At 40.2% G+C, this 144179-nt stretch overlaps 3 protein-coding genes across 4 annotated transcripts; 2 read left to right on the forward strand and 1 right to left on the reverse strand.

Annotated features, from left to right (window-relative positions):
- Positions 1-5165: 5165 nt before the first annotated feature.
- On the forward strand, positions 5166-19093 carry LOC149289622 (cytochrome b5-like). Of its 2 annotated transcripts, XM_089490459.1 has the most exons (5): positions 5166-5294; positions 15516-15644; positions 18415-18444; positions 18606-18640; positions 19012-19093. In XM_089490459.1, the coding sequence occupies exons 1-5, from the start codon at positions 5166-5168 to the stop codon at positions 19091-19093; spliced, it is 405 nt and encodes a 134-aa protein (XP_089346585.1). The 2 variants fall into 2 exon arrangements, with proteins under 2 accessions (XP_089346585.1, XP_089346586.1); XM_089490460.1 differs by lacking the exon at positions 18415-18444.
- Positions 19094-49698: 30605 nt separating this feature from the next.
- On the reverse strand, positions 49699-54218 carry LOC149289623 (mitochondrial import inner membrane translocase subunit Tim21-like). The gene is made up of 6 exons (XM_089490427.1): positions 53924-54218; positions 52313-52375; positions 52041-52138; positions 50848-50921; positions 49867-49972; positions 49699-49791 (listed from the first exon to the last, which is right to left on the reverse strand). The coding sequence occupies exons 1-6, from the start codon at positions 54216-54218 to the stop codon at positions 49699-49701; spliced, it is 729 nt and encodes a 242-aa protein (XP_089346553.1).
- An 11818-nt stretch (positions 54219-66036) lies between these two features.
- On the forward strand, positions 66037-103294 carry LOC149289624 (F-box only protein 15-like). The gene is made up of 8 exons (XM_089490428.1): positions 66037-66161; positions 71742-71984; positions 72944-73153; positions 73319-73445; positions 73755-73837; positions 76382-76527; positions 101702-101826; positions 103025-103294. The coding sequence occupies exons 1-8, from the start codon at positions 66037-66039 to the stop codon at positions 103292-103294; spliced, it is 1329 nt and encodes a 442-aa protein (XP_089346554.1).
- The last annotated feature ends 40885 nt before the right edge of the window (positions 103295-144179 follow it).

The following is a 144179-nucleotide window of genomic DNA, read 5'->3' on the forward strand; positions in this document are numbered from 1 at the left end:
AATATTAGCCCCTGCTGCGGATACATACTTATATTATACCCTGCTGCCGATATACATAGAAATTATACCCTGCTGCCAACATATATTAATATTAGCCCCTACTGCCGATATATAGTATTAGTCCCTGCAGCCAATATATATAAATATTAGCCCCTGCAGCCAATATTTATTGATAATAGGCCCTGCAGCCAATATATATTAATATTAGCCCCTGCTGCCGATATATATAAACATTAGTCCCAGCTTCCGATATATATTAATATTAGCCCCTGCAGCCAATATATATTAATATTAGACCCTGCTGCCAATATATTTGGCAGCAGGCTGACTGCAGATCAGGGGAAGACAGTGAGAGTCAGTGCAGTGTTCCCTCCTTCTGACTGCACCGTTACATTGAGAGGTCCTCTCCCCTGTAATCATCCCCAGAGTCCCTTTGTCCCCTCATTCACTAAACCATAGCGCTCTTTTACTTACACCCTGTAGTTCAGGTATAGATCAAATAAACAACACATGGAAACAGCACATGCAACTGAATAAGACAAAAAAAAAACTTGTATTTGCAGGTATACATAAATAATGTATGGAAACATAGCATTGCAGGTATAAACCAACAGAACAAACAAACCCAGCATTGCAGGTATATATCAACTGGAAATCACATGTACACTCAGCACTGAAGGTTTAGATCAAATAATCAACACATGGAATCAGCACTCCAGGTATTGATCAACTGAATAAGACATGCAAATCCTATATTTCCATAAACATTAATAATGTATGGAAATATAGCCGATACAGATGAACAGAATGACACAAAACCCAGTTTTGCAGATATAAATCAATTGGAAATTACATATAAACTCTGCATTAAAGGTATAGATAAAACCCCCTAAATTACAGGCATAGATCACTGGTCACACACCCCAAAGCCAACCCTGGTGTCCACACTGCCCACATAGAACCTGACCAGCACCTAAGTTACACATTATGTCAACTTTGTCCCCAAACAGCTGAACGTACGCCGTTTTTGTCCCATAAAGACCTCTCCCTCCCAATCTATCCTATCTACCCCCTCTCCCTCCCAATCTATCCTATCTACCCCCTCTCCCTCCCTATCTACCACATCTGCCTCTCTATCTACCACATCTGCCTCCCAACCTATCCTATGTACCCCTCTCTCCCTCCCAATCTATCCTATCTACCCCCCTCTCCCTCCCAATCAATCCTAACTATCCCCTCTCCCTCCCAATGTATCCCATCCACCCCCATCTCCCTCCCAATCTATCCCATCTACCCCCCTCTCCCTCCCAATCTATCCTTATCTACCCCTTCTCACTTCCTATCTACCTCTTCTGACTCTCTAACCCCCTCCTAACTTTCTAACCCCCCCTTTGAAGTTCACTTACCTTGGGCTTGTCCAGCGGTGAGATCGCGAGGTCTCTGTATCCCTGGTTCTGCCGGCTTCACTGCTGGGCGCCGGATATGACGACATATACCGGCGCTCGGCTTGAAATGCCGGCACTGCGTACCAGGAAGAGGCCTCGCGGTCGCGGAGAAGAGTGAGAGGTGCCGAACGGTTGCTGAGAATTTATTCCTCAGCAACCGCTCGGCGCCTCTCACTCTCTCCTCCGGGTCTATTAAAAAAAAAAGACGGCGTTTCGATTGGGGGGGCACAGCATGATGTAGGGGGGGCCATGGCCCCCTCTGCCGACGCCACTGCCTTGTAACGAACAGCGGAGAACAAAGCACGGCTCTCCTCTCAGCAATGCCTTTACTGAATTTGTGTTGATATTCTTTACTTCAATGAAATCATTATTGCTCATATTTAACCCCTTAACGACAATTGCCGGTCCTGGCACGACACGGAAAAGCATATGCTTTACGACAATTGACGTGCCAGGACCGGCACGTCTTTAAACGGGTGCAGAAAGCGATCTGTTTTCGCTTTCTGCACCCAAAAAACGTTGCTGAATGCCTCGACCTCGAGGCATTCAGCAACGCCGCGATCGGAACGAAGGGGCCATCTCTGGCCCCTCCACGGGGCGTCAACATCCGCCATACTTTGTATGGCGGCGGACGCCCGTTTTAAAAGCGTTTAGGAGGCGATCGATGATCGCCTCCTAAACTTAAATGGTGTCGCTGGAATGCCTCGATCAGGAGGCATCCAGCGACACCAAACACTTACCTTTCGATGGGCTGTGACCGCTCCGGAGAGCGGTCACAGCCGCAGCTGCCGATGATCTTCGCCATCAAGCAAGATGGCCGCTGCCCTGTAACAGGAACCAACAAATTTTAAAAGTTCGCTAGATGGTCCAGACCATCTAGAGAACTTTGGCTCCACTTGCAGGTTGAATACAGGTACTGCATTCACCATGCAAGTCAATGGAACCCAGCTTTCTAATCACAGTGTGATTAGTAAAAATAAATTAAAAAATAAAATAAAATTAATAATAATTAGAAAAAAAATAGTAAAAAACTAGTAAAATGTAAAAATCATTTCCCACTGATGTCACTATCAGGGGAACCTCCAAGTTGAAAAAAAATGTTAACATTTTTTTTTTTTAAAAGACAAAAAAAATATATATATATATAAAAAATATATTTTTGTGAGCAAGTCCTAAAATTAGCATATTAGCTTAAAACAATTCTCGCATGGAAAGAGTTAAAATACTGGCATATTAAATGCCCGTGGGGTGTCTACTTTTAAAAAAGGTATGATTTGATGGGGTAAATTGAATTGGCCAGGTTCAACAACGTCCCAATTAACACCGGGGGAAGGATGGCCACACACCTAATTTCCAATTAGAAAAATGCACACGTACCAAATGTGGCCTTTTAGTTCCCACAAAAATGACACACCCATGCATGTGGGATATCACTGCACTCAGGAGATGTTGCTGAACACATTATGGGGTGTCGTGTGACAGCGGCATATACCAGGAGCTGTAAATTCATACATAAAGTAGGTGTGTGTGGGAAAAATACACACAAAAATACTACTGCAAACTTTGAAAACATGCTGGTGGTAAAATGTGTGCATGCAAAGAGTTAAAATACCAGCATTTAAAATACCCTGTGGTGTCTAGTTTTGAAAAATATATGGTTTTGTTGGGCACACTGAAATGGCCCGGCTCAAAGATGTACCAAATAGGGCATGGGCAGTGGATCCCCAAATGCCAAAGTTCAACATTGAAAAATGCGCATGCCCCAAATGTGGCCCTTTTGCCCCCAAACGGCCAGGCAAAATCATTCATGTGAGGTATCGCTGTACTCAGGAGATGTTGCTGAACACATATTGGGGTGTTTTGTGATAGTGACATATACGAGAACTTTTTAATTCATACCTGAAGTAAAATGTGTGTGGAAAACCAAATGCAAAAAAATGACTACCACAAAGTTTGGCAAAGACTGGTGGTAGATATGGTGCATGGAAAGAGTTAAAATACTAGCATTTGAAATACCCTGGGGTGTCTAGTTTTCAAAAATATATGGGTTTATTGGGCACACTGAAATGGCCCGACTCAAAGATGTACCAAATAGGGCATAGGCAGTGGATCCCCAAATGCCAAAGTTCAACATTGAAAAATGCGCATGCCCCAAATGTGGCCCTTTTGCCCCCAAACAGCCAGGCAAAATCATTCATGTGAGGTATCGCTGTACTCAGGAGATGTTGCTGAACACATATTGGGGTGTTTTGTGATAGCGACATAAACGAGAACCTTTTAATTCATACCTGAAGTAAAATGTGTGTGAAAAAACAAATGCAAAAAAATGGCTACCACAAAGTTTGACAAAAACTGGTGGTAGATATAGTGCATGGAAATAGTTAAAATACTAGCATTTGGAATACCCTGGGCTGTCTAGTTTTCAAAAATATATGATTTGATGGGGTAAATTGCATTGGCCGGGTTCAAAGATACCCGAAATGGCACTTGGGGGGAATTACCAGATTTGGAAAAAATGGCTTTGAAATAGCAAAACGCTACTTGTACTTATTGCCCCATAATGGGTAGAAAAAAGCAAAAAAACATAAAAACATTGGGTATTTCTAAACTCAGGACAAATAGTAGAATCCATTTAGCAGGTTTTTTCATTACCTTTTATAGATGAGTAAAAGATTTTTCAACTAAAAGTTAGAAACAGTAATTTTTTTCTAAATTTTTCACCATATTTTATACTTTTTTTAGTAGTAAATAATATGATACAATCAAAACAATGTCATCTAAAGAAAGCCCTTCTTGTCCTGAAAAAAATATCTAATGTGTGTGGGTTCAGTAAACGGGAAAGAAGAAAATTACAGCTAAACACAAGCAGCGCAGAAATGTTAAAAAGGCCATTGTCACGAAGGGTACAAAAAGTAAAATCAGCCTTTGTCACGAAGGGGTTAATTATGGTTTTTCTTTAAGTATTATTGTATCTTACATCGTAACATCGAGATGAATGAGGAGCTGAGAGACCATTAGTAAGCAATGCTTTAGGCCTATTAAACGTACTCGAGCCAAGGATTTTTTTATTGCGGTATGAATGCTCATAAACGAGGTTTTACTCGTTATCGCGTTATAGGTGTGTGTTCCATGTAATGGGACGAGGGATGGGACAGGCATCAGTCCTTTGGGGTGGGGTGGCACCCCCTTCACTTTGCACCGACGCTAGCTTTCATCATGAATTACGACGACACGTGAACGCACTGAAAGGTTCACCTTTGCGCTCGGTGTAACCTGCCCGGTTAATCTGTTTTTTTTTTAGCTGTTTTGAAATGGTTTCAGCTCCTGAAGTTCAGCCAATTCTCCACAGCGTGGACTCTCGGCCTTGCCTCGTCACACAGGGAGGAGTCCCTCCCTGAAACGGCCCCAAGCCGTCGCGTCCCCGTTCACCCGCGCGCCTGTTCTTACGTGCACACTCCTGAGGCAAAGCAAAGAGAACGCTTCGCGCGCCCCGACCAACCAATCGCAGCCACGCGTGACTTCGTACCCTTACCGTTTCAACCAATCGCTTAGCGCACCGCCTTCCTCGCTGATTGGTCACCGCCGCAGCTACTCGCAACCAATGTGAGAACTGCTTGACGGAAAGCGAAGCGATCCCTTACCTAGCGTCAGGAAGTGGCATCGCTTCCTTTAGTTGCTGTGCGTCTGCGAGAAGGATCGAAGTAACAGCGCTCTGGCAGTATGGCTGACAAGGACCAGAAAGACGTCGTGTACTACACTTTAGATGAAATACAGAAGCACAACCACAGCAAAAGCACCTGGATTATCATCCACAACAAGGTGTATGATGTCACAAAATTCTTGGAAGAGGTATGTATGATCCGGCTTGTTACTGGTGAAGGGGACAGCTAATATAGTGCAAAGGTCTTACATAAAAAGACATTAAAATGACAGTGTTTAATTCGGCCCCACTACTATGATAGTTCTCATGTGGTATTTTTATCATTACATCAGTTATTCTGCGACCAAGTGCTTGGAGGAGTTGCCATGGAAACTAATCTGATGCTCCAGATGATTAGGCCACATTTGACACTTTTGGTCATGTTTCTTGAAAATTAGTAAGATAGCACTATACAGTATAGCAGAAAATGGGTTTATCGTGGTGAAAAGCCTCCGACAACACCATAGAAATTAGGGGATAAGGTGGCCCTACACCTCGCCATGCTCCCGTAAAGCGGTGTCCGCAACCACAGCATAGGCAAAAAATTCGAAACGATATGGCACAAAAAAATCCAACTCTAAAAACAAGTAGGTGCAAAGGTGTACCTATAGTTAAAATAGAAATATAAAATCAATCACAAGTAGTCAAACAAAACCTCAATCAAATACCAGCCCCAAATAAGAAAGTTATTTATATCCGTTCTATTGGGTAACCTTCACCAAATACATTACATTAGTGAAAAAAGGTTATCAACAGTTAATATATCCCAATAAAGTAGATATCTCCATAAAGCAGATTTGACAAAAGGTAAGTGCAATAGTGAAAAGCAATAACATTCAAACTAGAAACCAAAATACAAATTGGTAGATATCTGTCACTTAAATCGAAGCGTCCAATCCCTCGATAGTCCTGACGGTTTAGCAAAGGTCCTTATCGGACCTGCTCTGCTGAAGGCACACAAACATCAATTGGTCTCGAATTGATGGCCGCCTCTGGACCACACACATCAATCGGTCTGGAATTGATTCTGGTTTTTGGACCACAAACATCAATCTGTCTAGAATTGATTCCCGCTTTTGCACCACCAAAAATCAGCTTAGAGTTGACAGGCTAAGCCCACTGTTACATTCGGTACAAATGTCCCTGTATTCAAACTTTCTTACTAGTTCTCATAGCAAACCTGCTGAGATCCAACTGTCACCAGTAGTGGGTCTCTGTTTATTCTGCGAAAGAGTTCAAGAAACCCGACAGCGCCTATAGTGCCACCTGCATGCTATGTCTTTTATACAAAGCCAACAGTTTATTTGGTACTTTATACAATGCAGGGTGTGTCAAAGAAATAGTACACAATGTATAGAGGGTCCTGCTCTGAGTAGACCCTCGAGGGAGTACATTAAGGAGAAACAAAGTATAAAAGAGAAGGGGTTAAATAACTAATGGCGTAGTGTAAGCTAAGTATTGGAAAACAGGTGAAAGGATAAACACTTGGCTTCATTAAAGAGGTGAAAAATGGCAAGTATTATTTAAAATATGGGGTATGCATTAAAAAAATGAACGTGGCTCTTCAAAATTCTGGTTCTCTGTGCATATAAGTGTGATAGACACATCCTGGTGACATTCCCGCACAGACCAAAGGTCAAGAGCATGCATAACGTAGATTAACATATTATTCCAATAGTCCATGTCTCAATCTCAAGTGAGTACATTTTTTTTCTAGTTAATGATTTTTTTGTACACTGGAGAAGTTTCTTTGAAAATGCTCAAACAATTACTTGTATGTATAAATATAGAGCAATTGTGTAAAGGTGTATTTTTATTTAACGTAACTCAGCGCTTTACTTGATTTGGGACTCCAATCTTACTGGGGAATTGCTTAAACTAAACAAAGGCCCAACGCAAAATCACCTAAAATATAAAGTTCCATTGTTAGAGTGCCGTGTCTCCTTCAGCTGTGCTAAATAAATGAATGAAATACAAAGCCTCCGAAAGAGAAAGCAGAAAGTCTTCCCAAAGAGGTCAGCCCTTCCTAAAGGAAATGCTGGTGGAAATCCCAGGCATCAGGTTGATCTGGTTCTTAGACTTGGAACTGCTTTCTATACTGGTAGATACTTTGTGGAGTTGAGATCAGGACTTAGGCTGGGCCACTATGGGATACAACACTGTTGGTTCTTGAGCTACTCCAAAAGCACAATACATCTGAAAGTTGCATTTTCTCCCGAGATGAGGCGAATCCTGTTGCAGTATTTCCCTGTATCTTGTTTGACCAATTATTCCATTAATTTTAACAAGATACCCAGTTCTTGTTGATGGGAGGCTTCCCTTCAGCGTGACACTGCCACCACTATACCTCACTGTAGTTATTACGTGTGTGTTAGAGCTTTATGGCCAAACTCAAAGCTTTTTCTCACATTACCTTGGGGAGGCCGTGTATATCAATTTACTGCATAATCTTAACATGGCAGAATAGTTTACATATTGCATAGGACAATGCAATCTGTTAATATAATGTATAATTTTTTGGCTCAGTCACTTTAAGGACGGGTCTTTCTTGCTTGTCCGCTTCAACTGTATTCACTTGTGCTTTTATTTATTTGGGTTTAGCTGGGTATTAACTGTGCCTTGCTATGACTTTTGTCTGTATGGAAAAGTCCTTTACTTTTTAGTTATCAGTCACTGGCATTTCAGGTTGTTTATTTCTTGATTTCTTTGCGAGATCTCCTGGCAGAAGCTTCACATCTGCTTTGCATTTGGTTTCACAGTAAATTGCATTTGGCTTAGACAAAGTTTGTTTTTTTGTTTTTTTTTTTCTTCTCCTTGTATGGGTCATATCATGTTAGAAGTTGAAGCTAGGAAAGTGATCCATGAATAAAGGCAGGTAGGCAACTTGATGTCACACCCAACTAGAACAAACATATACAGTCAGTTTAGTTTAATCCGTGATTGGCATTCAGCCTTTTGAATTGATGCCATACTAATTTTCATTATTTATATATGCATTATACGTGTGTATATATATATTTTCACAGCTAACGGTGCTTCTCCACAGATTAAAACATTTTATTCTGAGTTCTTTAGGTCCAACAAGGGAAATTACACATAGCTACCCTTTTTATATTTACCTTAATTGTGTGAAAAAATATTTACATCACTCTAGGTTCATTTTTTTGCGTTCATAAGCAACATGGGTGATCCTGATCCTGTATTTAATTGGAATAGCTGTGCAATATAGGGTAAATAGGGTATTATATGTTGTGGGCTTTATACCAAGATTGCTACCTCGCCTGTATGAATTCCGTTTAAAGTTTTTAGACCCTTCTAATCTCACGTAAGGCCATGGGTTGCTTCAGTTTATGATTGATAGTACTCTGTAAACAAGGTTAAGTCTGTACAGAGGTAAGCAGTGGAAGTCTAGTCAGAGGCCAAACCAGTTCATGCTCTTAGAATTCATTCAGGTTGCTAGATCTGGTTACTATGCAGGGGTGCAGTACAAGTAGCCAATGCTAACCTACCCGCCAATCACCACCTAGTGAACCTTCTTGCCATAAACTTTCTATACTGTCGCCGCCTTGCATGGCCTTGTGCCTCAAATAGCAGCATCTAAACCATTGCCGCTTTATTTCTGTAAGACAAAAACATTTTACTATTTTCTTAATAAAACAATCATTGTGAAATATTTATTGGGCCATTGGTTTGCAGTTTATCTTATAACCCATTTCTACTGCACGCCATTATCAGAATACTCAAGTGCATCTCTTCACACTTCAGCTTATATTACAGCTGGCTTTAGAAGGACACTCCAGCCATTATATGTACTTTAATTTATGATAGCTGTGAAATCCATAAAACTTGTTGAAACATTCGTGATGTTCCATGCTGTCATAAGAAAAGTGGCACACAGCCAGGTTGCTGACAGACTGGTAATTGTTTTTTTTAATCTGTCCAAAATAAATGGTCTGTTCATACGGCCAGCATACAACATCACCTCGGCTGAGCACTGAAACAGACCTCATGCTCCAACCACAGGAAATAAGAAAGGGATAGGTAGTAAGAAATTGAAGAGAGAGAAAGAAGGGGAAGATAATGAGAAAAAGGGGAGACGGAGAGAGAGACTGGCAGCATCAGCATATGGGTTCCATCTGGGACGCTACCAAACACCTTGCACCCATCCTGTATTATCTAAATATATTTATTTATACGCATTTAGACGAAACAGGATGTGTGCAAGGTGTTTAATTGAAATGTATATACATATATAAGTAAACCGGATGTGTGCAAGGTGTTTATTTTCTCAGGTGGAACTCATTTGTTGCTGCCGCTGCCCTTGTCTTCCTTAGGTTATGAGAAAAGAAGAGTTAATATATAATGCAGATTAATGCAAACTGCTGCATTTATCCACTAACAGAATAATATATATATATATATATATATATATATATATATATATATATATATATATATATATATAGGCAAAATTAACTGTCTGCCAGGCCATGTGAGTATATATGTAGGCGAGTGTGAGTATATACTCTTAACGCTGCACTACTACACTAGGCACCGCCATGCAGTGTTGGCACTTTAGGGCCTGCAACTTGGTTTTATGCAGAAAATTGGCCACTCAGTTCGCTATCACTGTCCTATCGCAACCTATTCAGACAAACATGCCTTCACCCCGGGTAGTAGTTGAGGGGTTGGAAAAGAGGGCAAAGACATATGGGGGATTCTGCAGAATCCCCCCGTTAGCCATGGGGACACTGCTTTATTTATTAAGGGAGCTCTCCACTGTCACGTGCATGTAATGGCTGGAGAGACCCTTTAAAAACAAGGATGGCCCTAAAAAATAATACATTTCTAACATGGAATGATGTAATTAATGTTCAATTTTACATTTCCTGGCATGTTGCCAAGCTACGTTTTATTTGTAGGATGATATATTTAAAGGTAAGTGCCGCAAATGTTTGTTGTAAACCCGGTAAAGATAAAGAGTGTTGTGCAAAGGCCACTGGATCACGGTCACACGGAATGGAAACCAGACCCTCCCGGTGTGAAACCTAAACGTATTAATTAACATTCTGAATGAATTATATAACTTACCAGAACCGTCTGAAATTGCACCAGGAGTTAGTTTCTTTTGTGCAAGAAATGTTGTCTTTGTCATTTTATTGCAATGCAATATTTTATATAGGTTTTCCATAAGTCGCTCTTGCCTCTGAATCACTTTTCCCATGGTTAGTAGTTTATACCCTCCCTTTGTAAGAATTTAGTAATCACCCTAAAAGGCTTCTGGGTTGGGATCCTAGATAGATGGCTGCCTCCTATCCACATGGGAGGAGTGCGATGAGGGACCGGTTCCCAGTGCATGGTAACCTGTCCTACCAGACTGACCAGGTTCATCTGCTGAAGCCAACATGGACTTCAAGCAGATTTCTGGCAAATGGGCTTTAAAAATACTTTACTAGTGCTTTTGGTATAGCCATGGTAATATGTTAAATAGCATTGAGAATATTCTTTTCCGCTTACCCTATTGTGTTTGGAACATTATCAGAATACTCAAGTGCATCTCTTTACACTTCAGCTTATATTACAGCTGGCTTTAGAAGGACACTCCAGCCATTATATGTACTTTAATTTATGATAGCTGTAAAATCCCTAAAACTTGTTGAAACATTCATGATGTTCCATGCTGTCATGAGCAAAGTGGCCCAGGAACGTCATGAAGTAAGTAGTGGTGTGCCCTTCGGTGCGGGGTCGGCCTCACACCCGATCCAGTCTAGGGGAGCCACCATTAACTCTCCTAGTGCCCTGAAGTCTTGCCTGATCAGTGAACGCGATTCTCCATTCGTGTGTAGTGAGAAACCGATCAGCAGCCTCAGTAAGCAGCAGGCTGGATCGCGGTGAGTGCAGTTTCCGATACAGACCCTGCCTTGCACCGGGAACCGTCATTCATGTTCCCCACGTCAGAAGTCTCATGCAATCTTTTTTTTTTTTTTTGTCGAATGAATGAATGCCTTGCGTTCTCATTGAACTCGATGCTCCATTCGTGTATAGCGAGTGCTGCTAATTGATCGCTGACCGATCAAGAGCCTCAGTTTATTTTTTTCAATTTATAAAGTAAAAATGAAGTCTGCCGATTTCCAGCTGATTTATAGTTAGATCATCAGGGTGGCACACTGAAAAACTGCCTGATCCCTACGATCATGCAGGGAATCCAACATTATGGCACAGCCAGCTAACCCCCTCCCCCACCTGCAAATCGGTTAAGAAAATCACAAAACACACATATTAAAAGTAATAAATACCCCACGCCCACATTTTATAAACATTTTTATTTAGGCTGTGCTTTTGTGGATTATGTCTCCCATCACCCTCAACCAAGCTAAAAATAAAGGTGATGGGAGTTGTGGCCCACAAAATGGAGTGCCTGAAAAGCGACAGGCTGGCATACTTGTGAAAATGTGTTAGCATAGTGTGTTATTTGTTAATCCGTTATCTTCTGTGTACCTGCCTTTCCCTATTCTTTTGTGCTGTCGCGCAGTAACATGAGCGGGTCATGTCGCGTACCCTGTAGATTCAAAAAAATATTCAAAAGTGGGATGTTTCTGTGATCTGCTGCTAAATACATGTTGTGGGTTTTTCTGGAGATGCATGTACTCTGTGCAAACAATCCTAACAAAGAAGTTTGAAAAAAAGCAAGGAAATTGAATGTTACATGATGTCCCGGCGAACGCTGCCAACAGGGGACTACTGAGACCCCCGTGTGCTTGCACAGCAAATCGGTGGGGCTAAGCGTTGAACCATGTAGGGAGCCCCACAGATTTCTTGAGCACTGTGATCCCGACCAACTGTGACATTGTGTCGAACAAGGTGGGCTGCCATCTCTCGGAGAAGGGAATTTACCTGCCCGGCTGACAACAGAGGGAACTCGAATGACTAGCGGAAAACTGCTGCTTCACCCATGTTATAACTTCCAGAAGTTTAGACATGTACAGCTTCTATCCCCAATAAATACATCGTGGATAAAGTAGTAAATCCCCTTTTAAATTCCTTTGCTGGTGGCCTCGGTGTGTGGCCCTTCTGACCCTTGCTCTGTGTGCTTTGCCGCAGCGCATTTATCTCTGCCGTTCAAGGATAAAGCTCGGTGTGTAACACAGCCTCTTCTTGGTACCGTACCAGTGATTTTCTGCAGAGTCATGCCGTTTGGCACTTACTCATAAAACAAAGTTGCATTACTTCTTCCCCCCCCCCCCCCCCCAGCATATGTCAAATACGTCAAATACAAAATCCTGGAGAAATGCTTCTTAAAGTGACCGAGATGGATTTTTGAACCAGCGATTCTAATAAAAAATTAAATTTGATACCGCGGTGCAATTTTTTACTTTGACTACAACCAAACAAAGCATATAATATAAAATCATTTAAAAAACCTCCCGACCCGTGGAAAGTGTGTGAGGCATGGATAAACTGTATATTTTGGGATAATGCATAATTCATATTACAGCGTCATTTTCCTATTAAATCAAATATAATGATGAAATCTGGTTATAGTGTTACCTGTGCGCAAATGTCAGATTGCCCTACGTTCAAGCAAAATGTATATAAAAAAAACAAACAAATCAGCCGTAAAATAAAGTGTAAATATTTTCATGCAAGTCACCCCGTGGGGAGAAGCAGCCAAGCCAGATCTATTTTCCATTTATTTTTTTGTTTTATTTAATCCGCGTTTTGTATTGTTAAATGTGTGCTGAACATATTGTTACTGGATTATGTGCTGGATTAAATATCTCATTATACTATGCAAGGCGGGAATCTCTTTACAGAAGAACAAATATTCCAGGTAACGCAATATGCAGACAGTCAAGGCAGATCTCTCGTAAATCGTATTTTATGAGGCTGATCTATGGACATGTGCACATGCTAACCGCTCTCAGCCGCTGAGCATACACTCCGATCCACTGCCCGCCACCAGCCAACTGCTCTCAGCCGCTGAGCATACACTCCGATCCACTGCCCGCCACCAGCTAACCGCTCTTAGCCGCTGAGCATACACTTCAATCCACTGCCCGCCACCAGCCAACCGCTCTCAGCCGCTGAGCATACACTTCAATCCACTGCCCACCACCAGCCAGCCGCTCTCAGCCGCTGAGCATACACTTCAATCCACTGCCCGCCACCACCTAACCGCTCTCAGCCGCTGAGCATACACTTCAATCCACTGCCCACCACCAGCCAACCGCTCTCAGCCGCTGAGCATACACTTCAATCCACTGCCCGCCACCAGCCAGCCGCTCTCAGCCGCTGAGCATACACTTCAATCCACTGCCCGCCACCACCTAACCGCTCTCAGCCGCTGAGCATACACTTCAATCCACTGCCCACCACCAGCCAACCGCTCTCAGCCGCTGAGCATACACTCCAATCCATTGCCCGCCACCAGCCAACCGCTCTCAGCCGCTGAGCACACACTCCAATCCACTGCCCGCCACCAGCCAGAGTGATGTACACAATATTCAAGTGACATGAATAAATGAGTCTCTCTCTCATCCTCTTCTCGTTTTGTAAGATGTAATAGTGGGTGGCCGGAGGGTAACTTTTTACTAATGGGCTAAACACAAGGTGTTTTTGTTCTAAACTTCGCTCTTTTTTTATTTATTTTTTTGGGAAGCAACATAAAATAGCAGAGAAAGGCCACGCAATAAACACTTTAGGACAAACAAGTAGTTGCTTAAAAAAAAAAATTTATAGGTGCTCCAGAATAATTTGATAACATTTCTAACATTTTAGGAGCCTTGTTGGCTATATATATATACCGTATTTGCTCGATTATAAGACGAGGTTTTTTTCAGAGCAAATGCTCTGAAAAATACCCCTCGTCTTCTAATCGGGATCGTTTTATAATCAGACCTCAAATAGAGGTCTGACTAAGATCCAGATCCCCCGCACCGCTGCAGGGGACCCTGGATCCTTATGTCTCCCCTCCCCCCCCACACACACTTACTGGTGCTTCCAATTTCCTGCTGTATACCGGGGCAGCGGGTTGACGTCCACGCGATCCGCGTAGACAACTTACGCTGCAGCCGGAAGGAGGTGTGGCTAGCAGCGAGGGTTGTCTGCGTCCATCGCGCAGACCTTCCCCGACTGTCAGAGATCAGAGTTCCCCGCATCAACCCCCGCTGCTAGCCACACCTCCTTCCGGCTGCAGCGGGAGACAGAAGGAAGACTGCTGCCCCGGTATACAGCAGGAAATTTGAAGCCCCGGTAAGTGTGTGTGTGTGTGGGGGGGGAGTGTTAAATAGGGGCATAGGGCATTTCTGGAGGCAGAGTGCTCTATGAAATGCCTTTTAACCCCCTGAACGCCACTCTGCCTCCTGAAATGCCTTATACCTCCCTATATGCCACTCTGCCCCATAATATGCCTTTTAACCCCCTAAATGCCAGAGTGGCATATAGGGGTATAAGGCATTACTGGAGGCAGAGTGGCACATAGGGGGTTAAAAGGCATATCATGGGGCACAGAGGCATATAGAGGGTTAAAAGGCATATCATGGGCCACAGTGCCATATTGGAGTGGCAAGCCTGGGGGCAGATGTGCATAACTGGGGGGCAGGTTGGAAAATAAAACAAAAATATTTTTCTCAATCATAGCTTTTATTAAAAAATGTAATAGTTTACATGAATTAACATTTACTGGTAAAACTTTTTTCCTATAGGGTCGTTTTATATTCAGGCTTTTTCTTTTTTCCTAAATTAATATTCAGATTTTGGGGGGTCGTCTTATAATCGAGCAAATACGGTATATAATATATATCTTATATGTGTGTGTTTTAAAATGTATATACACCAACTGTTCACTTACAGTGCATTTCAGTGTTTTTTTTGTTTAGTTTTTTTTAAATCGTGCTAAAACGCACCGTTCCACCCACTCCATTCCCCGTACTACAAACTGTCCAAACACATCCCGGAAATAATTAATCGCACAGAAAGATTAGCATTACAGATCTCCTAAGGCTTATTTGCGTAATGTGCTATAGAATTCAGAGGTCACAGGCGGTTTGTAGTTTAATCTCACTCTCTACTTTACGCTTGGAACCTCTGCTGTGAGAATAGCTTGGATGGCCCTGTCCAATGGATGTTTTAATCGGCTAGATCACCCTGCTAATTGAACTATACGTTATGTTGAGATGGGTCACTACAGTGACTCTTTAATGCACGGTGAATTCGAGGAGTCGAACCACATTTAATGTATCTGTTATCTGGGTGAAGGGTTATGATGATGAATAGTGATTTCAACTTGTTGAATTTATTTATAATAATATCTTTTACAGAGTCCCACAAGTTCTATATTCTAATTTTCTTATTTTTTTTTCCTTTCTTAGCATCCTGGTGGGGAGGAAGTCCTACGGGAACAAGCAGGAGGCGATGCAACAGAGTCCTTTGAAGACATTGGTCACTCTACGGATGCTAGGAACATGTCCAAAGATTTCATTATAGGAGAACTTCACCCAGTGAGTAGATTTTATATAATACAGATATATCCCTCAGATACATTGAATTTACTTGGACAATACCTTAAAACTGATTGAGTCAAAAGACGCCACAATGTGATAAGGAAGGTACGGCCTTGGATGCTTACACGACAAACGCAGATTTTTTGGTTCTCCTCACGTTGTAAGATACTTAATTAGAATGACTTATTATGGTGGTTCCCATGACGACCACCAATACAATAGTTTTTATTTTTGTTGGTTTTATTATTATTTTAATTAGATTAAAAATAGTCCATAGAGTTTTTAACATTTGCAAGCACAAAACACCCTAAATGACATCTCATGATTAAAAAAAACAAAAACTTTGGAACCCAAAAGATAGTTATTCAGTAAGCTGGATCTGTGTTCAACTTTGTAGAAATTGTTACACCCGTCAACACTCATAGTTTAAGGCGTTCAACATTTTTTCTTACGGTTTAGGTAAGCCTGCTACGTGCCCTTTTGTGTTTGCAAATTATTCATGTTAAATTAACCCCTTCGCGACCTTTGCCGGTTCAGGACCGTCATGACAAGAAGGTCACTAAATGACCTTTGACGGTCCTGAACCGTCAAAAAATTATATAAGCTTAGAAAGTGATCAACGATCGCTTAAAACGGCGTTACTGTAATGCCTCGATGTCGAGGCATTCAGTAACGCCGAGATCGGCATCGGGGGCCATGTCTGGCCCCTTCCCGGGGCGTCAACAGCCGCCATACATTGTATGGCGGCGGACGCCCGTTTTAAAAGATCAGGAGGCATCCAGCGACACCAAACACTTACCTTTGGATGGGCTGTGACCGCTCCAGAGAGAGGTCACAGCCGCAGCTGCCGGTGATCTTTGCCATCAGCAAGATGGCGGCGGCCCGGGAAAAAAAACAATAAAGAAGAAAGAGTTCGCTAGACGGTCTCCAGACCCTCTAGAGAACTCTGGCTCCACTTGCAGGTTGAATACAGGTACTGCATTCAACCAAGCAAGTCAATGGAACCCAGCTTTCTAATCACTATGTGATTAGTAAAATATAAAAAAAAAATAAAAAAATGAAAAATGGAAAAAAAAAAAAAAATGTGCTAACATTTAAAAATAATTATGCAGTGATGTCACTTGATGAACCATCCAGTACCAGCAAAATGTGTAAAAAAAAAAATATAAAAAAAAGTATAAAAAAAATAAAATAAAAAAATAAAGTTTATTATTTTGAGCAAGTGCTAAAATTTCTCAAAAATCTCAACAAAGAGTTAAAATAAAAGCACTTCAAATACCCAAGGGGTGTCTAATATATAAAAAAAATGGCTGATGGGGTAAATTGGAGTGGCCGAGCTCAAAGATAGGGCATAGGTACAGACTGACCAAAATGGAGAAAAAAAGTGCACTTCCCAAATGTGGCATTTTAAATCTCAAACAACCCGACAAACCCATGCATGTCGGGTATCACTGCACTCAGGAGATGTTCCTGAACACACATTGGGGTGTTGTTTGACAGTGACATATACCAGAACCTGTATATCTATAACTAAAGTACAATTTTTCAAAAATATATGGTTTGAATGGGTTAAATTGAGTTAACCCACTTCAAAGATATTCCAAAGAGGAGATGGAGGCAGAATGACCAAATGACCACCTGGATTACGCATGCCCCAAAAGTAGCCTTTTACCAGCCAAACAATCTGACAAACCCATGCATGTGGGGTATCGCTGTACTCAGGAGATGTTCCTGAACACATATTGGGGGGTTGTTTGACAGTGACATATACCAGGACCTGCATATCTATAACTAAAGTACAATTTGTGTGAAAAAAAAATTAAAAAAATTACTATTACAAAGTTTGACAAAGTGTGGTTCTATAATTGGTGCATGGAAAGGGTTAAAATAACAGCATTTGGAATACCCTGGGGTGTCTAGTTTTCAAAAATACATGGTTTGAATGGGTTAAGTTGAGTTAACCGGCTTCAAAGATGTTCCAAAGAGGAGATGGAGGCAGAATGACCAGATTTGTTAAAAAAGATTTGGAAATCATAAAACGCTGCTTGTACTTATCGCCCTATAACTTACAAAAAACAGCAAAAAAACATAAAAACATTGGGTATTTCTAAACTCAGGACAAGTAGTAGAATCTATTTAGCTAGTTTTTTTACTTGCTTTTTTAGGTGAGTAAAAGATTTTTCAAATAAAAGTCATAAAATGTGTTTTTTTTTCAATTTTTCACCATGTTTTTTTATTTTTTTTTATAGTAAATAAGATACGATCAAAATAATGGTATCTGAAGAAAGCCCATCTTGTCCTGAAAAAAACAATATATAACTTATGTGGGTACACTAAATGGGTGAGGAGAAAATTACAGCTGAACACAAGCACCACAAAAGTGTCAAAACAGCCTCGGTCCCACAGGGTACAAAACGAAAAATGAGCCCGGTCCTTAAGGTGTTAATCTAGCAACATGACTATGGTCTATTAGATCAGATAGGTCTCTCTTTTATTTATAGAACATAAAAAGAAGTATCTTTGGGCTATGTTAGTGTTTTGTATGTTTGACATTTTTTTTAGCATTTCCTTTTCTCCGCAACTGCTGCAAATAATATTTCTTATTTATTTTAAAAATATGTTTTGTGTTCATGTGGGAATTAATAATGACTTGTTTATTGTTTTAAGGCACTTCGATTGCAGAAATACACTTTAACAAAGAATAGCATTAGATTATTTTGTCATATGAAGTTAAGATGTGTTTAAAATATTTTTTGTTTTATTTTAGGATGATCGATCAAAAATTCAGAAACCAGCGGTGAGTTTACTTTCATTCTTAGTCTTTATTTTTTTGGATGCTTTCATTTTTTTTTTATTTTTTTCCGTACTATAGGTTCCAAACAGTAGAAATACAAATAATTGAAATTCTTATCCACACTTGTGTAACTTTGTAATTCATAAGTGCATATTGTTTTGCAGGACACTTTCATTACTACTACAGAGTCTGATTCCAGGTCAGTAGTGATCGTATTTGTCTGAAAGAGCTTATGTGGCTCCTTAGTAACCTCTGAGTTTGCTATTGAAATCGGTCTTGGTGGATTACGTGTAGAGCATGAAGTACAGCTTGGAGAAACTGTAAAATTGTACCTTATGAAAGTTGTATTTAGGCAATTTGCCAGGTATTGGTGTGTGTTTTGTTTTAGTTGACAGCAAGCATCACAAGCTTTGTATGACATAATGTCATGTATGACATGCATTGAGTCTTTGACAATATCATATGTAAGGAAAGCTTGATCTCAGATTAGACTTAATCTTCATATTGAGCATGTAAATGTGCTTAAAATGCATTGTGTACTCTTGTATTGATTGATTATTTATGTTGTAGTTGGTGGAGCAATTGGATTATACCAGGGCTGTCGGCCATCATTGTTGCCTTGATGTACCGCTTCTATATGGCTGAAGAGTAAATGCAGCATACATGAACCATAGAAGAAACCATAAAACTCTGGACCAGAAAGTATGATCATAATTTTACGATGGCATAATCAATTTAACACATCGAGTATGTTTCAGGGCCACTGAATTGTGTTGCACGTATTGTCTTCTCATGCCTCCTGTAAGCTCCTAAAATGAAATGTTATTGACCGCATGCATATTAATTCCTCGCTTTGACTTTACAAAAAACTCAATAGAGTAGAGGTGGGCAAGCCAGCATGTAGATCATCAAGCTATGTGCAGGCTAAGCTGGGCTTGCCACAATGTATGGAGAGTCCAAAATACTAATGAAGTGGCCTTTGTTCCAGCTTTGTCTCGCACACCTCTATTCTTGAGAGCCCAGTTTAAGGAAGAAATTGGGCTCAAGACCAACTCCAGTCAACCTTTTCAACGTGTTTTGAGATGTTGGTAATGTCATTAGCCTGCAGTTTGATATCTTATTTAGATATTTAATTACATGTCTGATAAATCACATACTTGTGGATTGTTCCGTGGCATCGGCCATTGAATGTAATGTGTTGATGGATTACAGATCCTCCACAAACATCTTGTGGAAAAAAATGAAATACGTTAACCTCAAACAGACCTGCCAGTGGTACATGGACACCACAAATACTGTGAATAAATAATGTGACATCTTGACCTGTTGACAAGATCCGTCTTGAGTAATGATTTGCTGCATAAAAATAACCTGTCCTCTAATAATGTTACTCATGCTCTGTATTATGAAGATGTTTGTAGAATGGAAACTCCTCAATATGATTTTTCTATTAATTGCCATTTTATTTTGTGTTTTCTAGTACACCTAAATATCAACAATTGTATTTTAATTGTACATGTTGGGTCTGCTTTCACATTATGATATCGGTGCTGAGAAGTAAAAGGTGTTTGTAATGGCATTTTAATTGTTGTATCTGTGTGTTTAAGCACTGCTTGCAACATGCAAGCACTTCATCCAACGCTTGTTTTTCCCCTTATTTTCATCACTGCAAGTTAAAACACTAAAGAGGATTAAATAAGAATTGTTGTTCTGTGCCCAATAAAATGTAAATATATGCAGGAAACAAAAACTTTGCACACCCCAAAACAGATCCATGCTTGCATGCGCAGGATTCTTTGTGAGTTAAGCACCTGTCTTTAAAGTAGCCTTACACCAAACTAAACAAGCCATGCTATGCCTTACAAAGCGGATTGTATGTGCCAATGTGGTGATCTGATTTAAGTGATTTTGCAGTAATTTTAAAATTCTCTGGACTTTTCATGTATCTTCATGCTCAGTTGAAACTCAAATCAGGATCTTTATGGATTTTAGCTCTTTTACTTTTTGTAAAAGAAGAGGGGCTACATGAAATTATCCTATTTAGCTTGCTGTGCCGAATATTTCTATTGGTCTTAATAAAGAGCTAACATTTTTATATCTCAGCAACGTTTTCCTTGGAAATATCTTGGTTTTTCTTTTCACGCAAGCAATGTGCTCACTGTGGCGGATCCTATTCTGAGTCGTCCTTTGCATCACTGTCGGGTAGATCTCCAGCTGCTCTGATACTATAGCTTCCATGATGCCTAGCCAGCCTTAGGCCACAAGTCCCACACTGCTCAGCCAGCATTATAAAAATTATAAGCACCATATAATCATTCTAATTTAGGAACTGGAGGCGGTACATGTTGTTGTCCGTCACACATAGAGGAACATAATTTTTTTTGTTTGTATTGCTAAAATTAGATTCAAAATATGTTTGTTTGTTTTTTCACCTAAGAACACTTATTTATTCTATTATTTCTAGACGTCTGCCTATTTCTTAGCCCGGTCTAGTAAACACTCTAGCTCCTTATACTGCTTGTTATAAACTATATTATCCGGATGGACTTCAATGACAAAAGTCTATGGACCTCATTATCATTGGAATGAAGAATCAGCTGGAATTGTCACATGACTGGCAGCCTCCAAATCTACAGACAAGGAAGATTATTGCAGCAAAATATCTGAAAACAGGGGAGGGTTTATCAATGCTAACCTACATTACTGGATGCAGCCTTATTTTACCCTCAAGGAGATGAGACGTCCCTTTAAACTAATTTGCATACATAAGTGTTCCTAATTGTGATACAAATTAAAACCAACACACGTGTGTTTACATTATTCTTGTGCCGGAACAGCTCTCATATTTTCAATGCATTAATCTTAAAACTTGATTTTATATGTTGCATAGCTTGCAACCTATGAAATGGTGTGATGTAGACTCCAATTAAACTAGGCTCCAGTCCATAAGAAGTCTTAAAACTAAATGGAATGCAAAGAGCTACAAACCTAGTAAGATCAAACCCAAAACTATTATCCCCCAGGGTATCTCCTGTTGTTTAAGGTCCTTATAAGGTGTCTTACCATAGCTGCACACACATGCGTGGACAGACGAGATTAACAGGTACTAAGATATGCAGATGATACTTTCACTGGATGAAAATAGTTTATTAACAAACTTGGAATACATGCATACAAATGGATAAAGAGAAGAATTAAACCTGGAGGACCGTGTACTGCTATGCAGGCTGAAACAAATTGCAGGGCTTTTTGCCAGAAACCCTACACTGATTTATGGCTGAATCACATCCATTATAGAAAGGAGCTAACTTTACTAGGGATAAGGTGGCACCTGTAGATGGTTGGGTGTATTCAATAAATGGAGAGTTGTGCTTTTAACTATCCACTATTCAATATGAAGAGCCAGGTTCCTCCAACAAGGTTGAGCTGGCCCTGAACAACACCTAATTTAATGGGTAATAAGGCTGAATAAATCTCACTGATTTAACTACACTGTATGCAGGACCAAACCAGCTATTCCTGTAGCAGCGGCTTAATAGGGTTGGCCCTTTATGATTTAAATTGAAAATTAGGTACTAGACATAAACTTTTTTGTTTTATTATTTTTTTGTCCATTTGTTTTCGGACAATACGTTTAGTTTCCTGCCTTTTCAGTTTGGGCAAAATTTGAAGGCTTTTTTTTTCTTTTCATTAAATTCATTGTCACTCTCCCTCACTTATGCACTATTCACCTTCTTTCTCACTCTGTCACACTTTCAATGTCTCCCCACCTTCTGTGTGTCAACGGTCACATCTTTTTCTCTAACCCTTTGTTTTTCTTCCTGTTTTCCAATATTTTCTTCTTTGAAACTCTTCTGCTTGTCTGCGGGATCTATAGATCACATCACATAGACCACATCTACATGAATGACCATTTGTGTTTAAAAAAGGTATGGGGATGTGATAGAAACATTTAAGACATAAGAGGATTGAAGAAAGTATACAAGCAATGTATAGTTCAAAGTGGAAGAAATGTGAGGACAGGAAGTCATGATCTAAAACTAGAGGGTCAGAGTCTTAGATGTAATGTTATGGAAGTTTTCCTTTGCTGAGAGGGTGGTTGTCACAAAGTTCTTGTGTGAGGAACCCAGTATGCAGCAAGGCACAGAAGTATCAAGAATCGTCAAACAAGCCAGGTCAGGAGTGAAGAAGGCAGCGAAGTCAAGAACAGGCACAGGTCAGCAACGGAGATGGTTATCATACAAGCCGGGTAGGAGTAGAGAAGGCAGCGAAGTCAAGAACAGTCACAGGTCAGCAACGGAGAGGCAATCAGGTAAGTATAACTACAGAACGAACTACTCAGCAGGAACAATAACCGAGCACTGAATGGAAGTCAGCGCTCGGCTTTTGAATCTGCCGCTCAGACCAGGCTCCGCCCCCAGCGGACGACGCAACGTTAGTTACGTTACGTCGTCTCCAGGGAGGCAAGCTACAAGAGAGGGGACGTGGTTCGCCCCCGTACGTACCGCCCATCACTAGCGATGGGGATGCCCTGAAGGACCTGCCCCGGGTGCTTGCTGGCTGCTGGCACCTCGAAGCAAGGTCCCGGAGCTGCGGGAGAGGTAAGTTTCGAGTACCCGCTAGCCGCGGGTACTCGGGGGAATCACTACGTTGCGGTCCGTGACGCGGACCGTGACAGTGGTGGATAAATGAACAGCTTTCCAGCAGAAGTAGTTAACATTAATACAGTGAAGGAATTTAAATATGCACTATATGACCAAAAGTATATGGACATCTTACCATCACACCTGTACAAGCTTGTTGGATATCCCATTCCAAACTATAAGCATTAATACGGACTTGACCACCTCTACTCTTTTGGGAAGGCTTTTCGCAAGATTTTGGAGTGTGTAGGAATTTGTACCACTTCAACCAAAAGAGCATGTGTGAGGTCAGGCACTGATGTTGGACGGAAATACTTGGCTTACAAGTGACATTCAAATTCACCCCAAATGGATTTCATTCGATCAGGGCTCTGTCGAGACCACTTGAGTTTCTCCACACCAAGCTCATCAAACCATGTCTTTATGGGCCTTGCTTTGCACACAGGCACGCAGTCGTCCTGGGACAGGAAAGGGCATTCCCCAAACTGGTGCCCCAAAGTTGGAAGCATACAATTTTCTAAATTGTCTTTGTATCCTGTAGCCTTGACTATACCCTTCATTGGAGCTAAGGGGCCTAGCCCAAACTCTGAAAAACAGTCAAAGATCATTATCCCATCTCCACCAACTATCACATCGTAGGCGCTATGCGTTCCAGTAGGAAGTGTTCTCCTGACATCCACCAAACCCAGATTCATCCATCAGACTTCCACAGAGTAAAGCGTGATTTGTCACTCCTCAGAACACACTGGTGAGTCCAGTGACATAATGCTTTACGCTGCTCCAGTCAACTATTGGCATTGGGCGTAGTAATCTTCAACTTCTTTGCAGTTGTGTGACCATGGAAACCCATTTCAGGAAGCTCCCAACGCACAGTGCTAGTACTGAAGTTGCTTCCAGAGGCGGTTTGGAACTCTGTAGTGAGTGATGCTACAGAGGATAGGCAATTATTACACGGCACACGTTTCAGCACTTGGCAGCCCCACTTTATAATTGTGAATGGCCTGACACTTTGTGGCCAAGCTGTTGTTATGCCTGTGGATTTACAGTGGACCAGGTCAGAAATTATAATTAAGAGAAGTGTGTACATACTTTTGGTCAAATAGTGTAGCTATACTGAATCTAAGATGAGACCAGAGTTTTGAGTCCTTACAGCAGAAATTATAGATAGACCAACTGATTCTTGTATGGCATCACTCACCATGCTCTTCTATGTTTCCTGGAGAAAAAAATAAGTGCACACAGCTTACAATGTTTTCACCTTAATAATAACCATAGAAAAACTACAGACTTTAGCCCATGTGGGAAAAATGTGTTAAAATTACTGACCCAAAAGGTTGAACTAGGTTTTATAAATTGTTTAATCTATTATATATGCTCAGCAGTACAAATGTGTTTTTGTCCACACTACTAAGCATTATAATAAGTAACACAATTTAAGTGCATTATAGTCATCACCCTGTGAATAAAAATGTCTACATTTCTGACCATTACACTTCTGATAAAATTCAACAATTCTACATTCAACATTATTTTTGCATGTAGTAGATTTTTTGAAGGAAAGAAACCTTGTGCCCTGTTAAATACCGTATTTGCTCGATTATAAGACTGTACAAAAATAAAGTGAATGACGGCGCTTCTGATAAATATTTTGATATATAAAGTGAGTATAAATAGCTGCCAGCACTTAACACTTAACCCCTACGTGACAATAAAACAAACAAAAGAGACACTCTCTTTTGTTTGCTCGATTATAAGACGACCGCCCAAAATCTAAAAAATTTAGGAAAAAACAAAAAGCCTGAATATAAGACTACCCTATAGAAAAAAAGTTTTACTAGTAAATATTAATGCATGTAAACAATTTTTTCATATCTAATAAAAGCTATGATTGAGAAAAATATATATTTGTTTTATTTGCCAACCTGCCCCCCCAGGGTTGCCACTCTGCCCCCAGAAATGCCTTATTGCTACTGATGTGCCTTTTAACCCTCTATATGCCAGAGTGGCATATAGGGGGTTAAAAGGCATATCATGGGGCACAGTGGCATATAGGGGGTTAAAAGGCATTTCTGGAGGTATATATATATATATAACTGCTAACAGCAATCACACTCCTATCAAGCCAAGGCAGCCAGTACATGCTGGAACCTGGGGATGATAGGAGTGTGAGTACAGCCTCCCTATGCCATGATACCACCACCACCCACCTTACACATCCATGCTATCATACACACACTCATTCACAAACATTGAAATACTCATTCATTCCATTAATCACACATACTTGCTCAAAAACCCTCCCCCACCCCCTTACCAGAACTGCAGATCTCTCACTTGAAGACTTCTGCAGGGGCCCGGCTTTGCGAGCAACTTCTCTGGCCCCGCCCCCAGAAGAAAGGAGGGGGGAGGCAGAGTTATGTGACACTCTACTAGCTTCCTGTTCTCCGCTGCTAGAAGAAAAGACGCTGCTCGTGACCAAAGCACCGGTAAGCAGCCTGGCAACCTAATCGAGGTCTGATTAGAAGACGACCTCGATTATAAGACGAGGGGTATTTTTCAGAGCATTTGCTCTGAAAAAAACCTCGTCTTATAATCGAGCAAATACGGTAGATATACCAGGAATATTAGTTTTTTTTTCCACTAACTGGTAGAGCCATGTTGGGTTGGCATGCTACACCTTGTATTTATTTTATTGTGTAAGAGAATATCACCTATATGTTACATATCTTCCATCCATCCACCTGCTCCCCTACCAATGCATGCACTTATAAAATCATTTATTCATCCAATCAAAAAAAAGATAGTTTGCTGTTTCAGCAGTGGCTATAAATATAATTTATCCTGCCCCTTCTCTAACTGAAACAGTGACGGTGAAGCTGGAGAGGCATTTGGGGAGATCGTAGAACTCCTGCTAACTGTCCTGGAATAAAGTTCTGTCTAAAAAGACCAGTCTCCCTGCTCCCTCTTGAAGCGCTCCGTGCTGTTAATGCCAAGCACGGGATATGATGTTAGATCCAGATGCCCAGCACTGAAGCCATGTGCAGGGATGTGGGGGCCTGTACAAACAGACCTTGCGCTCGTATCACAAATCTAAAGAAAGTTTGTCAAGGTGAGAGATAGTAAGAAAAGGAAGAGTTAGTGAGGTAAAGAAAACAGGAGAGAGAGAGATAGAGAAAAGGGGAAATAATGAGGGGAGAGCTAGTGAGGAGGGGGATATTGAAAAATAATGTTGGGAAGAAAGGGGAGACATAAAAAGTGAGAGATTGGGAAATTGTGAAGAGATGAAGGAATAAAGGGGAGAGATAATGAGAGGAAGGAGATGTGGGGACAAAGGGGAGAGATAATGAGAGCTGAAAAGGAAAAAGAGGGGGAGAGGTAATGAAAAGTGGGAGAGGTAAGGAGAAAAGGGAAATAATGACAAGGGGAAAGCTGGTAGACAAATGAGAAGTAAAGAGAGAAAGATGAGAAATAATGAGAGGGGGATCAAAGAAAAGGGGAGTGATAAAAGGGTGAGAGAAAGAAGAGGGAAGATATACAGAAAAGGGAAAGAGGAGGGGAAAGAGATAAAGAAAGCGGGAGAAAAAGGGGAGATATAAAGAGTCAGAGGAGGAAAGGTGGGAAGCTATAGAGAACAAAGATAAAAAGACAAGGGAATGATAAAGAAAATGGGAAGAGAAAGAGATAAAGAGAAATAGCAGAAAATGTGAGATAGAGAAGAGAGAAAGAGAGGAGGGATATAGAGAAAAAGATGGGAAGCTAAAGAGCAAAGAGATGAAAAGAAAGGGGGAACGATAAGAAGGAGGATAGATAAAGAAAAGGAGGTCAAAGAGAAAGGGAGAATCTAAAGAGAAAGGAAAGAGCTAAAAAGAAAGGTGAGAGCTAAAGGGTATGGGGAGAGGTAAAGAGAAAAGGGTTAGATAAAGAGAAATGAGTAATAAAGAGAAAGGAAGTGGAGACATTAAAAGAAAGAAGAGAGCTGAGATAGAGAAATTAGAGAGATAATAAGAAAGAGGATGATTAAATAGAAAGGTACAAAAAGTGCGTGTTTGAAAAGTGTTTGCAAGTAAGGGCAAGCAAGTCTGGATGCAAGGCCAAGCCAGGATGTGTAAGGGTAAGTGTGCATGTATACATATGTGTGTATGGGTAGAGGTATGCTTTTATGGGCAGGCATTTGTACCAGGGCCGGACTGGCCCACCAGGATACCAGGATATTTTCCGGTGGACCGGTCAGTCACTCAAAACATCCGCTAAGCGTCTTCTTTGGCCGCCCGCCGGCCCCTTTAACTTCATGAATGCCAGCCTCTACCTGCTGCCCTCAACTGGTTATTTGAGTTACTGTTGCCTTCCTGTCATCTCGAACCAGTCTGCCCATTCTCCTCTGACATCAACAAGGCATTTTCGTCCATACAACTGCCGCTCACTGGATATTTTCTCATTTTTGGCCCATTCTCTGTAAACCCTAGAGATGGTGGTGCCTGAAAATCCCAGTCACTTAAATCCCCATTCTGATGCCCGATTTGAACTTCAGCAAGTTGTCTTGACCACGTCTACATGTCTAAATGCATTGAGTTGCTGCCACGTGATTGGCTGATCCAAAATCTCTTAGCCCTACTTCTACATGTATGTATATATATATTATGTTTAAGAGAAAAAATTGCAAACAAATCTTAAGTAAAGTTTTTGGGGTTTTTTTGTGTTTGTGTTTTATATTATCACTAATAATTATTATGTTTTTATGTATTTCTATGATTTCAAAATGATGTTTAACGTCAAATATGGAAAAAAGGGGAATCATGGTTTAACAAATATCTGCTAAAATTGACTGATGTAGTTGATATAAATATGTTGCTTGTCTTCATAATGTCTGCATTTCATACACTTTCTTAAAAATAAACTTTATTACAAATCATTGTCACAAAAAGGTGCAACTATAGTACAGAAATACATAGTTTCCAGGGGAATTTTTCACTTGTAAAGTACATGAAACTGAGAGTGATTATTTTATTGAGAAAAGCCATATATCCTAGGTCTATTAGAGCAGATCTCAAGCTTGTTGCCTAAGGGTCATAGTTTATTAAAAATTTTAGGAATTGATAACATGGTAACAGTTTCAAGACTGTTTTTGCCCCAGAATCCTAAACTGGGGGCATCTGTCTGAAGTCAGAATGTCTTATTTGTTTAAAACATTGAACTAATAATAAGCATTGTAATAGCTCTATGGAATTTTAAATGTAATAATAATAACATAATAAACATTATATCTCTTTGGGACCTGTGCTTTTTCTGATAGCGTGGTATGTCTGTGGCCCATGGGTATTGCTCTTGAGCACTCACGCCTTAGCACATCTCTAACATTGCTCTCATAATCAAATAACATTTTGCTTAGTTAGTAAGTTATATAATGATTTACATGACATGACAATAAATAGTAGTACAAGAGGGTGGTACTAAACTACAACATTATGTATCCATCATTTCTAGTGCAACTGAGTTGGTGTGGCCATTGACCTGGAGATCTTCTTTAGTAGCATGCCTGTTTCCTTTGGCTATATGGAGGTTTTTCTCCGAGAACAAAGGCTGGAGTTTATGACAGGAGAATATAAGTACGAAACGCAGAAGGCAGGCGGCAGAGCTCACAGCTATAAGCACAACTGTGGAAAATAAAAGAGAAACACATGTAAGCACATGTAGAACGTTCCTTGGCACCCATACTGCTGGGAAATAAGATCATCAAACCTTCAGTTTACCTACAAAATTTTTAATTTACTAAAGGGTTGTAGATAAGTAAAACAGCCTCTCAGCAGAAGCATTAGACGGTATTACTGTAAATATACTAAAATGCATGGGATAGGTATACGGCTATCCTGATTATAAGACGAAGGGAAAGCGTGATTATGTCTTTACATAAGGAAAACGAGAAATACCATTACATAAGTTATGGTGGGTAAAGGTGATGGGAAAACCCTTCCACTTAAATTTAAGGGGTAGTAGAAGTATTATTAAACACTCAGCTACAGACACCAGACAAGCCAGAAGGCTTGTTTTTCCCTCAGAAATCTCATGGTGCTGCCACAACCACAAGGAATTCTGGGTAGGCGCATGCAAATAAGGTCAACAATAATCTCCTTTTGCCTCTATATCCACTTTATACATGGATCCCTTGAAAGTAATATGGAAAGCGGGCAGACTAGAATGTCCGAATTATCTGCCATCAAGTTCTATGAATTGAGCAAGACCATCAATGCATTTAGTCATGGCCTCAGCAGAGCTACAGGTGATGAAGACCCCACTGAGTATAATGTTTAATGGATGTGCAAGATGATACAAAATGGTAGCTGTGTTCAAAAATGATTGCGTCTTAGGCCAATTTTAGGTATATGCAATAAATGAAATAATATGTTTATGGGGCTTTCTCCTGGAATGTCCTAAATACATGGCTATGTAGCTTTTCATGCTTTGGTACATCGTGTTTTGGCATCTTGCAATAATTTCTGCTGGCTTTACTAAAGAAACAAAAATCAATATGTATGTTACACATTGGTCAAGCTGTTAGAGCCTTGCTGTGTCACCACTTTCTGTGCCTCAAGAAATACTTTAATGGACTGTAAAACCAGGCAAAGCTTTACAGCAGAAAAACACAAATCTACTTGATTTCAGTATATATATATATATATATATATATATATATATATATATATATATATATATATATATTATATATATATATATAGATAGTTGGATGCTATTAATAATTATTATACCATATGATGTACATAACATTGTATGTTTTCCCCCTTATGTAAAAAGTGATTTACATTGGAAAAAATAAGTATTTTAAACTCTCAATAGGTATCAAAAGATGCGAGAAAAAATATACTCCCTAAATACATGGATATTAAATTTGTTTTAAAAAGTACAGCATCCTCTAACAGCATTTTCTCTGATTTATGAATTGTAGATATTGGTATATCATAACTGTGCTTGGAGCAGCCATATTGTTTTTTTTTATAACTAATCTCATTGACCAGAGCTCACATTGGCCAATTAACCTGCTTTTGATGTCAAACTGTACAATTTCTAGTCTAGTCAGCTATAAACCAGGCATATCCACCAACACTGATATGAGGTCAGCACAGGACACAAGCAAAGACTGCCAGCGTACCTACCCCACAAACTGTCGCCCAAGGCACCCCAATATCGCCACCTCTAGTATTCTTGGGAGCTGGAGGGCATTTTATAAAGAAGGATGTCCCATATATTGTTATTCAGTAGCTCCAAATTGAATAAAGCATTTCATGTCCAATACAGACTTACCATTGATTATATCAGTTTCAGTCAAGGGGGAAGACTGTGACCGTCCACTATAGACACCAACTGAAGCAACAATTGCCACGGGGTAAATTGTAAAGGTATAACGTACATATTTTTCAAAGAGAAATGTTTCCATCAAGAACCTAGAAAGGCAAGGTAACAATAAGTGACCATACTCTGATACCCAGACAAGGATATACAACATTCTAGCTCACGGTTAAGAACGTTTTAAGAATATCTGTCCCCTGTTGGATGACATTCCATGCTAGGGAGTAAATTAAAAAATAAATGTCATAATATTTTCAGTTGCTGAGTTTACCGGCAAATGTTGCATTTTGCTAACTGCTAAAGCCAGCTTGGCTGCTTCATGTTCTCCATAAGCCAATGATAAGATTGTGCAAATTTGTGTTGATGGGATGAATTCAGCAGACTCACAAATAAATTGGCACTGCAGTTTGGGTATGCATTTCAAATGCAGCCAATAAATGGACTATTAACACTGACTGGGCCACCTTGTGACCAATGGATGAGTGCCAAAGGCATCTTTGGTGTTTTAGGTCCAGATCTCATCCTCCAAACTGCTGAAAAATAATTTCCACTGACTTCTCTGTATACCCTTGGCAATGGAAGACCTTATGGTAAATGCCTGGTTTTAAGATAGCGCCATCATTGAGTTGTACTACTACCCCTGTGATATTATCAAGCAAGGAATGTATCAATCAACAAAATATTAACTCATAACAAAAGAGGATAAAATAAATTTCGTTTTTGCCCACCAGAGGGCAGTGAATTTATTTCACGAGGTAAATGCACGTTACACTGCAGGGATTTCTTTAGTATTTTTTTGTGACTTTTGCATGGACTAACAATTAACTGTTTCATATCTGAAGATCTGTGCTACATATAATATTATGCCGATGCTGTAATATCTGTTTTATATAATACAGACGGTTTTCAGAAACTCATCAAACGTTGCTTCCTTTTGGATCATGGTATGACTCTATTAGCGTACAATGTTGATGCATTGATATACGTAAAATGAGCAGATCAAAATGTGCAGCTTTTTGAATCATTGATGTCAAGCTTGACGATGGGACATAAACTGTATACATAATATTAAAGTAATAGAATTCTGTCTCCTTACCACAATATCAAGGCAATGAAAACGAGGCACAGAACCATGTTGCTGACTTCAGGGTCTTGAATTGGTATTTTATATTTTAACACTATACCAAAATTAATGACTGTTGCAATTGAGGTCCATGTAGCATACATTGCTAATCCATTGTGTACCTGAAAGAAATAGAAGGAATATAATCAAAATGCTCTTTTACACATTATTTTACACATTATACATTCTAAATTCCAGGCTATCAGGTCTGCATTGTGTTATTTGGCAAATGCAGCCCAACAGTATGTAGATTTCATACTCTACATTAAGAGAATTTCAAAGTGAATGTCTTATACATGCAGACATATAGAATTGTTAAAAGTCCAAGTTTCCCCTATTTGTGATTGTACATTAACATTTATTCCCAAAATAAACTGCAACTAGACCCGCTGTTGATCTCAATGAATCCCTTGATGCATCACAAGTGGGACAAAACACTAATTCAAAGGGGACAGTAAATGATCATATACATTAAAGTTCATCAATGTGTGTCAGATCAGAACTCTTCAACATACAGTGTTGTACTAAACATTATGTATGCACGTACACTGTAAAGTCCTTGGTAGGGCCCCTAAAAACTCAATATGACAAATTAACACCCTCATGATTTTATCATAGATGACTAGCCTGGACACCTCAAATAGTTAAGGGGGTAAATTTCTGCATCCACATATAGAATACATAACAAACAGATTATATTATATGTTCTTTACAAGCAAGTAGAAAACCCAACAAAGAGTCCTGCAGGCCTTTCATTGGGTTTAAGTCTTAAGATATCACTATTCCGGGATCAACTACATCCAAAACTTACCAAGATTCTTGTGCACCAAAGGTCTACCTTATGGTTTTCTGATAACAGGGCTCCATGTCGGTAGCAACTACGGTATGATTTCTGAAGCATCATAAAACATGTGATTGGGATTAGGGCTAAGAAAACATTGGAGGATATAAGGTACCTATGCAGGAAAAAAGCAAGACAAACTATTAATCTGAGGCATAACATATCTGCTAATAAAAATTCTTCAAAGAGAACACTAACATGTACGCTGATGAGCCATAACATTATGACTACCTGCCTAATATTGTGTAGGTACCCCTTTTGCTGCCAAACCAGCTCGGACCTGTTGAGGTATAAACTCCACTAAACTTCTAAAGGATTTGATGTGGTATCTGGCACCAAGACATTAGCAGCAGATCCTTTAAGTCCTGTAAGTTGTGAGGTGGGGCCTCCATGGATGCATCTGGTGCCATGTGTTCTCAAAGTAAGCGATGCACCTGGCCATGCACATGATGTAAAAGAAAATGTGATTCTTCAGACCAGGCCACCTTCTTCCATTGCTCCGCTGTCCAGTTCTTATGCTCACGTGCCCATTGTAGGCGCTTTCGGCAGTGGACATGGATCATGGGCATCCTGACTGGTCTGCGGCTACGCAGCACCATACGCAACAAACTGCGATGTGCTGACCACTGCAGACCAGGAACACTCCACAACAGTTGCAGTTTTGGAGATGCTCTGATCCAGTAATCTAGCCCTTACAATTTGGTCCTTGTCAAGGTCGCTCAGATCCATACGCTTGCCCATTTTTCCTGCTTCTAACACATCACCTTTGAGGATGAAATGTTCACTTGCTTCCTAATCTATCCCACCCACTGACAGGTGCCATGATAACAAGATTATCAGTGTTATTCACTTCACCTGTCAGTGGTCATAATATTATGGCTGATCGATATGCTTTAATAAAGATGGTACTTAATCTACTCCAATGTAATTTTATTCACACTAATCAAACATTTAAGACACAGTTTAATTTGTTCTATTTCAATTGTTTTAACTTTTTGTGAACCAAAGATTCTCCTGAAAATGTTTTCTTTTGAAGGACACCCCAGCCATTGTATGTTTAATGCACATGGAAGCTGACTATCACCTTTGAAGTATTTTTTCCGTATGTAAATGCCATCTATGCATTTTACTCTCTTTTAAAAGAAAATTGGAAAATTGGCAAATTTTTGCCAGAACATTTTTGATTCAGTATCTTTCATCACAACTCTAGATGTCACCAAATGGCTATGTGAGAAGTTCAGTCCTCCAGCCTTCTGCACTCCACTTAATTAAATAGAACTGTTTTTCTATCAACTTCGACTTTTGACTTTATCTCTATCCCAAATTGTGTTAATATTGATCTGAGATGTTTGATTTAATCTATATATTTATATATATATATGAAACATACTTACTCTCTGTCCCAAAGGAATAGCCAACCAATGTTTATGATATTGTTCAATATCCACAAAACAAAAAATTCAAAGGAGTGGATTCCTGGGTTGACGTACACATAGTCCTGTTTATTTCTAAAAAACAAAGTAAAATGAACTCATGATTTGTGTGATACCTAATAATTACATTGTGTTTGTGCATACATTTTCACATATATTTAATTGGGAGAATCTTGTGGAAAAAGGATAATTGTTGCCATCACAGCTATAATATATAATATAATGTATAACTAAATATATAATATATAACATAACTATTATACAGATAAAATGTAAAGTATCTATAAATTGCATATGTTAATCTGTAAATACACTAATGTGGGTTTATTTAGAGAACTGTAAAATGTAGAATTCAGGAAAAGTGTTCGCCTTCAACCAAATATATACAGTAAACATTATGGCTGAAATACTGCTCCTTGCAATAACACTTTTAGCACTGACACGCTACATATATATGATTCAAGGCAAGTATCGGGATTTTATATAGCAGCTTTTTCAGTGTAGGCAGAATGTAAATGTCAAAGTGTATTTACTACATAAAGAATTATATCAAGTCCATTTAATGTTATTTTGCCCTGAAATGTAAGGACATAGAACACATTTATCACAGCATAATAGCTTGTTCTATACTATGCGGGTGAAGGTGAAAATCCATCTATTTTATTCCGATGGCCTAATATATATATATATATATATATATATATATATATACACACACTTTTTTCAATACTTTCCAGTAATAATGGCCACCTTGCTACCACTTTATCTGGCACGTTCCCAAAAATTCAGAGAGCCATGACTATAGTGCCTTTTTTAGGTGTTTTTAAATGTCCTTCTTGCATTCGTCACAACTTAACAAAAGAGATAACTGCAGCCAATGGCTTTATGATGACATATATTCCTCCTTACCTCCTGAAAAGTGTGGAGACGGCATATACGATCCAAATTCCATTCCAAATATAAATTACAGACCAAATGGAAAATGTCCAACCAGCTGGGGTGACGTCCAGTGAATACTTATCTGAAATATTGCTGGCGGTAGTGTAGAATAATCCTGAAAGTAAAAACAGATTTCCTTGTGTTCTACAATATTATGCATGTTACTTTCGCATCTCTACATCTGAAATATGTATATTTACTAAAGAAAATTATCTCCATTTAGTTTTGGAATTTTCTTCTATATAACAAACTAAAAACTCTCTACATCTTTATCACATTTGATACGTGTAATGCTATAACCTTGACAGTCTAAAAATGGCAGGAACTTTTGACTTCCTGTCGTTATGATATTATTACTAGGCAGCGATATTTTCCGGCAAATAAACCTAAGCAGATCTGCCCTTGAAAATGTAATCAAATAAAATAAACACAGAAACATTTAAGATGCTTTTGTTAGTTTCTATGGCAACAACCTACCAGTGTCTGATTAGGTATCACATGACAATTAAATAGCTACAGCAAAAATTACGAATGAGGGAAAACTTAACTCGATTAAAATATTAGATCTGGGCATTCATTCCTATGAATGATGTTTGTAATACTGCATTTACAGATACAAAAATATTAAATTAGGCAGACTAAGTGGAATATCTTTAAGATACCGTATTTTTCGCTCCATAAGACGCAGTTTTTTTCCTCCCAAAGTAGGATGAAAAATCAGCCGCGTCTTATGGAGCGAAGATGCAGGCAGGCAGGCAGGGAGGGGGGGGCAACGATATACCGTATTTATCGGCGTATAACACGCACTTTTTTAACTAAAATCCGGAGCTTAAACCCTACCTGCGTGTTATACGCCGATAAATCCGGGGTCGCAACTGAGGCAGGCGGCGGCGGCCGCCGCCAGCAGAGGAGTCCTGGATTTCTGCCAGTCAGGGGGGCCCAAGGGGTGCCGAGCGGTTGCTGAAGACAACCGCTCGGCAACTCTCGGGCCCCCCTGCCTGACAGATATACAGGAATCCTTTGCTGGCGGCGGCCGCCACCGCCGCCTGCCTCAGCGCTTCAACTCCTGTGTTGGAAGCGTTTGTCTCGGGTGCCGGCGCTTTACGCTGGGCGCCGGCATATGACGTCAGACGCCGGCGCTCAGCAGTGAAGCGCCGGCACCCGAGACAAACGCCTCACGCTTCCAACACAGGAGTTTAAGGTAAGTGACCGGGGCGGGGGGGGGAGATCCTGAGAAGGGGGGGTTAGGGAGTTAGAGGGGAGATCCTGAGAAGGGGGGGTTAGGGAGTTAGAGGGGAGATACTGAGAAGGGGGGTTAGGGAGGGAGGTCTTACTGTGTGTGTGTGTCTCACTGTCTCACTGTGTCTGTGTGTGTCTTACTGTGTCTGTGTGTGTCTTACTGTGTCTGTGTGTGTCTTACTGTGTCTGTGTGTGTCTTACTGCGTGTGTCTTACTGTGTTCATAGCTTATTCAGTTATTGTAATAAATATTTTAGCCCATTTTTTAGCTCAAAATATTTTTTCCTTTTTTTTCTCCTCTAAAATCTAGGTGCGTCTTATCAGCAGGTGCGTCTTATAGAGCGAAAAATACGGTATATATATATATATATATATATATATATATTACCAGAAATTGGCAGATTAATAGTATAAATTGTACTTACCTTTTTGTGCTACTGCTGATAAGGCATTGAATGCTACGGTGCAGATATAAGAGGCGGCAGAGAGAATTATGGTTGCAAACAGAAGTTTGTTACACGCAGCCATCGTATATTAAAGGTGGATTGAAGCAGCAACCAGTCAGAGAAAATACAACACAGAGTATGTTGTAGGTTGTCGGTTAGTTGTGAAGCTTACAAGCTGAGGAGGACGCTTTTATGTACCAATTTAAAAATGTCAAGTATACACACAGAGATCTTATCTCAGGGACTTTGTCCTTAAGTAGTTATGAGACTTATGCAACCTCAGCCATACATGGGATATTTTTATAGCACACAATAATCACAACTTGTGTAACCGTAAATATACCAATTTTGTAACTGAAATTATTTAACATCTCCCTCTTGTGATGAGACATACATCTTACCTTCTCACCAACAAGGGGGAAGGAATGATAATTATTATCATTTGCCTAATCTTTCAAAAGACAAAAAACAGAAATGACCTTGCAGAAACATCACAAACAAGCCACCAAGTTACTTGCTGCATTGACATTAGTGCCAATCGTGATGACCGCTTACATGATATGACCAAAAGTATTTGTACACTCCTCCAAATTATTGTGTTGATGTGGTTCAGCCACATCTATTGCTAATAGGTTTATAAAATCAATTAAATGCTTCCAACTTTGCAGCAGCAGTTTGGGAAAGTCCCTTTCCAATTCCAACATGACCATACCTGGGAACTCTCTGGGTCAACACCCAAATCCTCTGGTTCGTGGGAGCGGGGTCTTGACACGTTCTGCTCCCCTCCCATTTCCACTTTAAATGGGGATGTTTCCCATGATGTTAGCGCCCCCTCAGTGGGAACGGCCCCTGACGTCAGTGGGATTGCCTCCTATGTCAGCGGGACCGCCAGCTGAAGTCAGTACGCAGTCCTGGACATGTCCCGCAAGGCCCGACCTTAACTCCACTGAGCACCTTTGAGATGAACTGGAACGCCGATTGAGAGCAAGGCCAACATCAGTGCCTGACCTTTTGGCTAAATGGTTACAAGTTCCCACAGACACACTGCAAAATATTATGGAAAGCCTTCCCAGAAAAGTAGAGTCTCTGACCACAAATCCCTCACACTTTCTATCCACGCCTATCATGCTAAAGGCACGTTGTAGGAATCTATTTGTTTCTTTCAAGGTAGGTGGATCTAAATATCAGACAAAAAGTCTGCAATACCATTTTTCTGGAGAAGTTGGGTCCATGTCTACAGTTGCCTATAGTCATCAATCAGTCAGCATAGTCCCAAATTTTTGGAACATGAAGGGATATTTGGGGTCTACTCACTAAAAACTCAACTGACCAAATGAGACTAAAGTCAGATTTCCTTGCATGCTAACACTTACAAAACAACTTGCATATTCATTAAAATGCAGGTTGTCTGCTTGAACACACGAGTGCCTTCAACTTTAAATATTGTTATTTATTGGGCAAGGGCATTGAAAATATATAAAATGGGTGTCCTGAGGACCCCCTGTTAACTAATTGGCACATCTGTTGCAGGTGGGCCTATAGTCTGCAATTATAACCCTGACCTCTGACCTATCAAATAGTTATATTGTAGCTAATAAATTTCAACTGTTTTTTGTTATCTTGTGTTGCTGGACAGGTACGAAATCAGTTTGTCATAAATGTGGAGGACATTGGTCTCCTGAAAAGCTGTACAGTATGTCATGTAATGCCTTTTATGAAACACCCCTTCAAACTCTTTTAGTGTTAACACGTGATTGTATTACACAAGCAGTGGATGGGTTACACAAGCATCGACACTCTATTATACAACAACGTGCTTTGGTTTACACAGTGCAAGCACCCTGCACCCTTGTGTAAGTGTCTGCATTCCTCTTGTGGGTGCTACATGGATTTTGAACAGAGACTAATAAGTAAAAATGGAAAAATACTTTTCAGTAGAAATTAGGGCACCATAAAGGTAAAACACATAATTTATATAATGTTTAAATTTTGGAAAAAAAATATGGGCTAAAAGTCGCAAATTATGTTTAATTGTTTATGCCACATGCTGCATAATTAATTACAGATTTATACTGAAATTAAAATGTAAACAAAAATATGTAGACTGAAATAATTTGAGCTATACAAATAAATCAAAATCAAAAGATAGATTCTCTTTATGTTGCTCTAGTCTTGTAAAATAGGTTATTTTCTGAAAATAAAGGAAAGAAAATTGTATACTTTGGCATTCATTTTTTAATCAGCTGCGTGAGAGAGCTGAAAAGCAGACAATTTCTTGAGCTATTTTTTTCTTATTGCAGAATAATATTTGGATGTTAACAACATAAGTTGGTCCCAGCGTTTCAATAAAAGGCAAAAGTGTGCTATATTGTTAAGATGTATCATTAGCAGGTTTGCTTATAATATATGTGCTGCAATAATTGTCTGCATTAAACCTTATGCAGAAGCTGAATATAGAAAAAGATTAGCAGTCCTGTTTCAGTGTCTTTGTTACTGAGTTTGTAAAAGCAGTTCTTGTAACTGAAAAAAAAGACTTTAAATTACCGACGAGGATTAAAATATAAGCAATACAGAAAACTAGGGTGCTAACTAAAAGTAGGGACTGTCTAACATGTTTCGAGCTTAATGATTAAGCATCAGCTTTGGTTCGAAACTGCGTTAATGCCTTGCAAATTGAGTCCATGCAGAATACTTGCTCCTTACATAGAATTATGTTACTCAAATGGACAACATTAAAGCAGGAGCTTGGCTGATGGATGATATTTTGTGCAAAAAGGAGATAGCATGCCATATGGTGTGTGTCTGAGAAGGGCAGAAGCAGCTATATAGTGTTGTGTGCAGAATCAAAAGTAAATGAGAAAAAGAGAAAACAGAGGAGAGAGAAAGAATTGGAGATGGGAAGAAGAAAGATGGAGAGAGAGAGAGGAAGGCAAGGAAGAAGAGAGAGAGAAGAGAAAGAGATAAAGACAATAAAAGAAGTATGTGACAGAGAGATAGAAGAAGAAGTTGTTAGAGTGGTATAAAGTAGTAATGGAGGACTGGCACCTTCCAGCCCGGGGGGGTAAACAAATCCATGTTCACACACACTTACACATTCATATCCATGCTAACACACACTTACACATACACATCCATGATAACATACACACTTACACATACATATTCATGCTCACAAACACTTACACATTCATGCTCTCACACACACACATCTATGCTCACACACAACTGAACATAGACATCGATGCTCAGACACACTTACACATCCATCACACACACTTACACATACACATTTATGATCACACACACACTTACAATAATTCCATACTCCTCCTATACCCTCTCTCACTCACTCACTTGCTCCCTCCATCTTTCCCTCACTCACTCATCCCCTTACCTCACTGTTTTCTTTCTGGCTACTCTCACACTGTGAACGTAGCCTTGCTTATACCACGGGGTCATGTAACATTATGTTCTGTGGCTGCTACTGCTTTTCTGCCTCCTCAGGACGCTCCAAAATTGTTCAGAAAGGGCAGTCCACCCCTGAAGAGAAGAAAGATTGAGAGAAGAAAGCAAAGACAGTGCTGGGTATATGTGTTAATATGTAATTATTTTTTATTAAACATGTGTTGCAAATGCTCAATTAACCTGTTGTCTTGAAGCTGCATTAGTTATGACACAAAAAAGGTCTTGCTAAAGATACAAGTAAAATATTTTATTTTGGGGTAATCACCATATAAATGTAAAGTGAAACAATATATGGTAATTGACAGGTTGCTGTTAAATTTTATATTTTAGTAGTTAAAGCGCTTTCTAAGTGGGTTGCCACTTTAGCATGTGCTCTACTGGCTCAGGGTGTGCTCTACTGGCTCATGAAAAGGTACACAATAAAAGGCATTGGTCATTGGAACAAAGTATTTATTTGTTGCACAAATTTTACCACCACAAAAACACCAACATTGGAAAAACGTATTTATTTAATAACCATATACCGTTTTCATGTCATTCAAAACTGGAATGAGTAAATCTTCACTCGTAACATTTTCTAAAACACATGATCTAAATGTAACTTACACCTCTCATTTTCCTTATAATTTAGTTTTCACCTTGAGCCAAGACTGCTCCATGTAGAGGATGTGAGTGCCTATCCTTGGGTCGATGTAATTTTCCATGGTGATTGACAGTGAATCAACCAAAACCTCTTGCATTTAAATCACTGTATGCCAGCCATTGCACGCTCCCTTTCAATAATGGGAACAAACATCGCTCTGTCACTGTGTTCAACAACAGTCTGATCCCTGTTTTAGCTCAAACACCCCTAGTCCATCAATTTTAGTCCCATGGTTCCTGGTTGTTAATTACTGCATCTTCATCTTCTGACAAAGGGGGGCTTATCACCTCCTAAAGTCCTCCCAAGATTTGGCTTCATCTATTGAATGGGAAGTTCTTGTTGCAGACCGTTTGACCACTTACTTCAACAAACTTTCCTGCACATGCTAAAACCAGATGTAACTGCTGTCTCTTCTTTAATATTATGTTGCAATAGAAATTTTTGATCAACATCGTTTTGGGGGTCACTCTCCGCACAATAACTAATAATAACTGCTTCCAACTGTAACATCGTTTCGAAAGAGCAATAATGGCTGCTTCAGGTTGTAGAACACAAACGATGATAGAGCACATGCTACAGAGACAACCTAAATCAGGGGCGTCCAACGTGCGGCCCGCGGGCCAAATGCGGCCTGCTGGACTGGCCGGTCCTGCTCACGTGGTGGTCTGCCGCCCGGCTGCAAAGTTCAAAGCCGCCGTTGTGCGGCTTTGAACACGTGACGTTCAAGGGGGTAGGCCCACAGAATGTGTTCCTCATGGCAAGGAGAGGGTCATCACATCGGAGGAGAGCAGGAAAAAAAAAATTAAGTATGAACAATGGACATGATAGAAGTGTAATTTCTGCTAGCTTTTGCTACTGTGGCTGCTTGTGTATGATAGGAGTATTATTGCTATAGTAAATATATATGATTACTAACAGCAATCACACTCCTATCATGCCCAGGCAACCAGTACATGCTGGATCCTGGGCATCATAGAAGTGTGATTGCTGTTAGCAAGAGACAATGCTGAGCAACACAGAGGGAAAAGTCAGGGCCCCTGCGGATGATTATTTTCATTTTTTTTTCTTTCGTCATTTTGCCAAATTAACCCTGTATTAATATGCTAAAAAAAGCTAAAAGGCCATATTTTCTCTCAGTGAAAAATGAGTGCGGCCCACGCACATATACATTTCTGATGAAGTGGCCCACTGCAGAAAAAACTTGGACACCCCTGACCTAAATTGTATATGACAGCAACCTAGTACCCTGGTCCTAATACATTGATAAAAGTGGGAAAGCAGGAGCACTCACAGACTTATTATATTAATATGACATTTTATTACAGTGTGTGGCTTGATTGACATAAACCTGTAGATTTGTGGGACATAGAATAATCAGCAGCCCCTCTTAGTTGTTATTGTATTACATGCCCCACATGTTTATGTACTCCATGTCCGGCACATTTGTGATACAAACAGTCACGTTTTCATTGAGCATTACCCAATGGTGTAAATGGTTCTATAAATGAACAACCAGGTGATAAAGGAGTGAGGTTAGCGGGCAGTTAAGTTTTTGCAGAAACAGATAAATGTATTGACAGCTCGGAGGAATGAAAAGTTCATCAGTGTTCATCTGAATACCTTGCATAAGATTCCCACCGCAAGGAACTAATAGGACTTAAAGAGAAAAAGTTGTCAACAAAGACAACCAATACCACTGATGAACGCTTGCCAAGTACGTATGTCGCTATGTGTACACAGGGGCTAGGTGAGTAGTTTGGCCACATGTACAGAAGCAAAGGTGTTATTGGATATCATGTTTAGTTTTCTAATCCTAGTTAATGCCAACACTTTATCCATCTCCCCAGGTATTACCGTACATTCTGCTGTAGAGTACAGTACATTAACATATAATGATGTTTACAGATTAACAAGAAACAATAGATATTCATTAACATCTGTGTATACTACCCGGAGAAGCTACTTCCTATTCATAGGATAATGGTTATTATTCTCATTGCCTTTTTGTAAAGTTTAATTTTAGAAAGGAAAATTATTATCTAGTCTGTCTTGCCACCCTTTTTCATAGACCTGAGATTCTGTTGTGTAAAACAATCCCTTGGTTTTAAACAATATTAATCTTCAGAATTACTTTGACCAAAAGCACATGCCATTTCTTGACTACAGAAAACCCACCGATCTGACCGAGTAATATATTTAAGTAAAGGAGCCCAAGAACAGACTGGGAATTAAAATTGGCCCTTTCAGTCGTTGGCTACACTGGAAGGGGATTGGCCACATGAGTGGCAAAAAGGTACTTGTGAGGCTCACCGGGCTGAAGAAGACCATTCCAGGCAGGGCATAGACACAAGTGGACCAATTTTTGGTAAAATATATGGAAAATTGTTTAAAATCTGTATAATCATTTTAAAATGGATTTAGTTACTGTCAAATTCTTTTGTGTACGTCGGCAACCTTGTTTGCACTCACAATTGAATAAAAGGAAGGACGTCGCAGTGCTGCGCCCCTCACTAACTTGGTCCTTTGGCAGCTGTCCCGCTATTTAGGTCAATTCTCAGATCAATGTCACATTTTAGCCATTGTGCTCATTTGTTTTAAAAAGCCAAATTTTTATGATGTCAAATCTACAACTCCATGGAAACCAAAGATCAACCCTCCACCACAGCCCTATACCCCTTACCATACTAACAAGAAAGCTCGTCCCAACTCCTATTTATGCTCTACTAATTGTATTTCATAGTAAATAAATCTAAAGAATCTGTTTTTATATATATATATATAATTTATGTTTATATATATATGTTTATATAAAGAATATATAGAATTATATATTATCCCAGTCATATTTACAATATCAATAGTTACATCAATAGTAACATGCATGGGAATTGCCCATGTGGATTCCTTCTGTAAATGAATAACCTTGTGATAATAGAGAGCAATTTGAAAGCTGTTACTTCTTTTTTGTTGCAGAATCCAGATAAATTGCTTGACTGATGAGAAAAAAATTTAGACTTTATCTTAGTAAGTAATCACCTAATAATTCCTAAGGATCCTTTCACCACATTTATATTTAAATTTGGCTTCCATGGACTGTTATTATGCACAGGATGAACACACGGTTGCAGATTGGGAAAACCAAATGAAAAATAAACAGGAGCCCAGGGCACGGAGCCTTCCATGACAGTGTCCTTTGCAGGATATGCGTTCTGCCACATGCATTGAAAAACTCTCTCCAATCACCAGTGGATCTCGCACTGCTCTTCCTCCCTGTCCTTCCCTCTTACCTCATGCAGAGTCTTTATGTCTGAGATGCCATGCTGCTACTGCAGGGTAACATAACAAGGGTTTACGTGACAACGCTGGATGCTTTGGTTACTGGGGTGCCTGGGTACCATGGTGCACCTGACTGGGTACTCCCACCAAACTATACTTCCTCCTGCTGGGACACCAGCCGTTATCCCCTTTCAGAGCCAGACAGAAGCAACGTTGTAGAGAGAAGATGCCGCTGTACTGGAGCTGCTTTGGTGCTGTGGCTAGCCGTAGCTTAGCATATTCAGCACATGTAGTGTCCTGTACATGTCAGAAAGGGAGGAGGCTGGCCCCCAGGCCTCTCCAGGAGCCCAGGGCATGAAGCCTTCCATGACAGTGTTCTTTGCAGGAGATGCGTTTTGCCAAATGCATCTTCTGCTGGGATTAAGTACGTGCAAGGCATCCAGCTCCAGCCAGCTCTAGCAATTGCTGGGCAAGATTTCCAGGAGGTCTAACAAGACCTCCACCCTTAATCCCTTAATGGTTGCTCATTTTCTTGTCCAGTGATTGGCTGTTTTGAGTAGGCAAAACTGATGGGAACCGTGAAGTGCAGAGAGGGCAGCTTAATAAAGTTGTTTATTTGAAAAAAATAAAATTAAAATTTAGTTCAAAAAATGCATTTTAAAATGTCAGCTTGCGACCGGAGGGCTCTCTTTACCTAATGTATGGGTTTGACTTAGTCTGTCAATGCTAGTTTTGTCATACCCTTTGAATATGTGTATTGTACGAAGCGACACTTAATTAGTTGGCACTGTATAAATAATAAGAATTATTATTATTATGTAGCTGAGTACTTTAACATGCATTTCATGCTTGGTGAGGCTGTACAGTACAATAGACTGTCTCTTTAAGTCTTTGCTGGTTGCAGGGATCCCAATTTCATTATGATATATCTGTGCAAATACTCAGATGCAATCATGTCAAACTATTTTAACGTTTTTTTTCCTAACAATACAATGTTCTCTATATGTTAGCTGCATGGAAAAAAAACGATATTATTTATAATTTGCTTATTAAAGTACTTATTTTTCCTCATATAGGGACATTATAATGTTATTGTTAAGGTCAGCAAATGATTGATAGCAGCTCCTTACAAGAAATTATATTAATGTTTTAAACATCTCATTATTGCATTGCTATACACCGCTCACACCTCGCATGCTTAAAAGGTTACAATTTGGTACTTTTTCCACAGTTATTTTGTTTGAGTTGTCTCAAGTTATACTCTTCTTCTATTCCCCTTGTGATCTGTTATTCTATTTTGCAGCATCATCAGAGTGGGAATATATTTAATATTACAGGATAACAAGTATATAACTTGTTGCGAATGGCAAGATATCTTGATCTATTTTATATCAGCTCACGGTTTCTGGAAATAAAAAAACATGCATTTTGATGTTATCTATCCCACAAGCCTTACAGGATTGTTTCCACTCCAAAGTCATTTTTATTATAATTCAACGAATAACATGAAATACATGAAATATATTTGATCCTTCAGTAGACGCTGAGGTTCTTTATTATATTTTTTACAAGTTTATAAAAGTTCCTAAGACAAAATACTTTCGGAAAGACAAATATCTATAAAATGAATATTGTCTTTATCATGTACGAGTACCCCTTTTACATAATAAAAAAGGAACCATTATTTAAATTAAATTTTATTGTCCTTAACCAAATTCAGTTTTCCTAGATTTGTTGCATGGAAATACAACAGGAGACATTTCCTTCCACCGTTGCTACTTTTACAGTCTTGGAATTGGCCAGCAGTATCCTTCATCTATGTCCCTGCAAGCTAATGAATATTTAAAAGATTGGATTTCTTAACAGCTTTTTATTGAAATGCTTTTTATAGACAATAGAAAGGAATGATCACTTAAAAACAAGCAGCAAAATAATGTGTTGATTGATACAGTGCTAGAAGGTAGCATATACAAGCAAGATTGAAAGTGTCTCTGGAGATCGAACTCTTTACAAGCATGATAGCAGGTCTGGCAACGTTATCAATTACTCTGTGAAGTGCCATTGAGAGCAAAGGGAATTAAAAAGAGAAAAGCCATTTTAACCTATAGAATATACGTGATGGGCTGCATGTAGATTAACCGGGGTATCTCATGTGAGTCATGCTCTTTTGGCATGATGGGAACTTGCAGTGTTGACATTAGTTTGTACAATATATAACAAAACTGTCCATAAGTGGTCAGAGACACAGGTCAATACAATCAGAGGAAGGCAGGCAAGATGGGCAGGGGGCAAATGCTCCTAAAAATGTTCAGGGTCACTGGGGCATCTAGGGTAAGAAGAACACTAGACAGCATTTATACCCAGACTGGATCAGTTATGTGCATCTATTATCAGCCTTCTTTGTAAAACAATTTTTCAAATATTTGCCACATTGTATGCTTTCTGTTTGTTCGTTTCTTCTAGCTCTCCATAATAATGAACAACTTGGCTAGGCTTACCATCTAGCCTAATGTTACAGCGTTTGTTTTGCTGCAACCACCTTGATCACCATCGTTTATAGGGATATAGTGGCACCCCAAACTGCACATTGATTCCACAAGAAGCCCCACTTGGTTTCTGATCCATGAGCTTCCTTCTGATATCACAATCAAGTTGATTCTCAGCAATCCTTTGGGAGGTTCATGAGACTCACAACTTAATAACACCTGGAGAAGTATGGGTTGGCTACTTTTGTAGCAATAAAATAATTTGCCGTCATTAAAGATGCACAGAACTTAACTTCAGATCTTTTAATATAAATATTACAATGCTCCCAGATGCTAAATTAATTGGAAATACACATCTGGAAACTTGGCATATCGTCTCCTCCTGCTCTTATGCAAATACCTTGACTGTAGAAAAAAAAAAAAAAATGTACTTAAAATTTCAGAATTCTGTGTACTGTACCAAAGGTAAGAAGATTAATTTCCTTTTCTTTGTGTGTCATTGGGTCAGTGTAGAAACGTGTATCAATTTCATGCTTTTTGGTTACCAGATTATATTTTTACTTTCTACTTGAATATTCCTTAAAGCTTATGACAGATATATACTTTATAAGAAAAAATGCTTAAGATTATGTGGTTTTGGGGTTTTTAGCAGGAGAAAGAAAATTAGGGGAGGTTTAAGATGAGAAAGGAGGGGGTTAAGCCTAGATGGGAAAGAGACAAGATGATAAAAGGCAAACACAAGGAGGTTAGGCTAAAGACACAGTGATGCCTACTTTTAACAACCCATTCAGTCCCTGCTAGAAAAGCATTTAGGTATGGGCCAGCCTACAATATTATTATCTTTTATTTACATAGCGCCAACAATTTACGCAGCCCTTAGTACAATAAATATATTCAAAGGGTTACGACAAGACAAGAATTTACATGCTAACACAAACCGATACAGTAGGTGGAGAGAGCCCTGAGCGCAAGCTTACAATATGACCTATTTCAAATAGATCACTATTATAACAATTGCTGTGCTAATCGTAGATTTTTAGATATGACACCTTAGTGTACCTCTACACAACATCCATTTACCTCTTTATGACCCATGTTTGTGTAGACAATACCATGCATCCCAATACCGCAGACAAAATTAATGGTAAAATTACTAAAATGTTTGCACGCGTCCCTGCAAACCTGAAATTACTAGTTTCAATGTACGCCGAGAATTAGACAGGAAAGAATCCCCGTGCACAAGAGCGTATAGATTTCCTTATCATTGAAAATCATTTTTCAGTGTTCTATTTAGAAAGTCTATCTCGATTAGCTGCAGAGGTGCTAGGGCTTAACATTCCCATATCATTAGAGTGCATCACTCATTAGATTTTTATAATGAGGACATCTTAATGCATATCACATTATATCAGACCGTCACCACCTAAGTACCTCTGCGCTGATTGCTAATGTATTAATTTTGTTGGTACCAATAGGATCGGCTCATAGACTATTGAAATTAATATTATTTTCAGTATGCTGAAAATAAAACTTTCCTTCAATATAACCCACACAAAGCTGACATTCAAAGTAAATCATAGTTATAGAAGGACATTCTTGGTGTACTGGTTGCTTTTCCATTTAGAGACAAAATTCTTTGAATGGTTTAAATAAAGCAGTAATGGTTTAAAACATCCAGTAATATGACCCTTCTGTTCTGTAATGGTGCCAAACATAAGACATGAGCTATCAAAATGTTTTACATTTTTTCTTTCAGGAAGACGTGACATTTTTATTATTTCTACAAAATAAAGGTATTTGGATTAAAATAAGACATAGAAAATGTCCTACAATGCGGTGCAATCTCAATATTAGTGTCATGTTCTTGAAAATATACAAAACTATTAAATGTACTATGAACATAACTGGCAAGTATTAGTTTATTGCTGTAAAACAAAGTGATTAACCTTGGCCCATTTTCTAGTTTGCATGCAGGCAATTTCAGAATAATTTGACAACCTTTTGGGAAATTAGCCAGCCATAGCCAAAGGGGTAATAAATAAGTTATGGTGCAACTACTCTAAGAGACACATACATTAAAACTATTTATCTCAAAAATATATATATATAAAAAGGACAAGATATTAAGCACTAGCAATACTTTTTAAGAAAGCTGGAGTTTTATCCACAATGTAAACCCATCATGCAATGGCAAATAACTATAGTCAAAGAAAGTAGCACTTATATGTACATATAGAATTACATTCACAATTAAATGTTATAAGGCAGTATTAAAAAAATTATATATATATACACACACATACACATATATATATATATATACACACACACAGATTATTTTCCTTTTAAACCGTAATTTACTTTCTTTCCCTTTGTATGTCCATCACTAACCACATTAAATTTGTCATTCTACAAAGAAACGTGTTTTTCTTTTTAAATCCATATAACAATCTGTACACCCCATCACACCAAAGCAAATATACTCAAAAAAACAGTCGAAATCAATTATTTTTTGGCAACACACAGAAAAGAATCTATCTAAAAAGCACCAACCTATAAAACAAGCTGCGGTTGTTGAGTTACAAGATGCCCCATATGATTTTGGATGTCAATTCACTTCTTGTGCCTCAGCTACTAAATATTAGATTGTAACCTCACGGGAATAGAACTTATTTGTGCTTTGTCTGTTCTATCACATAGCAAAAGCAATTGCTTTTTTCATATAGTACAAGTTGCTATCTTTCATATTGTCCCCAGAATACATTGAGTTTATGTTTAGTATTCTCCAATTTCGTCTTTCTGAACTAGCTAGATTGTGGTTCAGTTTCAACATATTGCTCATTGATTTCCTGCACATTGGTGGAAGGTGGCAGCGGCAACCATAATATTGTGTTGTTTAGACGGCATTAATATGACACAAATCAATCAAAAGAAAAAAATTACTTTACTTTATGCTGTTAAGTATGTATTCATGGTTTGCACTGATATATGCTTGTCGTATATTTGATTATATGATCTTAAGGAAATACAAAAATGTAATTCCAGCACCTTGGGTATTTTAACGTTCTGTTTGTCGAAGAAAAACAACATCAAAACATACACTTCTTCCAGCGTCGGCACTGATAAGCTGAGATAGGTGCCAAAATAACTGGAAATGTAGAATACAGAATTCCAATCTAACTGTTCTTGTACAAAATGAATGCTGACACAGCTACAATTAACTTTAACAGTTACACAATTAAATAAAATGTGAATCAAGCAAAGATGGGAAGATAAGATATATTAATCAAAATGTATGGCAAAATGGACCATTTGCAATTGATATTTGTAGATATCAATACACTGGGAAACCATAATGGTGGTTGTTATCTATTATCTTCGATTAGAATGGTTCTTCGCGGATATGTATCAATTTCAACAAAGATGTACTGATATTCATATTTGCCACTTTCTGGATTCTGTAGAAACAAATCATGTTACAATAAACAGAGCACTGATCATACAGTTAACATGGTATAAGTAAAAATACGTACCTCTTTCACGTCTACGTGTACTGTTCCTTGCTTCCTTGGTTCCGAGCCTTGAATATAAAACTTCAACCGCATACATTTCATACCATCTTTTATATACTCCACGTGACTAAAACAAACGGAGGAATACTTGAAAAAAGAAAAGTGTAACACACGGCTGCATTTTAGTGTAGACGCCAAAACTATACAAAAATTAAAAATAAAAAGAAAAGATACATCTCACCTTCCCCAACAAGGAAAGCTAATATGTAGTGGTGGGATAGACCTACAAATGGGCCATTTGTCTTAAGGCAGACTGCCAGAGGATTATAAGAACATCATGAGGCTTAAGTTAACTAACCAGTTTGTGTTTTGTCTCTATTATTATTATTTATATATATATAGTATCAATGATTTGTACAGCTCTTTTTACTAATGACAAATGCAAATTCAAAGAGACTAACTAAAACAAGGTATAAAGAGGGCCCTGTTCAAAAATCTACAGGGACTGGGGATGCAGAGAAATAAAAAGGTATAAAAGAGGTGGGATTGCTATTTTTAAAGATGGACTAGGCAGGTGGTATTGGCCCTTAATGAAAAAAAAGACACTTAAACCACAACTTTTGTGTAGTGTTGCTAAGTGTCAAATAACAGGTTTTTTTCTTTCAACTACAGTGTAAAGGACTAACAGATCCAGACAGCCCCGACTTATGTAGCGCTTACATAAGTAGATCCGGAAAAATCTTGCAAACAATATACGAAGTTACATAAAACTCGGCTTACGTATAGAGTTGCGGAATGTTCAGGGACTTTCTGTTTATAACTAGAACCACAGTAGCTAATGATGAGTAGCTTTACAACTGAAGTATGGAATATGTAATACTTTCTTACTTTATTACTATGGTAATAACTGTACAGGGATAATTAGAACTACTTTACTATATAAAATGTCTCAAGTTGCTAGTGACTTAATTATTTATGAACATCACGATTTAAAAGTTCTACCTAACATGCTGTCTCCTCCCGCGTCTTGTAGTCTCTCCATAGCCTTTGATGGGCTCTCCAAACACCCCGATAACCTGGTAGAAATAAACAGCAAATGCAAGAGTACAGTTTAATTCCAGTTGAAAATCCTTTTTCCATTTTGCTAAATTTTTTTTTTTGCTAATCGGCCGTGCTTCGTTTCTCTTCTCAAATTCTGAGCATTTAGAGGAACAAACAAGCATTTCCAAGAGACCATTAATTTGAGTACAGATTTTTTTATATTTTTTTTTATACCATTACATTGTTGCAGTTATGATTCTCCCTTTATGGTTTGCCCCCTGGTGATTTGCATTTCTTGGAGCAGATATTGGAATACGTGTTAAGTGGTAGCAGCATTATGAGCGAAGATAAAAACCACGCTGCTCTGGACATTTTTTTTCTCCCTTGGGTAATTGATTTGGTGAACAGTGGTTATCATCCAAGAGACTCCCATAACAGCATCATGGGGACCCCCTTAACATTCAATCCATATAAAAGTACTCAATAAGCACTTTCTTATGAATTAATGTAACCATGTAAAAAAAAAAAAACATCAGGAAAAATAATACTCACCCTAAGGAGAAGCTGCAGATACAGAGCATTATGATGGGTAAAGCATATGATGACTAGAGCAACCATGTTTTTATATGAGAACCAAAAGTACTTCCACTCCTGCTTGATCTGCACTGTATTTTAAGTGAAGCACTGCGTGTAGTTGCTTGTGACCACCATCTTCGGTTTGGTGGCTCCTTGCTTTGCTTTGGAGGCAGTCAGCTGCTGCTGGTAAACTTAAATAGCGGTGTTTCTGAATTAAACCTTGCTCTACATGTACTGAAGGGCATCAGTAAGGCGTACACCCTATGATCTCAAACCAAAGTTTATCAGGGTTTACCCGTTAAACTGACCTTTTTTTGTTTATGCTGTTGAATGTCAGTATAATCGAATCATTATTATTTTATAATAACGTAAGTGCCAAGAAATTACACAGCGCTGTACGATTTAAGAGGGACAGTTAGCACATACATAACAAATATACATTGATACATACAGACACATTGGGTGTTGAGAACCCTGCCTATGAGCTTGCTATCTAGCCTTATTGTACGTTTATACAAACTTCCAGGCTTTGAGGGCCCCGCTTGTTTACAGTCTAAAGGATTTTTCTTTACACTTACCTCTGGATGAGATCGACACTTTTCCAAAGCATCACCATAGATTTTACTGGGACTCGAAGAAGAGAAAAGCTCTTTAAAGACAACATAAAACAATCCCCCTGCATGATGACAAAAAAGGAGAAAATAATTATAAGTTTAACATTTTCAATGGCAGAGTGAATCGCCACGTTATTCTATTCAACTGTTCTTTTCATACAAGCAAATCATTAAAAACACAAGCACACCTTATACATTTTACAATTCTATCCCACGCCAAGAAAAAAATCTCTAACCTGTAACTCCAATCCCTACAAGGACCACAATAAAATAGGTGAAGTCTTTGCCAGCTTGTGTAACTGCAATAAAGAAAGAAAAAAAAGATGAAATTAAAACATAGCCTTGTTATACTTCGATTGATTGGGGGCAATCGTGAATCTGCAAGAAGCATTTCCAATACCATCTGGTTCTCAACCTATAGAAGGTGTAGAACACCAGGAACTTCTTAGAAAGACCATGACTGTTTAATAGATTAGCATATAACTTCAATTACCCATTTCAACTGAATTGAACCAGACCAGGGGCTTCTGTAACATGACATGACCTTCCGGCGTTCAGTCGTAGAAGCCCCGGCAGAAGTGTCTGCCCGCATCCCGCAATCGCTCACCGGCTGCCAGAGAGTAGGATCTGGGTCCCCTGCAGCGCTGCGGGGAATCTGGATCTAAGTCTTGTAGTCAGACCTCTATTTGAGGTTTGATTAGAAGACGACCTTGAATATGAGACAAGAGATATTTTTAAGAGCATTTGCCTTATAATCAAGCAAATACCATAATTTCTTTATCTATTAGTGTTAGGAAAATAATGTAATAATTTGCTCGATTATAAGACGAGGTTTTTGCAAATGCTCTGAAAAATACCCCTCGTCTTATAATCAGACCTCAAATAGGTCTGACCATGAGACTAAGATCCAGATCCCCCGCAGCGCTGCAGGGGACCTGGATCCTCCTTAACCCTCTACACACCACTCTTCCTCCTGAAATACCTTATACCTCCCTATATGCCACTCTGCCCCATAATATGCCTTTTAACCCCCTAAATGCCAGAGTGGCATATAGGGGTATAAGGCATTTCTGGAGGCAGAGTGGCACATAGGGGATTAAAAGGCATATCATGGGGAACAGTGGCATATAGAGGGTTAAAAGGCATATCATGGGGCACAGTGGCATATAGGGGGTATAAGGCATTTCTGGGGCAGATGTGCATAACCGGGGACAGGTTGGAAAATAAAAACAAAATATTTTTCTCAACCATAGCTTTTATTTAAAAAAAAAAAAATAGCTTACATGAATTAATATTTACTGGTAAAACTTTTTCCTATGGGGTCGTCTTATATTCAGGCTTTTTCTTTTTTTTTCCTAAATTAATATACAGATTTGGGGGGTCGTCTGATAATCAGGATCGTCTTATAATTGAGCAAATACGGTACAAATCTACTCTGTCGCTCTTAATATGGTTTGTGACAAAAGCGTCAAAAATGTATTTTACGCCAAGAAAAATAGAGGAAAATCAAAATAGGATTTAATAATAAATAAATCACTGTTAACTGAATAAGATAATGGTACATTCATTTCATGATTGTAAGCTCCTTTGAGTAATGCTCTCCACACCTTTTGTTCCGTTAAGTCCAAATTGTTATGTTATGCACTACTTGTTACGTCCTATGTACCCGCTGTACAGCTCTGCGGCATGTGATGGCGCTATATAATTCAATCATCATAGAACACAAAAGTTTCCAACAGATGAACACTCACAGTTTGATTATACATACAAATTGATCTTAGAATGAGGGCAACACACCGTGCCAGTTAACACACCGTGCCAGTGGGATTTAATGCTATTTGAAATACCTTTCTGGGCAGCGGTTTGTGGGGATACCCCATCGCTCCTGGTCTGCACGGACACACGTTTGTCGTTGTGCTTCGAGTCTCTGAGCTGCAGCAAGCAGCTGCCCGTGCATATACTGCGCTTTCCGGTGATCAGGACGCAGGCCTGACCGATAACTGGCGTGTTCCTATGCGGGCTTCCCAAGCACGCCAAGCCGCCAAGAGCAGCCTTCTTACGGGAAACCGCAATGCATTTAACAGTGTGCGCCAGCAGCCTGTGCCTACACACAAGCGATCTCCACAAACACGGGGGCAGCATTGTGCAAACACAACTGACAGCTATCCCACCTATGGATATTCACACAGACATAAACGAGTAACTATGGTTACGCTTCTTTGCATATATATGCTTTTTGTTTAGAGGGTAAAATATAACCCTGGGTCACTCATAAACCTCCACATTGCACCGAAGGCGTCCCTGTAACCTCAGAGCGTCCAACAGGCTTGCTGTCAGCGCAGCGATATATCCCGTGGGAACTGTAGTTCGAGTCTGCTTCTGTTCCATACATACCAACAGTGTACATAGGCCAAAGGACTACAATTCCCAAAGTGCATTGCGGAAAGGCGGGCTAGCCGGGTCACAAGTGCGTGCTGCTTGACGTGCCGTCGCTTTTAGCGAGCGTGGTGTGAGGTGACATTTGTGTGTAAAGGAGAGCGCAGGGTGGGCATCTACACACCAATATAAGCTACAGATGTGCATCGTGAGGGACATCGATGTAATACGCGCGGCTAGTCACAGCCTGGGCTGTAATTAATAGTAATTGTGTACGGTATTCGGGGTTTTTAACGCAACCTGGTGACCTGCGAGCGTTTATAATATATATGGCTACTTAATAACATGGTGGGTGAGGACAGCGGGCTGAGAATTACTGTGTAGAGAAAACCTTATAGTGAAGTATCCTCATATATTTCTCTTCACAATAATAGAAAAGGTCTGGAACCTTCTTATCTGGTGATACCCCTTGGTGGCCATCAGATAATTATCAGCCAGGGTGTATTTCCCCCGCGTGTACAGCTTGAGGTAGTTGTGGATGGTGATGACCACAGGCTCCGCCCCTTCCATGTGCACTCGGTATCCCATGGATACCAGATGTCCAAGCTGTAAACATACATGCAGGGATAGGACGTCGGTGGAACCATTTGGTAAAATAAATGATTTTTAGGGTGCTTTTGCCACCCATTTCACAAACTGATGAACGTATTAAATAGTATTGAGAACTGTTGTGCATCGAGTTATATTTATTTTCGTGTGCAGTGTCAGAATACTGGTTTTGCATAGTTTGCAGTCTATCCTTAACATGGATCTGGCTACTGCCTCTGATTTTTGGTCTCATTAATTGTACATACAGAGGCTAGTGATCAGGTATTGGTATTGCAGAGTTAGTTATTCGTTACATTCTCACCCCGCTCCAGATGGATAAATGAATGCAAAAAATCAGCAAGCCCTCACTCTGTTAAATTATACATTGTGCAGGGCCAGCTGATCTCTTTTTTTTGGCCCTTCATGATGAATTATGTCATGAGGGAGTTGAAACCACAACTTGCCTTCAAACTCCGGTTTTAGTGAATAAGACCCCTTTTTTTGCCTTTCAAACAGTATAAAGCTGTGGTCCTGTTAGTGTTTTTTTTTCTTCAGCAGAGCAGTGACCGTTCTTTCTTGATGATTTTGTAGTTATTTGGTCAATAACCTTTATAGAAGCTGCCTCTACATATCAAACTAAATGAAAGAGTAAGATAATAGCAACCATTATGGATCAGACATGTTATGGCATCCCATTAATTCTATAAAAAATGATATCCAATCAGCCTCTTCCATTAGTGGGTCTTTTTCTTACTTAAGTGAATGTTTCTGAAAATTAGCATTTCTCCGTTCATAAGTGAATCAGCGGGTAGATCCCCAGTTCTCTGTTGTCTGTCTGTGTAGTGACCATGAGATGTTAGTTCGGTTCACGGTAACTAATACTGAAATAGAAATATATTATTTATCCGGTAACTTTATTTAAGACATGTTTATAAGTTATGTTTTTGTAGCTTACATGTCTGTTTTATCTTTTGATCACCTTTAACAAATACTTCACTTTAAACGCAGATACTTTGTTGGATGCCTGTGGTTTTGCTTGGCTACTGCAGCAGCCTTGCAGTTCTGTTGGTCCCTAAATCATATCGCTAGCAAAGCAAATTGTGAGCTAAGTATAAAGAGCCATTCACGTGCTGACTTCAGTGCTTTTGCCACTTTGCACCAGAATTAGTGCTGACTTCAGGGCTTTTGCCGCCTTGCACCAGAATTAGTGCCGACTTCAGGGCTTTTGCCGCTTTGCATCTCCTTGAGCAGCAATTGTAACAATTGTGGAGAGCGTTCCTTATTGGTTTGTAAGGTTGTTACAGCATATCCGATTACTTGTAACTAGCCCAGGCAACCTTAATCAAGGGGAGCCGCATGGCCAGTCGGGGAGATTGTGGATCTCCCGCTATCCGGCCCAAAATAACAAGAGTGCAAAGTCTGTTCATACAGGCCTTATTTTCAATGCTCCCTCGCACTTTGTGTCGCTGATGGAGGCTGAGCACCAGCATATGATGTTGTGTATTACTGTTCTGTATGTATACCACCTATAAGGTTTATTCTAGGGCAAAACCTCTACTTTTTCATCAACATGAAAAAATATTTGTGAGAAAACTAAGCATTTGACTGTGCTTACACACAGTGTGTTTTAGTTGTTTATTAAATAAAATTGTGTTCCTGAGTAGAGTTTATTTGATAAAGACAGCTGCCTGTTTACCCTGCTAGCCGACCTCTAATATGTGGATAACACAAAATATTTTGTATTATATTTCTATATCATCACATCTTATTCTTCATCTTTATTGATAAATATTGGTGACAAAACTAGGCATTCTACTGGGCTTGTGTGCAATTTAACCCCTTAAGGACAATGGGCGGTCCCTATACCCATTGAAAACAATGTATTTTGTACGGGCTTTGTCGTTAAGGGGTTAAAACCCATTGCTGATTAGTTTAAGACAGTTGTCCATTTACGCTACCAGCCAAACCTCTAGTTTGTGGACTAGTCTTTTTCTTTATGAATTGGGGAAATTCAGTCCTGCTCCACGGGTCTGTGTGCCCATCATTTTGAGTTGCCCAGGTTGAGTGCCCTACTACTACCAGGGCCGGCAAAGTAGGTAACAGCCTAGGGAGCAGATCTACGTGGGGGCAGTTCAGTCCACTGCATCGAAGGCGCCCCCACAGAGGAGATTGTGGATCTCCCTCCTACCGGCCCTCACCACTCCTTTGTGATTTTGCTGACGTTAGCGTAAGACATCATATACCGGCACTCTGCACATTGGCGGATCCGGTCGGTGAGTGCAACTGGGAAATCGATCCCCCTCTGATATAGACAAAAGAAGGGAGGTGGGTTCACACAACATCCCGCGGGGTAGTGCGGCAGATCGCAGGGTGCCGTAGGCTGGCGCCTACTGCGACACCTGAGGCTTCTTGGGGTAAGCGAGCTGCTTTTATCTGCCTGGGTATGTTAGTGTGCGTGTCTGAGTATGTTAGTGTTAATATGTGTGTCTGGTTGTATTAGTTTAGTACCTGAGTATGTCTGTGTGTTAGCTGTTAAATATTTTTAAGCATGTTATGCATCTTTATTAATAATGTAATTCCTGGGTCTTAAATATGATATACATATATACATATACTAATAATTATTAATGCAAAAATGTAATACTATATCACAATTTTAATACCTATTTCACATATTTTAGGTGATTTTTTTTTGGGAGGGAGTCCTTGATTTTTCATTGTTATGGCTTCTGGACGTGGATGGATTCGCCAACAACACATTGACCAGCTCCATAGACAAATAGCCGAGAGAGTAACAAAGCCAGTACCTCCTTTTCCTTTATCTTCAAAGCAGGCACAACAACAAATGAGGTATATGAACAGCTAAAGCGCTTAAGACATTAAATGTATGCCCATTGTGTTTGGATTTGCAAAAAGAGCAGTCATTTTGCCCTAACTCAGGGGAGTATGGCGGCATGGAGGATCGGGGGAGAGGATGTCACCGGACGTGCTGACATTTTCACCTTAGTGCAAAATGATGGCTCTTCCGGTGACATGCTCTCCCTCGATCCCCCAATCGGGGAGAAGAACGTCACCGGAAGGCCCGTGATTTGGGTGGAAGTTTACCTTTGGGCAGAACTGTGGTGCTTTACCCTATTGGAAAGCTGCTAAAGTAGGTGAAAACCAGTTAATATGCTCAAACACCCACCTCATAGTCTTCAGGACTTACACTGCATTAAATTTAATTTCCGTCGCCTAATATAAAATAAGGCAACGATTAAGATCAATTTTATCGGTTAGCATGGGCTGGCCTTATGATTGTTATTCAAACTGAATTTTTAATCCTACAGTATCATGTAAAATAATTTTTTGTCTTAGGCATACAACTACAATCTCATTTAGGTTGTTGCAACATTAAAATAACCTTTTGTCCTTAAAAATGCAATTAATTTAATTGTTCGTAAAGGCCTGTGCTGATGATCGCTTCAGGGTTCTATATACACGTGCCAAGTGTCAGCATCCAATTTCGATAATGGTTTTCTTTTGTTTCAGAGGTCAGTAGGGCAATTTCTTAGCAGTTTTGCTCACAGTTGACAAATCATTGGAAAAGAGAAAATTACAAATTGTGGTGATTTTTATATACTGGGATGTACAAAAATACAGAGAGAAATTCTCCCAGCGTTTTTTTCTTGTAACTTTGGTTGTATTGCTTTGTATATTGTTTGATTAATCTAAGCCTACTTTTAATTTTTTCAAATGTATTTTATATATATCACTGATTAAATAAAAGGGTGACTGACATTTTAATGTTTCTGACAACCGCACCAAAGATGTATGCATATTAATGAACTGTGAGTATATTAATATGCCTTCTTAAAAATAAAAAAACACTTACGGAGAACCTCAATGTGAGTGATTTCTGCGCATGCAAGCTGCATTCACCAAGCCAGTGCTGGAGCTGACTGGTGGTTAGAATATCATAGGCAAGGAGTTGTGTTGGTACGCAGAGGGGCCAATGCATATGGTGGGATTCTGCAGAGTCCCTCCATGCATTTGCAAAGGACATCATGTTACCTACACACAACTACTAGGATGGCTTCCAGCTGGCTCCACGCCGAGCACAACGCCCAGCAGTACCACATCCGGTGCCCAATGGAGTAACGTAAACAAAGTAACATCACTCCGTTTTGAGAGTGGCGCCAATTTCAACTTTGGACCCTTTTTCTTCCTGTTTCTTATATAAAAAAAAAACCATCATAGAACCACAATACCTTGCTCTCTGATGGTCATACCTATGTTCACCATAGCATATCCTGTCTTAGTGAGTTCTGTTCCTTCTGTGTTTGACCCAGCTTGATCCTGACTATCCTGAATTCTGGTCTCCTGACCTCGCTTGTTACACAGCTTCCATGGTCAAAGACTCCCAGCGCTACCTGTGTGTGCACACTAGGAGAAAGTCCTCGGTATTTGAAAACCATCACAATGTCCCACGGTCGCTCAAACCGGCTGGAGGGTGAAGAACTCTTCAGAGAGCGACAAGCTTTCTTCTGTGGGGGACATTGTCCTACCCTGCACCAGCATCTCATCTGCTACACTGTGATTGACACATGATAAAAGGTTTCTCTTTAAATTAAATCTTTAGGTATCCTTTTTTTTTGTTCATATGCATGGCAATGCTATCCAAAAATAAATGTTAAAAAAATCAAACCACAAAACCCACCACAAAATTTATGACTTGTGTACATAAATGTATGTATAGTCAGAAACTTGTTTTGCCACCAAAATTGCAAATATAGATTTTTTTCACCTATTGATGTCACTTTTTGCCACAGATCTCAGATTTCCTTGGTTATATATGTCCTTACTTAATCATAATCTGCTTTTTGTCAGAGTTTTACAATTTAATATAGGTGGAATTCGGTTTTACCTCCATGTATTTTCTCATTTTTCAGTGCTTAGTAATTTAATGCTAAAAAAAAGTGTCATCTGATATGTTTCAAGAGAAAAAAAAACCCTTTTATTTGTTTGCAAATAGATTGTAATGAAGACCTCTACTGCAAAGAAAATAACATGTATCTTGGCAAAAGGAAGGGTAATTAGAGAAAGCCGCCCAATAAAGAGCTGATGTGTATAATGATGGCCCCGGATTCCCAGGGAGGAGGGGAACCCATCACCTGGGGAGTCATGAATCAACATTATTGTGCTGCAGCATTTCATTCAACTGATCTCACTAATGAGATCTCCTACTAGCAAGACTGTTTTCTTTGAGTCCTTGAGTTGTATTTGGCTACAAATATAATCTCATCAACCAGAAGCATTTATCCTTTATCGTATGATAGTTTCCTCAACACCACACACTGCTTAGCAGTGTTTTGTATTGTATTACATTTTCTGCTATTATGGTAAAAACAATATATATAAATAATATTGTTCCCTAGCATAGTTTAGCAGCTAAAAAGAAGTGCTAACTAGACTTGGCTGCCGGCCAACTCTTCGTGTTCGTCTTCGTGGGGGAAAAAAATATTTGTATTCCACGAATATTCGCCCTTTCCCGTGTTCGGTTCGGGCAAATATTAGTGTACATTCTTCGTGTTCGTTTTTTTCTTCGTTTGTGTAGAAGGGGTTAATACGGGGTTAACACGGTACGCACTACGCAGCAGCTTTGGCGCCAGGACTTTAAAGGTCCGTACGAGCAACTCCACTGGTTGCTGGCAGGGGCCTCCTCTGCCATCAACCAATGAAGTACACCTGTACTTCATTGGTTGATGGCAGAGGAGCCCCCTGCCGGCGACCAATAGAGTTGCTCGTACAGACTTTTAAAATCCTGGTGCCGCAACTTCGCCAGGGGAGACCACTGGTCTCCCCAATAGGGTCGCTCGTACGGTCCTTTAACTCTTGGAGCAGGGAGACCATTGCCTCCCCAGGCCAAGTTCCGCCTTCAGGAGTTAAAGGGCCATGCGGGCGAACCATAATTGGTTCTCTATTATGTTCTGTAAATTCAAATTGTTATGTGATAGACTTTGTCTTGTTTTCCTGTTGTACAACACTGTAAGATATGATGGTGCTATAAAAATCAAGAAATAATTGTTACTGTTATTATTTGTATTGTTCATACACAAAACAAATGCAACTATATATTTGGAACCTATGAATGGGCAGGCTTACATCTTTGTAAGCTAAAATATATTAAACCATATTTTATTATATTCTTTTACACCATATTTTATTAATATATTCATAAAGTGTGTCGCTAGTTGCTGAGACATAAAATATCCAAACCTCCCATAGCCTGTCTCTTAAATCAAAGCAATGGAGTGCCTTGTCTGTCTTTATCGATGAGCTTCTGATCCCTGCAAAAGGCAGCAATAGCAGAGTTAACAAACCTGATTATTTCATGTCTTCCTATCCTGTCAAGCAAGGCTGGTTGCAGTGTTTCTTACTGCAAAAATAACCATCAATCAGCCCCAGAATATGACCTTGTGGGTCACATCTGACATGCTGTTAAGAGTTTTATGATTCCGCTGCAGCTGGAAAGTCTGTTGGTGAATGGAGGAGACTAGTGTGCTTCTTGCGACCATGTGGAAATGAGCTGACTGAGAAGCAGGAGTGGACAACAGGGATTTTCCAAGTGATGGAAATGGGAAAGTAAATGATGTTGTTTTAATGAACCTGCTTTCCATTTGATCTGAGTTTTTTTCCCCTGACCTCTGCTGTATGATCCCACTGACCATGCTGTTTCAAATAGTTTCCTTTCTGCCAGCATCTGCTACTGCCAGATGTTAATATGTCATACTACCGCCAGCTATAGAGTAGCTTAGCGTATTATATATATATATATTGGTCATTGTTCCTCTCAAAACAATATCTTTTATGTTAACATGAGCTCCTGCATACAGGTGTACAAGTTCACCCCATGCTGTTTCTTAAAGGCAGAGTAGTAGTGATATTTATCACACTTAAATGTCTTTGCTTCATATGATGAGCAACCGATGTCACGCAATTATTAAAACGCATCGAAGTAAAGTTTACACTGTGGTGATTGTATAGTCAAGCCAAAAACAACCTGGATAGAAATAAATTCTTATATGATAAGTTGCGGTATTGCACCACTTTCGATGGTGGTTAAACATACATACAGTGACAAGAAAAGGAAAATGAACCCTTTGGAATTACAGACACAATGTGCTTATCACTGTGTTTTATTTGTGTAATGGTTCATGTCTTTATTCAACACCCATTAAACATTCACAGTGTTGGTGGAAAAGGTAAGTAAGCCCTTTGATTTAATAACTGGTCAAACCTCATTCCGCAGTAGTAATCTCAAAGAAGCACTTCCAGTAGCTGTGGGTCAGACCTGCACATCATTCAGGAGGATTTTTAGACCATTCTTCTTTACAAAACTGTTAAGCTCAGCCATGTTCTTAGGATGTCTGCTGTGAATGGCTCTCTTGAGGTCATTCCACACCATCTCTAATGGGCTAAGGTCTGGGCTTTGACTGGACCCCTCCAAAAGATGGATTTTCTTTTTCAGACTATTCTGTAGTAGATTTTCATTGATGTTTAGGGTCATTGCACTGCTGCATTATACAACTTCTACTGACCTTCATCTGGCAGACAGGCACCCTGACATTATCATGTATGACACCTTGATAAACTCAGGAATTCATTGTCCCCTCGATGACAAGCTGTCCAGATCTTGAGGCAATCAAACACCTTTGAATTATGATGGTCTCTCCACCATACTCCACCATTGGGATGATGTTTTCACGTGTGTGTGCGGTGCCATTTTTTAGGCCATATGTAGTGCTGCGTGTTCTCCCCAAACAATTCAACCTTAGTTTCATCAGTCCACAAAACATTTTCCCGGTAGCTTTGTGGAGTGTCAAGGTACTCTGTGGCAAAAAAAACGAAATGTTTGTTTTCTTTTTCTTTAATGCCAAAGTAGCTCTAAAGCAGACCTCAATCCCGTTTCATTGCTAACTCCTGACTCCAATTAGCTTTTGTTGAAGCGGTTAGCCTATGGGTTTACATACTTTTTCCAACCCACACCTTGAATGTTTGAATTATGTATTCAACATGGACAAGAACAATACAATAATTTGTGTGTTAAAAGTTACAAAAGCATTGTTTCTTCATTATTGTAAATTAGATGATGGCCGTATCATATTTAAGACAAATCTATATACCGTATTGGCTCGGATATAGGCCGCCCCTGTATATAGGCCGCACCCTAAAAGTTTGGTGCTTTTTTAAAGAAAAAGTTTTTTTCTTTAAAAAAGCACCAAAAAAACATGCTGCCACTCTGTCTCCCCCCCCCCGAGATATGCTGCCACTGTCCTCCCTCCCCGAGATATGCTGCCACTCTGTCTCTCCCCCCCGAGATATGCTGCCACTGTCCTCCTCCCCCCCCCGAGATATGCTGCCACTGTCCTCCTCCCCCCCGAGATATGCTGCCACTGTCCCCCCCCCGAGATATGCTGCCACTGTCCTCCTCCCTCCCCGAGATATGCTGCCACTGTCCTCCCTCCCCGAGATATGCTGCCACTGTCCTCCCCCCCGAGATATGCTACCACTGTCCTCCCCCCGAGATATGCTGCCACTGTCCTCCCTCCCCGAGATATGCTGCCACTGTCCTCCTTCCCCCCCCCCCGGAATATGCTGCCACTGTCCTCCTCATCCCCCCCCCGACTTACCGGAGCAGACTCCCGGGTGTCTTGCGGGGCCGGCGGGGGACATCTACGCAGATGTGCCGGCACCGGAAGTTGTATACGCGTATTGCGTAGATGTCCCCCGCCGGCCCCGCAAGACACTCGGGAGTCTGCTCCGGTAAGTCGGGGGGGGGGGGCAGAGGTAAAACGCATCTTGCGGACGGTCCGCACAATGTGCTCAGACAACCTCCCGTGCCGGCACCCCCCCCCGTGGGAAGTGCTGGCAGGGGAGGCTGTCTGAGTGTATCAGGGAGTAGGATGCAGGTCCCCTGCACCGCTGCGGGGGATCTGTATCCTAACCCCGCTGCCTGCCCGGCGCCCGGGACTGCATGTCCCGGGCGTCGGGCGCTAGACCCTGAATATAGGCCGCACCCCCACTTTAAAGACTTAAAGTGGGGGAAAAAAGTGTGGCCTATATTCGAGCCAATACGGTATAAATGCTGATAATTTAGTGAGATTGGGGCAACAGTTTGAGGCAAAGGTGATTAAAATCATACACAAAATAAAATCACAGTCAATACCCTAAATACAGCAACTCAACAATGACTTTGTGTTTCATTCTTTTACGTTTGCTGTTTTCCTCCTGTTTTATTTTTATATATATATATATATATATACATATATATATATATGTATATATATATTGTCAATGTTTAATCTAATTCTGTGCTTGTTGACCTGTATCTTACTAACAAGGCATTTTTTTAATTTTACAGCTTCCCAACTGTATATTCGGCCAAGGCCGTTCCCTTACAAAATGGATATGCTGGAAAATTACATGCAAGCAAAAAATCACAGTGCAGCCAGAGTTCATATATTGACAAGTAAGTGATTTAATTGACAAGTACTTTGTTACTTTGAACAGAGTGTGAATAATTCATGTTACAAGTGTCGCATGACACTACTGGAGCCGCTCAGTCCTGAAAGACAAGAAATAAACATTTTTAGCTAGGATACAGTGGTGTATTCACTAAGTCAGTTAAGTTAGTCCTTTATTGAACTAACATTGTGTCTAATACTGGTTTATTAATTCTATACCAAAAACAGGAACAGTAACTGTCGGAATACACACATATGATCTACTCTTACAAATCCCTGCCCATGAACACACACACACAAACTCTTTCAAAATACAAGCACACTCTTTCTCCCCTATCTTATTAGCTCTCCTCTTTATGTCCATCTCTCCCTCTTCATGTCCATCTCTCCCCTTTCTGGTTACCCCCATTTACATAGTTACATAGGCTGAAAAAAGACATGCGTCCATCAAGTTCAGCCTTTCCTATATCTGTTAATTTGTTGCTGTTGATCCAAAAGAAGGCAAAAAAAACCCCGGTTTCGCTCTTTCCAATTTTGCACTAACCAGGGAAAAAAATTCCTTCTTGACCCCAAAATGGCAGTCAGATTTCTCCTTGGATCAATAAGCTGTTTTCCCATAATTAAAGATTATATCCCTGAATATTATGTTTTTCCAGGTATCCATCCAGTTGCAGTTTAAAAGTCTGTACAGACTCCGATAAAACTACCTCTGCAGGCAGAGAATTCCACATCCTTATTGTCCTTACTGTAAAAAACCCTCTCCCCTGCCTTAGACTAAATCTCCTTTCTTCCAGTCTGATTGCATGACCACGTGTCCTATGCATAGTCCTGTTTATGAACAGATTTCCACACAATGGTTTGTATTGGCACCGAATATATTTATATAATGCTATCATATCCCCTCTGAGGCGATGTTTTTCTAAACTAAACAGATTTAAATTTGTTTACCTTCCTTCATAACCATAGTGCTCCATTCCTTTTATTAATTTTGTAGCCCCTCTCTGCACTTATTCCAGTGCTATGATATCCTTCTTTAGAATAGGTGCCCAAAATTGCACAGCATATTCAAGGTGCGGCCTTACCATTGATTTATACAGAGGCAAAATTATATCTTTATCCCGCGACTTGATGCCCCTTTTTATACTCGACAATACCTTACTGGCCTTAGCAACCGCAGACTGACATTGCACATTATTGCCTAGTTTGTTGTCTATAACAATTCTCAAATCCTTCGCATTTGTCGTTACCCCTAATTCACTACCGTTTAGGGTGTAGGTTGCTTGTGCATTCGCTACCCCGAAGTGCATAACTTTACATTTATCTACCTTTCTGTTAGTTTAGATTTTGCAGGAAAGTCCTTTATTAAACTAACATTGTTTCTCATCTTTTAAAGATGGAACATAAATTTAGAATGCTATTTATTGACTGTCCTTATTTTGAATGAATTTCCATTTGATTGTGTTTAATCATTTAAATGCTTTGCCCTTAAAATGTTTTTCTTTTTTTCTAGGATTCCATCTGAAATAGTGCTGAAAATATTCTCATATTTAGATACAGTCTCGCTCCTGTGTGTTGGCAGTGTCAATAAGAGATTTCATGAGCTGTCCAAGGACAAGTAAGGAAGATCCAGACAGTTGATTTTATGATGACACTTTTAACAATGCTTTTTTTTATATTATTTTCTTGTGTTTTCATGATTTATATTTTATGCTCTTACGGCTTTCTCTTTACAATGTTAGTTTTTAGAAAATCTAAATACATACATTCCTAAAGGTAAATTTCACCCCCACCCAAATATATATCTAATGATATAAATAAATAAATATACAGGTGAATACCAGTCAAGCCTCATCTAAAATAATCGGTATAGTACGGCTATAGTAATAGTGCTATTAGGGCCACAGCTGGTATATGAAGCGGTCAGCCAAAGAGAGATTTGAGAGATGAATGTCGAGCCTAGATTCACAAAAATCAAACGTATACATTTTAGTATCTTTTAGCTCAAGAAAACATATCTGCCTTCTCTCTTATCCAGAAATGGTATACAAGTAGAGGAAGCTTTAGTGACAACCAGGGAAATGCTAATCAATGCATGTTTAACTGTGTATGTTTCTAGTTTCTAGACGCACACTCTGCTTTGTGTTAGTCATAGTAACATAGTAACATAGTTCATAAGGTTGAAAAAAGACCAAAGTCCATCAAGTTCAACCTATATACATATTGTGTCCCTACTGTGTTGATCCAGAGGAAGGCAAAAAAAGCCATTATGAAGCAGATGCCAATTGCCCCATACCAGGGGGAAAATTCCTTCCCGACTCCAAATATGGCAATCAGAATAAATCCCTGGATCAACGTTCTGTCCCTATTAATCTAATATCCATAACTTGTAATATTATTGCTTTCAAGAAACACGTCCAGGCTCCTTTTGAACTCTTTTATTGAGTTTACCATTACCACTTCCTCTGGCAGAGAGTTCCATAATCTCACCGCTCTTACTGTAAAGAACCCCCGTCTGTGCTGGTGTAGAAACCTTCTTTCCTCCAACCGTAGAGGATGTCCCCTTGTTATAGATACAGTCCTGGGTATAAATAGGTCCTGGGAGTGATCTCTGTACTGTCCCCTTATATATTTATACATAGTTATTAAATCCCCCCCTAAACCGTCTTTTTTCCAAACTAAATAACCCTAATTCTGATAATCTTTCTGGGTACTGTAGTCCTCCCATTCCCCTTATTACTCTGGTTGCCCGTCTTTGAACCCTCTCCAGCTCCACTATATCTTTCTTGTACACTGGTGCCCAGTACTGTACACAGTATTCCATGTGTGGTCTGACTAGTGACTTGTACAGGGGTAGAATTATTTCCTTGTCGTGGGCATCTATGCCCCTTTTGATGCACCCCATGATTTTATTTGCCTTAGCAGCAGCTGCCTGACACTGGTCGCTACAGGTAAATTTACTGTTAACTAAAACTCCTAAGTCCTTTTCCATGTCAGTCGTCCCCAGTGTTTTCCCATTTAATACATATTCCCAGCCTGGATTTTTCTTCCCCATGTGCATAACCTTACATTTATCTGTGTTGAACCTCATCTGCCACATCCCAGCCCAAGCCTCCAACCTATGCAGATCCATTTGTAATCGTGCACTGTCCTCTATTGTGTTAACCACGTTACAGAGCTTAGTATCGTCTGCAAAGATTGATACTTTACTATACAATCCCTCTACAAAGTCATTAATAAATATATTAAAAAGAATAGGACCCAAAACTGACCCCTGTGGTACCCCACTAGCAACAGTAACCCACTCAGAGTATGTACCATTAATAACCACCCTCTGTTTCCTATCACTGAGCCAGTTACTTACCCACATACACACATTCTCCCCCAGCCCAAGCATTCTCATTTTATGTACCAGCCTTTTATGTGGCACCGTATCAAATGCTTTGGAAAAATCAAGATATACGACATCCAGCGATTCACCCCGATCCAGTCTTGAGCTCACCTCCTCATAAAAGCTGATCAGGTTAGTTTGACAGGACCGGTCCCTTGTAAACCCATGCTGATATGGAGTCATACACTTATTTTCATTGAGATACTCCAAAATAGCATCTCTTAGGAAACCCTCAAACAGTTTACACACAACAGAAGTTAAACTAACAGGCCTATAATTCCCCGGGTCACTTTTTGTCCCCTTTTTGAATATTGGCACAACATTTGCTATGCGCCAGTCCTGGGGAACAGACCCTGTCACTATAGAGTCCTTGAATATTAGAAATAGGGGTCTGTCTATTACATTACTTAACTCCCTTAGAACACGGGGGTGAATGCCATCTGGACCTGGTGATTTGTCTATTTTGATTTTTTTTAGGCGGCACTGCACTTCTTCCTGGGTTAGACAGGCGACATGTACTGGGGCAGTTATCTCATCCTGCTGTATATTACCTGGCATTTCATTTTCCTCTGTGAATACAGCAGAGAAGAATATATTTAATAGATTAGCTTTTTCCTGATCCCCGTCTATAACTTCTCCCTCATTACTTTTTAAGGGGCCAACGCTTTCATTTTTATCCTTTTTATGATTTATATAGTTAAAGAACATTTTGGGGTTTGTCTTACTCTCTTTGGCAATGAGTCTTTCTGTCTCCACTTTTGCTGCTTTTATCTGATTTGTACATATTTTATTTTTTTCCCGATAGCTTTTTAGTGCTTCCTCACTGCCTTCCTGTTTTAGTAGCTTAAATGCCTTTTTTTTGCCATTTATTACCCCCTTTACATTTTTATTTATCCACATTGGTTTTCTCTTGTTCCTGACTCTTTTATTCCCATACGGTATGTACCTTTCACAGTGAGAATTTAAGATATCCTTAAAAATCTCCCATTGAGTGTCTGTACTCTTGTTTTTGAGGACATTTTCCCAATTTACAGTGTTAAGGGCTTCTCTTAGTTGATCAAACTTTGCCTTCCTAAAGTTCATGTTTCTTGTGGCTCCTCTAAGAGTTCCCTTATTGAAGGACAAGTTATAATGTATCATAATGTGATCACTATTTCCTAGATGCCCCCTGACCTGCACATTAGTTACTCTGTCAGGTCTGTTGGTTAATATTAAGTCCAGTAGGGCGCCCCCTCTGGTCGGGTCCTGTACCATTTGGGACAGATAATTATCCTTACTTATAGTCAGAAACCGGTTTCCTTTATGAGATTCACAGGTCTCTGTTTCCCAGTTTATGTCGGGATAGTTAAAGTCCCCCATAATAACCACCTCATTGTGATTTGCTGCCTTGTTTATTTGCTTTAATAATTGATCTTCTGCTGCTTCCATTATATTTGGTGGCTTATAGCAAACCCCGATCAGTATTTTATTATTTTTCTTTCCATATATTTCTACCCATAATGACTCCACATTATCATTTCCCTCACATATATTCTCCCGCAGTGTGGCCTTTAGGCTGGACTTTACATAAAGGCAAACTCCTCCCCCTTTTCGTTTTTTCCGATCCTTCCTGAATAGACTATAACCCTGTATGTTAACCTCCCAGTCATAGCTATCATCCAACCATGTCTCTGTTATACCCACTATGTCATAGTTTTCTTCAGACATTATTAACTCCAGTTCGTCAGTTTTATTGGTCAGACTTCTGGCATTAGTAAGCATACAATTTAGCGGTGTATGTTTTTTTTCCCTATGAAGCCTATCCCTATTGACTATTCTAACCCCTCCCTCCGCTCCACCCCCAGGTACATTTATAAGCCCCAGCTTTCTATCTACACTATCTTCCCCTTCTATATTGTAGTTTCCCTCCCCCCCTTTACCTAGTTTAAACACTCCTCCACCCTTCTGGCCATCTTCTCCCCGAGCACAGCTGCACCCTCTCCATTGAGGTGCAGCCCGTCCCTACCGTAGAGCCTGTATCCGACAGAGAAGTCATGGACCATGGACCATGGTAATACCCTGGCAGTATCCTCCTAGTCTCGCCATGCCTTCGAACCTTTATTGATAGGTGCCACGCACTAAAGTAACACTTAAGGTTTCTCGTTCAGATTATGCATTTGGCCTGGTTTGAACGGTTCTCTATTCTGACATCTATAACTCTATATAAATCATAAGCTGTTGTGGTTATTGTAGTTCAGAGTGATTCATTGGAGATATATTTTGCAGCGATGCAGATAAAGGAATGGTAACATCCATCACCTAGATGAACCAATTTCCAAAATATGTAAACATTCTAAGACCCTTGTAGCTAGAACTGATAGACTTCACACTAACTGAAGATGCACTTAAGACATATGATTGATGTATGAAATGTTAATGATACATTAGCAGATTGTTGTGTGCCTTTTGTGTTTTTAGCTGTCTTGTAAAATAAGTCGACCACAATTGTATTCATAAAGCTGTACATATAGATTAGCTAGTAAAAATCCGGCAAGAAACCAAACCAATTTATTGAACTGCATGTAAAACTTGTGCAATAATATTGATGTGTGTATTTAGAATCAAGCTGTTAAGTTTAATGACTTTTGGTTATTGTTTATTAGATTGACTGTGATATGTTAATCTTATAACATGAAAATTGTTTTCCTTGGCAGAGGATTATCCGCAACAGCTTCTAAATATGTATATAGAGAGAGCTCTGAAATAATTATGTTGCTGTTAATATTTTAAAATGTACTGGTTCAACAATATCACCAGATCACGTGACTGCGTAGCATAATACAATATTTTTAAAGATAAGCACTTGCATAATTGGAAATATAGAATTTAAGGGCAGATTAGAACCATTTGGAAAAAATCTGTTAGGCATAAAATAATTTGTTCTTGTAGTTTACCATGCATAAGATCTCCACTTACTCCAAATTGCTTCTTGACATGGCTAAGGCGCTCTCGTCATGTGATGTGCTCCATGCGTTTCACCAATAGATGGCTTCCTTTTCCCACTGACTTTTTTTTCTCACTGATTTATAAATTTTTTTTTGCTTAGTTTTGCTGCACATTTAGTAAGAATAATACAGAGCTAACATTACATTACAATACATCTATTTATAAAGTGCCAGCAGATTTAATAGTGCTGTTTCAATCAGTAGGATAATTTAAAGTCACACACACAATAATAAATTGGTACAAAAGGAGAAGAGGTCAAGTTCGACACCAAGGCAGCGAACTTGGTCTGTCTTTTGGGTAGTGGAATTGCCAACAATAAGAGAGATATGTCAGGAATTGTGTACAGACGAATAGCAATGGGGAGCCCAGCTCATTCACAGCTAGACCTGTCCTAACTTAATTAAGTAAAAGCACCAAATTAGTCCTAGTGTCTAGATTGTTGGCAAAATTGGAAAGAAAAGACCCAGAAAAGTGTTGCTGTCTTAAAATGTGGCTTTGACAGGGGGGAGCATGAATTGAGGACTGTTCAAACATAATTTGTTTTGGATTCATGATCAGTATTTATCTAGGCATATCTCAACTTCCCCCTTTTTAGCAAATGCATGACTTGTTTATTATCAAAGATAAACATCAACTGCACGAGTTATAAGCCACACGCTTGGTGGAAATAATAAAATATCAATGTTGAGGCCACCATGGATGGTCACTATCCCACAATGCACTGCTAACAACTGTGACAGTTAGTTCCTGTACGAGCTTCTGCATTTTACGTTTCAGTCATTTTTCTGTTCATTCTCTAAAATACTTTTGTATTCCTTTCAGCTTACTGTGGTACCGAATTTGTTCTACTTTGCCTCCTATGAAGAATTCCCGCTGGAAACCTAAGCATATGGACAAGGTAGCAGAAATATTGAATACCTCTAGTTTGCAAGAGAAGCCACCTGGTTACTGGAAGAAGACTTTTATCAATGAAATACTGGCAAACAGAAGTAACAAAATAACCCAGATACTGAAATCTGTAAAACATTCCATGGGAATTCCGAACAATATTGAAAAGGTTGTTAAGTAAGTAGAATACTGTACTTGTAATACCTTCTGTATAGTGGTAGGGAATAATGTGTAAAAGTTTTGAAAGGGTTATCAACTACTACTGAGCTGAAAGGGTCTGAATGTAAACACAGAATTAAAAAAAAAAACTATACTATTGCAATTTACTTTTGAGCCAATGTTTGTTCTTTGAGAAGTATCTACCCCGGTCTGTTGGCTCTTTAATTGCAACACCCGTTCCCATTCAACTAAAATATTGCTTTGCAAGGGTGCTTGGCAGGGAAAAAAACATGAAAAGGGACCCAGGCTTTATTTTGCCAAAACTGGAACATAAATACAGCTTCAGTAACCTCTTCTTGACAAAAGAACTAATAGAGTGTCCTTGTAAACTCTTGAGGACCATTACACTGAGATTGTTTGAGAATTCTGAGCAGAAGTCCGGCCTTTCCCTTCTTATGCTGTCTACACCAACACTGCAAGAAGTATCAATCAGCATAATAGAGACCATGCAGGCTCTTTACTGTGACCTTTCATTACAAAGGGAGAACAAGGTCAAAACAGCCTGCCTGTGCCATTTCTGCCCCCCCAAGCAGCCTGCCCGTGCCACCTCTGCCCCTGAAATAGCATGCCTGTCCCAATTCTGTTTCTAAGCACATACATACATACATACAATACATTAATTCATTCACTCATTCGGCCATTCATTCATTTTAGTCTACGTGGAACTACACCTTTAAAACTGCATTAAACACTATACAGTAGCAGGAAAATACTTTTGTTATACATTTTGTACATATTTAAGGAACTGAAGATAATTATAAAGTTGACACAGGTTTTAATATTCCAAAAACTTTTTAATGTCAAGAAGGATATTTTAACTTTTTTTTTTTTAACCTCTGTGTTTTCTTGCTGTCATGTTTGGCTGCTATTTCTCTGGTCGTGCTCTAAACATTGCCTCATTGTGGTCCTGCTGACAGAATGTCTGGATTGCACTGGGCCCTTACCTTCAAGGACACTAGCGGGAGAGTGAAGATCATTGAGCAAATGGACGTTTTCTTCAGGCACACTTCCCTTACATTGTTTTGGGGATGCTTGCTATGGCCTTCTCTCGAGTCTGTGACCACATTGCAGCTTCATGGAATCACACCAGTGCTGCTGGATAAATGGATGCCTCAAACTAAAAATGGGTATGTTTTAATTAAAATAGATCTGTTTTTTAATGTAAACCTGAACTGCTAGCTTTCTTATTTGAATTATAGCTATTCACTGTAACAATTGTTTGTAGTGTCTCCATACATTTCTGATTAGTATCGACTATTAATACTGGATTTTCTCTGTTTTCTTTGAGGAAGACCTCAGAGACTGTCACTTATTGCTGAATATAACTTAAGCAACTTTAGGTCAAGCAGGATTATTGGTCAGGATGCAATGGTTGACGTTCTCCTTCTTTACCCTGGTCTGTTGCTTGGTGTCTGGAAGGTAATGTTAAATATGCAATCTTTAGAAGCAAAAATCCTGTTTATCGCTATGAAATGTTGTAAGATCATTGGTACAGAAACAGATAATTCGCTGTGCTGGTATGTTTCCCTTTCTTTCTGGGGCAGATTGCAGAATTCTGAAATAAGACTGCTTCAAGTTGTGTTGTTAGTGTGTGTGTTTGGACCTGTATGTGTGCTGCCCTGATTGAATTTGTTGCCCTATTAAAATTGTGTTATTAAGTTTCTAAATACATTGTATGATTCATTATTTCTTCAGAAAGTACGTCCTGGTTTTTTTTGTTTATTTTAGACAACTTCGGAAATCGCATTTGTTATGGCAACTCTACATTATGATCAAATTCTCGAAATCAGTACCCTAGGATCTGTTGACCGGTAAGCTCCTATCTTTATTAAACTTACAAAATACAGTTTTTTTAATTAGTCTTTTCTATACTGATGATCATTTATATTTTCTGTAGACGGGGCACTGAGATTTTTTTTCCTGCACAGAGCTTGATTAATTTCACTCTTACGTGTTTTTGTACTGTTACACCTCTTGTACCAAGTGTCTTTCAGCAAAAATGAGATTACAATGTCTCATTTTTAATTCAATTATGTGCTGCCAGTTCCTGTGCTGGTGATGTGTTTGTTCTCTTAAAGTAATTAAACATGCTTTCCCATTTGGTGATTAGTTTAAATAGGTCCTTGTAAGTGTGCCCTCTTCTATGAGTTCTAATGGAACTCTTAAGTACTAATAATGTATTTCACGATAATGTTTAATTTATACAAACTCATTGTGTTCTCCGTGGAACGTCTTTACTTTATCCACTTTTTGTCATCTCAGTGGTCTTCAATCTCCCTTTAGTCAATTAGCAGAATTAATAAACAAACAATTTCACAACATGTGGTTACAGTCTTTGCCAGATTTACAATATCGTAACATATTTTGCACGGCAGAGAATATTGTCTCCAGCTCTGATGTTTCCTATTCCCGGTTAATTGTTTCAGCCTTTTTTGGTTTTGACCCATGACTTAGTATTTTGCAGGCTTGGATTCCTAAATTAAGCAAAGATGTCCCATGCACAGTAAGATCTGATACATAACGATGAGCACAAGTGAATGACTAACTGCAACCATTTCCTGGTTGGGGTTGTCAACCTGACATGACCCTGCTGAAAGTCATCAGGTGGTCAACTACATCGAAAACCCAAAGGCCAAGTTTAAGGCCATCCATGTGTGGTTGCATGGATGCCCTGTGTATCCAGTTGACAGCTGCACATAAAAGCACCATATTTGCCGTGCAAATGGCAGCTAAGGCATGGCCCACCGGGCATTTTCTCGGTTTCCAAGAGCACAGTCTACATTTGTTGGACAACACAACTCTGAACAAATCGCAATTTACAAACCTCTGTATAGGGTTATACAGTTCTTTGATGGGAAAAGACCAACAGGAAAATATAACTGAACACAGACTTACTATTGTTTTCCAACAGGAAAACCTCACATCTTATCATTTTTGCATACATCGTAGCTGATGTGTTTGTGTCACCCTAATCATGACTTCATCAAAGCATAGCTCATAGTCTCAAAAAGGTCTCATTAAGCACCAATCATTGTAGCTTAAAAACAATCATGCAAAGCATATGAACTGAGATATATTTCCAGCTAGATGATGAAATCTAGGGATCAAATAAGCACAAGGATTTTTATTAAAACTAAATATGTCCTGATTAAAACTCAACATATGTGCTGATTAAAACTTATTGTTTAATGCTGTATAAAATTATCCTGTGATTATCCTGCTTTTATTGGCATGTGTGTGGGGTATTGTGCAAGATGGTCATAGATGGTCATAGGTCCTTTTTTAAAGGTTAAGCCAAGCATAATTATATATTGCTGCCCAGAGCCACACTGTAGCTTTGTACCTTTGAATTGGTTAAAAGTGTTACAGTCTTGCTTACGGTACCTGGTGCTGTTTTGTTTTTTACATTTAGAATTGGGAGTTGATGGTAACATTAATAATATGACTAAGTCTCCTGCAGGTCAAGCAGGATTTCAAGACAGCTGTTGATTCCTCTCACTTGCCTCTTTCTTTGATTCTGCTGCTGACACAGCAGAGTCGAGAAGCAGTAGCTGTCATGTATTCATTAATACGATGAACGTCATGCCATGGATCTTTATTTAATTGGCTTGTACAAAAATAAGAACATATTTTCAAGCTGTCTTGTCCATAGCTGTACTACTTAACTAAGATGACACATTTCTTCTTGCTTGGTCTGTTTAACTTCAACATTGATACCCAGTGAAATGCTTTGTACACATTGTTTTCTGTGGGGAATGGATTTGATCAGGTAGTATACATACTGAGAAAGGAGTACCGTGGACACGGGGGCCCTAAACAGTTGTTCCTGTGTCTTCTACATTGGTATATCAGCTCCTTCCCATACAACCTATGTATTGATTTGCTTCAGTCCTGGTCAGTTTCCTTATAGCTCCTCTGCAGGAATGCTGCTAATAAAAGTCATTTGTCTTAGAGGTGAAAGCTCCCTTGTGGTATACAAATAATCTGTCAAAGAGCACTTTTTGGGTTGTTTGCTTAGCTTTTAGTGGTGTGACTTTCTTACAAAGCACCACATCTTGCGTCCTAGAAGACTGCTGACAAGTCTGCATAGCCTTACTTAAGATAATTATTTAGTTATCTTATTTTGTCCGGAGCACAATCAATTGATTAATTACTACTTAATTTGAGAAATCCCAAAACACCAGCATTTCAGCAGAACCACAAGAATGGAAATCCACACCCATGCCTTTCTACTGTATTAAGTTAATTTAGATTTATTGATGGGGGGGGTTGTATTTATTCTGTTATAGAGTTTATATGTCACCATAAGAAATTATTTAAATTTTCCTGTTTCTTGTTTGTAATCTCTTCTCCAGTCCATACATCATTCCTCCACACATGCCAGTCCTAGATGACATTGACCCTAATTATGGGCTTCATGGTTACCAGTTGCACATTGACATGCACAGCGGACCGAGAACTTACCTGTGTGGAACGTTTCGCAACCTGTTTTGTCTGAGAGGTAAATGTAACAGACTTTCAATCAGAAAGAAATTGATGATTTGTGCAATCGTGGTGGCACAGTGGAAATGCGAGCCCCGCAAATTTGTACTGTGAGATCTCCACAGCTTTTGTAATGTTTTACTGGACTCTGTGTGAGGGTGTGTCATTTATATACGGCGGTCAATGATAATAACATCTTGCACCATCATCATTTTTGATTCATGATAACTAAATACTTTTGGGCCAGTAAGAAGTCAAGTTAGGGACTAACGCTCACAAGACAACGTGTATATACACTAATGTGAGTTGTTTATGCGAGTGTGGGCATGTGAGAGGAATTAAAACTTACAAGTTTTCAATTTAGTTAAAACACACACCTCATAATACGAGAATTTAAAAAAATAATAAGTAAACAAAGTATCTGGTGCTTGATTATTAAATCAACATCAGAAGTATATTCTGCAACAGGACCGCCATTAGAGTGTGCGTGTTTTTGTATGTATGTATACTGTATTGTTCGAGTCATAGACCATAAGGTGCCTGTCAGTCTATGGTATTAGCGTGAGTGTGTGTCGGGTGATCCTAGGGTTAGTGGCAACTGGCAAATGGAGAGGAGGAGCAGAAAAAAGAATGTATATTTATGTAAGTGTATGGTGTTAGAGCACGTTTTAAGGCAGATATAACAAAAAAACAAAAAAAAGACGTAAAGTAAAAATATGCCTTCAAACGTCTTGGAGAACTAGCAACAGTTCTTCTGTGGATTTCAGCAGCCTTAGTTGCTTCTCTCTCTTCATGTAATCCCAGGCACACTTGCATGGATGTTACAATCAGAGCTCTGTAGGGGGTAGACCACTTCCAGGACTCCTTGTTCGTGTTGACGCTGAAGATAGTTTTTAATGACTTTGGCTGTATGCTTTGAGTTGTTGCAGGCAACAGTTTGGGGAAGGCTCTTTCCTGTTTCAGCATGATGGGGCAAACCAAGATCCATAAAGGAATGGTTTGACGAGTAAGGTGTAGCGGACGTCAAGTGGCCTGCACAGAACCCTGACCTTAATACTTTTGGGATGAATTGGAACGACTCAATTGAGAGTCAGGCATCAGTGCTTGACCTCACAAAATCTTTTTTGGCGTATTGGGCGCGAATTCTCCTAGATACACTCTATGGAAATCCTTCTTTTTGCGGAGGCTGTTATAGCTGGAAAGGAGGGGCCGACTCCTTATTAACCCCTTCATTCCCCTATAGACGTACCGGGACGTCCAAAAAACGCCTATTAAGAATCCCCTATGGACGTCCCGGTACGTCCAGCCCTTCGTGCAGCGTCAGCCTGGACTCCCCACTGACAGCAGAAGCCGGCATTGCCGGCTTTCTGCTGTCCGATCTCCTGTAACAGCTTCCGGCATGAAAGCCGGTAAGCTGTTACACTGTAAACTGCCCGATCGCGCAGTTTCCCCTTCCGGGTTGCATCACTGCGGGGATATCCTGCCCTCCGATGAGGCACAGAGACGCTGCGAGGACCTGCATAGAGATCACAGTGTGATCGGTGCAGGGGGATCGCGGGGAGGGAGAAACCATGTCTCTCACTCCCCCTCCCATCCTGAAAGAGAAAAGCTGAAGAAAAAAAAGTTAATTCATTTAAAAAATAATATTAAATAAATCATTAAAATAATAATATAAATAATACAAAAAAAAATTATAATGTGAGGGGGCGTGGCCGGCCGAACTCCAAGATGGACGTGCAGTGAACCTGCTCCTCCACGACGCCCTATAATTTGCACTGCTAAAGGCTACCTACCTCGATTTTTTGCTCGCTACGTGACAGCCGAGACGCCCGGCATGACTGGGGGCTCTCGCAAGTTGCCGAAGAGGAAGACAGTGCCAGCTATCTTCCAGAAGAAGACGCCTGAGGCCGCAGCTCCCGTGCTTCCCATGATGGTGGCGTCGGGCCTAACCGCGGACGACGCTTTGGTTTCCTGCACTAAGCGAGACGTGGAGGAACTTAAAGATTTGGTCTTATCGGTCAAGAAGGACCTGATGGAACACATCCACGCCGAATTGCGCCAACTGACGCATGAAATCACAGCAATTGGTTCCCGCACGGATGTACTGGAGCGCACCCATACTGACCTGCGGCGGGGACAACACGTGCTGGAGACGGAGGTGGCTGCTCTTCGCCTCGAAATTGATGCGCTTCATGATGCCCAGGAGAACCTGGAGAATAGGTCCCGGAGGGCTAATTTTCGGATACGGGGCGCTCCGGAGACGTACCAAGACGCCGATGAGGTGCTGCGCAGGATTCTCCTACAGCTCTTACCTGATGTCCCACCGTCAGAAGTTGCAGTGGACAGGATCCATAGAGCGTTGCGGCCTAAACCCAAGACGACTGACAATCCCAGGGACATTATTGTTAAGCTACGCGACTACGCACTCAAGGAGGACATCATGAAGGCAGCTAGAACTGCACAGGTGCGTCTCGACAATGTTGATCTCCAACTTTATGCGGATCTATCGCCCAGGACACTCCAACGGCGCAAGGCTCTCCAGCCTGTTACGGCTCACCTGCGCTCCCACGATGTGCCATATAGATGGAGATTCCCTTTCGCGCTCCAGGTCCTTAAGGAGGGTACCAGCTTTCTCCTTAGGTCCCCGTCGGAGGCCGTGGAGTTCATTCATGCTCTGGGTCTTCCCCCCTTAACATCGGGCCGCAAAAGAAGTCGCCAGGACCGCGGACCCACACCGCCGGACGACTGGACGGCCGTCCCGAGTTCCTCCCGAGCAGCTCCGTAGGCTGGGATCTCTCTAGACTTCGGCCCTCGAGATGCCACATCGCACCGCTCCGGCTCTCCTGCTGACCTGCCCACCCTGGGCTCGACCACCTGGCTGTAGTGCTCCACACTTCTGGCGCCGTCTCGCTCCTCGACAGCCCCCGCCGCGGACGGGCTCTCCAGCCTGCTCGTCGCTTCGGTGCTTCGTCCACTTCGGGGAGACCCGTCACGCTTCAGGACTCACTACCAGCTCAGTATCCTTTGGGGTATTGGGGGGTTGCGGACTCCGCGGACTCCGCTTGCTGTGCTGTGACGGGCAGCCCCTACCGTGTCGCTATGCCTACTAGGTCCCATCTGGGTGGCTTCGATATAGGGGCCTGCTCCGGATCACCGTAGCTTATTGTTTCTTTTTCGGGATATCGCGTTTTTTATTATTTACCGTTCTTCTATTTTATGATTTATCGGCGTTTATCGGCATTTATTTTCGGTGTTCGTACACAAGTTTGTCTTCCTCTGGCACACAACTACTCTTCCCTGCCTAGAGGTAGCATCACGTTATTGAGGGCCATGGAGGCCATTGAGGTTGAGCGTGCCGCTTGTTCCCCTTTAAGACCGATGCTGGTCTTCACACAGTCTGGCGCTAAGCCTCTGCTACCGCCGATATTGCGGAGGTTGCTAGCCGGGTTGTTCTGTTATGTGCAGCCGTGCACACTATACTGTTATATGCATCATGTTTTGTGCTGTATGCTCTCTGTTCTACTCTTTCTTTCTTTTTCTGTTTCTTTTGCTTTCCTCTTTTCCCCCCCTCCTTCCCTCTCACCCTCCTTTTTTTTATTTTTTTTTATTTATTTATTTTTTTTTCTTTTCTCGTCTCCAGGCGGCCTTTCTCAGCTTTCTCCCCACCGGGTTAAATGTCCGGTGATGTGAAGATTGTTTCCCACAACGTCAAGGGGCTCAACGCTCCCTGGCGATGACCTACTACCACAAACTCCATGCCGACATTGTCCTCCTCCAGGAAACTCACCTACGCTCCTCTCACCTCCCCCAATACTGGGGTAAGCGTTTTGGTACCCACTTTCATGCCACTCACCCCTCACAAAAGAAGAACGGAGTCAGCATTTTTCTCAACACGACGCTTGGCTTTCAACACCACTCGACCAAGAAGGATAAATGGGGCAGATACCTCCTTGTCACGGGTCTCTTGCACACTAAACCGGTAGCAATTCTTAACGTTTATGCACCTTCTCCTTCGGCGGCCTCTTTTTACTCCACCCTAGCGGACTCCCTGTTGCCTCTGAAAGATCATCAACTATTTGTTGGGGGTGACTTCAATACGCTCTGGGATCTACACTTAGACAGACGGGGCCCTGCTCTGCTGGCCCACCCTCCACTCAATTCTAAACATCTCAAAGATTTTGCAACGACATCAGCTTTAGTTGACGTGTGGCGTCTCCTCAACCCGCGGGCGTTGGACTATACTTTTTTCTCACATCCTCACCAATCCTACTCGAGAATTGACTATCTGTTTGTGGCCCAGCATCAAGCTAATGTGGTCCGCTCCTCAAAGATTCACCCTATTATCTGGTCTGATCATGGAGCTGTTGAATGCATCTATCGCCTATTTGATTGGCACCCGGGTCCCAAACACTGGAGGATGGACGAGTTTCTGCTTACGGATCCATCGGTGCTGGAGGAGATTTCGGGCGACCTGGATGAGTTTTTTCGTTCAACGACACACCTGACATGGACCCGCTTTTGATTTGGCAGACGCATAAAGCGTATATTAGAGGCTCCTTTATATGTATCAAAGCACGTCGCAAGAAGCTGCGCCAAGAGGCTATCACATCCCTTACCAACAAAGTGAGCGCTTTGGAAGCGAAGCACAAGGACTCCTTGGATGCTGCTGCGCTGCGCGAATTGATCCAACTAAAGGGGGAATTGAACCTTCTCCTTAGTGATGCCGTATTGCACTCGCTGAATACCACTAAACAGCGATTCTTTGAAAAGGCCAACAAACCCGACACAATGCTGGCCAGGAGATTGCGCTCTCAGAGGAAGGCACAAAATATCACGAAGATTATTGACGCGAATGCCAAAAGCTGGGTCCACCCTCGCGATATAGCGGACCAATTTGCGTCTTTTTACCAAACCCTCTATGATGGCAAGAAGGCTCCCCTTACAGCCTGGGACCCGACTCATCTTCACGCTTTTCTGGACTCGGTATCCTTGCCCAGGCTATCGACGGCCCAGGTGGAGCGACTCGGCGAGCCCTTTAGCGAGGAGGAACTTCGTGTCGCCATTGCCTCCCTCAAGGCATCTAAAGCCCCAGGGCCTGATGGCCTTCCAGGTTCTTATTATAAGAAATTCCAGCGTCAGTTACTGCCTCGTCTGCTCTCAATGTTCAACTTGTTCCTTACAGGAGTGCCCCCAACTCGAGAAATGCAAATGGCCAAAATCATCGTCATACATAAGGAGGGGAAGGACCCCGCTAGCTGTAGTAGCTATCGCCCCATATCCCTCATCAACGCGGATATTAAGCTGTATGCAAAGTTGTTGGCGACCCGCTTGGGGACTGTTCTCCCCTCCTTGGTGCATCCGGATCAGGTGGGGTTTGTTCCCAATAGGGAGGCTCCAGATAATATACGCCGAACGGTCAATCTCATTGACGTTGCCAGACTCACCAGCCAAGAATCCCTGTTGTTGGCCTTGGATGCCGAGAAAGCCTTCGACAGGGTCGACTGGAGGTATATGTGGGAGGTTTTACGGAAGTTTGGCTTTACTGAAGGCTTCCTGAGGGGTGTTCGTACGCTCTATGACCAACCTTCCGCCACGATAGCCCTGATGGGCTGTGAATCTTCCTCTATTAACATCAAGAACGGTACCCGTCAGGGGTGCCCTTTATCCCCGCTCCTGTTTGCACTCTGCATTGAACCCCTGGCAGCGGCCATCCGACAACACCCAGATATCACGGGGATCGTGGTCCGGGACGCTCAGTACAAGTTGAGCCTTTTTGCTGACGACGTTTTGCTTACGCTTGCCAACCCTGTGGTTTCCCTTCCTAACTTATATGGCACTCTTCGAGAGTTTTCACGGATCTCCGGGTATAAAATCAATGAGACCAAGTGTGAGGCACTTAATGTCAACTGGACGGATCCAATCCGCTCTTCTATTGCGACTTCATTTAAATTCACTTGGTAATCCTCCAGGTTGAAATATCTGGGTGTCTACCTCACCAATGACTTTCACTCCTTGTACAGGGCTAATTATCCTCCGCTCCTCGCAGCCCTTCGGAAAGAGCTTAAACGTTGGTCCCAATACCCTATCTCGTGGTTGGGTCGTATCTATGCAGTAAAAATGACTCTCTTGCCCCGTCTTCTCTACCATTTCCGTGCTCTTCCATCGCCGGTCCGACGGGACGAGATTGACTCTTTTCAAGCATCTGTATTCCGCTACATATGGGGCTCCAGGCGATCGAGGATCAACAGATACACTATGTATAAAGCAAAACACTCTGGAGGCCTGGCGGTTCCTAATTTCTACCTGTACTACCTGGCGGCCAGGATATCCCAACTGGAAGCCTGGTCCCTCCCCCCAGGTACTCTCCCCTGGATCGACGTGGAAAGCCGATTTCTGCCTTGCACAGACCTTCGTGTGGTCCCCTGGCTGGACCCTCTGGTTCTCCCGGGGGCTCCCACTTTACCGGCGATCACCACCACTCTTACCATTTGGCACAAATGGAGACGTAAATTATCCCTCATGGGCTCCGTATCCCAGATGTCGCCCTTGTTGCACAATCCCCTATTTCAGGATGGTGTTCAAGCGTCTAAATTCAGGTGGTGGCGAGATGCGGATTTGACCAGGCTTGGGGCATTGGCTAAAGGCAATACGGTGCTCTCCTTTCAAGCACTCCAGGAGACTAAAGGTGTCCCCGGTTCGGAACTGTTTCGCTACTTACAGTTGCGCCATTTTGCCCAATCCCTGCTTCGTGCCGGGGATCTATCGGCCCTCACGACCTTCGAACAGCGTTTTCTACTCCGCAAATGCCTCCGAGGTTCTATATCGATACACTACGCTCACTTTGTGTTTGTGCTCTATCCTCAGCCGCCGGCCTACAGATCTTTATGGCATAGGGAACTCCAGGAGGAAATCCCCGACGTATCGTGGGATGAGGCCGCGGAACGCATCCACAAGCTCACCGCCAACACGGTCATCCGTGAAAGGTCTTATAAAGTTGTAGCCCACTGGTATCTATCGCCTGTGAGACTCTCGCGCATGGCCCAGGAGAGTGCCAGCGGCTGCTTTAGGAATTGCGGGGCACCTGGTACCTACCTCCACGCCTGGTGGGCATGTGACCATCTTCGCCCGATTTGGTCCTCCTGCTTTGACATGTTGTCACGAGCGCTTGGCATTATCATCACGCCATCCCCTGAACTTGCACTGTTGCTCGTGGACACAACGGACTCTCTGTCCCCCACCGCTTCTCGCCTTATTCACCGTGTATGTGCGGCGGTGAAACAAGCAATAGCCCGACACTGGAAGGGTCCTCCCCCCACGCAGAGAGAAATCACAGCTAACATCTGGCATATCTTCACTATGGAGAAAATGACAGCTGCCCTGCGTGATGAAGTGCCAAAATTCGAGGCGATTTGGGACCCTTGGATATCTACCTTCATGGATCCTGTTAGGGTCCATTCCGTTCTGCGCCTCTAGGTTCCTGGAGACCCTTTATTTTTTTCTTTTTTTTTTTCTTTCTTCTTTTTTCCCTCTTTGTTTTCCCTCTTTCCTTCCTACTCCCTCTTCTCTCCTTTTCTTCCCTCTTTGTCTCTCCCCTCTCGTTCAGGAGTGGTTTCTCGCCACTTCTGTGTAAAAATAGAAAACCGCTTTGTTGTCACCATATTGTTTTCATGGTCGACCGAGCATTCGTATGGTTGGACCTTCCTGGTTCATCTCTGTGTATCCGACATATTACGCTATACTCGGCGCCTCTTGTTATACACCTTCTATGTATGTGGGCGTTGACTTTACTAATGCTCTCCATGTATGTTTTTGACCTTGGGCGCGCACTGTCCCTGTTTATTGACCGTGCGACCATTGAATTTTATGTCATTTGTTTCTGCTTGGTGACCAATGCTAATTAAAAGATTTAAACAAAAAAAATTATAATGTGAGCTTGATGTCATTGTTTGTGACATCACTGACATGTTCAGGAGGTCCCTAAGAGGACCTCTAACCATTTCTGTGTTAAAAAAATAAATAAAAAATACCAAAAAAATTAAAATAAATTTTTAAAAATAAAAATATATAAAAAAAAGATAATAAAAAAATATTAAAAAACCTTACTTCTCATTGCCCTAGCATAACATCTAGCCAGTATAACCCTCCTGCCCCCGTTCACAACCCCCAAACCCGTTAAGCCATAGGCATAAAAAGTATACAAAATTGTACACCTTATAGTATGCTCCCTGGTGCTGGGAAAGTCTGGAAAATCTATATAAATTAGGTATTCCTGAAATCAGGACACCTGAATTGATAAACTTGGAGGGGATTTTCCATCACTTCACCTCATTTTGTGAGGATTCAGAGGGAAAATGTAAAAAAAAAAATCCCTGGGATTGAAGGGGTTAATGTGTATGGTTTTGGAATGGGATGCCCAACAATCACAAAGCTGAGCTAAATGCCTTTACATTGTTTAAATGTATCTACTTACTTTAATGTGAAATGATGACAGGTGGCTTTATGTTTGACAAACTGTCCCCTACATTCCCACACACACTGATCTGTTTTTGTTTTTTTAAATGAAATACATCCAAATGCATCGAGAAGTTCTGTCCTGTGGTCGTGGCTGATATCCCCACCGTTTTAATGAATATATTTCCAAATTAATTAGGCTAACAGACCTCTTGACAGATTTATTTGGTCAAATATCTATGCTGGCATCTTATTCTCTGGAACATTTAGTCATGAGTAACTGCTTTTGTGATTAGGAAATATGGGGCAGCTGTATTAGTTGGTGCGGAGTGCCGGCATATTCTTAACCGTTAGAGGGCGCTAGTGTCACCCCACTGCAATCTGTTTTCCAGGCTATGCAGGTGAATTGCTATTCAAAGCTATTTCAAGCATGAAATTGTCACAGCGGTACTTTTTTTAACTGTTTTGCTAGCTTTGCCTTGGTGTAAGTGCCAGGTATAGTATTGCTTTCTGATTTGTTTCATACAAAAGAATTTAATTTGCTGCGTGAAAAGTTAAGCTCATCTGCTGCAGGATGTTTTTCTGTATCCATAGAGGCAGAAACAGTATAGGTCGGGTTTGATTTTGCATTAAATATTATTTATTGCTGCCCTGACACTGATATCGGTCAATACGTCAGTGTTTTTTTTTTACGTACCCACTTGTGCTAATGAAAACACTTAACTTGTGTTCATAGATAGATACCCTGAAAATGTAGTTCTATTGATTTAAACATACTGTGGGTGCTCTTAGAGTTAAAGTGATTGTAAAACCTTTTAGCAAGTAAACCCTATGTCATGTTGGTGCTTTTTTATTACTATGCCTATGGTATCCTATACATAGATATGTTTTTTAGCACCTTCGGTGTACCTGAATTTAAAAAAAAAAGTTTCTGATTCACAGAATTTGTATAAAAATATTCTGATTCCTTTGATAAAGCATCTACTGATTCTTGCTTTTCCTTGGTTACCAAGGTAACAAAACTGTTGTTAGTGTTAGAGCTGTTAGTCTGTCTAAACCTTGGCAAAGGTAAGAAGGTTGAAGGTGGAGTTTTAAAGAGGCAAAATATTTCCCAACGATTACTTTGTAACGCATGTGTTTTCCAAAAGATAAAAATGATATAAATATATGATTCTAAACATTTAAATTATATAACGTAGAGAGGGTGGTGCACCGGCAATGAATAGGTTATGTATTAGCCAGCTAACTTGTTTATTGTTGGTGCAAATGTACCTGTGCCCAACAGGTATGTAACCAATCAAGTGTAGAAAGGGGGACTGCACACAAAAAAGAAAAAAGGGCGATAAAAAAATGAAGATATTTAACACAGTACAGAACAGAGATTAGTTTCAAACGGGGAGAGCAAGAGGTCAGTGGTTAGAACTGGAGGTCATAATCTAAAACTAGAGGGTCAGAGGGTAGATGTCATAGAAGGTCTTTGAGAGAGTGATGGACAAGTGGAACAGCCTCTTAAACAGTATTTGCATAGGCTAATGCAGGGAGCGAATTTAAACATACAGGATAGGCATATGGCCACAGATATTTAATGTAGGTAGATATGACTAGCTTGTGGCACCTTTGTTTCCCTGAGACCGGCTTCATAGAGTTCAGTTTTTACCCCACTGGGAACCTCTAGCACCAGCTGAAACTTTGGACAAGCTGGAGCAAATGTACCAAGAAGAATGGGCCAAAATTACTCCAAAACTGTGTGGAAAGCCGAAACATATTCACCCAAAAAACACTTAAAGCTGTTATTGCAGTGCAAGTCGCTCTACCACATAGTAACCCCGTAAAAACCTGGCCTACAAGACCAGAACAATTTCTCTTTTTTCTGCAATTCCTTTCTTCAACTATTATTTCCTTCATTCTCATTTACTGTATACACACAATTATATGATGATTTATTTTTTAGGACTTTAAATTAAAAAAAAAACCTATTCACACATGTAAGATATAACTATTTATGACATTTTAAAAAGTGCAATTTAAAAAAAAATATATATATATACAGGTATATATTATACACAGTTAGTGCATAGGAAAATAACAAAACTATATTTGTTTGCTTGCCCTGACTTCGAAACCATCTATATGATTTTCATTTATTTTAAGATGTCTGTTTTCTCTTCTTTAACCCCTACCTAAGCTCATTTGACCGCCTGACGTGCCGGACATGTTAATTACCATTAACAGGATGCTTCTCGGTGATGTGCCTGTCACGTCAAAAGTCAAGAAGGGGTTAACGTAGACAGTTCATGATTATCAGTTCTTTGTAAACCATGGTGAGATGTCAACAACATCATGCGACTTCAGTTCTGTTCGATATTGATTATCTTGCTTCAGTTTGACTCGGCTGTCTTCATGGAGTTAATGTTCTTTGACAGATTTGTGAAGGCTGATAATTAGAAACCGGTTTGTTTCAAACTTGCGATGATAGCACTAATGCTTTTTTATTAAATGGTTGGAACTACCCCCGTGAAACATATATCTCTATAGGTGTATGTAGAAGACCAGGGCCGGCCTTAGGGGTGTGCGCCATGGTAGCAGGGGCGCCTGCCCGGGAGTTAAATTAAAACATCGTTTTTTTTTGTTTGTTTTTTTTTTAAACTTTATTTAACATCATTCATGTTAAATAAAGTAAAAAAACCCCAAAAACGATTCTTTAATCTATGTCCCGGGCAGGGGCGCCGAGCGGTTGCTCGTGAAGTTCTCAGCAACCGCTCGACGCCCCTCACTCTCCGTGACTCCGTCGCGGTGCCGGCATCTCATGTTGAGCGCCGGACTATTCCGGCTCTCAACATGAAATGCCGGACACCGCGGCAGAGCGAGAAGACGGATGCTTCCCGCTCTCACCGCAGGACTCCGGCAACAAGGTAAGTGAGGGGGGTGTAGTTTGAAGGGGCAGAGGTGGGGGGTGTAGTTTGAAGGGGCAGAGGTGGGGGGTGTAGTTTGAAGGGGCAGAGGTGGGGGGTGTAGTTTGAAGGGGCAGAGGGGGGGTGTAGTTTGAAGGGGCAGAGGGGGGGTGTAGTTTGAAGGGGCAGAGGGGGGTTGTAGTTTGAAGGGGCAGAGGGGAGGGGTAGTTTGAAGGGGCAGAGGGGAGGGGTAGTTTGAAGGGGCAGAGGGGGGGTAGTGAAGGGGTGGCGCCAGAGGAGTAGTCCGCACAGGGCACCACAACGCCTAAGGCCTGCTCTGTAGAAGACACACTGGAATACGCGGTTGTGTAATTTGCTAATCTGCAACGTCTTTTGTTATAATTTTTACCTTGACCATGTCATCCCCTTGCTTTTGTGAATCTATTCTGCACCTTGAAAGATGTAGTATACCTGAATAATTGGATGGTGTTATGTGCAATAAGTGGTTTTCAATTATAAAATGGGCATTTATAAATGGCATAGTGTAGTTTTCTGCCTAAAATAGCTGTCCATTTTTTCTTATTTGTAATTGTTTAATCCAATTAAGCATTGGATAATTCTTAATTTAACAAACTTTGCACAATTACTGGCATAACAAATTTCTATTTTTCAGTTTATGAACACCAAATCCCTACCCCACATATCCATGTACCAAAGTACTTATTTACACTTTTAAGGAAAAGATTATTATATGGAATTAGGGTATTATTATTAATATTATTATTATTTTTACTTTCATTTATGCCTGCATTGGGTTTATGAAGCTGATCTCTGTTTACACTGCATACCATGCTAGCCGTACAAAATCTTCTATAATCCCCCACCCCTCCAATTTTCCTGACCTCTTTCTGATTTTCTGCCTTGATTTACAGCAGTATTGGTCAGACACACCATTCTGTATAGGAAATACGCAATGCAGCATGCTTTTGTTTTTAGCAGTTCTAAACACTTTTGCTTTCGTAACAACGTGAAAATAGCAAGCCGAGCTACATAAGAAAAACACATACTCGAAGCAGCCTTGATCTGCTTTTCAGAGACATCGTTACTTTTATCGTAGGCACTAAGTTAACACGTTGTAATGCCGATCGCTCATCAACGAGTGAATGGTGGCTATGGTTCTATTGTTCTGGCACTTAGAGTGATGTACCGTATTTTTCGCTCCATAAGACGCAGTTTTTTTCCTCCCAAAGTAGGATGAAAAATCAGCCGCGTCTTATGGAGCGAAGATGCAGGCAGGGAGGGGGGGGGGGGGGGCAACGATATACCGTATTTATCGGCGTATAACACGCACTTTTTTAACTAAAATCCGGAGCTTAAACCCTACCTGCGTGTTATACGCCGATAAATCCGGGGTCGCAACTGAGGCAGGCGGCGGCGGCGGCGGCGGCCGCCAGCAGAGGAGTCCTGGATTTCTGCCAGTCAGGGGGGCCCAAGGGGTGCCGAGCGGTTGCTGAAGACAACCGCTCGGCAACTCTCGGGCCCCCCTGCCTGACAGATATACAGGAATCCTTTGCTGGCGGCGGCCGCCGCCACTGCCGCCTGCCTCAGCGCTTCAACTCCTGTGTTGGAAGCGTTTGTCTCGGGTGCCGGCGCTTTACGCTGGGCGCCGGCATATGACGTCAGACGCCGGCGCTCAGCAGTGAAGCGCCGGCACCCGAGACAAACGCCTCACGCTTCCAACACAGGAGTTTAAGGTAAGTGACCGGGGCGGGGGGGGAGATCCTGAGAAGGGGGGGTTAGGGAGTTAGAGGGGAGATCCTGAGAAGGGGGGGTTAGGGAGTTAGAGGGGAGATCCTGAGAAGGGGGGGTTAGGGAGTTAGAGGGGAGATACTGAGAAGGGGGGTTAGGGAGGGAGGTCTTACTGTGTGTGTCTTACTGTGTTTGTGTGTGTGTCTTACTGTGTGTGTGTGTGTCTTACTGTGTGTGTGTGTGTGTGTGTCTCACTGTGTCTGTGTGTGTCTTACTGTGTCTGTGTGTGTCTTACTGTGTGTGTCTTACTGTGTTCATAGCTTATTCAGTTATTGTAATAAATATTTTAGCCCATTTTTTAGCTCAAAATATTTTTTCCTTTTTTTTCTCCTCTAAAATCTAGGTGCGTCTTATCAGCAGGTGCGTCTTATAGAGCGAAAAATACGGTATTCACTGAATGCAGTTGCTTTACATCCTGAAGACTCCTAAGTAACGTACATTGAGTATATTTTGCAAACGCAGCAGGTCTTTGTAGCAAGTTCGTAATGTTCAAGAACTTAACTTGTGGCGTATTGCCAATGTGCTTAAAATGAGTATTGAAAAAAGTCTGTGTTTATCTTTGCTAGATTCCTGGCTTCTGCTTTTTGGTTAACCTTGAGGCTTGCTTTGCAGATCCTTGTTTCCTACCCTTGAGCTTTCAATGTCTTCTGACTCAGCCTTTCCTCAGGAGAAACCTTGACACTCAACTTGATACCATATCAAATGGATTAGAATTTTTTTTTTTTTACTTAACATACAGTGCATGTGCTTACATACCACGTAAATGTCTATGACAAGAAAGATGGCAGGTTTTATGTGTTGCCCGTTCAACCCTTAATACGGAGCACAAACCAAAGAGGTTAGAGTTGACTACCTCCAATGTACGTGTCAGCACACCTTTTGAAAGATAACCAACTGTTGGAGATCAGTAACAACTGGTCCAGTACGATTACGCCATGCTACTTAACAATTACCCATGTTAATTGATTTTTATAGAGTTTGGCAGAGTATTGGATAAACAAGACAAAGAACATATATTTTTGTTCAAGTCTGTATTCTTTTAGATTCTATGATTGTTTTTATGTGATGATTTGAGTTATTGTTCCCCAAAATATAGGCAGTCTGCTTTTCACAAGGTAAATGAGGACACAGCTAGAAGCATGGAGATGTTTGGTACACATAATAGCATAACTAATGCCTGGCTGATGTTCGATACAAATAACTTTTTCACTTTTAAATCATTACTTCAGTCTAAAGCAGCAATAATTTATACAGTATACAAATATACAATAGCAGGCATTATTAAACATTCCTCTACATCCACCAGACAAGCCACAAGACTTTCCCACAGAAATCTCATAGTTCTACCACCTACCAAGGAATTCAGGCTTGGTATAGGCAAGCAGGGTTAACAATGATCAGCTTTTTGCTTGTTTACACAAATAGCTAATCTGCCAATCCCATGGCAGCAACTCTGTGCATTTAGGCATGTAGATATGGTCAAAAGAACTTGCTGAAGTTCTAACCAAGCATCAGCATGGGGAAGAAAGGGGATTTAAGACAATTTGAACATGGCACGGTTGTTGATGCCAGATGGGCTGGTCTGAGTATTTCAGAAACTTTTTTAATAGAGAATGGTCCGAAAAAGATAATATCCAGTGAGTGTCAGTTGTGTGGACAAAAATGCGTTGTTGATGTCAGAGACCCAAGGAGAATGGGGAGACTGGCTCGAGATAACAGAAAGGCAACAGTAACTCAAATAACCACTTGTTACAACCAAGGTATTCAGAATACCATCTCTGAACGCACAACACGTCTAGCCTTGAAGCAGATGGGCTACAGCCGCAGAAGACCACATCAGGTGGCAATCCTGTCAACTAAGAACAGGAAAGCCTGGCTGCAATTCGCACAGGCTCACCAAAATTGGACAATGGAAGACTGGGAGAACATCGCCTAGTCCGATGAGTCTCGATTCCAGCTGCGACATTCAGATGGCAGGGTCAGACTTTGGAGTAAACAACATGAAAGCATGGATTCATCCTGTCTTGTATCAACAGTTCAGGCTGGTGGTGGTGTAATGGTGTGGGGGACATTTTGGATCCTTAGTACCAATTAAAGACTGTTTAAACGTGACAGCCTACCTGAGTATTCTTGCTGACCACGTCCATCCCTTTCTGACCATAGGGTACCCATCTTCTGATGGCTACTTCCAGCAGGATAATGCCCCATGTCACAAAGCTCACACCGTCTGAAACTGGTTTCTTGAACATGACAATGATTTCACTGAACTCCCATGGCCTCTACAATCACCAGATCTCAATCCAATAGAGTACCTTTGGGATGCAGTGGAACAGGAGATTCGAATCATGGATGTGCAGCCGACAAATCGTCAGCAACTGGGTGATGCCATCATGTCCATATGGAGCAAAATCTCTGAGGAATGTTTCCAGCACCTTGTAGAAAGTATGCCATGAAGAATGAAGGCAGTTCTGAAGGCAAAAGGGTGTGTAACCCGGTACTAGCAAGGTGTACCTAATGAAGCCCTTACGAAAAAATTACTGCAGTTTTTCTGAAGTAATACTGCAGTTTTTTGGACATGAAAAAACTGCAATACTACACTTTTACTGCAGTATTACTGCACATTTACTGCATTTGTACTTCACTGTACTGCACTTTTACTGCAGTTGTTTTTGTACGGAAGTACAAATTCAATAAAGCTGCAGTACATTGAAGTACAACTGTAGGTTTGCAATATAAAAAAAAAAGCGCAGTAAATGTGCAGTACAGAGAAGTACAAATGCAGTAAATGTGCAGTAATACTGCAGTAAAAGTGCAGTATTGCAGTTTTTTCATGTCCAAAAAACTGCAGTATTACTTCAGAAAAACTGCAGTAATTTTTTCGTAAGGGAGTGGCCAGTGAGTGTATATATATAATATACCGTATTGGCTCGAATATAGGCCGCACTTTTTTCCCCCACTTTAAGTCTTTAAAGTGGGAGTGCGGCCTATATTCGGGGTCTAGCGCCCGACGCCCGGGACATGCAGTCCCGGGCGCGGGCAGGGTTGGGATACAGATCCCCCGCAGCGGTGCAGGGAACCTGCATCCTACTCCCCGATACGCTTAGACAGCCTCCCCTGCCAGCACTTTCCACGGGGGGGGGCGGCACGGGAGGTTGTCTAAGCGCATCGTGCGGATGGTCACCGGCTGCGGAGGTTGTTTACCCGCTTCGCCGCAGCCGATGACCGTCCGCACGATGCGTTTTACCTCTGCCCCCAAGACTTACCAGAGGAGACTCCCGGGTGTCTTGCGGGGCCGGCGGGGGACATCTACGCAATACGCGTATACAACTTCCGGTGCCGGCACATCAGCTGAGTGCCGGCACCGGAAGTTGTATACCCGTATTGCGTAGATGTCCCCCGCCGGCCCCGCAAGACACCCGGGAGTCTCCTCTGGTAAATCGGGGGGGCAGAGTGGCAGCATATCTCGGGGGGGGGGACAGTGGCAGCATATCTCGGGGTGGAGGACAGTGGCAGCATATCTCGGGGGGGGAGACAGAGTGTCAGCATGTTTTTTTGGTGCTTTTTTAAAGAAAAAAACTTTTTCTTTAAAAAAAGCACCAAACTTTTACGGGGGCGGCCTATATCCGAGCCAATACGGTAAGTAGGATTTTTTTTTAAAATCAGATTCAAATATGCAAGAAATATTGTGTTACAGTATTTACAGTTTTACAGTTATTCACAGACTAGTGCAAATGGGAAAGAAAAACAAGTGTTTAATGTTTAGAAACGGCCATATATGTATTTTATTTTTTCTACACTTGTTTAGGTATTTTATTCTTATTTTATTCTTTGTTTTTTAATGCCTACATTAAACCTAACATTAAACCTATGTAACAAATTAACCCCTTCGCGACCTTTGCCGGTTCAGGACCGTCATGACAAGAAGGTCACTAAATGACCTTTGACGGTCCTGAACCGTCAAAAAATTAAATAAGCTTAGAAAGTGATCAACGATCACTTTCTTCGCTTAAACGGCGTTACTGTAATGCCTCGATGTCGAGGCATTCAGTAACGCCGAGATCGGCATTAGGGGCCATGTCTGGCCCCTCCCCGGGGCGTCAACAGCCGCCATACATTGTATGGCGGCGGACGCCCGTTGATCGCCTCCTAAACTTAAATGGTGTCGCTGGAATGCCTCGATCAGGAGGCATCCAGCGACACCAAACACTTACCATTGGATGGGCTGTGACCGCTCCGGAGAGCGGTCACAGCCGCAGCTGCCGGTGATCTTCGCCATCAGCAAGATGGCGGGGGCCCGGGAAAAAAACCAATAAAGAAGAAAGAGTTTGCTAGACGGTCTCCAGACCCTCTAGAGAACTCTGGCTCCACTTGCAGGTTAAATACAGGTACTGCATTCAACCAAGCAAGTCAATAGAACCCAGCTTTCTAATCTCTGTGATTAGTAAAATATAAAAAAAAATAAAAATAAAAAAAAATGGAAAATTTTTTTTTTTTAAATAATTAGTGATGTCACTTGATGAACCATCCAGTACCAGCAAAATGTGTAAGAAAAATATAAAAAAAGTATTAAAAAAAATAAAATAAAATAAAAAAATAAAATTTATTATTTTGAGCAAGTGCTAAAATTTCTCAAAAATCTCAACAAAGAGTTAAAATAAAAGCACTTCAAATACCCAAGGGGTGTCTAATATATAAAAAAAATGGCTGATGGGGTAAATTGGAGTGGCCGAGCTCAAAGATAGGCATAGGTACAGACTGACCAAACTGGAGAAAAAAAGCGCACTTCCCAAATGTGGCATTTTAAATCTCAAACAACCCGACAAACCCATGCATGTCGGGTATCACTGCACTCAGGAGATATTCCTGAACACACATTGGGTGTTGTTTGACAGTGACATATACCAGAACCTGTATATCTATAACTAAAGTACAATTTGTGTGAAAAAAAAATAAAAAAAATTACTATTACAAAGTTTGACAAAGTGTAGTTGTATAATTGGTGCAAGGAAAGGGTTAAAATAACAGCATTTGGAATACCCTGGGGTGTCTAGTTTTCAAAAATATATGGTTTGAATGGGTTAAATTGAGTTAACCCGCTTCAAAGATATTCCAAAGAGGAGATGGAGGCAGACTGACCAGATTTGTTAAAAAAGATTTGGAAATCATAAAATGCTGCTTGTACTTATTGCCCTATAACTTAAAAAAACAGCAAAAAAACATAAAAACATTGGGTATTTCTAAACTCAGGACAAGTAGTAGAATCTATTTAGCTAGTTTTTTTACTTGCTTTTTTAGGTGAGTAAAAGATTTTTCAAATAAAAGTCATAAAATGTGTTTTTTTTCAATTTTTCACCATGTTTTTTTTTTTTATAGTAAATAAGATGATACAATCAAAATAATGGTATCTGAAGAAAGCCCATCTTGTCCTGAAAAAAACAATATATAACTTATGTGGGTACACTAAATGGGTGAGGAGAAAATTACAGCTGAACACAAGCACCACAAAAGTGTCAAAACAGTCTCGGTCCCACAGGGTACAAAACGAAAAATGAGCCCGGTCCTTAAGGGGTTAATCACTAACAACCACACCAACTGAAAACAAATATTACATTTAAAAAATATATCCCCTTAGGTCCAAGCAAACAATTGACTAATTAAAAAGCTTATTTATGAAAATGGGACTTTATAATCCTGAGACTCACACTGTGTCAGGATCCACGTCGGGGTCCACATGTGAGACCCCGATGGAGTGACTCACCCGAGTAACCGCCGACCGTGGGTACAGCTCCCACGCCACTAACGTCGCTGCCATCCCTGCTCCTGCTGGTCTGCCGCCCTCCACCTCTCTTTATTCATCCCTGAGTGGGGAAGGCGGGGAACGCGCATTAACGACGCCATGCACAGGGGGCGGGCAACCCCTAGTGGTGGGTTTAAAAACCAGCACTAAGTTTCACTCAGTGCACAGAGCTATAGTGTGTTTTCCTTGTGTATGATTCCTGTTACTGACCCTTGGCTACCGTTTACTGACTACGCTGCTCTCCGTTCCTGACCCTTGGCTACCGTTTACTGACTACGCTGCTCTCTCCGTTCCTGACCCTTGGCAACCGTTTACCGACTACGCTGCTCTCTCCATTGCTGACCCTTGGCTACCGTGCCTGTTGGTCCCTGTCCTGCATATCGGGTTTCTTCACCTGATCCCGACACACTGTTTTGTTACAGTTCACTGTCTCTCTCCAGCTCACAGTCACAGTGGGGAGGAAAGAGGCAAAAACAGAGACAAAGGCAGAGCTTATAATCATTACATCAATCATGTCATTTGACATTAAGCGTGCCTGTGATTCACTGTAGAAGTGATCACATGCACAGAAATGTGGGGGATTGGCTATAGACTGAACCTTCGATTGTGTTGCCATGGGAGCGTTTTAACAAATGATGTACCAGGTACTGCACTGTTCATATTAATCCATTCTTTATGACATACCTGATACGTCATCAGGTGCAAAGGGGTTCTTTTTCTTTATAATATTCCATTGTAGGAAAAGTTCAGTTGTTCACCTTTATTTTTTTTATCATTGATATATTTGTGTGTGTGTATATATATATATATATATATATATATATATATATATATATGTATGTATGTAATCACTTTGTGCGCATTCATAATGTTTTCTTTTATTATTATTTGTGCTCAAGCTAACATGAATATCCCTGTATATTCACTTTATTGTAAGGAACCCTTTTTGCTTCATTGGGGGAAATTTCCTTTCTTAATTAATCTTATTAATGAGCAGGTCACGAGAGGGCAGTTTATAATTTTCCTATATGTATATGTATAATGATACCATAATGACTAACATGGAAATATATTCACAGAAAATACATAGAAAGACCACAGATTCATGCTCTAATCTTGGTATATTTGTTTATGATAGCAAGTTATTTAAGTATTAGCTTGCCCTATTTGTGGTGGTGCTTGTGGCGTCTCTCTTTAGTCTACCAGTTTTTTGGTACCTGTTCATGTATTTGTATGCTGTTGAATGCATTCCCAACATTCAATGATCATTGAATACATAACACAGCTGTAATGGTCCAAATTAAACTTAAGTCGGTTGTTAGTCTCTGTTTTCCCCATTTATAGATAATTCAATAATTCTAAATTAAATTCCAATAATATTATAAGAAATCACCCTAGTTGATTCTGCCACCTTTGTTGAATCTCTCTCTCTCTGTACTATGGAAACAGATGTTTGATTTTTGACTTGGCCAGGAGGAGGTTATTTATAATATATTGTGCTCTCAAATGTGATTTATGCAACGATATGAGTGACGTTCTCTTTAACTGATTCAGACAACTCAGGTGTCATGAAATATGATCAAATTAAATCTATTTGACTGCTTTGTTATTCACTAGTTTAAGATGTGGAAGAAAAGAATCATGCCGTTGTATTGTTACACTTGTATTTAGTGCCTTGTCATGCAACAGTGAAAACAGGCACTTCTTAGTGCCCATGATATCTGTGGCATTGACGAGTTTAAGAAACATAAATTTTTTATATATAGAAACTGCTTTCTTGTTTGGAAAAAAAATGTATTATGATTCGTGACCAAAATAATTTTCATTCCTTTCCGTCATCTTTAGCTATCTCATGTCACTGTGATCTGCTCGAACAAATGTCTTTTGTGATTTTTTTTTTTTTATTCTTAAACTTTTAATGTATTGTTTTGTCATTTCACTAGACATTTATAATAGGATCTCTATTATGTTGTTTTGAACAAAATACAAAAGCAAGTGCTCGGTGTACCATGCTTTTACTACTGAGAATAGGGAAGCTGGGATTCAATTTAATTGAATAGGCTCTATAACCCTTACATATGAAAAAGTATGTAGGAATAAATGGTAAAACAACCATGGCTTACCCTATTGAAAAATTGATGTGGTTTGCTTAACCTTTACAGTACTTACCCTGTATGTTATTCATTTTAAGTGGCCCCAGGACACCCACCATCTATCTCAAGTGATGAGTGGTAAGCTACTCATATATACCTAGTTTAGACAAACAATAGTGAAAATGGCAAATAAAAGTTTCTGAAACGAAACAACTTTTTATATGCAGAGGAACCTACATGTAGGTTGCATACAAAGGACATGTAGATTGCAGAAGTAGGTGCAGAGGAGCGAGTCCGGACACCGGAGCAGGACCTGCGGCTGCCAGGAAGCGTGGAGGAGGGCGGTCTCCTTCGCCGTCGCAGAGGCTGTTGTGCAGAGGCCTCCCCGTTCTTCTTCTTCACGAAGAAGAAGCCTGCGCCAGCGGGTGATATAGACCGGCAGATAAACACTCTGCGAAGGTTTTCCTCTATGTACGATTCCATAGCTTTGTTCTCCGGGATTGAGAGTGGATAAACCCGGCCTCGGGCTGGCATGGTCCCAGGAAGCAGGTCAATCTGACAGTCGTACGGCCTGTGAGTTGGTAATTTCTCAGCCTCCTTCTTATGAAAAACGTCAGCAAAATCTCGGTAAGGCTCAGGCAGAAGGGAGGTAACGCTCGAGGATACTGTCACCGCGACATGTTTCAAAGGAGTGAGACAATGAGCCTTGCAGGATGCACTCCAAGCGGTGATCTGAGTGGTAGTCCAGTCAATAGCAGCATTGTGTGCTTGTAACCACGGAAATCCCAAAATGATGGGAATGGAGGGTGAGCGGATCACGAGCAGCTGCATGCATTCACTGTGTACTATGCCCACGGCAAGGTTGAGTGGAGCAGTAGAGAGGGAAATCTGATCAGGAATAAGCGGGTGGGAATGCGTTGCTGATCACAAAAAACTGAGTCACTAAAATTGCCGGCAGCGCCGGAATCCAGAAAGGCCTCCATATCAACGAAACCAGTGGCCCAGGCCAGACGAACCGGGTGGTGAAAAGGTTAGGGGAAGGATTCACTATACCTATGGTAGGTTCCCCTGGCCTACCTAGGTGCGGGCGTTCCCCGGCCTGCTGGGACAGTATCTGATGAGGTGACCAGAGAGGCCACAGTAAAAACATAGTCCTTCCTGTCTCCGCCTGTTCCTCTCAGGTTCAGATACCCGAGCAGCTCCCAACTGCATCGGTTCCTCAGGAGGGTCATAGGAGGTAGCAACAGGAGAAAACTGTTGCATAAAGCGCGTAGTAGGTCTTCCACCCCTGTCGCTTAACCTCAGACTCTCACGTTGTACTTGTCTTTCGCGGAGACGAAGATCAATTTTGAGAAATGTACGAAATCACAGAGTCTAGATCTGTAGGTAAATCTCTGGCAGAAGTTTCATCTTTGAGGGTCTCGGAAAGTCCATTAAGGAAGGCAGCCACTAATTCCTCGTTAGTCCAGTTCACCTCTACCATCAGGGTCCGGAACTCAATAGCATACTCCAGTAGCGGACGGGAACCCTGACGGATGGTAAAAAATTGAAGCTGTGGTCCTTCTCCCCAGAACGTCAAATACGGCTCGTAGGCTTGAGACAAATTCAGCATAGGAGCGCACCGTAGAATCGTTTCTCTCCCAGAGCGGCGAAGCCCATGCCAAGGCTCTATCCGTAAGGAGCAAAATAATGTAACCCATCTTTGCACGCTCAGTAGGGAAGGCATACGGAGACAGTTTAAAATGTATCTCGCACTGGTTCAAAAAACCACGACAAGTTGCAGGGTCACCATTGTAGAGTTGCGGTGGAGGCAGGTGAGCTGGGACCGTAGCTACTGGCACAGGCGGAGGTGTAGGAGCTGCCACTGGCTGAGGCACCCGTTATGCAGGATCCGTATGCTGAAGCAAGGTCTGGAGGGCTTGAGCAAATTGATCCAGACGGTGATCCATCTCATCGAGCCTCCGTGGACCCTTGTTGTCCCACCGAAGCGGGTCTCATGATGGCCTTCTGATTCTGTCACGACACAGCGTAGGAAGGAGACACCGAAGTCAGGTAGGACTGGTAAGGGATGGTCCAGAGAGCTGAGGTCAGGATACCGGAGAGCAGGAGCGTTGTGGGATAAGCCGAGGTCAGGATACCGGAGAGCAGGAGCGTCGTGGGATAAGCCGAGGTCAGGATACCAGGTCTCCCCCTTCTTCGCGGCAGTTGCGGCTGCTGAGCAGAGGTGGTGGGTCTCCCCCTTCTTTGCGGCGGCAGTGGCTGCTGTGTGGAGGCGGGAGGTCTTCCTCTCCCTCGTGGCGGCTGTGGTTGCCGTGCAGAGGCGGGGGGTCTCTCCCCCTTCTTTGCGGCGGTTACTGATCGGAGGATCTCCCTGCCAGGCGGCACTTCAGAAGGGGCGGCACTTTGCCGCCCCAAGCGTTTTTTTTTTTTTGAAGCGGAGGAGAGAGAGAGAGAGAGAGAGGGGCACCGAGTGGTTTTCGCTTACTCGCTCGGCGCCCCTCTCTCTCTCCTCTGCGGCGAGTTTCCCTGTTCGGTCTCTGTGCCGGCTTGTAATGCAGAGCGCCGGAAGTGACGTGAATTTCCGGCGCTCAGCATTACAAGCCGGCACCGTGGCAGCACAGGGAGACTCGCCGCAGGACTGTTTAAGGCTAAGTAACGGGGGGGGGGTAGATAATGCCACCCCCCCGGCGTCGGCGGGGGGCGGCATTTTAAACTTCGCCCCAGGCGGCGTTAAGTCTTCGGCCGGCCCTGGACAAGAACTTTAGGAAATCTCCACGTTACCTATGAATTATGCTAGACCAGCATGGCCCCTCTTGCAGGAGACTGTCCTTGATAATGCATAGTGATATAAGGGACTAAAATGTTGGTCTTTCCCGCAAACCCATTCTTTAATAAATAAGCCTTGGATGTTTATTTGTACAAAAGCTCAAAATAGAAAGAGAAAAAGGGTTCAGGGCACCTTTCTGTATATTCTCATGTTTAAAAGCAAAAATTGATATTTTTTTCACTATATACTGTAGGCTCACATGTATTACAAATAAAAGCAAGTTAATATGAGGTTTTTTCCTTTCATACTAAATAATCTTTTATATTTCTCTATACATTAAATATAATAGTGTGAACACCTTTATTACAAATACATGGTATTCCATTTTGAGAACTAAATATATAGTAAGCTGTTCAGTGTACAAGACCAACATTTATAACTTCACATGCATTTGAAAATATATGTCTCAGGGAAATCTGTAAAGATTTTTTTAGGACTTGATTTCAGCTGTAGGTCATCCTTTGTTGTGACACGTGAAACGGAACACGATGTTACTTAAGTGACGTTATATAGGGAATATTATGTTGAACTTGATATTAATTAACTGTTAATACCAGATGGTTAGGGCTCTGAGACAGCTGTACTAATTTGGCTAAGATCCATGATGTAAATCAAAGGACATAATTAAATAGAACAGTCCTGCGTAAAAACATTAATTTCCGGAGATAGTTTTAACAGAGAAGTTAGAAGAAATCTGTATCCTGGTTGACCAGGCCACATGTTGTGCACTATAGAGGGCATCTTTTAAAAGGCATTCAATTCATGTTGTATTCATGTTGTATTTACTATTGTTGGATTAGTTTAAAGAGTCAATAAGTATTTTCAGTAACCGTGGATGCTCTTAAAGGATCCAAAGTTATGTTTCATTTTGGTGTATATACTCCACATATTCTGTAGCTGAAGTGACAACCGATGGGGTGTAGGCATCATCAGCATGGTCTCAGTCAATCAGCTCCTTTCTTACAGTAGTGAGGGATGCTTGTTTTTGGTAGTTAAAGCTGTTTGGGGAGGGATTGAAGAAAAAAAAACTGGGCTTATTCTAGCATTAGACAAAGTAACTATATTTCACTGATTACCTGTTTTCTGTTTACATTGTTCTAAAACAAATATGGAGTCAATTAAATGTTTTCATTTTATATGTAATAATTCATGTAGCCTTTTCCAAGGCAACATAATATTCACAGATGCAACTGATCACAACCGATTCTTGGTCTCTCGGCTTTTTGGTTTCATTGATACTTAACAGAAAGAAGAAATATTAAGTCATTTCTGTAGAGGACAATATTGAACATATGAATGAAAAATAATGTTACTCTGTCTTATAGATTATATTAGAAATGGTTTTCTTCGACTCTCAGCTATAAGTATGAAGAATAACAGACAACATGCTCCTCTTGTTGGAAAAGTTGGTTTGATGTGGAAAACTCCTACATTTGAAGGTAACATACAGGTAAATATAAATGACAATGTTGTAGAACACAATCATTCAGGGTTGCATGCAGGCATTTTGTCATGTTTAACAATTTTATAGTAAAGTCAGTGGGGTTTGCTGTATTCCAGAGCTGTAGCATCCAAACCACAACCTAGCACATAATAAGTCCAAGTAGCTGGATTAATCATAAGAGCATACTTTTATTCCTGAAATATTCAAATCGGGTCAACCCAACTTGACCAAATGAAAATGCCTTTTTCATTTTGAAGGTCTGCCAAGGGTCGTCTGCCTAAATGTATTATTATTATTAGTTTGTCATATACATTATATGGACACCTGACCATCACACCTATATAAGGTTGTTGGACATCCCATTCCAACCATGGGTATTGATATGGAGTTGATCCATTTTTAACACCATCCACTCTTCTTTGAAGGCTTTCTACAAGGTTTTAGAGTGTGTCTGGTCAGTGGGGAATGTGTACCCATTCAGCCAAAAGAGCATTTGTGAGGTCAGGCACTGATGTTGAATGAAAAAGCCTGGCGCTCAGTCGGCATTACAGTTGATCCCAAAGCTGTTTAATAGGGTTAGGTTCAGGGCCATGTGCAAGCCAATTGAGTTCCTCCACACAGTGATCACATGACTAGGAGGCCCGTATTTGGGTCATCTGGGATTTCCTAAATTGCAAGGCATTCCCTCCACCATCAAACAGAAGGTAACGCTGTGCACAAGAGCATGCCGCTGCATCTTCTATAGGACTTACTATTATGTTTACACCCTCTAAAACTTGTGGCAGATCACTGAGAACCTATGTCCTATGGTCACGAGGGTTAATATTAGAAACAAACTCAAATTAGCATTTTGGTTAAGAGGTGCAATGTAAGCAATTTTCATTGTCATTTTAGAGTTTGTTTGCCTAACAACATGCCAGCTCAGTTGCACTTATGGTAACATTGAAGCTTCACAGATCATCCAAGGCTTCTTGGGAACAGTTTAAAATTGTGGCTGGTAGTGGTGCAAACTGATTTTTCTCTATTTTAGTCATATAAAAAAATAAAATAGAAAAGTTAAACAGGCTATATTGTGCAATCAACATTTTGGATTTGGGAATAATAGATTGATATACTACAGACCACCTATATGCAGAGTTTGAATGTATGCTCACTCAAACATATTATTATTAATGTTAAATTGCACTGTTCTGTTATTTTGTAGAACTGCTTTATGATGGATGTTACTGTTTTGGATGAAGCAGAAAAGCCGTTTTGGTGTTTCAGTTCTCCAGTCAGCCTGCATCCTTCCAAAAACTCAGAAAGCCTCTACGACTTCATGGGACAAAGCTTCACCCTTAAGTACGAAGATTCAGAAGGCAAAGTTAAGACAGAACTTGTGTGGATGAAGGAAACAGAAGAATACTACATAATTAACTTGGTCCTGTACTTAAGTACAGAAAAGGTGAACAGCTGGTTTGGAACAAACTACTAAAGTCTAGCTATAGTAAGTGGACCTTTATTTTATTTTTTTACATTTAACTACATTTTGCATGGTGGCCTAAATTCTCATATCTAGATTTTAATGTGTACTTACACTGTTGCATTCATTGTTGCAGAAATGTATTGGAATGCTTTTAAAATCACACTTGGCTATGTTGAATATGTTTTGAATATGTATATATTATTACAAATATATCAGTAAGTGTATACAGATTAACATTTCAGCCCAACAAGAGACATGTGATAAATTAAGTAATATTGACAGATACCTTTTTATTAATTGATCAAAGTAATTTTAACTAAAACATCATGAAAGATCTCATGGGTACTGCCTATGTTACTGTATCTGCCTGTTGGGATAATATGTTAAAATGTGTACACTTACTGATCTAGAGAGCTGTAAAAAGTATATGCCCCTTCCCAATTTCTTCTATTTTTGCATATTTGTCACATTTAAATATTTCAGATCATCAAACTAATTTTAATGTTAGACAAATGTATTCCGAGTAAACACAAAATTTTTTTTTTTAATTATAATTTCATATATAGAAGGGAAAACGCTATCCAACACTACCTGGCCCTATGTGAAAACTGAATTGCCCCCTTAGTTACTAAATCAATCAGTTAACCAAATTTAATTGCTAATTTGGTTAATTTTTACAGGGAAGACTACTGTTAGCCCTGTTGAATGTAAACATTGATTAAGTCTAACCTGTCTTGCAAAGTGAAGTAGGCTAAATGGTCTCAAAAAGCAGCAGCTGATGCTGCATTCTAAAGAAATTCAAGAATGGATGAGAAACTGTCATTAACATTGGTTAACATCAGTCTGGAAAGAGTTGCAAAGCCAGGACCTGGGACTCCAGTGAACCATGGTGACCTCTATTCTCTACAAAGGGAGAAAACTTGGAACAGTGGTGAACCTTCCAAGAAGTGGCTGGCCTACCAAAATTCCTCCAAGAATGCAACACTTCCACAATAAGAAAGAGCCTGTGGAGAAATTGCATCATGGGAGAGTTACAAGGCAAAAAAACACTGCTGACCAGAAAGAATACAAAGGTTCATGTCATATTTGGCATCTCATACCTTGACGGCCCCTAAGATGTTTGGGATAATGTTCTGTAGACTGGTGAGTCAAAAGTGGAACTTTTTGGAAGACTTGGGTCACCTTACATCTGGTGTAAAGCTAACACAGCATTCCACAATAAGAACATCTTACCAACAGTCAAACATGGTTGTGGTAATGTGATGTTTAGGGCTGTTCATGCTTGAAACTCTTCTAATGTGGCTGAATTAAAACAATTCTGCCAAGAAGAGTAATTTAGGGATATAAAAGTCTTATTGCCGATTGTTGCAAACATTAGATTGCAGTTGTTGCTATCACGCGTGGCACAACCAGTTATTAGGTTTAGGGGGCAATTACTTTTTCACATGGGTGATTAATTCTTATAGGTTTCGATTAACACTTTAAATGATCATCAAAATGCTGCATTTTGTGTTTACTCACATTGTCTGTCTTATATTATATTAACCCCATTGGACACCTTCCGGATGAATTAGAACAGAGATTGCAAACCAGGCTTTCTCGTCCAACGTCAGTGACTGACCTCACAAATGCTCTACTGGATGAATGGGCACACATTCCCACACTAACAATTTTGTGGAAAGCCTTCCCAGAGGAGAGAAAGCTGTTAGAGCTGCAAAGGGGGACCAACTACATATTAATGTCCATGTAGTTAGAATGCAATGTCATAAAACTACCTGTTGGTGTAATGGTCAGGTGTCCCAATACTTTTATCTAGGTGTGTAAATATGTATTTGGTGTGCTGCATATTTGCAGTTTTATATAACTTGGCTTAGGATATGATGTCCTCATCATGGTGTGCCCATCTAGAATATTTATAGTGATTATCACAGGTTTATAAATATATTGATTCAGAGCTTTTTTTCTACTTTTTAAAATCACAAGATGCAAAAAAATGTTAAATGTTAGCATTGTGTGGGTTTTGGTACTACAGTGAGGTATTTGGTGAGGTTTTTTTTTTTAACATGTTTAATTTATTAATGCAATGTCCACTATTTATTTACTTTTAGGCATTGAGTGAAAGCAGTTTTGTTCTGTGAAGAAGTTGAAAGAGACACCAACAGTATATTAATCATTTATGCTATGCAGCTATAATCCTAGATGTATACCGTTGAAAAACAGTCCGTGTTCTGTTGTTCCTTTTTTATTAAAATCCTATAATAGGACTTATCCTTCTAATTTATTATGTTTTTTGGGGGAGGGAGATTAAAACATTCTATTTAGTGTTAAGTTTTCAGACTTTATTTGTGTTTAAGTGCTTGTTAAAGGTCCCTCGTTTATGACAGAACTACTATGTGTTTGTTTTGTTAATACGCTATGTACAAAGTACTATTTTCAGATTGTATGAAAGATTTCAGAATTAGTTCTATTCTATAACTCACACTAGAATTGGTGAGAAATGATTACATTATGTTGAGTTTTCCAATGTTTGTATATTTGTATTGTGATTTCACTGTTTATTTATTCTGTTGTTTTCCTGACTTGTTGTATTTAAAATTTACATTGCACATATATTTATATGTAGCAAATAAAACAATGTTTCTGTTGTACTAGTAATTAATGAAGACAAGATGAAATGTCAATTCATGTTGTGTACCATACTTGAGATTGGTGTCTTTTTTCTTACCATAACTAGTGATGTATTTCAGTATAATAAGTTTTCCCCTTCTGAGTCCAATCACATCTGCTTCAGAGAGCCACCTTTTTCCTTGGTGATGAGTTAGTTGGAGGTCTGTGTAGCCACCAGCTACATAATTCCCCACTAACACTTTTTTATTCACTAATTGTGTGTGTCATGATATGCAAAAGTGGGTGGATTTTTTTTAGACCTTGATCGAGCAAGCAAGAGACTGGCTGCTGTTGATAGGGCCCCAAGAGACTGTGGTGGGCCACAAAGGTAAGCAACTACCCAGGGCAGTTGGACCATTTTACTGAAGATACGGATATGCAGGTTCACGCAGATTCACAACTTTAGATCGTTGTCGGATTACAAATCGTTGATTCAGTAAAGTGACCTCAGCTCCATCTCACATAGGAATTTCTTTGCAACTTCTAAATAGCCAGGTTCAATGTATACGTGGTTCTATCAGTAGAACAGTCAAAGTACAGTTTGTCTAGTAGTATAAAATGATAAAACGCAACAGTCTTAGATTTCCATTAGTGTCTTCCCATCACATTAAAGCTGTCACCCTGTCCCCTTACTCTACACAGAGGCTTAACCAGTCTGTTGTGGTAACATCATACTATTACAGGGACAAATGCTTAAAATAAACAATCTTTAGAGGTTTTGTGCATTTGTTTCTTGACCATATGTAGCATATCTCAACTAATACTATAGATGCCCTCCTGTATGTTATTCCAGTTATGTCTTTGGCTTGTGCAGTTTTGCATGATAAACAAGGTGTTTGAGAGATTCAGTGTTCCAATGGACCTTTTCTTGACATTGATGTTGAAAAGATGCACATGAAATGCGAGTTCCCTCTACAGAAAGTGGCGTTCCTTGCGTCACATTGCAAACAAACGGCGTACCCAACATCACATGTTTGCACAGTACGTAAGGTCTAATTTGTGGGGCTCCAGTTTCTGCTGTGTAACCTTAAATTTCCATGCTGCCTTCTGATCCTGGAAAGGGTATTTTGCTGTAGTCTATCCTGGACCACAACATGTATTGATATAGACCTAAATTGTATCAGGATACCTAGGGAGAACAGATTAAGGGTGCCAAAGATGCATCAGCTAGGGGTTGATTTGGTGAGTGTTCATCAAGGGTTCTATTGGGATTTAAACTGTTTTTGGAGTGTGAGATATCCAGTTGTTATGGGCCACTGGGTGAAGAATGGGTTTACACAGGGAGGCTCTGAAAGGTTACAGGATGGTGCTCTGTTGCCCACTGCTTACACCTGACCACCACACCTATATGAGCTTGTTTGACATTCCATTCCAAGGATTTTGGCTGTAATTGCCTCTACTCTTTTGGGAAGTCTTTCCACAACATTTTGGAGTATATATGTGATAATTTATGTCGAATTCAGCTGAGCAATTGAGAATTCCAGCACTGATGTTGGACAAAAAGACTGGCTCACAATCCGTGTACCAATTCATAACAAATTTGTTCAAAGGAGTTAGGGTACAGGACACTCAAGTTCCTTTACACCAAACCATGTCTTTATGGTCCTTGCTTTGTGCACAGTGGCACAGTTATGTGGAACAGGAAATGGCCTGCTCCAAAGTTGTAAGCATACGGACTTACAGATAATGAAGTGTTATTCATCACTGCAGAGGACACATTTCCACTGCTTCAGAGTCCAGTGGTGGTGCACTTTACACCACTCTAATATATCCACTTTAATATTTTTATTAGTGATATTGCAGATGGTCTTGATGGAAAGGTATGTTTATTTGCTGACGATACAAAAATTTGCAACAGGGTTGATGTTCCTGGAGGAAGAAGCCAAATGGCAAACGATCTAGGTAAACTGGAAAAATGGTCAGAGCTGTGGCAATTGGCATTTAATGTGGATAAATGCAAAGTAATGCACCTGGGGCATTAAAAACCCAAGGGCAGAGTATAGAATATTTGATACTGTCCTAACCTCAACGTGTGAGGAAAGGGATTTAGGAGTAATTATTTCTGAGGATTTAAAGTTAGGCAGACAATGTAGTAGAGCAGCAGGTAATGCTAGCAGAATGCTTGGTTGTATAGCGAGAGGTATTAGCAGTAGAAAGAGGGAAGTGCTCATGCCGTTGTACAGATCACTGATGAGACCTCACTTGGAGTATTGTGTACAGTACTGGAGACCGTATCTCCAGAAGGATATAGAAATGTTGGAGAAAGTGCAGAGAAGGGCTACTAAAATGGTTTATGGATTACAAGATAAACCCTACCAGGACAGGTTAAAGGATCTTAACCTATATAGCCTGGAAAAAAGACGTGACAGGGGGGATATGATAGAAACATTTAAATACTTAAAGGGAATCAACAAGGTAAAGGAAGATAGTTTATTTAAAAGGAGAAATACTACCACAACAAGAGGACACAACCATAAACTAGAGGGGCAAAGGTTTAATGGTAACATCAGAAAATATTACTTTACGGAAAGGGTAGTGGACGCATGGAATAGCCTTCCAGCAGAAGTGGTAGATGTTAATACAGTAAAGTCATTTAAGCAAGCATGGGATAGGCAGAAGGCCAAGCTAGATATAGGATAAGGGCAAGTACTAAAGGAAAGTACTCAGAGGTTGGGCAGACTGGATGGGCCTACTGGCTCTTATCTGCCGTCACTTTCTATGTTTCTATGTTTCTAGTGAACACTTGGCGTTGCACATAATGATCAATGGCTTGTGTAAAGCTGCCTGACAATTGAAACCCATTTTATGAAGCTCCTGACACAAAGTTCTTCTACTAATGTTGCTTCCAATACCTGTCTTTTATCTATTAGCATAGCCATGCCTTCCAGACCCTGACCGCCTGGCACCAATGCCAGGTCATTGTGTGCTTGGGCCTGCATGATCCCAGTCATGGGGAAGACGCACCTACAACAGGCTAGTCTTGCGGCTACCCTGTGAGTGGCACAACGGAGCACCGGACGACAGTGGTTGTGGAGAGGGCAGGTAACACTGCCTTGCTGGGAAGAGTCAAGCTCTATGGAATTTGCCACAGCATAAATTAAACTTAAAAATGTATAAAAGATAAAAATGGACCAAGACGTCTCAGGCTGGTCATGGTCAAGGTTGAGTCAACCCAAATAATTGGCACATATGCTTTAGTGATGGTTTGACCTATCTGAAGGACAAATTCAGATGATATACACTTATGTACAAACAAATTAATATGTACAGCTAGTATGTATCTGAATTGTGGTGGACATAGTTGATTTCGAGTGAACATAGAAAAACAGTTTTTACTGTGTAATGCTCTTCACATGACATTAGTTTAACATGTAATGGCTACGTTTTCCAGGCCATGACAATGAGAACAGAAGTTCAGAACAATGTGAACTGAATATTTACAATCAGTGCTGTGTGTATGTTAACAAATTGCAATACTTGCTTGATGCAGGTGTGCTACAAATTGCAGGAGGTTGATTGCAGCTGATTAGTATAGACAAACTAATTATGCAATAAATTCAGTTTATGATTACAGTACCATAGTTTGCTTTGTTTCTGTTATGTTAAATCCATAGTGATGATAACCATATGCTCATCACATTTTAAACTGGTTGAATCCACTTTTCCATTTTGTTCTAAAAACAAAAATCATTAGGTAAATAGCAGACATACTTAAAAAGTAGGTTGTTAAAGGAACCATCAATTAAAATAGTGTTCCAAATGTTTCTCAGAAGACAAGAACCCTATAAAGCAATTTGCTTGGCTTTTTTTGTAGTCCTCAGAGGAATCTTAGAGTGCTGGTTTATCAGAAGAAAAAATTGTTACATAGAGCAGTTAATCAGATTTGGACATTGAGCACCATACAACCACCATCCAACAGCCTGACTGATGAATATAATCCTACGGACTTTCTGGGTCAGTAATCTAACTTCCAATTTATTTTTCAGGCTATGAATATGATTGAGTATCTCTTCTTTTTTGGAAGACAGCTAGAATTACATACACTGTTAGAAAGACAGGTATGACTAAATTGTTTTTAGGTACGTCCACTTTTGTGCATTGAGGGCATCTTTAAATATTTACGCTTTTTATGTTTGATGCTTTGTCACTTAGAGATTTGACCATTCATTATCTTCATATTTATTAAATGCAATAATAACCAGATCATTTAGCTTTAATGTTATAATATTATATCAAGATCATTAAACGTGTCTGTTTGCTATATTCCATTGGTCTCCAATAAGTTAGCTACTGGTAGCTTGCTATCTACCGCTGGGTATTTTCTAGGAGACCTGCAAGCTCCATATCTGCATACGGAGGTAGCATATGTACTTAGTCTAACACAACTAACTCTCAGAAAAAAATACAATTAAAAACATGGAGACCCTTTCTGTGTTTTTTCCAAAATGCTTGTGATTGCACCTTATATTTTGGTTTGCTGGCTATCCATGGTTAGCTCCTCCCCTCGCAGCTGACAGCACAGGAAATAAAAAAGGGGCCCTAAATAGACCTCCTTATCCTAAACCCCTAGTCCTTTCCTGTCTTCCAGCATTGGACAGGTGGCTCTTGTGTTCCAAACCTTTTTTTATGGCTAGCCTGGTTTTAGTTTTAGCCTTGACTGGGGGGGTTTAGCCTCTCTCCCCTGGAAGCTGCAGTATACCCTCTTACCAAGGAGGACCCTGTGGTCGTATCCCACTAAGCCACCAAACGGTTGAAGGCTCTGTTCCCCCAGTTCCCTTCTTGGGATCTGTTTCAATGGGCAGTTTTTTTACCTTTTTATTTGTCTTCTTATCTTAAGGCATCTCTAGTGCAGCCCCCCCCCCCATATTCATGGCCTACATATATTGATATATACATATCAACCAACTTATTGAGGCAGTTCGCTGTACCCTCCAGATTTGTGAGCCTTCCTGTGAGGCCCCTTCCAGCTGCTGCTTCTCAGATGTGTGTAAGAAAAAGCCTACTTTCCCTTTTCATGATGCGGTTAGAAGTTTGTTCACTGAAGAGTGGAAGAAGGAGGAATAGATGATTTCCCTATCCAGGCTTTATCCTTTTAAGGAGCAAGATTGCTTCTTCTGAGATTAAGCTCTGAAAACAGACATTGTAGTAGGGCTGTTCTTCTCATGGATAATGCAGTTTCCTTTCAGGATCCCAAGGAAAAGAGTGTTGATTCTCACCTTTCCAAGTCTTACTTGATTTCCGGTATGGGCTGTCATCCCACTTTAGCTTTGACCTCGGTTTCAAGGGCTGTGAAGATTTGGATTAGCCAACTGCTCTCTAATCTGGGCACAGCCTGTCCAGAACTATAGACTACCTGTCTCACCTGAGCATTACTACAGAGGCTTACTCTGAGGCCTCTATTGGCTTGATCTGTATTTTGGCCCACTCTATGGCCTTTTCAGTGGCTGATAAGAGAGTTCTCTGGTTGAGGTCATGGGTCTCAGATCTCCCCTCTAAGACCTGCCTTTGTTCTCTCCCCTTTCAGGGGGATATGTTGTTCCGTAATAACCTGGACCAAATAATTAAGAGTGCTTGAAGGAAAGAAGGTTTTTCTACCCTAGGAAAGCAGAAGGCGTTCTTTCCAGGGTTCATGGTGAGGCAGAAAAACCTTTAGGAACCCAGGCCTTTTTTGTGAATCCAGACGATGCAGGCCTGGCAAAGAGATCGCCAGAGGCCAACCTTGGAGATGAGGTCAGGCAGGTCCCTCTAGGGGAAGTCAATATGGCAAGCAAGGGGCGCATGAACATGTGGAGAAAATAAAATACAATAAAAATACAAAATAGTGTAATAAATTCAGATCCGAAGCAAAATAAGTAATTTAATTTTTAAATTAAATTGTATTTAATTATTTATTTTGCTTCGGATCTGAATTTATTACACTATTTTGTATTTTTATTTTCTCCACGTGTTCATGCGCCCCTTGCTTGCCATATTGACTTTTTGAACACTTGTGAGGAGTGTTATTTGGGAGCAGCAGAACGTGTAGGGTATTTATTTATTTTTCTTTTGTAATTTACACATCTACACGTAAAGGTGGTTTCTTTGTTTCTATTACCCTCTAGGGGAAGTCGCAGGTCTGGTGCGCAGTTTTGCAGTCAGGCTTTTGTGAAGATCTCTCCACCCAATCTTTTCCGGATTCCTGGGCGCAAATTACCAGTTAGAATTTTGTGTATCAGTTAGAATTTTGTGACTTCCCAGATAAACATTTCTTCATACAGACAAAGCTTCTAAGTTTTGTGTCGAAAAGAAAAATTCTTGTGGAAAATGTCTCAGACCTCCTTTCTTGCGGAGGTGATCATTCAAGTTCCATCACCATATAGGTTCAGAGGGTGTTATTCCCCTCTTTTTCTTGTTCAGAAGCCATCAGGAGGGCATGGTCCTATCATAAACTTTCACAACTTAAACGTCTTTCTATGCATCAGGAAATTCAGAATGGAATCATTATGTTCCATCGTTCTCTCTATACAACCAGGAGATTGGATGGCGTCTATAGACCTGAAAGATGCCTACTTTACCGTTCCAATTTTTCCTGCTTATCAACCTTTTCTTAATTTTGTGGTAGCAGGGGTGCATTTTCAATTTTGAGCCTTACCTTTCGCTCTAAGCACTGCTCCCAGGACTTTTTCTAAAGTCCTGGTTATATTGATTGTGGCCCTCAACTGGCATCAGAATTTGGATGACATCGTAAAGTCTCCAGAATTGCTCAGGCTCCATACGATACAGGCTGTACATCTTCTGCAGGAGTGTGGTTGGATCATAAACAATCTGAAGAGGAGGTCTGAAGAAAGAGACCTCATGCTCCATTAATGTTGGACCAGTTAAAGGGAGATCTGCCATCTCCCCGACTGGCCCTACATGCACCTGGACATCGCCCACAACTGCCGACTTCCCAGGACATGTTATGGGACATGAAGGTACCGGGACAAGCTCCCAAATTCCAGAGCTATCCCATGAAAATTTGGTAATTCGGTTTTAATATATGTAAAATGGGTAACTGCACCCAATCACACATCATTGCCTTAAAGGTAGCTTAATTCTTTTTAAAAGCTCCATGTATAATGTGGATATACACTCACTGGCCACTTAATTAGGTACACCTTGCTAGTACGGGGTTGGACACCCTCTTGCCTTCAGAACTGCCTTCATTCTTTGTGGCATACTTTCTACAAGGTGCTGGAAACATTCCTCAGAGATCTTGGCCCATATGGACATGATGGCATTACGAAGTTGCTGCAGATTTGTCGGTTGCACATCCATGATGCGAATCTCCACCACATTCCAAAGGTGCTCTATTGGATTGAGATGTGGTGACTGTGGAGGTCATTGGAGTACAGTAAACTCATTGTCATGTTCAAGAAACCAGTTTAAGATGATGTGAGCTTTGTGACATGGTGCATTATCCTGTTGGAAGTAGCCATCAGAAGATGTGTACACTGTGGTCATAAAGGGATGGACATGATCAGCAACAATACTCAGGTGGCACCCGGTATTTTTGTCCACACAACTGCCGCTCCCTGGATAGTTTCTCTTTTTTGGACCATTCTCTGTAAACCCTAGAAATGGTTGTGCATGAAAATCCCAGTAGATCAGCAGTTTCTGAAATACTCCGACCAGCCAGTCTGGCACCAACAACTATGCCACGTTCAAAGTCACTTAAATCCCCTTTCTTCCCTATTCTGATGCTCGGGTTGAACTTCAGGAAGTTGTCTTGACCACGTCTACTTGCCTAAATGAATTGAGTTGCTGCAATGTGATTGGCTGATTAGCTATTTGTTTTAACAAGCAATTGAACAGGTGTACTTAATAAAGTGGCCAGTGACTGTACATGTAAAGGCAAAAGATGATCATTGTCTTTTTTGGCTTGTCTGGTTGGTCTAGACTAGTGTTTAATAATGCCTCTGCTACCCTCTTAATATTAAGTGGGATGGTTTTCAATCACCTTTACCCCACCATAGCCTTTGTTATAAAACCTCACTTAAGTAGCCATTAAATTCCGAGTTGCATTGCTCTCAGAGAAACAGCTGTATACAAGTAAACAAAACATACATTTATTCAACTTACTATCTATCTTAAAAAGTCTGCTATAAATTTGTCTGCGAAGCATTTTTAAATTTTATTGAGGCACAGATGCAATGTCTCAGTAAATAAAACAGACAAACAATATATGGTTTAATACTGCAAACTAGACTTGTGCACGGCAAGCAAAATCAATTTTCGTTTTGTTTTTTTTGCCATGTTTTTGGACAACAAATTTCATTTTCCCACCATTCTGTTTGGACCAAATTGGGAGGCCTTTTTTTTGCTTTGGAAATTAAATTTGAGGAGGGTGTTTCCAAAAGGGGAGATCCCCGACACCTTCTGTACACATACATTTCACTTACGCAACAGCATCTAAAGGTCTAGGAAGGGATCCAGACTTGATTTTGTACTGTAGGACCACCCACCACCTCGCCACATCCAGTAGCATGCTATAGGACTGAATTTCTTCAAAAGTTGGACCATTTTGATGAATTTTAAAGAAGGGTAAAGAAGGTGATAAAGCATCTGCAGCATTAGTAGTAGGACTCAGGGAAGACAGTGACACTGACGGATAGACACATTCAGCCACTTGCTACAGCGCTGAATTTACCCAATATTTGAAAAATAAAAAAATTATTCCCCAGTGAAGAAAACAGGGGCGCAGCAGCAGTAGGACACTGGGTCTGGCCAGACACTTGATGCAGGACTGAATTTCCCCAATATTTGGAAAATTAATAGAACTCACCCCCTGGAGTGAGATAGAAGACAGAGGAGCAGCAGCAGTAGAGCACGGATCCTGTGCCGACACTGGCAGACAGACACATTAAGCCACATGGTGCAGGACTGAAGTTCCACAATATTTGAAAATTTAAAATAGCTGATCCCCAAGAGTAGGGAAGAAGACAGAGGAGCAGCAGTACGGCACTGGGTCTGGAAGGGTACTAAGCCTGGACAGGCACTGGCAGACAGACTCATCATTTAGCCACTTTGTACAGGAATGCATTTCAACAATATTTAAATGATGATCCCCCCATGTTAAAGAAGGAGACAAAGGAGCAACAGTAGTAAGGCATGTGGCCTGAGCAGGCAGTGGCAGATGATGCCCCTTGGTGCAGGACCAAATTTCCATTAAAAAAAACCTGATCTCTGAAGTAAGGAAGAATATAGAGCAGCAGCACTAGAACCTCATTAACTTTGAATACTGAGTGTTGGGTAACCTAATTTTGAGCAGATCAACTTTTAAGAAAGTCATCCGCTCCACTGATTGTGAGAAAAAATGCGTTCTCTGGGGGTTGAGTATGTTGCCTGTCACAGAGAAAACCCTCTCACTTTGGATGTTGGTGGGTGGGCATAAAGCAGCTGCTGGGCCACTAAGAGAGGTCTGGCCAGATAACAGCTTCCTGGTTCCCATAACTTAGAGGGTAAATAGTAGGAGGTAATGGTGAAGATAGGTTTTGACCATTTCAGAGGCGCTAGCCTGACTTTGGGGAGATTAGGTGGTACTCACCAAAGTATGAAGGCCTCTGTCAAATGGCTGCTGCTCTGGCCGTTAAATAGTGCTGCTGCTGTGCATGGGAGTAATGAATTGGGATTTGGACATAAGGGTGGTGCTAGGAATTTCCAACTCCTGCATGTCTCCTTTGCTTAGCATGCCCCTTTTGTGCTGCATCTCACGCAGCCTAGGAACAAGCATGTACCTTCAGGTTTTATAATTATTTTTGGGTCGCTGAGGGTGGCCAGCATGTTCTCTGGGGTGTCCATGATGGCTTGAATGCAACCTTTCAGCTCCTCTATCAGCCTTTTGATCAGTGTTTCAAAAGTGTTTCAGAATCGTCTAGTTGAAAGAGGATGGACCCTACCGCCGTTGACCACCAATATATAGGGTCTTTGGAGAACTGGTAGGATTAGAATAGGAGCTGATACAAATTTTTCTTTCTGGAAGTCGAAAGCTTTCTGTGCAGCTTCTGTCCAATTAAATTTCTTGTTCTTGGAGGTGAGGGCTGTTATGGGTTGGATGGTTTTAGAAAAGCTTTGTATGAATTTGTGATAGACATTTGAAAAACCTACAAATCGTTGGACACTTTTATGATCTGTAGTTGGGGGCCACTGTAAAATTATGGAAACCTTTTTGGGGTCCTTCTCAATCTTGGTGGGTGACAGGATAAAGCCCCAAAACTTGACAGACTGAGTCTCGAACACGCATTTCTCCAGTTTGGCATATAATCTGGTTTGTCTTAACCTGGTAAGTACCTGGGCTACATGTTCTCTTTGCTTCACCAAAGAGGAGGAAAAGACGAGAATATCATCTAAATAAATGACTACGAATTGATCCAGCATATCTCGGAATACGTAATTGACAAAATGTTGAAATGTAGCCAGAAGTGTAGGTACGAGGTTTTAGATTGAAAAGGATCTGACAAAAAGTCATAAAAATTTGGCATTTCTGGCGATCCCCTGTAAACTTCTCAGGCAAAGGGATCCAAGGTTCTGGAGCGACAGTCCCTTCCAGTACTAGGGGTACTGAAGCAGGTGGAGCGGCAGCTATTGGTTCACCAGGATGACTCGGCTGAGTGTGGAACTAATGCACCTGCTGTCTGAGCTGATCTTGTCCGGCCTGAATATCTTGTACAGACTGTGTGAGGATGGCCATCTGTTGGGTGCGGACTCCATGATGGCTCAGTTGTTATGTTAGGATAGTACTGGTGAGGAGTCCAGGATGCAGGAGGCCGAGTTCAGGGCTAGTGAAGAAGGGTCAGCGAGTAGAAGAGCCAAAATCAGGATACCAGCAAACAGCAAAGTCGAAGTCCAAAGCCAGGGTCAGGATACCAGAGAAGCAGCAGGAAGGTCAGACAATCCGGAGTCAGCGACAGAAGGGACAACAGCAGGGAACACTAGATAGCACAAAACAGCACACCACAGCAGCTCTAAAGGAATCAGAACAACTGAGCAATGAGCAAAGGCTCAATGCTGGCTTTTATATCCGCTGCCAGTTAAGCTATGCCTCCTTTAAGTTACGCCCCTTCAATGACGTCATACTGAGGCGCGCCGTCGCATCCACTGGGGATGCAATAAAGGTAACTGGGATAGTGTGTGCGCGTTTAAATGTGGGCAAACAGGGTGGTGATCCAGCAGAGGTGGTTTGAGCAGCTGGCAGTGAACATTGCCAAGTACCTGCTAGAAATGGGTACTCCAGTGAAGAGGAGCATTGAGGTTTGTGACACCTGGCTAGCTTTTTTATGACACAAATAGCACTGTGTACTGAGCACATCTCCCACACTCTCAACATTATCCCTTACTTTACTATAGCGTTGCCCACCAAGAGAGGAAGCAGTGATACTAGTGTTTTGGGGGCTTTTTTTTCCCATGACCGTATCAGTGATGATTGTGATTGTGATGGTGGTGGTGTTAAATGAAACCACTTTTTCCCCTATGGATATCCCTTATCTATTTTATCCTAATCTCATGTTCGTTGCTGTTCTTGACCTATCATTTTTCCAAATTTTATTCTAATTTGTATTTTCTATAAACCTTGTTTATGGAGCAAAATCACCAACAAATATGTACTATACGATCACTTGACCTGTATGCTAAGGAGAGTAGGGACCTCACCTACTTGTCACAGTATTTGCATAATTATTCCTCAACATTAATTTATTCCTCCCCCTTTGCAGACATTGATTAGTTCTAGTAGGCCTAGAATAATTATTGCGGAGTGAGAGGTGAGTTTTGGATAAGACTGCAATTAATTATTAAGGTCTAAGCATGACACTTTACTTACACAGTTAGGTCTGGCATAAAATGATTTATTTTGTTTTATTGCTGTTTATTTATTTATATATTTCTGTAAATAAATTATATAGATTTTGGTATGCCTGTATGATTACAGGCATAAGTAGGTGGATTTCTATCCTTTGGACTTGGCACACAACACTTCTTCTGGGAAGCACCTTGACAACTGCAGCACTTTATTCAAGCACTTTATGAAAAGCACATTAGAAGGACTCCTGGATTAACATCCATCTTCAAGCATAATCCAGTTTTTCATCATTTTTTCCAGCTTTCATATCGTGTGCAATATTTCTAAGTGTTTTGAGGTGTATTCCTTTTTCTGGCTGTGAGGGTGCTGTGCCATTGTGTCCTGTCTTTCTAATTTTAGAAATCATTATGAGAAGAGCCTGATTGCATTTATCCTCTTGTGAGTGCATATATTACACAGATTTATACTTTTTGTTATAAGTACAGTCTACACTATTGTATTTTTTTTCATAATTTTTTACCAATTGTGCAAGCGTCCTTTGGTGGATCTTTATCGTGTGGGACATTTGGAGAGTGTCTTTTCTTTGGTTGGTGCTGCATTCAGTTGGGAAGTGTTTTAATTTGTTCTTGTCACTGAATAGCCACTTGTGTGAATTGATAAGGGTGATACCCATGTCTTTTTTTTATTCAAACACTAGTGACCCAGTGCCATTGGAAGCTGTGCATGCCCATGCCATCACACTGCCTCTACCGTGTTTTACAGATGATGTGGTATGCATTGGATCATGAGCCGTTCCAAGCTTGTTAAGGCACTGTTTACTTTCTTTTCTTTCTTCTTCTGCATCTTGGTGGACATGACATCCCGACAAACTTCTTCCAAAATTACAGAGCTTCTGGTGAAGTCCTCTCCCGATCCTTCAATTGTCATGAGAATTGCTCCACCATTTTGGCAGAAGTTTCGCCGGAAGGTTAACTCTGCTGAGATGCAATTGAAGAGAAAAGAAAAGAGAACAAGAAGATGTGAAACAAGGAAGTGGAGCTATGAGACGCGGAAGTGGTCAGAAAACAGGTAGAGAAAGTGAACAAAAATGAGAGTGTGAGAGTCTGAGTGTGTGTGGGGATTGTGTGAGAGTAAATTTGGGTGTCGGACAATTTTGTATCCGAATATAAAATGCCGCCCCCCCGATTTATGTCCGGCAAGATTGTGAATTTCAAATACACAAGTCCACTAGCTACCCCTTGTTGTGTGGCAAATAGTCATTAACTATGTATTAAATTGTGGACATTGATGATTTTCTGAACAGTCTCATTGTCCCACATAGCTGCCCTACTTCTGCAATCAGTGATAACAATGTGCCGGTTGGGGAGATCCTCTGATCTATATCCCCAGCCCTATAAACTTCTGCCACACACCTCAACACAGGTGTCTCACTTCAGACATCTGAAATGTTGAGGGGATATGTTATACAGGGCCAGCCAAGCTCTTACTGCAATAGAAGTTCACTGTGGTTGGTTCTTCATAATGTATAGTGACGTCAAGGAGCTGAAGCATAACTCTCCTGCAAACTCTCTTGTCAACTCTCCCTTCACTGAATCAACCCCTATGTGAGATTAGCAGAAACAGGCAGGGAAAGGGAAAAATGAGACCTAGCTAGAGCTACTTATTATTAGAAATGAACAGATGCATCAATTTAAAAAAAGTGTATAATGCACTGTAGTCTTTAATGTGCATGGAAAAGGGTACTTAGCTTCTTACAGCAATAAAGGATAAGCAACCAGTGAGCTATTTTATATAAAATCCACATATATCTTCCATAGTATTATTCCCACGATATATTTTTAGCCAGTCTACTGGCAAAATACAGGCAAAGTAGCAGCCCTATGTATGGATCAGTGTACTGAATAATTGAGATGTATTGCTATACATACAGTTTTGTGTATTTATTTAGCGTGCACGACTTTTGATAAATGAATACTTTAAAAAATTCATTCGGAAAAAATGCATACTACTGCCATTTTAAGTGGCATTTTCCAAAATGAACATTGTAAAAACCAGCATTTAAATGACTGTCAGCATTTCAGTAAGTTGATCTTTTCCGGTGAGAATGCACGCTATACAGTTAATTGATTGTGCAATGGATGAATGAGCTATGTGCCAGCATCATTTAACAAACACAGTCAACATTTTATAGTGGGATGTGTGTAATGCATAACACCAGTAATCCATGATACAGGTCCAATTTTATTGAACAAGATATTAAATATTGCTTTTTTTTTAAAAACGTACTGTATTTGCAGTATATTTGTAAGCTCAGTGCGACATTAATGTTTGCATTTTAAGTAGTTTACTTAGATTCATTTTGCTACTTTGCTGGCGAATGTTGTTAAATCATGCATTATAGTGTAGTTCACATATACATTTATGTTCGCAAAATACATAAATGTAAGAATAAATACAATTATGTAAGTAGATCTATATGGCAATAAAATAATACAATCCAAGTGTAGAATAACCATAGAGTTATTGAAAATAAAAAGTACTTTAGCATTTAGTGGTCCACTCAATATGCTCCGTGTTTAAGCCTTTGATTGCGTAAATTAACACATACATTCATACACAATCTCTGTATCACCTGGTATGCAAAGTGCCATAAATCAATATACGCCACAGTTTACAACTAAAAGTAACCAAAATATTTAATGCTACACCATAAGCAATAGGAATCAAACTAAAAACACAATATCAATTGTGTGTGTCTATATATTTTTTTTATTTATTTGGTGCTAACAGATGTACTTAGCGCTTAAGAGTTTACAGTATAATAAAAGGGAGGTAAAATTGTACAGTACTGTAGTCATACCTGCAGATACAAATACATTAGGAAAGGTGATCCCCGCTAGACTTCTGCATTCAGATTTGTTCAAATTTTAATTTTAAAGAAATTTGCTGTTAATTCTGAATTCACAGAGAAAGGAAAGTGGAGAAATGCCAGAGCACGTCCTACAAGGACAACCTCTCCCCATTCCTCCAATGGAATGTGCGCAGAGACTCCTTCCTTTAGCGGAAGCGCACATGGAGCCCTCAAAGCGGAGCTTGGGAAAAGGAGACAGGGAGATTGGAAGCAGTTGGTGGAGAAGGAAGGGAGGCATTGAGAGAGAGAGAGAGAGAGAGAGAGAGAGAGAGAATTAATGAGGTTGAGTGAAAACAGCCTTCATGTGTGGCTTAGCTACTAACCTCCGGCAAATGTGTTTCCAATAACTGCCTTGTGGCTCATGATGCCATTAATAAAAAAAATACATAACTCAGCACTTGTTGCAGGAAAAAAAAATCAGATTTATCCCTCAACAAATATTATGTAAAACATGCCTCCAAAGTGTCCTAGTTTTCACAGGAGAGTCCACATGAAGCTGAGCGCTGCAAAGTGGCTGTTTCAGTATGATGGGCTTGTGGTCTCAGGTATGATCATGTCTGCCCTTGCAAGTAGCCACACTTACAACACAGGGGTCCCCATATGGATGCCAGAGTTAACTGGTTTACTTGTTGTGCTAATAACTGCTGACTTGAAGAAAGTCAGTCCTGGGTTCTGTGGACAAATACAGTATACATTTGTTGAGAACTTGAATGCAGAATGTCCTATTTTGCTGGAGACAAAATTGGTAAAATCAAACACATAATCCCATGAGGCACCTTCCTATGCTTTGCTGTGTGACTATCCTACTCAAAATCTAAATAATTATATGTAATTACAGTTTGATCTCCTATTCTGTTACTTGTCATTAGTAATTATGTACTAAGGAAGATAATGTGGTGCCATGGCAAAATAAGAACATACCCTTAAAACTGTATTTCTTTGGTTAATATACCACACAGCATTATCAGTTTAATAGTTATAATCCAATCACAATAATGCTATGGAATCTGTTTGTGTATTTTTAAATAAAATCTAATAATGCAGCTGGGGGAAGACAAAATAGGATTTGAGTATAAATCCCAGACATGGCTCCATTTGTGCATCCTATAAGGAGGAGGAGAGGGAGAGCTGTGAGGGTTATACCTTCCACTGACCTAGGGTGATTAGAGATGCTTATGTGTTACATTTGTAAGGCAGCTATATTATAATTCAAGGACCATTATTATAAATGTTAAGATTTGAGTGGTACCATCTCATAATACAATCTTTGAAGTTATGTTCAAATGTTGTTTGCAGCTTAGCATCTCATATTTGGTTTCAGTAATATGCAAGAATTTTATTGTGCTATAGCATTGGTGGCACTGCTCTGTCAGTAACAACATAAGAGAGGGACTTATTCTGATGACTTAAAGGGAAGCAGTCCTAGAGACATCATCTCTAGAAGGATATTGCCACATTGGAGAGAGTTCAGAGGAGAGCTACAAAATTGTATAGGTCAAACAATATTTGCACAAATTGTCAGCGATTCGTTTTACCAGTCCATTAAATATCACTGCCTCTTTAATATAAGAAGAATAAAAAAATAAAAAAACAGCATTTGTAGTTGCTAAAGAAACGTTAATACCTACGTATATGTTGCTAAAGTTAATACCTATGTAGTGCAACAGCCGTAACCTCAAGACAGATTTGAAAGGCATACCTGCATGACCACAGGTGAACTCCCCCTCCACTGTATTCAAGGATACAAAATGAATAACATGCATTTTAAGCTTTACAAAAGGCATGTTTCTGTTGCTAGCTATTTAGTTCACAACCTGTAATTGCTTCCATAATAAAATCTGCTGTCTCTTCTAGTAGAAAAATATCTAATTTACTGAATTTCTTAACAATGCTATACAAATATCGGTTATTACTCCAGAGAGGAATATGAATTGCAATTTTATAATGTACATATAAAGCAACTATAAGCAAAGCAAACACATTTCTTTCAATAGCGCATTCATTTTATTGAAAAACAGCTAGCAGCATGCTGCCTAATCCTTGTTAATCATTTCCAAGATAAATTCAAGGGACACCTTTTTTTCCTCTTTCTCTTGCCTTTACTGTTGATTTACAACCTTTACTATCCTTAGAGATTACAAAGCTTAAATAAATTAGATTTCAGAACTCCAGCCATTTGCTTCACCTTGACATGCTATCGCAGTCAAGTCATGATGAAGCACCATTGCATCTCTGGAGCAAGAAATACTGAACAAATAGATCTTTTTTTTCCTACCTCAGACCTGTCTTTGAAGCAATCAGAGAAAAATATGACCATAGATATTTAGGTCATAATATCCGCCCTTCAATTTTGAAATCTACTATTTTACTAATTTGCCCCTTTTGAGTGTCAGATATGTTGCAGTGTCTTTCTCGTTCTTCTTGCTACAAAAATGTTAAACATGACAATCTACATCTAGAACTTATATAATATCTAAGTTAAAAGTAGTACATGCAGTTTGAATATTTTTAATATGTAAGAATGCAAGCGGGACTTGACACTTGGAGTAGACCTGCACACAATTAACACATGTAAAATCTCACATATTATAGTTTTTAGGTTTTAGGTGAGTTAGAGAGGGGTTCATATTATATGCAATAACAAAATAACATGAACTGTATGATGTAAAATTCTCTTGAATATATAGTTCTAAATAAAGCATGTATATTACCAGTATATATATATAAGTGTTTTTATCTTACTTTCTATCAATCTATCTATCTATCTACTTTTTGAGCCATGTTTTTTGTACACACTTCCATTTCCATGCTTGTATCTCATACAATATTTTCCCCATTCTGTTTTCATAAGAACTAAATTTGTTGAAATATTTCAAACACTGAATAGTAATATATGGAAATGTCTTCTTATGTACATTTCTGCCATTTCTTATGAGTTTCTGCAAAAAGCCACGCTTATATTCATAATAACAAAATACTATATCTAAATTGAATTCTGTGTAATTTTCTTTTTTTGTAGTATGAAATGCTAGCTGCTCTTTAACTCTTAACTGCTTTCCCATAGACCCTATGATGTTTAGTTGCAAGGCCCTTGCCTATTGCTGCCTACCAGAAGATATCATCAGCAGACTTCACCAAAAGATGAGTGGAACAGCATTTTGCAGAAGCGCTAGATGTTAGTGCAGAAAGAGAATGTAAACATGTATGAGATATCCATATGGCTATAGTGAATCTTAAAATTAGACCAAGAACTAATTGAGGTTTGAGTCTTTACCTGGAAAAAAACAGGAAGACTAGATGGCCGAATGGTTGTTATCTGCTATCAAATTCTATGTTTCTTCTTAGCCATCTAGTGACCTGTGGGTATGGGAGAAAAATATTGAATACATATCAGTATTTTATGGCTTAGTAGGGTAGGGTGCCACAATCTGGTTGCTGGGGCAAATCCTTATGTGTGCAGTCTGGGTGCTGCAAGACTTATGTGTGCTGGGCAAGTCCTATGCATGCAGTCTGGGTGCCAGGGCTGAGCTGTGGGGTGTGCGACCTGTGATCAATGCCTGCAGTTTAGAGTTTCCATACATTATTTGTTTGATCTATACCTTCAGTGCTCAGTTTGCTTGTGATTCTCAGTTGATCTATACCTGCAATACATGTGGTGTTTGTTCTGTACCTGAGGGAGAGGACAAATGGTGCCATAAACTCAGGCACAAAGGTCATGTGTATAATGTGCTCACATGACCATGCTCACAAGGCAGGGCATAATGGGGAGGGGCACAAAGGGTGGGGCCAAGGGGACGGCAAACCAAGGTTTTGCCTATGGTGGCAGAAATAGTTACAACAGCCCGGTCCCCGTCCGCTATGAAAACAAGAAGTTGCCATCCCGCGAAGAGACCAAAGAACAGAGTCTTCAGGTAAGGTGGCAAGCTATTTAGGGATAAACAACTTCCCAGTGCCATCTTTGTCCCCAAACAATTGGACAAAGCATACCAGTTGAGGCAGAATTTAATGTGGTGTGACTCTGCCACTGCAGACTGATTATGACCTGTTGCTATGGCCGGTATTTAATTAAAATGTGGATTAAGGAAGAGTGTGGGGCCAAAAGAGGAAGGGGTGGAGTCTACAGAGAAAGTGGTGGATTTTGAACAGGAAGGAGTGGGAGAAATTAAGATTAGAAGGCGCGTGAGTATAGTCAAGTCTAGGACAGAGCAAAACCTAAATACAATACTGTCTTTACCTAATGTAATGGTCTGTCTTAGTGTGTCAGTTCTAGTTTTGTCATAGTAATTTTACATGGTTATTTGTACATCTGTTGCATAATTAGTATTAAGACAGCACAGATTAAAGCCTAATATTATTTACCGTAGCATTACTTAGTGAGAAACTGACAATTTCTGTTCTTATGCGTTCCTGTTTATCTGTAAATTCATACATTCTATGTTATGTTATTATATTTGACAAGAATGACAGAAGCATCAGTGATGTTCTCCAGGATCACGCTGTACTCTAGTTTTCAGGATGTGAAATTATCTTTCAATATCACTTTGACAGAGCCACAATTATTTATAAAAAAACCAAAACATAATTTAAGTGTCGGCATCAATGATGTTTGACATTTGCCTTAAATTGTAAATAAAATTACAAATAAAATACTAATGATGTTGAGATCATTCTGAATCATTTTTGTATTGACCACGTAAATGAAATTACTTGATATAGTTGACCAAAGTGTGCTGCAGGTGATGATGGATTATGTGTGTCATTGACTTTATACACATTTATGAAACCATATTATTAACATGGGCGTAGGAACCGGGGTGGACGGGGGGATAGATCCCCCCCAGTAACTCATGCGGGGGTGGGACCGTTAATTAAGAAATCCCCCCAGGGCCATAGGGACCCCCAATAGAAACACCGCAGGAGGAGAGAGAGGGGTGCCGAGTGGTCATTTTCAGCAACCGCTCGGCGTCCTTCTGTCTCCTCTGCTCCCTGCCGCCGCCGCCATCCGCCTCAGCGCTGCCCCGACTGCAGTGGTGGGAGCGTGAGGCGTCTGTCTCGGTGCCGGCGCTTCACGCTGAGCGCCGGGATATGAGGTCATATGCCGGCGCTCAGCAGTGAAGCCGCGCACATCGCGCTTCCACCACAGGACTGCACGGTAAGTAACCTACAAAGGGGGGTAGGGAGAGGGTAGCTAGCAAGAAGGGGGGTAGGAAGAGGGTAGCTAGTGAGAAGGGGGGCAGGGAGAGGGTAGCTAGTGAGAATAGGGGGTAGGGAGAAGGTAGCTAGTGAGAAGGGGGGGTAGGGAGAGGGTAGCTAGTGAGAAGGGGGGTAGGGAGAGGGTAGCTAGTGAGAAGGGGGTAGGGAGGGGGTAGATAGTGTGAGAAGGGGGTAGATAGTATGAGGAGGGGTAGATAGTGTGAGAAGGGGGTGAAGTGGAGGTAAAAGTAACAAAAGGGGGGTAGTAAGTATATTGAAATAAAGAGTTAGAATGAATTAATATGTGGATGAATTGTGTGAATGAGTAAGAGAATGAATTAATCCACGTGTGGATGAATTGTGTGAATGAGTGAAATAATTAATTCATGTGTGGATGAATTGCTTTAATTACTGTATTTGCTCGATTATAAGACGAGGATTTTCCCAGAGCAAATGCTCTGAAAAATACCCCTCGTCTTATAATCGGGGTCGTCTTATAATCAGACCTCAAATAGGTCTGACTATGAGACTAAGATCCAGATCCCCCGCAGCGATGCAGGGGACCTGGATCCTCCTGTCTCCGCCCCCCCCCAACTTACCAGTGGATCTGAGTCCCCGGTGCTTAGTCTGGGCAACGTGTAGAGCTCTACCCGATTCGCGTAGACAACTTAGGCTCAAGCGGAAGTTGTGTACGCAAATCACGTAGAGCTCTACATGCTGCCCGGACTAAGCACCTGGGACTCAGAAGCACCGGTAAGTATGGAGGAGGGAGGGGGAGGGAGTGTTAAACGGGGGGCATAAGGCATTTCTGGAGGCAGAGTGCTCTGTGAAATGTCTTTTAACCCCCTTAATGCCACTCTGCCTCCAACAAATGCCTTTTAACCCTCTATACGCCACTCTGCCTCCTGAAATGCCTTATACCTCCCTATATGCCACTCTGCCCCATAATATGCCTTTTAACCCCCTAAATACCAGAGTGGCATATAGGGGTATAAGGCAATTCTGGAGGCAGAGTGGCACATATGGGGTCAAAAGGCATATCATGGGGCACAGTGGCATTTAGAGGGTTAAAAGGCATATCATGGGGCACAGTGGCATATAGGGGGTATAAGGCATTTCTGGGGCAGAGTGGCAAGCTTGGGGGCAGATGTGCATAACTGGGGGGGCAGGTTGTAAAAAAGGAAATAAAAACAAAATATTTTTCTCAATCATAGCTTTTATTAACAAACAATTGTTCACATAGTTTACATGAATTAACATTTACTGGTAAAACTATTTTCTTATAGGGTCGTCTTATATTCAGGCTTTTTCTTTTTTTCCTACATTAATATTCAGATTTTGGGGGGTCGTCTTATAATCAGGGTCATCTTATAATCGAGCAAATACGGTATTTGTGAGCTAGGCTGTTTGGGGACAAAGTTGGCTCACGCTGGGCTGTTTGGGGACAAAGTTGGCTCACGCTGGGATGTGTGGGGACAAAGTTGGCTCACTCTGGACTGTAATTTATGTAATCTGAGCGCTGGTCAGGTTATATGTGGGGAATGTGGACGCCAGGGCTGGCCTTTGGGGTGTGCAACCTGTGATCTATACCTGTAATTTAGGGGGTTTCTATCTTTAATGCTGACTTTTTATGTGAATTCCAGTTGATTTATACCTGCAAAGCCGGGTTTATTTGTTGTTCTGTTGATCCATATCTGCTACGCTGTTTCCATACATTTATATTTACCTGCAAATATAGAGTTTGTATTTTTTATTCAGTTAATCTATACATGCATGTGGGGATCTGATGGGGGGAAATGCTGTCCCCCCCTAGATTTTTAGGGGTTCCTACGCCCATGATTATTAACAATATAATTAATAATCCAGACTGTGTGCCAATTGCATTGTTAATAGGCACCTCTTAGTATTGGTATTTTTTTAATATTAGGAGCAAGATGTTTAGAGATTAATAATGGCAACTTTTAAATCCAATGAAATTTCCCCTTAAAGAACACTGTAATACAAAGAGAAACAAAACCCTAACTATGTTTCAGTTACAATTTCCTCCACATTTACGTATCATTTTTGTTGGATAGGATTGATAACTACTTATTTAATCTGCTGCTTAAATTTTTATTTAAGTTAATATGGGAAATATGCAAGAGTTGCAAGCGTTTACTGGAAGATAGGTTAATTTTGAAAGAGGTTCTATCACATCTAAGATAAACCCATAACTGGAAATGTCCTAGAGTGTTCTACCTGGAACTCTCTCTCTTCTTGGGGGGATGGCTTATTGATGGTTGTGGTTAGCCCCAGACATCCTTTAGTGAGTGTGTCCAAGTGCTAATTCCCTGCTTAGAGAACTGAGGTGTCAGACTTCCCAGAGAATTCCCAGTTATGACCATAACTGAAATCCAGAAATGAAAGCCACCTTTTCTTGTTTTACGTATATTTAGGAAAACTTCAGCTCCAGATCTGCAGTGCACCCCCCCTGTAGTCAAGCCACTTTTAGCTGCTTCATGGGACCAATCAACGGCAGGAACTTTATTTTAACGAGGTCAACTGGAGTTCTTTGTGCACATGCACATGTGTGGTCTCATCAGACCCCCCTGGAGCCACTGTGCAGGCCAGTGCTAGAGCTAGATGGAGGAGAGTATAGCTTGAATGCGCTTTGGTGGCCAAACAGGAAAAGAGGACATGCATTTGCAAGGAAAAGAAAATGGTAACTTAAGGATGTCACAGTGGCTCCAGGGGGACACATGCATGTGCACAAAGCACTCCAGTTGACCTCATTCAAATAAAGTTCCTGCCATTGATTGGTCCCATGAAGCAGCTAAAAGTGGCTTGACTACAGAGGGGGGTGCACTGCAGATCTGGAGCTGAAGTTTTCCTAAATATACGTAACACGTAAAATATGTTCCAATCACCCGGGCAATCGATCTCTGCCCCCTTGCCAATTTCCCTGTTAAAAATCTTGTTTTGTTTGCTGTGTGTTAATCCTATTATTTATTTTTTATTTTCACATGGATTTCCTACATTTTTATGGGCACTCCACAACATTTACTTGTACAAGTTCACCATATTATATGGCAGATGAGTTCTGGTCCATACTCATATTTGACCAATATTTCTCATAGCCCACAAAGACACATCACCTTGAACTTTCAGCTATTATTGCAAGTTGAATCATGTTGAGTGACATTTGTGTTACTTTAACTTGTGTCACTTTGCTGACTTCAACTTACTTAGAACTGCATTTGCCAATCATATCTGTAATTGCCTTATGCTGTAGTGACATGTACTGGCAGACAAGGAAAATTAGGCCATGATGCTGTCTATCTGTAAGTATTTTATTTGGTATGTGCTCAATATAAGTATGTACATCAATCTGTTAGCCACTTGAAGTTTGTAATTTTTTTTTCTTCAAAGTTACTTTTTTAAAACTTGCTGTGTTACATCATATTAAAAAAAATAATGATTGGGGAAATGTTGTCTTTTCTGTTCTTTGTCTATTGTATTGACCCCTTCATACAACCTCCTGCACACATCATGCAGCAGAACTTTTTGTTTTCATTTTACAATGCACTCTGTCTACATATCCTCTTGAGGGTCTTTTTGGACCCAAGGGATCTCAGTTGCTGTTTCTGATTAGATAACCTTTAGGGCTCTTCTGTACTGCAATCAAGGGGTTCCCCATTAGGGTCAATGAAATACTGTGGCATGTGGCAAATTACTGTAACTTCTCTTTTAATGTAACTATATAAAGTCCAGCACTTTACATTTAGAAACAGCTTGATGGCTTGACACACTGTTAAGGCAGGTGGCTTAGCTTTGGCATGGACAGAGTTTCAAGGTCTAATAAATATGAAGTGAGGATAAATTGAGTCTGCGTAAGCATGCGTCTCAAATGCCTATGCATGCACACAGACTAGTACATATTATTTAATAAATAATATGGTATTAATAACCCAGCTGCTTCTCAACATATTGCATGTGACATATTGCATGTGACTGCAGGCTTAAGTGGAGCGTAAGTAAATTAATAAATAGAAATTAAATAACTACTTTGGTAATCAGTGCAATTATTATTTGTATTATTTGTAAAATGAACAATATAAGACATACAAGTACAGAAGAGTTGTGGCTTTACTATCTTGTTAAATTGTGTTGGTGGTATTTAGTTTCAAAGTTCACCTCAATTAAACGGAGATTAGAGGTAGCCTATAGGAGGCTCGGCATTATTGAATCAATTTCCTGTCCCGGAGTTCTCTTCTTTATTCTTCTTGCTCACACTTACAAAAATAATAGGCATCTTAAAAATAGGGCTGAAATAAATAAAGGTCTGTATATACTATATGTGACGGGAGCGACCTGTACCCCGACTAACTTGTAAACAAACATCACCAATGTTTGCTTAATACCTATTTAAAAAGTTACAAACAACCACACCGGCTGGCACAGGTGTAACACCATATCCCTGTTGCGACCACCAGCGTCCCATGCACGGCAGCCCTGCTCACAACCGGATTCACAAGGGCACAAGCCCAAGGAGTGTTCTGCACCTAACCCCTAGGGGTTGTGCACCACGAGTTTAACCACACTTCTAGGTGGTTTAGCCTTGCACCATGCCAGCCCCACTAAACAACCGCAACCACAAATAAAAGGGGATGGGAGGGAGGGAATGCTGTTCACTAAAATTATAATTTCTTTTTAGAGGGAGGGAGGGTCACCTTTATATGACCCTACTCCACTCCCAGGTTGATCCAGGGTATCCCTAACCAATCCAGGGAGGGGGTCCCCCCAGTCAATCAAACTAATGATTGACTGCCATCAAAGGGACAGTAAAAAAAGGAGGGCTGTCTGACGTCCCAAGTCATGGTGTCCCTTGGTCCATGCTGTCCCCCAGGGCTGTTTTGGAATCATTACTGCCAAGTCTCTCTATTCTGTTGTTGTTGACAGAACAATACCCCAAATGCTAAACTTTGCTTTTGGATTTGTATGTCCTAAGTGCATTATTTTAAATTGATCAAGATTAAACTGCAGATGCAAATAAAACATTCTTTTAAATTACTTATATCATTTGGTTTTCCCTCATTTAATGTCTACCCTGTTGCAGATCTTTGTATCATCTGCAAAAAGACATACCTTACCCTTAACAACTATATGTAATAATACTAATAAAGATAAGTATGGTTCTTGTACCAATCCCTGATATACCTTCAATTGAATTTTGACTGAATGGGCACAAATGACCACAGACACACTCCAAAATCATGTGGAAAGCCTTCACAGAAGAAGGCTGTTATAAATGGGGCAATTCTATATTAATGTCTATAGTTTTGGAAAGGTGTCCAACAAACTCATTTAAGTGTCCACAATCTTTTGGTCATATAGTATATATATTTGATGATAAAGTAGTTAATTAACAATTAAATATAATTCAAATGTCAGCTGACCAAAACAACCCAAAAGAAATCACAGGTCCAGCATTCAAATAATTTCACTATAAATATACCTGGGAACTCTCCAGGTGAAGTCCTGCTTTCCCCGGTCTCTGGGTCAGCTTATTCTTTCTCTGGCCAGGGGAGCAGTGTTTGACCATGCCCACCTAATTTCAGCATAGTCTCCACCTTCCCCCTGTTTCCCACCCACTGAAGGTTATCTGGGGCTAGCACCACCACAAGGCCCCTACCCCAGAATAGGGAGAGGTCCTAGTAGGCGACCCTGGTCAGTTTCCGGGTATGACTATAAATGAGAAAAATGATATTTTGCTAATGTGACCCATAATGTACACTATTTAGCAGCCTGTTCACTTGCTTTAGATTACCAGGTTTGTAAAATTCCCATATTTACAGGCATAATTACAGAAAAATGTAGAATATTTTATTTATAAGCCAATAATCATCCTCTCTAGCCATGGACAGGATATATAATCCTGACAAGCTACTTTCTGTAAAAGAAAGTACATCCGTTAAAGAGAGAAAAGCATGTTTATGTTGGTTTCTAAGAAAGAAAAATAAAAATGTCAAAGTTGTATACAGCAGCTCTTAACAAGCCCTGCAATTAACTGTGAACATTTACCAAAGAGAGAGAGCAAAGAAACTGTTTAGTATACAGGTCAACGTTTTGAACAATATACAACAAGGTTGATAACATATTGATGTTTTTTCTGAAACAAGAAGACATGCAGGTGCTGTTTACAAATTTTACTCTGTATGAATCTAAGGAACATAAAGCCTTAGAAATTAATTTATGATTCGGACAGTGTGTTGTTTGTAGATCCTTTATTTGCTAGCACAAATTAGATATTTTGTTGGGAAAGAAAACAATAAAGTGGTTAGTAGTTACTATGTTAACCCCTTCGTGACAATTGGCTTGCCATGCACGTCACAGAAATGCATGCCCTTAATGGCAATTGACGTGCCTGGCATGTCATGCGGTCAAATGAGTTTACAAAGCCTTTCTTCAACCCTTTCTTCACTCAGCCGGTGTTGCTGACATGCCTTGATATCAAACCATTTAGCAACACCAACATTTTTTACCAGGAAGCCATGTGATCAGTCTCCAGTAAAGACTCCCATCTGACCTGATGCCCACAGTCATGACAACAAATGCTTTTCAAAGATTTTGCTTAGCAACCATTCATCTGGCTCTTTATAAATAACACATTTCAAAATTGTTAAAGTAATAAGAACATATTGTTAAAAGCAGACAATGCATTAGTAGAAATATATAAACTGTTTGAAAACAGCTTTCACTTATTTTCTAAATGTGTAAAATGGATCTGGTTGAAGAAGGTTATTCTGACTACAAAATACTATCACCCTAGGAGCTAAAAGCAAGGTAGAAACTTTTTTGGTTTTAGTAATTGCTGAAGTAACAAAAATGTAGCTTTTTTGATGCAGAAATCAATAGGTATAGACTACCTACAGATAACAATACCCAATTATTGGTCGTAATGGTTTTAGTTCAGTCACAGCTAAGCTTGCACCTTTTAGTCGACACTTAAATTTGCCGATGGACAGAAATAATGTTAATATTTTAGTATGATGTTCAGTATAATATGTTGAATATGATGTGTATTCTGGAGCTAATATTTATCACGGTCATGCCAGGTTAACAGCTGTTTTGCATGAGAGACATAATAATCTTGTAAAATAACGTTAGAAAAAGTCTACACACCCCTGTTAAATTGCCAGGTTCTTGTGATATCAAAGAATGAGACAAAGATAAATCATGTCAGAACTTTTTCTACCTTTAATGTGACCTATAACGTGAACAATTCAAGTGCAAAACAAGCGGAAATCTTTTTAAGGGGAAAAAAAAATAAAAAAACACAATAACTTGGTTGCACAAGTGTGCACACCCTCTTATAACTGGGGCTGTGTTCAGAATTAACCAGTCACATTCAAACTCATGTTAAATAGAAGTCATTACACACCTGCCATCATTTAAAGTGACTCTGAATAATCACAAATAAAGTTCAACTGTTCTAGTAGGAGTTGCATCTCAGAGCAAACGCCATGGTCCGCATAGAGCTTCCAAAGCATCAGAGGGATCTTTTTTTTTTTTTTTTTTTTCACGACAAACATTACAAAAAAGAAAAACTTAAAAACCTTTCATTCTTACATCATACAAATAATAAGATTGCTAATGTATCTTTATATCATTCAAGTACACAACGGTAGTAGGACCAGAGTACTTCCTAGAACTTCCAGGAGGGAGAAGAGACAGATAACAATGATCAAAATCATACTATATTGTTAATCTGATCTATCAATTGCCAAGGTTATATCAAACTTTTAAGATATCTAGCCATTTTCAGAAAACCATCTACGCCATGGAGACCATATTGCATCATAATTTTTTATATTATTATGAATTCGATAGAAATGTTTCTCCATTGTATATTGATAGTTTATTTGAGTTACGATTTGGGGCCAAGATGGAGCTTGTTCCAATTTCCAGCAGCGTGCTATACATATTTTAGTTGCTGCCAAAATATTAATTGCCAGATATAATTTCATATTGTTTTCCCAAGGTAAATCTATGTGAAAAAGAAAGGTATGCACGTACAATGTCAAGTCAGTCCCAAATAGATTCTTAAATAGATTAATAATTTCAGATCTTAAAGTTAAAAGTCTATCACACTTCCACCAAATATGTATCATAGACCCCAATTCGGATTTACATCTCCAGCACTTGTTAGAAGTAGTATTAAACATTTTATGTAGTGTGGTTTGGACATAATACCACCTGTGAAGGAGTTTATAGTACTGTTCATAAAGGTTTATACAATGTATCGCTTTCCTTAACTTTATCCAGGATTCACACCATATATCAAAGGAATAAGAAACACCCAGATCGCTTTCCCATTTCACAATAGTGTTTGGTTTGTCGGGAATATTTTCTTGATCCAATATATTCCTTAATCGCCTAATTACATTTTTTTTTATAATGAGTATTTATAAATCTATCTAAATTAGTTGGAAAAATTAACGAGTTATTTTTAATAAAATTTCTGATTCTTAAATATGAGAATAATTCTTTATTTGGAAGATTGTATTTATTTTGAATTTCTTTAAATGGAATCAAGTCAGAAGAAGAACAGATATCTGATATTGTATCAATACCCTGTATAAACCAAGGTCTTAAATCAATATCGTTTATCCTATATTGTACCGCTACCAATGGAGAAGATAACGAACAAGGTTCCGTAGTACCAAATTTTTCCTTAAAGGTAATCATATTACTCAATATATTAAAGACAATAGGGTTAAGAATCTTTAATCTATTTATATCTTTTATACTAGTCCAATATAGGAGAGATGGGTCCAGATTTTGACATTGCCACCTCTCGTAGTTATACCAAGGTAATTCCGAATCCCGTTTAATATCCCAAGTTAAAAAATTATTAAATAGACAGATTTGATGTAAATTGTGTAAATTAGGAAAATTAAGTCCAGATCGCGCAAGACTTCTGGTAAGAGTGGAACGTAGAATTCTAGATTTCTTACCCAACCAAACATACGATGAAATTTTTTTTTCAAATTGATTTAAAATTTTCAATGGAACTGGTAAAGGTATAGTTCTAAATAGATAAATCAATTTTGGAAGAACATATGATTTTAATGTATTAAGTCTGCCCATCCACGAAATTTCCAGATTCTTCCATTGGGTGAATTGAGTTTTGAAAGAATCTAAAAGAATCGAAAAATTATTAGTTATAATTTCTGTAAGACTCTGATAAATTTTAATTCCCAAATAGTCAATATATCCATGATTACAATGTAATGCAGACTTTTTCTTAATATGCTTGAAGCAAAAATGATCCATATTAAAATCAATAATTTGTGATTTATCTAAATTCAATTTGTAGTTCGAATATAATACATATTCATTAATACATTCCAAAACCTCCGGAAGTGAATTTTCAGGGGAAGCTAAAGTTAGTAAAATGTCATCAGCATATAGAGAAACCTTATGCTCATAGGGACCCGTGGTTATTCCAGTTATTTTATTCGACCGGCGTATTAATGTCGCAAGAGGTTCAATTGTAAGAACGTATAATAAAGGAGATAAAGGACACCCTTGTCTTGTTCCGTTCTTAATAGAAAAACTAGTTGAATTTAAATTGAACCCTAAAATTTTCGCTTGCAAATTCTTATATAACGCCATAGTAAAAATTAGGAATTGACCAGTCAAACCAAAAGCAATTAAGGTTTGTTCTAAAAAAGACCAACTCACACGATCAAATGCCTTTTCGGCGTCAAGCGCCAAAAAGACAGCTGGCGTTTTATTTAGATGTAACTCGTAAATTAAGTTTAAAATTCTGCGTGTATTGTCTTCACCGCTTCTACCCAATAAGAATCCTGTTTGATCTGAATGGACTAGCTCACCCATAACAGAACTAAGTCTGTCAGCTAAAATTTTAGAAAATATTTTGATGTCTAGATTTATCAATGATATAGGGCAATAATTTGTAACTTTAGTTGGGTTTTTTCCTGTGTTCGGAATAGGAGTTATTATGGTCTGTAGCATCTCAGATGGAAATTTATTCCCTAAAGATATTCCGTTGTATAATCTTAATAATAAAGGGGAAACAATAGATTCCAAACTTTGATAAAAAGAAGACAAAAATCTATCTGGGCCAGGAGCTTTGTGCAGAGGTAAGTTCTTTATGGTAAATTTTAATTCAGATATTTTAATCGGTAGATTTAACACCTGTAATTTTGTTTCAGAGAGTTTCGGTAAATTTAAAGTATTTAAAAAAGAATTTATCTGTTTTTTATCTTTCCCAACTACTGTTAAATTGTATAATGTACTATAATACTCTTTGAATGCTTCACTAATCAGTTTTGGAGTTAAATATGTTCTACCATTTAACACAATTTTATTTATCCTATTTTTCACATTTTTATTTTAATTTTATTTGTTAAATATTTACTGGCTCTATTGCTACTATAATACCACTCTTGTTTCAAAGATGTTACATTTCTATTTATCTTCTCCATTAGTCTTTCTTTGATCTTAAGTTGGATTTCCTTTATAGCATCATACGTTCGATTTGAGGGATTCAATTTATTGGCAGCCTCCATTTGTGCTAATTGAATATAAAGGTCAGTAAGGGTAGCCCCTTTCAATTTTTTTTATATATGTAACTTGTTTTATAAGATATCCCCTCATGGTGCTTTTAAAAGCACACCTTAGGGTTGTATCTGAAACCATTCCATTATCATTCATCTCCATAAATTCTGTGGCTAAATTACTAAGCTGTTCTTTAAATTCTCGGGAAAACAAGAGAGATTCATTTAGCCGCCAATTGGATCTTATATTAAATTTCTCGTTGTTTTTAATTGTTATATAAATGGGTGCATGATCAGACCATGTCAGATTCCCTATACTAGACGACTCACAAAATTCGATAGTTTTAATATCTGACAAAAACATATCAATTCTGGAGTAGGAATGATGTACAGTAGAATAATAAGTAAACTCCTTCACAGATGGATTATATACCCTCCAAATATCGTATAATTTATTTCGGGCCAGACAAAGAGAGAGAGATCTAGCTAGAGATTTCAATTTTAAACTTGGATATGACCCAAATGGAAAGCTTTTATCTAATTTAACATCCGATACGCAATTCAAGTCTCCGCCTATCAACAAAGAACCTTTTGAAATAGTTTGAACTTTATCAAAAAAAAATTCCAAAAATTTCACTGTAAATACGTTAGGTGCATATAAATTGACAAGTGTATATACCTCGTCGTTCAATTTATAAAGTAAAATAATATATCGTGCCTCCTGGTCACAATCCAAATATAGCTGTTCAAATTTAATTTTTTGATTTATCAAAATTGCAACACCTCTTTTCTTCGCCCCACTTAAACTAGATTGAATAATAGTGGGAAATTTCTTATATTTCCAACAATGAGATGTATCTTTCTTCCAATGGGTTTCTTGCACTAAACATATATCCACTTGTTCTCCAATTAACATATCATATAAAAAGCCCCTTTTATATGGAGAGTTTAATCCCTGACAATTAATAGATGCTAATTTAAGTGTCATATATATTAAATACTGTCACTCTCTCTTTCTCCCCCCTTGGATCTGGTCTACCGTCAAAACATAAATATATACAAACAACAAAAAAGAACATTACAGTTAGATTCATACAGTTTACACAAGAAAACAATTCGTGTGTACATTGCCCCATTTTTGTATCAGGCTATATCATGCGTAAGTGCCGATGCTTGGGAGACGAAACATTCATGTATTTATAAAAAATAAAAAATAAAAAATAAATACCTGATTCAAAATAAATAATATAAATTTAAATAAATATATATATATATATATATGTACGTAGATAAATAATTATAAATATATATAAAGTTAACAAAGAATAATTCAAAATAAATTATATAAATTAAAATAACAAGTAAATTAAATATTCAGAATATCCATCAATCATATAATCCCAAAAATGTATTGTATTGGGTCAGGGCAAATATCCAAGGGGAGATCCACTGAAACATCCGAAAGATCTTTTAAGGGACGTTTAGATATAGGAGTTATACTTTTTCTCTTTCCTTTTCACGGTCTTTATCTTTTTTCGGTGCCATTATTTCTATTTAGGTTATATAGGACCACTCTGTCCCGCTTTTATGTTTACTTTATTTATATTTCCTCACATCCAGGGCTCTTCTACGGCTCTTGGATTTTCCTTACATGCTTTGTGTCTGCTTTATGTCTTTATATCTTTATGTCTTCGTCTACTCCACTCCTTCTCTTATCCTCCCTTCAATCTACCATCTGTCCCCGCCTCAAAGGTATTAATTTATGTCTTTTCTTCCTTCTCTGTGTTATTAGTTAGTAATTCTGTTATCTTTCATTTGTCTCCACTCGAAAAAAAAAGATGTTATATGCCAAAGTCCAAAATCAAAAATACAAGTCTCAAATAATACGTAAAGTTTATATTTAGAATCACTTATCTTGAGAAGAAAGTCCGTAGATAGACGCGGTCCGTATATCCTATTTGCGTAAATACTTGAGGGCGTGGAGGCCTAAGTAACGAACTCACTTCATCCGGAGTAGGAGGAATCCATAGAGAGGAGTAGTAGAGAGGGAGGTTGAGAAAGGAGAGAGAGAGATATCACTCAGAAGACTGTAGATCAGTTTCTGCCAGTCACAAAAGCGTCCTACATAGCCAAAGGCCCTCGTGTGTGGATTTTACAAATCAGCGAGACTGCGAGACTGAATTTCTCCATTCGCGGTCATTCCGAGACGTCTCCGAAAGCCGGCACTAGCCGCAGGCGTATTACGACGCACGCATAACGTGACGCGTGCGGCATGCTACGTCATCATCCTCCCCTCCTAAGGAACTGCAAGCATCAGAGGGATCTCATTGTTGAAAGATATCAGTCAGGAGAAGGGTACAAAAGAATTTCCAAAGCATTAGATATACCATGGAACACAGTGAAGACATTATCAACAGAGAAATTACCAAGAACTGGACTTCCCTTCAAAATTGATGGAAAGACAAGAAGAAAACTGGTCATGGAGGCTTACAAGAGGCTTACTGCAATATTAAAGGATCTGCCAGAATTTCTGGCAAGTACTGGCTGTGTGCTACATGTGACAACAATCTCCCGTATTCTTCATATGAATGGGCTATGGGGTAGGGTGGCAAGACGGAAACCTTTTCTTACAAAGAAAAATATCCAAGCCCGGCTGAAGTTTGCAAAAACAAACATCAAGTCCCCCAAAAGCATGTGGGAAAATGTGTTATGGTTTGATGAAACCAAGGTTGAACTTTTTAGCCATAATTCCAAAAGGTATGTTTGGCCCAAAAACAACACTGCACATTACCCAAAGGACACCATACCCACAGTGAAGCATGGTGGTGGCAGCATCATATTTTGGGGCTGTTTTTCTTCAGCTAGAACCGGGGCCTTAGTCAGGGTGGAGGGAATTATGAACAGTTCCAAATACAAGGCAATTTTGGCACAAAACCTTCAGGCCCCCGGTAAGAAGTTCACCTTTCAGCATGACAATGACCCAAAGCACACATTTTGGAATGTCCCAGCCAGAGCCCAGACCTGAATCCAATTTAACATCTGTGGGGTGATCTGAAGAGGGCTGTGCACAGGAGATGTCCTCGCAATCTGACAGATTTGGAGTGCTTTTGCAAAGAAGAGTGGGCATATATTGCCACGTCAAGATGTGCCATGCTAATAGACTCCTACCCAAAAAGACTGATTGCTGTAATAAACTCAAAAGGTGCTTCAACAAAGTATTAGTTTAAGGGTGTGCACACTTATGCAACCAGGTTATTGTGAGGGTTTCTTTATTTTTTTCCTCCTCAAAGATTTCAGTTTGTTTTGCAATTGAATTGTTCATGTTATAGGTCACATTAAAGGTGGAAAAAGTTCTGACAATATTTTATCTTTGTCTCATTCTTTACAATCACAAGAATCCGGCATTTTAACAGGGCTGTGTAGATTTTTTTATATCCACTGTGTATTTTATCATGTTTACTTTTGCTAAGAAATAGTAATTTAATGATTATTGGATAGGAAGACGTTTTACCAAATGCCATAGCGCCTATTCTTCTAAAAAAAAAAAACAGATTGCATTTGCTTCTTTGTACTTTCATTGACAATCGAGGGACTATGCTTTTATTTCTCAAATCACTGGCTATTTCATGTGTTTCTCCGTAATGCATGGAACTTAAGAGCTGGAGTTTTTCTGACCTGTAATGTAGTAAACGTTGAGTACAGCTGATCAACTTTGCTCTTTAGCATTACTTGAACAAAGAATTAACACAGTTTTCTTAACTTCATGTGAATTTGTGTAATATTTAAGATGTTTTATCGTCTTTTGTCTGTCTTGTTCTGCTTCTCTCCATTGGCCGATCCTTTGTACAGGCTTTTCCATGCTGTCTACTCCATTGTCAGTTGTTCAGGCTATCCAAGAGCTCTTCCGGAAAAGGGAGCAGAAATATAAGATGAGGTGGGGAAAGGATCTAGGGATTACAGAGTAGCGTACTGTTTCTGCCTTCTTCACCCCCTGCTCAGCTCTGCCCTGCCCTTCCAGTCTATAAGTATCCAGCTGGAAACACACTGGAAAAGGGCAGCTGCCAACAATGAAGCTGACTGTTGCTGGGGAAGAGTTTAGTGTCCATGACAACCCGGCTGCACAGTGACCAGGCAGAATCACAGTGCTAAGTTGCATTTAGGTTATCTTAAACTTAATATTTTTTTCCAGAAATTATTGGATAAAATGTTTCAAACTTACTTATGTTTTTTCAAAGGCAATATTCTTTATTCATTGCATCAAAAGTCATACATTTCTTAAAACAATGCTCTACTGTCCTAGAAACACAAGAAGAGAAAACACACACCACTGGTGTAAATGAATAAAAAATACTTTCCCTAATTAGGCAGCAGCACCCAAATAAGCGTTCCTCCAACACTTACTAAGCTATACAATTCCAAATGGGGCGCACATCTGTGACAGGGCCAGGCTAGCTGGCTCATGTGTCATATGAAGTTTAGCCGGGTCACGGAGCACTTTTGTGTCCGGTTCTGTATACTGTGACCCGGTAATATATTATATTGTGTTTATTGTGTACTGTCACAACATCCACATAGGGGAAAAAGATTTTTTGACAAAAAATAGTGTAACCCTGTATGCAAATTAAGCTTAGAAGTATTGCAGGTAAGTAATGTACTCACGTTTCCAAGGATATAAATGCGCTCATCATAAAATATTCTTTAATTCTTCATAGCTAAAAAATATAAAAACACAGCAGCAATGGCACAGTATCACTTGGTCATGTGGATAAGGTAAAGTATTGCACTTACAACAGACAAAATGTACAAAAGTGTATACAAGGTAATCAGCATTAATCCAGGCACAGGAAAGTCCACCGTCCAGCAGCAGGAACTTCCCAATATATCCCCCTCTCTCTCTCTCTCTCTCTCTCAACGGGTTTCACCGGACAACTGGCTTCCTCAGGAGATGAATCAGAATTTTCTTTTGCAGCTTGCCCGAAGATATAACATAGACCACCTTCCTTATGACTCAACAAATCCAGAGTGGTTCAATCACTAGGCCTGACTTATGTCAGAAACCTTGATAAAAGCACAGGAGAAACAAATCTGACCCCTTACCATCATATACAAGTCACCGAGGTATGCTACAGAAGCATGATACTACCATAATTAACATTTCAGCTACTTATTATGTGATTTGAGCATGATGCAGGCATTGAAGTACATACTACTGAATATGCTAAAATATATAATCATTATACGGTCATACAAGCAGAATGTCTCATCTGCTTTAATAGAAATCGCTCCAGTGCCTGTGTCCTGACATGTCTACAAAAATGTGTGGACATTAGCCAATAGGATCAGGATGTTTCCCAAAATAATTAATTTACTGGTGACATATACTATTGGTTACTGGTAACTGGTTACTATATTTTAGTAAGTTGCTGTGACTATAACATCACTTTAGTAATCATTGTACCAACGCATTTTAATATAACTTTGCAACTTAATCAACACTCTGCATTTGACATTTTACATGTCTTTGGCTTTGGTTAGATATATATCCATGAATTTAACCATGCTGCTCTATGGATTTTTTCTTTTAAAAAAAAACTAATCATAAATAAAAGCTGATTTTTCAGAATTTAGATTTATTATTTGTCAACGTAAATTTTAAAAGCAAACAGAAAGCTAGGGCTACACTATCTCTGGGTTAATTACCATAGTTATAAAGAATATGTTGTCTAAACTTTCTCTCTTACATTATTGGTCTAGACTAGGTAAAAGGGTCCTGTGGCAGATCCTCTGGACCATGTGCTTCTAGGCATATGGGGCTACTCTGGGATGCCAGAAACTTAGAAAGAAGCATATAAGGTACTAAACGGCAGAAATGTAGTTAGGTGGATCTATGGTCATGGCTGTTATTGGTGGATCATACTGGAATCCAGCATAATGGAAACTTTAATTTGTCAAATATTTGTCAAATTGGTATTTGGAAAGCTTTTGTAATAAGGTGCCCACTGGGCAGCCAAAAGAACAATAACATGGTGTGGCATGGAGCAGGAAATTTCCTCCCTGGCTGCTCCAAATTCAGGTCTGGTCTGGCTTTGACCAGTCCACTCGCAGAGATAGAGGAAGTATGTATAGGTGTGTAAGAATGAGTACCGGTAAATAAGTGTGTATGTTAGTGATTATGTTGGTTACCAGGTGGATGGAGGGGCCATTGAGAGCTGTGGCTCCCCCCCCCCGGGCCAGAAAGTGCCAGCTCTCCCCTGTAGGATTAGAAATAATTTCATTAATTGGAATCCAAGCTGTTAAGCAAAAATGGGAGTTTTTAGCCATTTACTAGTAGACCAGTCTACTAGTCCGCTACTAAGACTGGAATTTTTATAAAAATAGGTTGTGCTTACTTCTCTGCTTGGGGTCTGTGCTTCCCATAGGGTAATTGTAGTTTATTTAACCAATAATCCCTCTGAGCAGAGCATATGGATAAGGTGGTATATTTGGGCAATATAGTTCCCTCACTCCACTGTACACAGGGTGGGGAAGAGAGGGTGTGCGTATTGAACTCACATGCTCTAACATAAAACTTGCAAAATTTAAAGATTTGTGCGCTTGCATTTAAGTGCAACATTTTAGTGAACATGCATATTTTGTGAGTGTCAGTGTACAAAGATATGCAACCTCAGTAGATTCAGGCCAGTCGGGGGGGGGGGGGGCAGACATTAAACAGATAACTGAAACAATAACTTGTCACTCCTTGGTTACATCCAGACATAATCCCCTCAGCATGTGATGAGACAATACACTTCTGGGGGTAGCTGAAAAAATGGGGAGACACAAGGATAAGTTATGACATACAATAAATAATTGCAAAGTAACATGTGTGTTGGCAAAATACAGGACCAATCCCAAATCAATATCAGTGCTCTACAGTCCTCAGAGTCTCTAATATTTAAGAAATATGGTTAAACCAGTTCCAGGGGAAAATCAGTAGAAACTTTACCTACACACATACCTACTACACATTCTTTACAAGGCCAGGGCCCATAGTCAATAGTGAGGAGGCTGTCTCTCAGGCCTCTCCAGGGGCCCCAGTGATGGAGGCTTCCGTCTAGGGCTGAAACAACTAATCGATAAAATCGATAATAATCGATAATGAAAATCGTTGTCAATGATTTTCATTATCGATTAGTCGAATCAATTTTTATCGATTTTATCCTTATATAATCCGACCTCAAACAGAGATCGGATTATAACACTAGAATCCAGATCCCCCGCAACGCTGCAGGGGACCTGGATTCCCCTCACTGTCGGCTGGTCTCTCACTTCTGTCTCTCTCCCCCCTCCCATACACCCCTCTGACTCCTCCCCCCTCCCATACACTGCTCTGCCTCTCTCCCGACTCCCTGGTGTTTTGTGAACCTCCGTTGCTGACAGGCACTTTCACTGCAGCTTCATAGAAGCCTCAGCGTAAGTGAAGGTGAGTTCGAAGTGAAACGGAGGTTCACAAAATACCAGGGAGTCGGGAGAGAGGCAGAGCAGTGTATGGGAGGGGGGAGGAGTCAGAGGGGTGCATGGGAGCCATCCTCCCATACACCACTCTGGCTCCTCCCCCTCCCATACGCCATTCTGCCTTTCTACCCGGCTCCCTTGTGTCTTGTGAACCTCCGTTGCTGACAGGAGGCAGAGTGGAGTATGGGAGGGGGGAGGAGCCAGAGTGGTGTATGGGAGGGGGGAGGAGCCAGAGTGGTGTATGGGAGG

Source organism: Sceloporus occidentalis, unplaced genomic scaffold (genome assembly GCF_023333645.1).
Source record: "Sceloporus occidentalis isolate IW3139 unplaced genomic scaffold, rSceOcc1.0.p SCAF_44, whole genome shotgun sequence".
Lineage (NCBI taxonomy): Eukaryota > Metazoa > Chordata > Lepidosauria > Squamata > Phrynosomatidae > Sceloporus > Sceloporus occidentalis.

Coding starts and splice junctions, on each gene's coding strand:
- LOC149289623 (XM_089490427.1), bottom strand. CDS start 54,218: ATGCTGCCCCCGTGTTTGTGGAGATCGCTTGTGTGTAGGCACAGGCTG. Junction 52,139..52,312: donor TGTAGGGATTGGAGTTACAG/GTTAGAGATTTT, acceptor GTCATCATGCAG/GGGGATTGTTTTATGTTGTC. Junction 49,973..50,847: donor GGGAGGAGACAGCATGTTAG/GTAGAACTTTTA, acceptor CGTTTGTTTTAG/TCACGTGGAGTATATAAAAG.
- LOC149289624 (XM_089490428.1), top strand. CDS start 66,037: ATGTTTTTCTTTTTTTCTAGGATTCCATCTGAAATAGTGCTGAAAATA. Junction 71,985..72,943: donor AATATTGAAAAGGTTGTTAA/GTAAGTAGAATA, acceptor TCCTGCTGACAG/AATGTCTGGATTGCACTGGG. Junction 76,528..101,701: donor CAACCTGTTTTGTCTGAGAG/GTAAATGTAACA, acceptor TCTGTCTTATAG/ATTATATTAGAAATGGTTTT.
- LOC149289622 (XM_089490459.1), top strand. CDS start 5,166: ATGGCTGACAAGGACCAGAAAGACGTCGTGTACTACACTTTAGATGAA. Junction 15,645..18,414: donor TTATAGGAGAACTTCACCCA/GTGAGTAGATTT, acceptor GTTTTATTTTAG/GATGATCGATCAAAAATTCA. Junction 18,445..18,605: donor CAAAAATTCAGAAACCAGCG/GTGAGTTTACTT, acceptor ATTGTTTTGCAG/GACACTTTCATTACTACTAC.